Below are 144,179 nucleotides of genomic sequence, written 5' to 3' on the forward strand. Positions count from 1 at the left end.
ACAGGACGGAAACGAATAGAGAGCTAGAATCCATAGGGCAGACATGCTCAGCAGAATGATACTGAAAAAACTCAAGAAGTTAGCAACAATAATTACATGGACAAAGCCACTAAGTATTGTCTTAGATAGTTTACACAAAATTAAGACAAAAAAAAACAGGATCCCAGGATGTCCAACGGAAAGAGTACACAGACAAAGAAAATTTTAAAGAATATAAACACAAATCACAAAATTAGAGGTGCATCTAACAAGGGTAATACAATGATCATGAGGGACTTTAATCTACATTTAGATAGGGAAAATCATTTGGTTTGCTTTATTTCCAATGCGAGGAATGGGGGAATGGAAGCTGAACAAGCTGGGGGTGTCATGTCCATGCTCCCCTTTGACATCTTGTTTACTAAGGCAACTACTAAGGATAATCAAGCAACACACACAAAATGCTGGTGGAACGCAGCAGGGCAGCCAGCATCTATAGGATGAAGGGTCTCAACCTGATATGTCGACTGTATTTTTCCTATAGATGCTGCCTAGCCTGCTGCGTTCCACCAGCATTTTGTGTGTGTTGCTTGAATTTCCAGCATCTGCAGATTTTCTTGTGTTTGCGTAACTAAGGATAATGCTACCATTAATTCTTTATTCTTTCTTGCGGGCGGTCAACACTAATAGACTTAGCTGATGCAACAAGGATCAAATGTCATAAAACAAAATACCAAACTTCGTTCTTGAAAATGTGCATACTTATGAACCATGAGGAAGATTGAGGAAGGCCATTCACATGATTGGCTGAAGGGTAGGGCTTTGACAGAATCAAGACCATCAAGGAGAATCCGAGGGACAATGACAGCAGAGAAGGGACGAGGGAAAGACAGAGTGGGGTCAGGATAAGAATAGCAACAAACTCTGCTAGATAAATTCTTAAGGAAGGAACTACCTGATAGATGAAGGCTCAAGGGCTACCCAACTCAGCCACAAAACAAATAAGGGATGTAAAGAAGGCACAATGCAGACAGTTCCTTTGCTTCTGCAAGGTATGAACTGTTCATTTACTGATGCTCTTGCAGCGTAAACTCACACATATTGGTTTAAGGTAATGCTATGGCGGTGGATCTGAACCAACGCCAGGTATTATTTCCTTCCAAATCACCATACAACGAGAAAAATTAGTCCAGTTATTTTGGTCAATAACACCTTGGCAATGCTCAACAATCTCGATGATTTCCACAGAGACTAGATTCCTGGCACATAACTGCCATTATTTCATCAAGCTGGCTGTACGACCAATCAGATTGACGAGTCCTCATTGGCACTTTATTAGGCAGGGGATCAAGAAGGCGGCTTGCCACCATGAGCTCCTCAAGGGCAATTAGGGCTGAGAAAAGAGTGCTGACCTTGTTAGCAAAGCTGAGATTCTCCAAGATAATAGAGATGAATATTTTCATAAACATTTCGATGCTCTAATTATGAACAGATATGGTAGGCAGAACCAGAAATAACATTTTAAATTATTTTGCAGTTTGTCATACTTTGCAATACTTATGCAATACATTAACGATATTTCCAAGAGAACCACGAGCTTGTCGTTGGGTTTGGAGGCTTGAGTGCCTCAATGACCCGGAGAGCTACAGTATGTTGGCTGGAGTCAAGGGTTTATGTTTTGGCTCTTGTTGGGGTCAACCATGCCAAACAGGTTGAAGGGTAGAGGCCAGGATAAGAGTGGTCCACCAACTCACCAATTTCAGGGGTTCAGCTCTGGGATAACAACCATGACTAGTAAAGCAAAACTGTTACTGAAACAGCAATGAAGAATCCTTTTACATCTGAGTGCGATGGTATTCCTGAGTCTCCACCCATGACTGACAGTAGTGAAAACCAAGTGGAAGCTACTGACATGATGGAGGAAACACTGAATTCCTCTCGAGATAGAGGACTTTCATTGCTGTCCTAAATGCCAGGGGCATAATGGGGAGTAACACATTAACATCTAGTGAATCATACACTTCCTTAAAAATTCCAAATTCTCTCCAGGGTTTGAAAAGATAACATCAGTCCATGCATTAAAACTACAACTCTAGAAGTGGATTGACTGAAGTAGTTGCAGGCCAAGTCAAATGTGTTCATTGTTATAGCGATTCAGAATTTCATGCCCTTGCATAACAGACCTTTCAGGTATCAAGTGTAACACAGACCGATTACATAACACAACATGGAAGTAATAATGTCAGAGCAGATGGCAGGTGCTGTCAGGAAGCTCAGGTTTGGCATCACAGAAGATGATAATGATATTAAATGCCAAAAAGGCAAAATATTGGCAGAGGATTGAGAAAGCATTGCATCAATAATTGCAGATGGTGTTACATAACACATGAAAAATAAATAAGTCTTTAAGTAAAAGAGTTGGAAGCAGTAATAGGAAGCAGACTCATCTGATACTCCAACAGATAATTCATATTTGTTGTTTAATTATCTAATGTTTCCCATTTAGCAACACAATTCTCTCACTCTCTTTCCTTTTGGTTGGTTTCCCTGCAATAAATGGAGATCTAATGTGAAATACTTCAGCCAACTGAGAGATACGAATGTGGGAGCTTTCTGAAGATGGATGGACACTGATCCAGAGTGGGAAATCTCCCTGATCCTAGGATGCTGAGAGTAATTGCCCCAGGTCCAACTAAATCCAGACTAACATCAATCCGGAATGGGTAAAGTCACTCATCTAGTAATGGATCCGTAGCACCTTTTTTTTTTGAACATGTGTAAATATGATTGCAGCCATTTCCAGCTAAAAATCCTACCCGTTGTGAATGTGAATCAGAGAACTCAGGGAGCCATCCTTTTCTAGCGTCACTTGCGCGTGAAATAATGTCGTCAAAGTGTTTGATGTGCACTTCTGTCTTAGTGACAAAAACTGGAGCAATGGCGTGCAAGCCATGAATTTTGTTTAAACGCCACGTAAAATAAAGAGCAAACCCTCGACAAGTTGGCAGGCGATGTGAATTAAGTAGTCCTGCTGGGACATTAATGTCTCTCTGTCTACTTCTGCCAGCCTAAGGTATTAATGCTCTGTATAGTTCACACATTATTTCTGGGACTTACACTACTTGCAGCAGCTGGCACAGCAGAATTCCGTGCCGTAGTCATCAGAATGAATTGCCCGCGGCTCAGGGGCACCCTTGGCGCTGGATTCAATGGGGATTGATGAAGGTTAATATGTGGTGTGGCTGCACAAGCTGGTCACATTTTTGCCCCTCTGCCGTCAGGTTTTGCCTCACATTCAGAGTAGCCTATTATGTTATACTTTGGCTTTCCATACAAAGAGCGCTTTAAAGCTGAAATCTGCTTCCCACAGGCCTCAGCCGCAAAGTTGCAGCTGTTACCATCTCTACAGGCAGCTGCCAAAGAGAACTGTGCAGGTAAGGTTTTAAAACCACATTCTGGTGAAAACCCCCTCGATAATTTTCAGAAGATTTTTTTCCAGTCTTGTGGCTTTTAGGGGGTTATCTGGATTGAGTGATAACACAAAAAGTAACACAGCCTCAGAATAAAAAGACATCCCTTCGGAACAGAGTTGAAGGGAAATTTCTTCAGACAGACAATGTTGAATCTGTAGAATTCATTGCCATAGGTGGCTGCAGAGGCCAACTCAATGAGTATATGTAAAGGGACATTTATAGGTTCTTGATTAGTAAAGGTGCAAAGGTTACAGCAGAAGGTATAAGAATGTGGTTTAGTGGACATTATAAATCAGCCATGATCAGTTGGTGGGCCAGCCGTGACAGACAGACAGACAGACATACTTTATTAATCCCGAGGGAAATTGGGTTTTGTTACAGTTGCACCAACCAAGAATAGAGTAGAAATATAGCAGAATAAAACCAGAAATAATTAAATGATAATAAGTAAATTATGCCAGTGGAAATAAGTCCAGGACCAGCCTATTGGCTCAGAGTGTCTGACACTCCGAGGGAGGAGTTGTAAAGTTTGATGGCCACAGGCAGGAATGACTCAGTGTTACATCTCGGTGGAATGAGTCTCTGGCTGAATGTACTCCTGCGCCTAACCAGTACATTATGGAGTGGATGGGAGACATTGTCCAAGATGGCATGCAACTTGGACAGCATCCTCTTTTCAGACACCACCGTCAGAGAGTCCAGTTCCACCCCCACAACATCACTGGCCTTACAAATGAGTTTGTTGATTCTGTTGGTGTCTGCTACCCCCAGCCTGCTGCCCCAGCACACAACAGCAAACATGATAGCACTGGCCACCACAGCCTCGTAGAACATCCTCAGCATCGTCCGGCAGATGTTAAAGGATCTCAGTCTCCTCAGGAAATAGAGACGGCTCTGACCCTTCTTGTAGACAGCCTCAGTGTACTTTGACCAGCCCAGTTTATTGTCAATTCGTATCCCCATGTATTTGTAATCCTCCACCATGTCCACACTGACCCTTTGGATGGAAACATGGGTCACAGGGGTAACGGGGTGAATGGCCCAATTCTGCTCCTATGTCGTACAGTCTAACACCTGTTTACTGCACCATATACAAGTAAACTTCATTTTCTAGGCTATTGAGCTCTCATGAGAGCTGAAGATGAATGAGCATTCTTCTGGTGATGACTAAAATTTGGAATGACTTTCAAAACTAGTAATGTAGTTTGGACAAGCCTATCCAAAGTAAATTTTCTTTTTACTTTAATCAGCACAGACACCACTAACTATGCTATTCATAAATAAACTCATGGAAAGTGTGAGACCAAGCAAATCAGAATGGACTCCTGCCATTTAATATCTTTAGATAAAAGATTTAAACGTTACTACCAACCAAGGCGAAGAGGGCACGCCGCTCAAACTGATTTATTTGACAGCGTAATAAAGAAATTGCAAATATAAGTACCCTTGTTTATACCAATAAAATAGAACTAAAACTATGCAAATTGAATAAGAGCCCAATTGCTGATGTTTTGGAGTACTGGAGTAAGGAAGCCTTGGTGCAGTTGCACAGAGCTGTGATGAGATCTCACTCAAAGTTAATGTTGAGCTTATTGTCATATGCACAACTACATGTCTGCACAGGTGCAGTGAGAAACCTGCTGCAGCATCACAGGCGCATGGCTTCATATAAGCAACATTCACAAGGAAAGTATAAATTAAACATGAATTCTACACAATTTTTACAAATGCAGACTGCTGGTTTTCATATCCACGGAGAAATTCACTTGCTTGACAGAAGTGCTACAGACGTTCTCTAGATTAATTCCAGGGGAGATCGCTTAAAAAGGCCTGATGCAGAGTTTTGAGCTGAAGTTTCGACAATATCCTTCTCCCCACAGATGTTGCTCAATCCACTGAGTTCAACCAGTGGATTATTTGTTATTCCAGATTCCTGAATCTGTGATCTGTTCTGTCTCATATAAAATGGGCAACTACTCTTTGGGGTTTGGCAGAGTAAGAGGTCATTTCATTTAAGTATTTAAAAATATATATTTTTTTCAAGATGAACAATTTGTGTATAGGGTGTGGATGTCTCTGCTGTCAAAAAGTGTAGAACTTAGAACGGGATTATGGGGAGATGGGGGGAGGTGTCAGGATAAGGCATTAGTCAGTTTCAAAATACATGAGAAATTTGTTCTCTTTGAATTATGAACCGTTGCTATAGCTTAACCCAGATGATTATGAGTGATGAAATGATGATCATATTCGGGACTGAGGATGGTAAATTTACTTACAACAACCAAAGAAAGAGAAATGGGACGATGCGGAAAAGCAGAGATGATAAAATTGAACTGCATATATATTGAACAGGGGACCAGGCACCGAAGAAGACCTGACTGACTCACTCTTCGATTTATAACTTTATGTCTCCTACTCCAAACCAGTTATAGAACAAAAATTAAATCTAAAATATTGTGGCAAAACTCCTGAAGAAGATATTGTTTGGTGAGTCATCTATTTTGCACAGGCTAAGAAATAAGACTCTGATCCCTCCTCCTACTTACCTCTGGACCATGACACCACTGCTGGGAATCTGCAGCATATCTGCCTCATGCCAACTTCATGATTTTCCCCAAAAGAATGACAAACAGCTTTGCTCCAGCAGGTACATGAGTTACATCTGAACTTCAATGCATCTGAGTTCCTCTTCTTTCAACATTCACACACACATATTTGATCTTTTTTTCTCCACTTCAGCTCCATGACTATGACAACACCCTCCCAGCGTTTTTCCAGTTTCCTCGTCCTAACCTCATTTTCATCACATAAATCCAATCTTTCTGCACCTCTGTTTTCTACTGGGAGAGATAGAACAGCTTTGCTTCTTCATTAATGGATTCCATCCAGTACTCTCCTTTATCCTCCTACATTTGGCTGAATTTGAGCTAACACTAAAAATCTTCTCACCTGATCCTCACTCCTGTAAAGGTCATTGCCACAGGAGCCCATATGGCTCCCAGATACATGGAGAAAAGTAAACTGCAGATGTTCGAAATTTCAATCATAAACAATCACCAGGTCATGTGGTGTCAGTGGAGAAGGATAGAGAGTTGGTGTTTTAAAGTGTTATTTCCTTCACAATGTTGGTCTGTACTTGACCATAATATGATAAGTTTTTATCTGCAATTTGAGAAGGATAAGGGCAGCTCAGAGGTGTCAGTGTTGCAGATGAACAGGGGAAACTATGGAGCCATGAGGGAGGAGCTGGCCAAAGTTGACTGGACAGATAGCCTAGCAGAAAAGACAGTGGAACAGCAATGGCAGGTACTCTTGGGAATAATGCACAAGGTGCAAAATCAGTTCATCCCCCTGAGAAGGAAGGATTCAAAGGGGGGAAAGGGGCCACAGTGGTTGACAAAGGAAGTCAGAGATTGCATAGCATTAAAAAAAAGGAAATATGACAGAGCTAAGGTGAGTGGGAGGACAGATGATTGGGAAATTTTTAAGGAACAACAGAACTTAACTAAAAAGGCAATACGGGGAGAAAAAATGAGGTACGAACGCAAGCTAGCCAGGAATATAAAGGAAGATAGCAAAAGCTTTTTTAGGTATGTGAAGAGAAAGAAGATAGTTAAGAACAATGCTGGGCCCTTGAAGAATGAATTGGGTGAAATTGTTATGGGAAACAGAGAAATGGCAGAAGAATTTAATAAGTACTTTAGATCTGTCTTCACTAGGGAAGACACAAGCAATCTCCCAGATGTATGGATGGGCCAAGGACATAGGGTAACAGAGGAAATGAAACGGATTGACATTAGGAAGGAAATGGTGATGAGTAGACTGATGGGACTGAAGGCTGACCAATCCCCAGGTCCAGATGGTCTGCATCCTAGGGTACTAAAGGAGGTGGCCCCGGAAATTGCGAATGCATTCGTAATCATTTTCCAATGTTCCTTAGATTCAGGATCAGTTCCTGAGGATTGGAGAATGGCTAATGTTATCCCACTTTTTAAGAAAAGAGGGAGGGAGAAAACAGAGAACTATTGTCCTGTCAGCCTAACATCAGTAGCGGGGAAGATGCTAGAGTCCATTATTAAAGATGAAATAGTGGCATATCTAGATAGCAGTGATAGGATTGGGCCGAGCCAGCATGGATTTACCAAGGGCAAATCATGCTTGACTAATCTTTTAGAGTTTTTCGAGGATGTAACTAGGAAGTTAGACAAGGGAGATCCAGTGGATGTAGTGTACCTCGATTTTCAGAAGGCATTTGATAAGGTCCCACATAGAAGATTGGTGGGTAAAATCAGAGCTCATGGCATTGGGAGGAAGATATTGACATGGATAGAAAACTGGTTCGCAGATAGAAAGCAAAGGGTAATGATGAATGGGTGTTTCTCGGAATGTCAGGTGGTGACTAGTGGGGTGCCACAGGGCTCGGTATTGGGACCACAGCTGTTTACGATTTACATCAATGATTCAGATGAAGGCATTGAGAATAACATCAGCAAGTTTGCTGATGATACTAAGCTGGGTGGCAGTGTGACATGTGATGAGGATGTTAGGAGAATTCAGGGTGACTTGGATAGGCTGAGTGAGTGGGCAGATACTTGGCAGATGGCGTTTAATGTGAATAAGTGTGAGGTTATCCACTTTGGGAGTAAGAACAGGAAGGCAGATTATTATCTGAACAGTGTAGAGTTAGGTAAGGGAGAAATACAAAGACATCTAGGAGTCATCAGTCATCCTTGTTCATCAGTCACTGAAGGTGAATGAGCAAGTGCAGCAGGCAGTGAAGAGGGCTATTGGAATGTTGGCCTTTATTACAAAGGGAATTGAGTACAAGAGCAAGGAAATCCTTTTGCATTTGTACAGAGCCCTGGTGAGACCACACCTGAAGTATTGTGTACAGTTTTGGTCTCCAGGGTTAAGGAAGGACATCCTGGCTGTAGAGGAAGTGCAGCGTAGATTCACGAGATTAATTCCTGGGATGTCCGAACTGTCTTACGCAGAGAGGTTAGAGAGACTGGGCTTGTACACGCTGGAATTAAGGAGATTGAGAGGGGATCTGATTGCAACATATAAGATTATTAAGGGATTGGACAAAATAGAGGCAGGAAATATGTTCCAGATGCTGGGAGAGTCCAGTACTAGAGGGCATGGTTTGAGAATAAGGGGTAGGTCATTTAGGACAGAGTTAAGGAAAAACTTCTTCTCCCGGAGAGTTGTGGGGGTCTGGAATGCACTGCCTCGGAAGGCAGTGGAGGCCAATTCTCTGGATGCTTTCAAGAAGGAGCTAGATAGGTATCTTATGGATAGGGGAATCAAGGAATATGGAGACAAGGCAGGAACCGGGTATTGATAGTAGATGATCAGCCATGATCTCAGAATGGTGGTGCAGGCTCGAAGGGCCGAATGGTCTACTTCTGCACCTATTGTCTATTGTCTATTGTCTATCACTACTACTCCCTCTGTTATTTCTGTATAACTTAAAACAGGCTTGTTTTTTCATTTCCCAGTTCATTTTGCAGTCATTGTTCTGGATTGTTGACTTTCTTCATTTCTCCATACTTGCTGTCTGATCTGCTGACTGATTTCAGCAGACTTGGTTTTGTTGTTATCACCACTGTGTCCTCTTCATTATGGAATCCGTGGACCATTCTTTATAGCTACACAGATTTATGGTAGATTGATGATGTAGCACTTATTGCTTGACTTTGATCCTGACTTCAGATATTTTCTGAGTCTTTCACAGTCTCCCTGTGACCACATTGCTTTCCCTGAATGATCCAGTTTCTTTCCACATCACAAAATATTGTTGGTAGTGTAGTAACTGGCATAGAATGATAGGGGAGTCTCTGGGTATTTGAAAGAGCATAATTTTCTGGGTGACAGAGAAATAATATGATTGATAGGTTTGTCGATTTGAGGCATGGCATGGGTTAAATGGCCTCTTTCCACTTGGTGATAAGTAACATTTTCACACTCATATTTCTGCAAGACATTAAATGCATGCATTTACAATCTGTAATAATGACTTAGAAAATCGAACCGAATATAACAAACACAAGAGATTCTGCTGATGCTGGAAATCCTGAGCAACACACACAAAGTTCTAGAAAAACTCAGCAAGTCAGGCAGCATCTGTGGAGGGGAGTAAAAGGCCAACATTTTGGGTTGAGACCCTTCACCTGATAAAGGGTCTCGGCCCAAAATGTTAGCTGTTAATTCAACTCCATGGAGGCTGTCTGACTTGCCGAGCTTTTCCAGCATATTGTATGTGTTAGATAGGATATAATGTGCCCAGTTTCACTGACAGTGCGGAGATTTATAAGGAAGTTAGCCTTGAAGAAGAAGCTGCAAAAGTATACCATGTTAGTGAAGATCAAATACCTGCAGATGCCAGAAAACTGCAATAAAGACAGAAAATTCTGTCTACACCCAGCAGGTCAGGCAACTTCCATGGAAAAAAGAAACAAGAGTCAATGATTCAGATCAATGACCCTTCATCAGTCTTCAACCTGAAATGTAAATTGTTGCTCTTTTCACACATGTAGCTTGACCAGTTAAGTGTTTCCAGCTTTCTCTACAGATAGTTAGCAATCAGGTTGTCTACTGCCAGTAATGTACAAAGTGAATAACTTACTTTTTTAGGAAGGATTTGAAAATATGAAAGGCTGCTCAATGTATGGAATTAGAGGGATCTGGATGTCCTTGTACACAAGTCACAGAATGGTCGTGCACATTTCTATGTCTTTTCTACATCCCAAGGAGGTGCAGATTGGTGGGGTAATTAGCCATTATAAATTATCCCTAGTGTGTACATAAGTGGAAGAAACTGAGGGAATGGATGGGGATGTGGGGGAAATGAGATAGAATGAAGTGGGGCAGCTGGATGCCCAGCACTGACAAAGAGTGGAGAGGTCAAGTACAGTACAGCAGCTTGACACTGGAATTTAAATCTGCTGACTGCATTATGACCACCTATCATATACACTGCACCAATTCATTAAACTTCTTCAATCTCATCTCTCCTGAATGGAAATATAAGTGTGCTTATAATAATAAAATAAAATTTGAACTTGAGAAAATAGGTCTTCTACTGTGTTATTTTAGAATGTTTGTTTTAGTGCAATTACATAAGTTCTCTTGGGATTGAATGTCTTCTGGGTTAAAAGCAAGATTCTCTTGAATAAATTCCTGCTTATCTGGGACAGGCAGGTGGAATTTTCTGACAGGTAATCTCTGTCCTCCATTTGGAACAACCAAGAACATTCAACTTGTCAAATCTAACATGTATCAGGAAGATTTTTCTAGATTGATGTAAAAAATAGTCATAAAGTCATTTTAGGTATGCCATTATACTCCTCAGAGGATTTTGCCTATCGATAATGTCCTTTCAAATAAAATTAATGCATCCACTCTGACAGAAGTTCAAGTCATTGCATGTTTGGGTCGAAGTTATAAAATACTTCGCTTGTCCAGGTGGAAGAGATGAACAGATCCAGGTTGGATGTGACATGGTAGTGTAGCTGTTGGTGAAATCTTTTTACAGCGCCAGTAATCACTGATTGGAGTTCAATTCCTACCAATGCCTGTAAGGAGTTTGTACTCCATGCATGCATTTCCCTCAGGTATTCTGTTTCCTCCCACTTTCCAAAGACATACGGTTAGGGTTAGTGAATCATGGGCGTGCTGTGTTGGCGCCAAAAGTGTGGTGACTCTTGAAGGTTGCCCGACTGTGTCGGTTGTTGATGCAAACAATACATTTCACTCTTTGTATTGATGTACTTGCCACAAGTAAAACCCATCTTCTTCTAATCATCTACTGTTAGAGAATCGTGCTATGTAGATTTTTAAGAGGGGATAAGCATTCCCTTGATCATATTCAAGCAATTGAGGATCAACTAATCACATCAGGCACTCTCAGAATTAAGTCATTAAGTTTATTTCCCAGGTCTGTGTAGTCTTTCTGAAAGAAATTCCTTTAACTCCATTAAATAAGTTACCATTCATCCTGAATGATGCAATCCGGTTGGAAACACATATAAATTGTAATGTGCTTGCTTGGTAATGATGCTGTACTTTCGCTTCCTTCAAGTAAACAAAATGAGTTCATTAATCCTCTATGCAGTGTTGTTATGAAAATAGAACAGAATCATGAGAGATTGGGTGAACTATAATTAATACTTTGCAGACTTGAAAGATTCTTTATCATCATATTCAGTTTTTGTCTGTTCATTGATCATCAGGTTTGTACTGAATATTTAACTTCAGAGAATCTGGAGAGTTAAACCAGTTTCATTTTCTTCGGAGAAAATTACTGAAGTTACTGATTAGGAAATTTGCAGCAGCCAGTCAGAAAAATCTCGAGTTCTTGACTGTTTTACCCTCTTTTATATTCCATGTAATGCCTTCATACATCTTAAGTTAAACATAATGCAATATAAAGTTGCTTATTTGTCTGCTTTCAAATTTGTTAAGCATTTAACAGGGCAGTCAGATATCAGCTTGTTTCCAGAACAAAAGGCTGTATCCTCACCAGCATATCATTGAACTACTAGATTAGATTATCTACTAAAATTATAAGATATACAGGGGGTGGGCACGGAAATCAAGTGATTTGATGCAAGTGAGAACTTTACCATCAACCCAGGTTCTGTGTTTACAGTTCCTACCATTTTGACCATGTCATTACATAGAGAAAACACTAGATTTTTTAAAAAGTCATCAAAATAATTCAAGGGCATTGGTACAGTTAAATACATTTTAAACCATTTACATTTTAGCGGCACCCTTCAAGTTAATTTTTTTTACCATCAATACCAGGGCTCGACTTGGTGTTCCTATCAAACACATGGATAGATTTTACCTGTGCATGGGCTCTCTGTTATCCATCCTTATGAAAGCAGCCAGATTACAGAGCATATTTGCCCATATTGTATAGAATATATCCTTTCAATGTATTTGCAACTGACATCCAATCATCACATGAATATTTCAAGAGCACCGTTAATGGTTGGGAGGGTCAATAGTCAAGTCGGCATCAGATCATTTTTTTGCAGCTTAGTGGCCTAAATCTTATTCCTCAGTCCTCCTGCGCTATTGTTGAAGTGCCCATTGCTAGAGTGGACAGTGTTAGAGTGTGGATTTTAAGGGTTTAGCTCTTCGAGCCTTGAGTGAGAGAAGGCAAAAATGCTAACGGTTGATTGTTTTTTCCAGTTTATTTATTGTTTTCCTTCTTTATAGTTGCACAGTTAGAGCCAGGCAGGTTAGCTGATCGCTCCTCTTGTGGGACTTCAGCAGTGAGAAGTGCACTGAGCTGTAGTTGGAGCTGGAACTGGATGAACTCCGGATCATTCAGAAGCTGAGGGGGTGACAGATAGGACATACAGAGAGGTAGTTACACCCAAGGTGCAGGACACAGGAAACTGGGTGACAGTCAGGAAGGGGAAAGGGGTTCAATGCCAAGCACCCCTGAGGCCACTCCCCTCGAGAGCAGGTATACCACTTTGGATACTATCAGGGCAGAAGAAAATCACTGCATTCAGGCCTCTGGCACTGAGTCTGGCTCTGTGACGCAGAAGGAGGGAGGGTCGGTGGAGTGGAGCAGAAGTGTGCCGTTGTGATAGGGGATTTGCTAGTTAGGGGGACAGAAAAGAGGTTCTGCGGATAAGAACAAGATTCCCGGATAGTATGTTGCCTTCCAGATGCTAGGGTATGGGATTCACGGATCAAACCCTCAGCATTCTGGAGCGGGAGGATGAGCAGTTAGGGGTGTGAGGCATGTAGGTACAAATAACGTAAGTAGGAAGAGTGATGAGGTTCTGCAAAATGAGTTCACTAAGGGAATGACCTCCAGGATAGTGATCTCAGGACTGCTGCCCATGCCACGTGCTAGTGAGGCCAGAGATAGGAAGGTCATACACTTTAATATGTGGCTAAGGAGTTGGTGTAGGAGGGAAGGCATCAGACTTTTGGATCACTGGGCTCGAGACAGATTGCACCCGAACTGGAGGGGGACAAATATCTTAGCGGCAAGGTTTACTAGTGTTGCATGGGGGGGTGGGTGGCACGGTGGTTAAACTAGATTTGCAGGGAGATGGGAACCAGAGTCCCAGATCAGATAGTGAAGAGGTTGTGGAGGCAGATGTTGTTACGACCTCATTCAAAGTCAGGATTCAAAATATTGAGCATGGTGCGACCAGTGTCCTGAGCTGCGTATATTTCAATACAGGAAGTTTTCTAGGAAAGGCGGATGAGCTCCGGACTTGGATCAACACCTGGAATTATGATATTTTAGCAATTATTGAGACTTGGTTGCAGGATGGGCAGGACTGGCAGCTCTAGGGTTCCACTGTTTTAGAAATGACAGAGAGAGAGAGGGATGAAAGGAGGGCAGGAGGCATTACTACTCAGGGTAAATATCACGGTAGTCAGGACAGACTGGAGAACTCGTCTACTGTGGTTTTATGGACGGACCTGAGGAATAAGAAAGGTATGGTCATGTTAATGGGGCTAAATTATTGACCACCTAACAGTTTGTAGGATTTAGGGGAACAAATTTGTAGAGAGGTTGCATACTGTTTCAAGAAATATAATTTTGTTTTCGTAAATGATTTTAACTTTCAACATACCGACCGGGATTCCCATACAGTAGAAGAACTAGATGGGATAGAGTTTGTCAACTGTGTTCAGCAAAGTTTCCTTAATCAGTTTGTAGCAGTCCCAAGGAGATAGTGTGCGATACGTGATCTGCTATTAGGGAATGAGACAGAAGTTTGTGTCGGGGCACACTTCGTATCTAGCGATCATAGTGCCATTAGTTTCAAAGTAAGTATGGAAAAAGTTAGGCCTTGTCTGCAGGTTGAAATTATAAATTGCAGAAAGGCCAATCTGAAACTATCTGGCAAGTTTGAATTGGGACAGACTGTTTTCTGGCCAAGATGTACTTAGTGGATGGGAGGACTTCAAAAGTGAAATTTAGAGACGGCAAAGCCTGTATGTGCCTGTCAAAATAAAAGGCAAAGATAACCAATTTAGGGAACCCTGGTTTTCAAGAGGTGTCAAGTCATTGGTTAAGAAAAAAAAAGGAGTTACATGACCATAAGACATAGGAGCAGGATTAGGCCAGTTGGCCTATCAAGTCTGCTCTGCCATTCAATTACGGCAATTTCTTTTTTCCCCGCCTCAGCCCCTCTCCCTGGCTTTCTCCCCGTAAACCTATGATGCCATGTCCAATCAAAAACCTATTAAGCTCTGCCTTAAATACACCCAATCACCTGGGCTCCACAGCTGCCCCTGGTAATAAATACCACCCTTTGGCAAAAGAAATTTCTCTGCATCTGTGTTTTGAATGGACACCCCTCTATCCTGAGGCTGTGCCCTCCTGTCATAGACTCTCCCATCATGGGAAACATCCTACTCTGTCTAGGCCTTTCAATATTCAAAAGGTTTCATTGAGATCCCATCTCATCCTTCTAATTTCCAGTGAGTACAAACCCAGAGCCATCAAACATTCCTCGTATGATAACTCTTTCATTCTTGGAATCACCATTTTGAACCTCCTCTGGACCCTTTCCAATGCCAGTATATATTTTCTTAGATGGGAAACCCAAAATTGTTCATAATACTCAAGGTGAGGCCTCGCCTTATAAAGGCCAGTGCCTTATAAAGCCTCAGCGTCACATCCCAGCTCTTGTATTCTAGGTCTCTTGAAATGAATGCTAGCATTGCATTTGCCTTCCTCACCACCAACTCTACCTGCAAGTTAACCTTTAGGGTGTACTGCACATGGATTCCCAAATCCCTTTGTATTTCAGATTTTTGGATTTTGCACATTTATTTCTACTACCAAAGTGCATGACCATGGATTTTCCAACATTGTATTTCATTTGTCACTCTCTTGCCCTTTCTTCTAATTTGTCTGTCCTGCTGCTGTCTATCTGTTTCCTCAACAATACCTGTCCTTCCACCAATCTTTGTGTCATCTGCAAACTTGGCAACAAAGCCATCTATTCCATCATCTAAATCATTGATATACAGTATAAAAAGAAGTGGTCCCAACACTGACCCCTGCGGAACACCACTCGTTACTGGCAGCCAACTAGAAAAGGGTCCTTTTATTCCCACTTGCTGCCTCCTACCAATCAGCCAATGCTCTACCTATGCCAGTAACTTTCCTGGAATACCATGGGCTCTTAACTTGGTAAGCAGCCTCATGTGTGGCACCTTGTCAAAGGTGTTCTGAAAGTCAAAATAAACAACATCCACCACATCCCCTTTATCTGTCCTACTTGTAATCTCCTCAAAGAATTCCAACCAGTTGATCAGGCAGGACTTTCCCTGAAGGAAACCATGCTGACTTTGTACGATCTTGTTCTGTGTCACCAAGTACTCTATAACCTCATCCTTAACAATTGACTCCAACATCTTGCCAACCACTGAGGTCAGGCTAACTGGTCTATAATTTCCTTTCTGCTGCCTTCCTCCTTTCTTAAAGATTGGAGTGACGATTTTCCAGTCCTCTGCCACCATGCCAGAGTCCAACGATTTTTGTAAGATAATTACTAATGCCTCTACAATCTCTACCACTACCTCATTCGTCACACACTAGTGTGCAGTTTATCTGGTCTGGGTGACTTAAAAGTCTTTCAGCTTCTTGAGCACCTTTTTCCTTGTAATAGCAACTGCACTCACTTCTCTTCCCTCACACCCTTCAACATCTGACACACTGCTAGTGTCTTCCACAGTGAAGACTGATGCAAAATTCTCATTTAATTCATCTACCATCTTCTTGTACCCTGTTATTATTTCTCTGGCCTCATTTTCTACAGTCCTATATCCACTCTTATTTCTCTTTTATTTATTCCATATTTGAAAAAGCTCGTACTATCCACTTTAATATTGTTTGCTAGCTAGCTTTCATATTTAATCTTTTCCCTCCTAATGATTATTTTAGTTGCTCTCTGGGGGATTTTAAAAGCTTCCAATCTTCTGTTTTACCACTAAGTTTTGCTTTGTTTTATGCCCTTTCTTTTGCTTTTACATTAGCTTTGACTTCTCTTGTCAGCTATGTTTGTATTATTTTGCCATTTGAGTATTTCTTCATTTTTGTAATACAACTATCCTGCACCTTCCTCATTTTCCCCAGAAACTCTTGCCACTGCTGCTCTGCTGTTATCCCCATCAGCGTCTCCTTCCAGTTTACTTCGTTCTGCACAGCTTTGTGGGTCGAAGCCTGTATTGTGCTGCAGGTTTTCTATGTTTCTATGTTACTCCTCTCTCATAACACTGTAATTTCCTTTACTCCCCTGAAATACTGCTACATCAGACGTTACTTCCACCCTATCAAATTTTAAGTCGAACTCAATCATATTCCGATCACTGCCTCCTAAGGATTCTTTTACCTTAAGCTCCTTAATCACCTCCATTTCTTTACATAACACCCAGTTCAGTATAGCTGACCCCCAGTAGGCTCAACAACAAACTGCTTTAAAAAGCCATCTCATGGGCATTCAACAAGCTCACTCTCTTGAGATACGTTACCAACCTGATTTTCCCGATTGACCTGTATGTTGGAATCTCCCATGACTATCATAACATTACCCTTTTAACACACCTTTTCTATTTCCTGTTGTAATCTGTGGTTCACATCCCAGCTACTGTTGGGTGGCCTGTACATAACTGACATCAATGTCAGTTTAGCCATGCAGTATCTTAACTCGACTCACAAAGATTCAATATCTTCCGATTCTACGTCACATCTTTCTACTGATTTGATGCCATTCTTTACCAGAAGAGCCACGGAACCCCCTCTGTCTACCTTCCTATCCCTCCAATACAAAGTATAACTTTGGACACTCAGCTCCCAACTACAACCATCCTTCGGCCACAATTCAGTGACGGCCACAACATCATACCTGGCAATCTGTAATCGTGCAACAAGATCATCCACCTTATTTCTTATACTCCTTGCATTGAGATACAGCACCTTGAGTACCGTAATTGTTACCCTTTTTGATTGTGCATCCCTAATGCATTGATTCTCACCCTGCTGGCTGCAATTGTGTCCTATCATCTGCCTGCCCTTCCAAACAGTCTGACTGCATGCTATTTTTGCTTTTTTATCATCCATTTTTCCTGAGTCCCTTCACTCTGGTTCCCACCTCGCTGCCAAATTAGTTTGAATCCTCCTCAACAGCTCTAACCAATCTGCCTGCAAGAATATTGGTCCCCCTTGGGTTCAGGTGCAACCTGTCACTTTTGAACAGGTCATGCTTCCTCCAGAAGAGATCCCAATGATCCACGAAACTGAACCTGCCCCTTGCACCAGCTTCTCAGCCACACAATAACCCAGCTTCTACTCTTACTGGTCCTATCTGCCTGCCTGTACAAGTATAGGTAGGTAGGAACAAATGAGGTACTCGAGGAGTATAAGAAATGCAAGAGAACACTTAGGAAATAAACCAGGAAGACTAAATCAAGGAATGAGGTTGCCCTAGCAAACAAAATGAAGGAGAATCTTAAGGGATTCTTCAGATATATTAAGAGTAAAATGATTGGTCCTCTAGAATATCAAAACTGTGATCTATGCATGAAGCCATAAGAGATGGGGAAGATCTTAAATGGATTTTTTGCATCTGTATTTACTCTGGAGATGGACACCGAGTCTATAGAGTGAGACAAAACAGTAGCAAGGTCATGGACCCTGAACAGAAAAGGAGGTGATTGTTAGTGACATGTGGTGTACGAGAGGATTGGAAGATAGCTAATGTAGTTCCACGGTTTAAGAAAGGCTCTAAAAATAAATCAGGAAATTATAGGCTGGAGAGCCTGACATCAGTAGTGGTAAAATTATTGGAGGGTGTTCTAAGGGACCAGATATATGAGTATTTGGATAGACAGGGATGGATTAAGGACAATCAGCATGGCTTTATGGCTTTCTAGGTGGTAGGTCATGTCTAACCAATCTTATAGAGTGTTTTGAGGAAGTTTCCAGGAAAGTTGATGAAGGCATGGTAGTGGATATTGTCTACACAGGCTTGAGCAAGGTCTTTGACAAGGTCCTGCATGGGAGATTGGTCAAGAAGTTTCAGTCATTTGGCATTCAAGATGAGGTGGTAAATTGGATTAGACGTTGGCTTTATGAGAGAAGCCAGAGAGTGGTAGAAGATGGTTGCCTCTTTGACTGGAGGCCTGTGACTAGTGGAGTGCCGCAGGGATCGGTGCTGGGTCCTTTGTTGTTTGTCATTTGTATCAGTGATTTGGATGATAATGTGGTTAACTGGATCAGCAAATTTGCAGATAACACCAAGACTGTTAGCGTAGTGGACAGCAAGAAAGACCACCAGAGCTTGCAGTGGCGATCTTGCCCAGCTGTTTGAAACGTGGTAGATGGAATTTAATACAGACAAGTGTGAGGTTTTGCACTTTATTTGGACCTAGACAGTGAATGGTAGGGCACTGAGGAGTATGGTAGAACAAAAGGATCTGAGAATACAGATCCATAATCCCTTGAAAGTGGCATTGTAGGTAGACAGGGTCATAAAGAAAGCGTTTGGCATATAGGCCTTCATAAATCAATGTACTAGGCACTGGGGTTGGGATGTTATGTTGAAATTGTATAAGAAGTTGGTGAAGACTAATTTGGATTATTGTATGCAATTTTGGTCACCTGCCTACAGAGGAGATGTAAATAAGATTGAAAGACTGAAGAGAAAATTTACAAGGATGTTGCCAGGACTTGAGGATCTGAGTTGTAGGGAAAGGTTGAAAAGATTAGGACTTTATTCCCTAGATTGTAGAAGATTGAGGGGACATTTGATAGAGGTATACAAAATTATGAGGGGTATAGATAGAGGGAATGCAAGCAAACTTTTTCCACTGAGGTTGGATGGGACTACAACCAAAGGTCGTGGGCTAAGGGTGAAAACTGAGAAGTTTAAGGGGAACATGAAGGGAAATTTCTTCACTCAGAGGGTCATGAAAGTGTGAAATGAGCTGCCAGCACAAATGATGCATGCGAGATTTATTTCAACATTTAAGAGAAGTTTGAATAGGTATGAGGATGATAGGGGTATGGAATGCCAGTGCAGATCGATGGGAGGAGACAGTTTAAATGGTGCAGCTTGTACTAGATGGGCCAAAAGTTCTGTTTCTGTGCTGTACTTTTCTATGACTCTATAATGTGATATGGATACATTGATGGAGGCCAGAGTAGGGAAGCACTTCATTTACCTGTGCAAACCCAGTATGATTAACTGAGGTGCATTGGGTGTTAACACAAACAATGCATTTCACTGTGTGTTTTGACGTACATGTGATAAATAAATCAGAATCAGAATCTGATTTGTACAATGTGAAGTGATTAAGCATAATGAGACCAAAGCTCAGGGAGTTTAGAAAAATGAGAGGTGACCTCATTGGAAAAAACAGAATTCCTAGGGGGTTTGATGGGATAGATGGGAGGTATGTCTAAACACAGGAGTCATAGCATCAAAATAAGGAGTCAACCTTTCATAGCTGCAAAGATATTTCTTCAGCAAGTTGTAGTGAATTTGCAATTCTCTTTCCAAAAGGGTTTGAAATAACAATAAGGGTAATCAATAACAAGATTTAAGATATAGTTGTGATTGGTTTTGGATTTTAAAGATTAATGAGGAAAGTGATGCTGAACTCAAAGATCAGCCATGTTCTTATTGAGAGGTTTTGCAGGTATGAGTGATTAAATGGCTCACTCATGCGTTCTCCTCTAACTTTCATTTTGCTAACTTCGGCATGGCAGCATCTAGTTAACACAATTGCTTTACGGCGCTGGGGTAACCATTCGGGGTTCAGTTCCTGCTGCTTTCTAAAAGGAGTTTATATGTTCACTCCATAAACACATAGGTTCCCTTCATTTGCTCCAGTTTCCTCCCACATCCCAAGAGCATATGGGTTAGGGCTGTCAGTTGTGGGCAAGCTATGTTGACACTGGACGCATGGTGACACCTGCAGGTTGCCCTCAGCATAGTCCTTGGACTGTGTTAGTCATTGGCACGAAATAACTATGTTTCCATGTGCATGCAACAAATAAAGATATTTAACTTTCCTTGACGTCTGACTCTATTGATGACAGGGGCAGCTGCTGCCTCTGACTTCAAGCCCCTTGTGAGTTAAAGAATGGCTGATCGTGAACCCCTTAACGTAGAGCTGAACTTCACCTCGGGCTCCAGGAAAACATCTGGGATTAGAGCAGGAGGAGGTTGCCAATTTAAGTAAAGCCTCTGATGCACTCCCTCAATTGAATTGGGAGACCAACATCAAAAAGACGGTGGACAGCAGGAAGCTGGCTACTTCTGACAAACTCCCGCTACAACAAGCAGCAGAGCTGGGAACTGCAGGAGGGTGCCTAGAACAGGTTCAGATCTGTGGGAGTCCAGAGACTAACCCCTGTGTGTATTCCCTTCTCAAGGATCATCTTGGCATCCTAAGAGTAGCTGAAACCAGAAGGCTTGATCAGCTGATGCCGTCGGCAGGAGTCTGATATGAGGGTGTGCGCCTGCTAGCCCACTTCCTGAAGTATAGTAAACACGTAAAAACTTCCCATTGTCATCCCTCTGGGCAAGTCTCTGCCTTATTCCCAGTTGTTTAACTTCGGAACATAACACCACTGCAAGGAATTTTGAAACCAGCAAACAAATACGAGTATTTGATTACTGAAAAATCTTGATCCTATACTGACTGGCAATCAGAAGCATGCGCTTTCTAGCAAAGTGAACTGCAAAGTGATTAGCGGTGGGGATACTGGGTGTGAGCAGCCCTCCCCCTCCCCCAACCTCGGTCAGGCTCCAGCAGTACAATAGTGCACTACCGGATGCCTTAGGGGCTGGATAGCAACAACATTAATTTCAGGCGAATATCATTGATTTATTTCCTCATGCGAAAATAATTAGAATGCACAATTAAGCAAATGAAATAAGCCTTTAAGCAATCGTGGATTCAAAATATTTTATCAATTCAATTGTGATACTTTCAGCTATACAATCTATGCTTCCCGAGGAAAGGCGGGAATACAGAGAAAATGCAGAATATGGTTGGTAAAATCTCACCGAGCCAATACACAATTTTAGACACAGACTGTGTTGTGTTAATAACGTTAAGCGTCCTTTAAGAAACACTTCGGTCACTGTTGAGATAAAACCGTCCGGCAAATTAAAACCACGCAAAGCCAAACAGAAAGCCCTTCCTCCGGACTCTCGTTAACAGTTGCACGGACCGAGCAAAGCCGAGTGAAGACGACCCGAAGATCCTTTACCGTCCTGGTTTCGAAATCACCTATGTACACAAATCCTCACAGGAAACAGTACTTCGCCGACCGAATAGGGGAACACAGAACCGGCAGATCGAGCACTTATGTAACAGAAATCGACTGTTCCCGGTTTAGTGAACTGCACCAAGACTGTGCCCGTGATATGAATGGTTCTCGTTCGGTGCCGGATGCTCCATTCATTCGGGATCCAGTGTTGTGTGGAAGGCTCTAAAAATAGACACTCGGCGTCCACCCCCATTCAGAATCACACGCTGGGTTCGAGTAGGTCCACAAATTAAAGTGCGCCTATACAGCGTTCCCAACAGTCCTATACTGCTCCCTAATGCACACATGTTTGGAGGGCGATGCGGTGAAAATAAAACTATTACTGCTGAATGTCGAAGCGAGGGCTGGCCTTAAACAAAAAAAAAGCCCTGAGTGATCAATAGTTGGCCGGCTGCTGCGAATTGCTGCAGTGTTCCCAGAGTATTACCCAAAAAGGATTGGTGTGGATTGACATGTAAAAAAGGGGGCTAGCCAGATGTCAGATGAGCCTAACAGAAAGAATCCAGGGCTGGGGGATCTGCGAGAGCTGGAGGAGGATGCTGCGGCAAGTCGTGTACTCAGGGCTGAAGGGATGTTTTTACTGGTTGGGATTATTCGTGAGCAGACATCCCGTCTTTTTCCTGACAGTGCCCTCCATCCTGTCCATTCTGTTCGGGGCGACCTTCCTCAATAAATTTCAGCGTGAAACTGACCTGGAGTTGCTGGTGGCGCCCAAGCACAGCCTGGCCAAGATCGAGAGGACCCTGGTGAACAGCCTTTTCTCCATCAACCAGTCCAAGAACAACCTGTACTCGGCTCTGCATACCCCGGGCAAATACGGAAGGGTGGTCCTCACCTCTCTGCCGGGCGCTGATATCCTGGAGAGAGCAGATCAGATCTTGCAGATGCACAAAGCCGTGCTGGATATGCGAGTGAATGGCTCGGGTTTCAGTTACTCTTTCTCTCATATTTGTATGTTGCGGAACAGAGACAAGAGGTGCGTTCTTGACGATATAATCGAAGTGCTGGAGGACCTAAGTCAAGCCGCGCTGACTAATAATACAGGACCGAGGAAGTCACTGCGCTACCCAAACACTGAATTAAAGGTGAAGCCTATAGTTCATATTACTAGACAGCCATTTATGACATGTTTTGTATATTTGATGTAGAGTTGCGAAACAAGCCCGCACAGCCACGTCCTGCCTGCCTGCCTTTACCGTTCGCTTTATTTGCAGACTCGCTCATGAAAAAAAATAATCCTGGCATCTCTCTCGGCGCTCTTCACAATTGTGTCTTCCGTTAGCAGAGAAAAAAGTAACACTAATCAGTTGCAGAAATGCTAATTATAGGTCTGAAGGAGAAGTTTGACATAGTTTCTGGAGTATAACTGTCAGGCGAACTATTTCGGACATGAGGTAAATGAAGAGTTAGTAGCAGAGATTAGAAGTGTGGAGGAGCCTGTACTCAAGAGGTGCTTCGGAAATCTAAGATTTCCCCTGCCTGTTGTGACACAGAAACACGATGCGCGCTGCCAGAATAAAACAACAGCAAACTGGTATTTAAATGTACTGCACGACGATAGCTATAATTTTTATATTTTCTTTCCAATGTCAATATTCTACTGTCAAAGAGACACTATCTAAGTCTTGAAAAGCAAGTAAACAATCACCTTCGCCGAACTAATATAGCCTGAACTTTGCGTGCGGGACTTAAACATGTCCCTGTTTCGTGAACAAGGAAAAGTCGAGACCTAGTACTTTGAAGGGTTATCCGACTGCTTATCAAGGCGGGTGCAGTTAAAGAGCACGAGGTTTAACCTGAACCGTTTGAGGTGTTGGCGTGTGATGATTATTGATACCTTTTTTCTATGTTAATATTGAAACAGAAAGGTTTGCTTTCCTTGCAGTTCACTGTTCTCAAGGAAGCGACTGATCACAAACTTCCTGTTACACTCAGGCCATAAGACCATAAGTTATAGGAGCCGAATTAGGCCATTCAGCCCATTGAGTCTGCTCCGCCATTCTACCATGGCTGATTTATTATCCCCCCCCCCCCTTAACCCCATTCTCGTGCCTTCTCCCAGAAACCTTTCTGAGCCTTACTAATCAAGAACCTATCAATCTTCGTTTTAAATACTGTATACCCAGTGACCTAGCCTCCACAATAGTCGGTGTCGATGAATTCCACAGTTTCACCCCCCTTTGGTTAAAGAATTCCCTCCTGATTTCTGTCCTTGTATTGTTAGGCTGTGTCCTCTGGTCCCAGACTTCCCCACTGTAGGAAAGGGCTTAGATCACATACAAGATTAGGTTAACTCAGGAGGAGACATCATTCAGAATATTGTCATACGTTTTTCTAAAGTATGAACGAATGAAGACCATGAATATGTGATAACTTAATGATTTGAGAGGACAGTTAATGAAACAGGAACCTTAAACTTGGAGAGTTACACTGGCCTTGACCATGCAGTTAAACTTCAGAGCAAGCGCATTCACACTTGTATTAAGTAATCCTAATTTGAGAATAATACATCGCCTTGTGGGGATAGTTGTGAAGGAGTTCATTGGCAACACACTGATTACTTCATTGCACTGAAAATTATTATTTAAAACTTTTGCTTTTCTGTTTAATTGTATGCTGAATGCAGCATTAGAAAAACTTCATGACAAGCCTAATGTTTGCTGCTGTGCATTCACTTGCTCATAATTCATGTAATGGGTGACATATGTAAGGTTTCTCCACAGACCTAAAGCAAGGATGTAATGCTGAGGCTTTATAAGGCATTGATCAGACTGCACTTGAGAGTATTGTGATGAATTTTGGGCCCTTTATCTAAGAAAGAATGTGCTGGCATTGGAGATGGTGCAGAGAAGGTTCACGAGAATGATTATGGGAATGAAAGAGTTAATGTCTGAGATGCGTTCGATGCCTCTGGGCCTGCACCAACTGGAGTTTAGAAGAATGAGGGGACATCTCATTGAAAGCTATTAAATATTGAAATCCCTAGATCAGGAGTTCCCACCTTTTTTTTATACCATGGATCCTTGCCATTAACCGAGGGATCCGTGGACCCTAGGGTGGGAACCCCTAGCCCAGACAGAGTGGCAGCAACTACAGAGGGACCAGAGGGCACAGCCTCAAAATACAAGTACATTCCTTTAGAACAGAAATGAGGAGGAATTTGTTCGGCCAGAGGATGGTGAATCTGCGGAATTTATTGCCGCAGACGACTGTGGAGACCACATCATTGGGTATATTTAAAGCTGAGTTTGATGGTCTCGTGATTAGTAAGTGTGTCAAAGATTATGGGGAGAAGGCAGAAGAATGGGATAATAAATCAGCTATGATGGAATGGTGGAACAGATTCAATGGGCCGAATGGCCTAATTCTGCTCCAATATTTTGTGGTCTTATGTCTTAACATTAATGCAGTTAGTGTGGTTTTTGCTGGTCAGAGAAAGCAATAGAATTTAAGTAGCGACTGCAATAGTCTAAATAAGCAGAAGCACTTTTGCTGTCAAGATCTAGCACAGTAAAAAGCGTTATGAGTTGATTCAGTTGTGGTGCACGCAGCTATTATGAGAAAAGAATACCCAATTAAGTGAAAGAACTCTTGAGTATCAACTTACAATACTTGAAGGAGCAATCAAGAGTTCTTTTCTGCATGAAATCAGGCTTGTAGTGTTAGTGTGCAAATTTTGTGCCGATGAAGCTACTATTGGGAGCAGTTTCTTGGTACATAAATTACAAGTGGACATTTTTGGATTACATACATATGTGGAGGATTTTTTTTTACAATTTAAGTATGTTGTGTAATCGGTTATAAACGTTATCTTGCTTTAGTGTGAAGGATTTCAATTATTACTGTGTGTGACAGGGTGGAGTAACATTTGACATGGAAGAATTTACTTAACTTTGGAAAGATATGCATGTTTATAAGAAGCATTAATCTTCCTTCAATGTTTAGCAGAAATCAAAGCAGAAAAGCTTCAATTAAATAATGTTTCTGCGGTGGACACTTGAATTGTATCCATTGTGCCTCGTTTCCTCTGAGAGGGTGTATCAGTGAGCATTTACAGCTTGCAGAAGAGTAGAACTGCCCCTCAGCTTTACCTTCAGTCTTACAAGACAATAAGACCAGACGATATAGGAGCAGAATTAGAACATTCGATCCATTGAGCATGCTCCACCATTCCTGAAAGGCTGATTTATTTTCCCTCCCAACCCCATTCTCCCCATAACCTTTCACACCCCTACTAATCCAGAAACTATCAACCTCTGCTTTTAATAAACCCAGTGACTTAACCTTCATAAGCCATCTGTGGCAGTGAATTCCAAAGATTCGCCACCCTTCGGCTGAAGAAATTCTAAAAACAACGCAAGTGACTTGTCTCTCCGGACCTAACTTTGCATCATATATTTTAAGCAGTGAATGGAAAGAGTCAAAAAGAAAACTTAGCTTTGTAGAAGCATAAGTGGCTAATATAATGCTGCATAATTTTAAGGTGTTTGGATGTAAGTATAGGGGGATGTCAAAGCTATGTTCTTTACACAGAGTAAACAACATTAGTTTAGTAAAGAATATCGTGGGTCCATGGAAGGCATGGTAGTAGAGGCAGATACATCAGAGGCATTTAAAGACACTCCTAGACACATGGATGATAGAGCAATGGAGGGCTAGGTGGGATGGCTGGGTAGGCTTGATCTTGGAGAAGGTTAAAAGGCCTGCACAATGTCATTGGCTGCAAGTCTTGTCTGTACATTCTATAATTAACATTGTTTTTTTTTAAATCACAAAAGTGCATTTAAAACATAGCACTGTTGCTGTGGCCTGGATTACAGGCAGCCATGAACTAGAAGGGAGAATTAATGAGCTAAAGTAATTTACCAAGAGAATTTCTATAATGTTACCTTTCGAAATGAAACCCTACAATTATTTTCCTCATAGTGCCTGTACTAATGCCAACTAACTGTCATCTCAAACAAACAGATCAGGAGTAACCTGAATATTAGAAATGAGATTGCTTCATCATTAACTTTTTCCAGCTTTCACAACTGAGACTCTTTCTCTGTTCCCTAGACCAGTAGATTGCCCTCTCTTGGTAGCATTCTCATAAACAACTGCAGGATTTGCTATCAAGCGTATAAGGTCGTAAGTCCATAAGACATAGGAGCAGAATTAGGCCATTTGGCCCATCAAGTCTGCTCTGCCATTTCATCATGGCTGATCCATTTTCCCTCTCAGCCTCAATCTCCTGCCTTCTCCCCATATCCCTTCATGCCCTGACTAATCAAGAATCTATTAACCTCTACCTTAAATATTCCCAATGACTTAGCCTACACAGATGTTGTGTAAAGAATTCCACAGATTCACCACTCTCTGGCTAAAGAAATTCCTCCTCATCTATTCTAAAAGAATGCTCTGCTTTCTAAGGCTGTGTCCTTTGGTCTTAGAGTCCCCCACCAGAGGAAACATTCTCGCCACATCCACTCTATCAAGGCCTTTCAACGTTCGATATGTTTCAATCAGGTCATCCTTCATTCTTCTGATGTCCAGTATTGTGTTATCCCATGTTCTGAGCTCCTTAATCCCATAAGGTTACACTCCTGGCACTGATCTTTCAGTTACTTCTGTAGCTTGTCAAAAATCTCTGTAGATCTGGGAACAATTTTCCAGTATGTGCACATCTTTACGTCTCCAGTATGTCTCTCAATCTCACTGGTTTTCTGCTGTATGTGTGTCTGTTTTTCTCTGCTGCAGTTTCCTTTGGATAAATACTTGGAACTGTCTTTGTTCTATTATTACGCTTTTATGGCTTCCAGTGCCCAGCGGCTTAAAAGGAAGTTCTGAAGCTTTTGACAGATTCAGAGAGCTCAATATTATAGGATGCCCAGGGGGGTAGTAAAGGTGTAGAGTCAGAGTCATAGAGAAGTACAATACAGAAATGTACCCTTCAGCCCATCTAGTCCATACCAAACCATTTAAACTGCCTACTCCCATCAATCTACACCCAGACGATTGCCCTCCATACCCCTGCCATCCATGTACTTATCCAAACTTCTCTTAAATGTTGAACTGGAGTTCACATGAACCACTTTCCCAGCAGCTCACTTCACACTGTCATGACCTTCTGAGTAAAGAAGTTTTCCCTCATGTTCCCTTTAAACTGCTCACCTTTCACCCTTAACCCATGACCTCTAGTTGTAGTCCCACTCAATCTCAATGGGAAAAGCCTGTTTGCATTTATCTTATTCGTACCCCTCATAATTTTACATACCTCTATCAAATCTCTTCTCAATCTTCTACATTCCAAGGAATAAAGTCCTAACCCTTCCAATCTTTCATTATAACTCAGGTTCTCCAGTCCTTTCATGTGCATGATTAAAATTTAAGAGGAAATTAGGAATGCCAAGAGAAAATTGTCTCTTTGGCAGGGAACAAAGAGGAGTGTTCATCAGGATTATGGGTAACAGAGCAGGAGTTATACTGGGATTCCACAGGGTACAAAAATGTTTCTTTTTGCATTCTAAATTTCAATAATCCTTTTCTCCTTGGAGCAACAGAGGATGAGAGGTGACCTGATAGAGGTGTACAAGATGAGACATTGATCGTGTGGATAGTCAGAGGCTTTTTCCCCAGGCTGAAATGGTTGCCATAAAGGACACAGGTTTAAGGTGCAGGGGAGTATGTAGGAGATGTCAGGGGTAAGATTTTTTACTCAGTGGTGAATGCATGGAATGGGCTGCCAGTGCCAGCAACAGTGGTGGCGGTGGATACAATAGGGTATTTTAAGAGACTTTTAGATAAGTACATAGAGCTTAGAAAAATAGAGGGCTATGGGCAAGCCTAGTAATTTCTAAGGTAGGGACATGTTCAGCACAACTTTGTGGGCCAAAGGGCCTGTATTGTGGTGTAGCTTTTCTATGTGTCTAATTTGGATAAATAAGGAGTATTTCCAAAAATATAAAAGAACTAATTGTCATAATGGGGGCATCAGGAATGGACCCAAATGCAAGACACAGACACTGAAGTACTAGGAACAGGACAGAACAAAATTAAAGGACAGGACAGGTCACAGACTAGGCAGGGGAAGCAGGACCAGGACAAGGGACTGTGGACAAGGAAATTGGGCATGGACTCCAAGCCCAAGACTGGACAAGGACCCAGAACCTGGGTCTTGACTCAGGCTCAGACCACAAACCAGGCAAAGACATGACAAGGCCTGGGTTCCTGGGGTCTTGAGGCTTGAGACTTGAATAACTCAGAGGCTGGAGCTTGGAGGCAGACTAGGAACTGTACATCAACATAGAGCCAGGACATATCCATCAACAAGCCAGGACTCATCTTTAACAAGACAGTAACATGAGACTGGACAGTATACAACAAACCAGGACTCAACCAAGGTGGGACAGGTCCATCCATCAGGTAACAGGACAGTCTGACTTACCCCACAGAGGCAAGGACAGGAAGAGACAAGCACCAAAGAACAACAGACAGTTCCATCTCTGCATCAGAGTTGTTACAAGTCACAGTTACAGCCAGCAGCCTTGGCTGGCTACAGAAACAACCAGATCCCTACCTAGCTCAGCGTGGCTGACAGCCACCCAGCTGGCCTGGGAAACAGCCAAATCCATAGCACAATGACAGCTCCAACTACTGACCACAAGGCTCCAAGTAGCAATGGTTTTCCAACACAGCCTAAAGATGGCAAGTGACCACTCTCCTTCCACCAGCCATTTACTCCCAGGGAATCTTGACAAGACAACCACCCCCAACCCCACTGAATCCCAGGGCCACTTATATTCCCAGCCCCAAGATGAGCATCAGGTGCTTATGATTAAGTTCAACCGAAACAAGGGACAGCCAGAGGACCCGGAGTCCGGAGTCCACGGACCGGACTGTGAACTGGAATGCAGACTTTGGACCGAACCATGACACTAACAATGCGGTTGATAAGTGAGGAAGGAAACTGTAGACTGCATGACGTGCCAATGTTGAAGACTTAACTTGGGGAAGTGATCTAATGTTTTTGTAAGAGCAAAGAAGATGGGAGACTTGGCAATAACTAGTGGTACACTGTAAAGAATAGACAGATAGAGGGATCTTCGTTTGTGTGTCTTTAAATCCCTGAAGCTAATAAGGCAGTGGTCAAGAGAGTATTAAAGATTCTTGCTTTTATTGACACGAAATATAAAAGAATGGAGGTTTGCTGTAACTTAATAAAGTAGTACAGGAGGTACTTTAAATGAGTGTGGTGTAGATGAACAAGGATGTAATCAAAGCTGGAGAATGATCATTGCAGGAGAGAGCAACTAGAAATGGGCTGCTTTGTCTGGAAGACCAACGACTGAATGGAGATATAAATGAAACCTATAAAATTATCAAAGACCTTGACAGGGTAGGGCAAAAGCAGCCATTCCCTTCACCAGAGAGGGCAATAGCCAATGGACAGTAATCTAAAGTAGAAGGGTTCCTGGATACATATACAAGAACATATATATGTAAAGTTGCCTGGATTGGAGAATGTGCCTTTGAAAATAGACTGAGGGAACTCGGCCTTTTCTCTTTGGAGCGATGGAGGATGAGAGGTGACCTGATAGAGGTGTATAAGATGATGAGAGTCATTGATCGTGTGGATAGCCAGAGGCTTTTTTCCCAGGGCTGAAATGACTAACATGAGGTGGCACAGTTTTAAGGTGCTTGGAGGTAGGTACAGAGGGGATGTCAGAGGTAAGTTTTTCACACAGAGTGGTGAATGCGTGGAGTGGGCTGCCAGCGACAGTGGTGGAGGCAGATACAACAGGATCTTTTCAGAGACTCTTAGATAGGTACATGGAGCTTAGAAAAATAAATGGCTATGTAGTAGGGAAATTCTAGATAGTTTCTAGAGTAGGTTACATGGTCGGCACAACATTGGCGGTCGAAGGGCCTGTAACGTGCTGTAGATTTCTATGTTCTATGTTCACACAATGCTGAGAATATCATCACATTTAAAAAGGTACCTGGGTAAGCACTTAAAAAATATCGAAGCAATGGACTGAGAGCTGGGAAGTAAGATTATAACAAATAGGCCCCATTTTGACAATATGAATTTAATGGGCCAAATGGCCACCTTTGAATGCCTTAATTTTTCATGATTCTATGTAACATGGTGATGTCCTTTGCTGAAAATAATGTCAATCACCAAGAAATGATCTCTCATTGGCTGAAAAACATACACAAATTTGTTCGGAAATATACCCTGTTGTCAATTTGTTACTACACCACCATATTGTATTTTTCAAAGTTGTGAGAATGAATTTCTACTCTTTTATTTCTAATTCCCCTGATGTGGTGTTATAACTGTGGTGAACTAGATATACCTGTCTGACTGCTCCTGTGGCTCCTCCCACAGACCCTGCTGACTGCTCCTGTGGCTCCTCCCACAGACCCCTGTATAAAGGCGACTGTGGGCTGCTGCTCTCCCTCATTTTCCCCAGGATGTAGTGCTGTTTATTCTTCCAGTCAATAAAAGCCGATATCTCACTTCCTAAGTCTCAGCGTGAGTTATTGATGGTGCATCAATAACATGGTCCAAAATCTTCAGCAATTACACTTCAGCTACTCTTGGACTCGGGTAATGGGTGACTTCATTCTCAAGGTATCACCCACAGATGAGAATTCTTTGCACTAGTGTCCCTTCCCCTGCTCCTGTTTTTTTTTCATGTTCTTATATATGTATTAACATCTGACGCACTCATCCAAACCTGGGTTTCCTCCCACATTTCTAAAGATGTAGGGTTAGGGTTGGTGAGTTGTGAGCTGCCGAGTACAATCCTCACTGATTTGATCTTATTGCAAGTATCGCAGTTCACTATATGTTCCGATGTTTTAATGTACATATGACAAATAGAGCTAATCGTCTAGCTTCTTCTTCTTCTTCTTCTTCTTCTTCAGCAAACTGATTACAATGCCAAAAACTTACATATTCTATCAGAATAATGGATCATGTTGCCAAAAATAGCAGGGATGTAAAATAGTTGCACTCAAATAATTGCAAAATTAAAAATGGTTTAATATTAATAACTGCAAACAAAACAAACTTACCTGATGCACATTCAAAGTACTAATGCTTATTAAAATAAACAAATAAAGTCATTTTCACTTACCTATTCCATGCAGGTTAATGACCTGACTCAAATGAAATCAGGTCATGCATGAGATGTTCATGTAAAGCCAAAGGGCCAGATTCAAATATTTCTAGCTACTTATCTTCATATGATCAAAAGTGCACCTTGACTCATTGGTGAAAGTGGAATGAGCTGTAATGGCACAGATCTTTCATGTGTTCAACAGTGCAATGGCCTGGCTTGTTAGTCCTGCAAGTACTGACACATCGAAAGCACCATAGGCAGTTCTCTTCCAAACTGCTATTAACAGATGAATACATTCCACGGCAAACTATTCTGGGTTGAATCAGAACATATAAAGTGCAGAATATGTTACACTTCTGATGCTTTTTGACTGAGCTGATGTGGTGAAAACCCCATTCAATATTATCACCATACACCACAGCAAAGGCCATAAAAAACCAAATAAATTCAGGTAGATGTTTCAAGCTTCATCATGATTCAATCATTATTTTCACCTTGTAACCAGGGTTTGAGTGCTGTTAGTCTTTTACTTTGAGACAAAAAAAAATCAGGCTAAAATATCTGAAGCACAAAACTGCTGGTATGTAAAGTATCGGTTCTTCGAAATTTATCACTTTTAAGATAAGAAATGGGTTACTTACTTTTTTTAATTATTAGAAGCATGTTATCTTTTCCCTAACCAGAAACAATTATTCTTTGTACTGCATATGAAAATAAAGGTAAAATTTCTTCATAAAGCTGGATGGGCAAGAGTTGTGATTGATACCCTACTAGTCATTCAATCCAATGAGCTATTTCAGTAGCAGTACAAGATATAAATTTCAGCAAGTTTACAAGCATTCCTTCCTCTAACTGAAGGCAATTGGAATTCAGTTCTCTGCACAGATCAGATTTGTGATGGTTGTGTGTTATTTAACATTTTATTTGTGCAAACCAACACCAGATGAGCACCATTATTATTTCAGTGCTAATCAAACCTCAGCTGTACTGTGCGCAGAAAGGCAGAGTCCCTCACGTGCCTCTGCAGTCTTCGTGTTGTTAATCCTCTCCATTGCTTCTGTAATGTACTTGTTTCCTTTCTTTGCTGCTTTAATGCATTCACCTTAAAGCATATTTGCTTCACTTTAGAGTTCATATGACCTGAGTTACCCTTACCTTAAGTTAAGGGAAGTGATGTTTCAAACTTGAGTCAGTTCCACTGAAATAATTGCAGAACAATAATCAGTGATGCTGCACAGTTAGTAAACCATGTTGAATTTGTGACTTTATTTTGCATGTTAAGAACAAACATAAAAACCAGTAACAAACATGAGGAAATCTGCAGATGCTGGAAATTCAAGCAACAACACACACAAAATGCTGGTGGAACACAGCAGGCCAGGCAGCATCTATAGGAGAAGCACTGTCGACATTTTGGGCCGAGACCCTTCGTTAGTCCCGAAACGTCGACAGTGCTTCTCCTATAGATGCTGCCTGGCCTGCTGTGTTCCACCAGCATTTTGTGTATAAAAACCAATAGATGTCATCCATTCCCTTGAGCACACTCTGCCATTCAATATGACTTTAGCCATCCTGTACCTCATCCATTCTGCCTGATTTCCATTACTGTAGTGCCTAAAAATCTATCAGTATATTTAGTGACAAAATATCTATGGCTTTTTATGGTTTATAATCCAGAGATTTAGATCTGTATTACTGTCTGGTTATATTTTTATGTATTGCACTGTATTGTGTCTTGAAGAAGACTCTTGGTTTTCATTTCCATAGATGCTCCCTGACCTGCTGAGCTCCTCCAGCATTTTGTGTGTGTTGCTTTGTACTGGATTTCTAACATCTGCATAATTTATTGTGTTTACTGTATTGTATAACCACATTGGATTTGCTGTCGGCAAAGTTCTAAACCAAAACGAAGACCTTAAGCCGTATTGGACATAAATACCCACAAATACTCTCTGTAAAGGCAGATTATACTGTAATTACCCAATTATCGAATACTAGTTCACTTCTCTGTTTATTCTGCACAGCGAGTTTAGATGCCAATACCTACTAATTGAGCAGTGAGTCTCCTCTCCCTACCAAGGAGAAGATGCTTCCAGCTAACAAAGTAGTTTAAAACATAGAACCATAGAAAACCTACTGCACAATACAGGCCCTTCGCCCACAAAGCTGTGCCAAACACGTCCCTACCTTAGAAATGACCTTGGGTTACCCATAGCCCTCTACTTTTCTAAGCTCCATGTACTTATCCAGGAATCTATTGTTTATCCAAGACCCTATCGTTTCCGCCTCCACCACCATCACCGGCAGCCCGTTCCACACTCTTACCACTCTCTGTGTAAAAAAAACTTATCCATGACATCTCCTCTGTACTTACTTCCAAATACCTTAAAACTGTGCCCTCTCGTGCTAGCCATTTCAGCCCTGGGAAAAAGCCTCTGACTATCCACACGATCAATGCCTCTCATCAACTTGTACACCTCTATCGGGTCATCTCTCATCCTCCATTGTGATGGATATTCATTTGTATTTTCAGTGACACACATTTAAATCTAAACAACATTCTTTAGACACATTTAAAACTCACAGAGGATTTCTATCTTAAACATTCCTGAATTACAAACCATTTCTAAAACACAAAGGATTTCCAAACCACAGGTACAGTAATAATCTAAAAGGCCATGTCAATGATGCAGATGAATGAGTCACCCATCACAAAAATCAAAGGCAGAAAATTGGGCTCTAGTTCACCCCATGTTTCTTTCATGCTTCTTGGTGTTCCTTAACCCATTCCTAAGAAGCCTAATCTGCTCTCTACATTTACAGTTTCTTTTCCACTTTGGTGACGTCACACAAAATTGGTATTTCTACAGATACTCTTTTTCTACAAACAGGCTAAAAGGTGTTTGGAGGTGCATTTCCCAGCTTTCCACCACTAATGCTGTAAATCTAACTTCTAACATAAAACTCCCAACAATAATAGATCAATTATTGATATGCTAAGTGTTTGTTTCCATATGGTAGGCAAGTTTCTTTGAACTAAGCATCTTAGTCGGCTTGGCTGGTTTGAAGCATTCTAAATTAAATAGCCTGTTGTCCTCAACTGCACCTGTTCAGCAGTTAGCCTTTTAGTATGAGCCGGCAAGTCTGAGGCTCTTTACAGAGCTTGTTTGCAAAGCTGCTCGATTGACAGTGCTTTGTTTTAACTTTAAACTGATTACTGCTTTCCATTTACATTTAAGAACTGAAGACTGGCTCCCATTTACTACCAGCAGCTGAACAACTTTAGTTGGAAGTTTTCTTACAACTTTTTGATTTTGACAAGTGGCAGCTCACGTGTGTGTAGAAAGTGAGCTTGATGAAATATGAGACCCCCAGCCTAAGAAATGAATATCCATCACTACTACTGCTGCAAATCAACAAGTTCAAAATATATATTAGTGATAATAAACTCAATTCTGATCCTAATTTTGAAATGTAGCTCAAAGAGCCTCAGGACTGAAAACACAATGTCCCTGATTATGAGGATTACAGATCAGATAGAGAGGGACATAATAAAGGAGAGGTTAGCAATATTGGCTCAATAAATAGTCAGTAGTGGGAAGGGATAACTTGTTAGGATGATAATCAAATGAGGCTATATGGGTTGAATTAAAGAACAGAAAAAAAATCACACTATTGGGACTCACAAAGAAGGGAAAATCTGCAGATGCTGGAAATCCAACCAACACACACAAAGTGCTGAAACAACTCAGCAGGGAAGGCAGCATCTATGGAGAAGAGTATAGTGGATGTTTCAGGTCAAGACTGAAGCTGCCAGGCCCGTTGAGTTCCTCCAGCATTTTGTGTGTGTTATGTTTTTGGGACTGTTACTATTGCCCACCAAACAATCAAAAATAGAAGCGCACATTTACAGGCAAATTTTTGACATGGGTAAAAGTTACTACAGCAGTAATGATAGGAGATTTCAATAACCATAAAATTAACTTGGATACCATCAGTATAATAGTTATAGAAGGTATGACATTTCTATTGCATTCAGGAGAACTTCTTTAAGTAGAATATGGAATGCGATATAGGCAATTCTGGATTTAATTTAAATGAACAAAGCTGAGCAGATTGAAAGAGTATCGGTTAGATCTTGTTCTTGTGCCAGTGATCTTAATGCACAGAAGGACAAGGTTAATCAGGGCAAAGATGAGGCAAGGTAATATTCCTCGTACAAGAGTGACTGGGCAACGTTGAACACGAATCAGCTTTTTGAAGGTGAGTCAGTCTTGGAGCAACGGATGTCTTTAAACTGGAGGTTCAAAGGGTTGAGGGATTTGGCAATCCCATAGAAAATAGGGATGAGACTGGCAAACTGAGAAGCTTCAGGTAACAAGTAACATAGGACATAGGATAGGGCAACAGTAGGAAGCCTATATAGAATGCAACAGCTGCCAAGCTTTCTGCTACATAGAAAATGTAGGAATGAAACTAAAAAAGTAAGGAAACTAAGAAAGGTAATAAAAGTAAAGTCATGAAAAATCCAGAGATGTTTCATAAGAACTTAAAGAGAAAGAGGATAATAAGCTCTACTGGGGACCAATAAGGTAAGTTTTGTGTAGAGTCAGAGGATAGAGGTAAACGTCTCAATGAATATTTTATATTTGCAGAGTGGGGTGATACCAGCATTGTAGTTAATGCAAGTAGATGTGTATTCCTGGTTGGGTCAAACTTTAGACCAAGCAGAGAGAGGCAAATGAGATCCTATATTGGGTCAGCATCAGGTAGCAAAGGGTGGTTGTTGAGGAACATTGCTACTTGACAACTGTCTTGACCGAAGACCACGGAGGCTGACAGCGTCCCATTGGTTATTGCTCTGTCAACTCAAAAATGAGTATTTTTCTGATTGGAAGGCTGCTATCTGTACATTCCAGGAGTTTCGTTAGACGGTCACTTGCTGTTCATAATATACTGTATGTCAGTGATTTCGGTCCAAAGCAAAGAGAGTGAAGAAGTAATTTGCAGATGATCTAGCAAATTGGCAATGTGGTTGTTAGTGAAGAGGGAAAAGGTAGACTTCTGGAAATTATAAATTATCTATTTTCCTATAAACGATCTGATTGAAGGGCAGAAAAATGGCAAACAGAATTTAATAAAGAGAAACATGAGGTAGTATATTTGAGAAAGGACAGCAAAGCAAGGAAATATACAATAAATAACACAATATTCAGTGGCACGGAGGAACGTTGAGCTTAACATCTACTGATCATCAAAGGCAGAAAGACTCACCATTTAGCTGGTTAAAAATTAGTTTACTTATTAATCAAGGCATCAAAAATGAGAGCCGGGAGATTAACCGACAATTGGATACAAAACTAGTTAGGCCGCAGCTTAAGTACTGTGTACAGATCCAGTCATTACCATACAGAGAAGGTGGAATGCACTGGGGAGGATGCAGGGGCGATTCTCAAGGATGTTGCAGGAAAATTGTGGCTAAGGTGACAGATTGTATCCTTGGAAACAGAGGAAGATAAGGAGAGATAGAATTGAGTTCTACAGAATGATGGAAGCCCAAGTGAGTAATAGAAAGGTTCTCCTTCTTTAGCTGGGTGGCAGTGTGGAGATACATCTCTACCAAAGGAGATGTAAGGTGCTCCTTCCCTCTGCTTGCTTGCAGGTCATCCTTGGGCAAGGTGTAGCACCTGCTTAGCCGTCCCTCCCACCATTCATGGTCATGTGAAGCAATGGAAACATGTGTTAGATGGTCATATGACAATATGACAATGGTCAGCTGGTACATATCACAAGTCCTGGTTATGCAACCACTGACAACAGGCAGACAATATCTGAAGAGTATTGATAATGGCTGGGGCCAGTCATCTTGTAAAGACACTGCCCAGAAGAAGACAATGGCAAACCACGTCTGTAGAGAAATGATTATCTATATCTTACAACTCAGCACTTAATGACGAAGATGTTAGAACATAGAACATAGAATAGTACAGCACAGTACAGGCCCTTCGGCCCACAATGTTCTGTCAACCCTTAAACCCTGCCTCCCATATATCCCCCTACCTTAAATCCCTCCATATACCTGTCTAGTAGTCTCTTAAACTTCACTAGTGTATCTGCCTCTACCATTGACTCAGGCACTGCATTCCATGCACCAACCACTCTCTGAGTAAAACACCTTCTTCTAATATCCCCTTTGAACTTCCCACCCCTTACCTTAAAGCCATGTCCTCTTGTACTGAGCAGTGGTGCCCTGGGGAAGAGGCGCTGGCTGTCCACTCTGTCTATTCCTCTTAATATCTTGTACACCTCTATCATGTCTCCTCTCATCCTCCTTCTCCAAAGAGTAAAGCCCTAGCTCCCTTAATCTCTGATCACAATGCATACTCTCTAAACCAGGCAGCATCCTGGTAAATCTCCTCTGTACCCTTTCCAATGCTTCCACATCCTTCCTATAATGGGGCAACCAGAACTGGACACAGTACTCCAAGTGTGGCCTAACCAGAGTTTTATATAGCTGCATCATTACCTCCTGACACTTAAGCTCTATCTCTTGACTTATGAAAGCTAACACACCATAAGTTTTCTTAACTACCCTATCTACCTGTGATGCAACTTTCAGGGATCTGTGGACATGTACCCCCAGATCCCTTTGCTCCTCCACACTACCAAGTATCCTGCCATTTACTTTGTACTCTGCCTTGGAGTTTGTCCTTCCAAAGTGTACCACCTCACACTTCTCCGGGTTGAACTCCATCTGCCACTTCTCAGCCCATTCCTGCATCCTATCAATGTCTCTCTGCAACCTTCGACAATCCTCTACACTATCTACAACACCACCAACCTTTGTGTCGTCTGCAAACTTGCCAACCCACCCTTTTACCATCCAGGTCATTAATACAAATCACGAAAAGCAGGGATCCCAGAACCGATCCTTGTGGGACACCACTAGTCACAACCCTCCAATCCAAATATATTCCCTCCACCACAACCCTCTGCTTTCTGAAGACAAGCCAATTCTGAATCCACCTGGTCAAACTTCCCTGGATCCCATGACTTCTGACTTTCTGAATAAGCCTACCGTGTGGAACCTTATCAAATGCCTTACTAAAATACATGTAGATCACATCCACTGCACTACCCTCATCTATATGCCTGGTCACCTCCTCAGCGAACTCTAACAGGCTTGTTAGACATGATCTGCCCTTCACAAAGCCATGCTGACTGTCCCTGATCAGACCATGATTCTCTAAATGCTCATAGATCCTATCTCTAAGAATCTTTTCCAACAGCTTTCCCACCACAGATGTAAGGCTCTCTAGTCTATAATTACCTGGAGTATCCCTACTACCTTTTTTGAACAAGGGGACAACATTCGCCTCCCTCCAATCCACCAGTACCATTCCTGTGGACAATGAGGACATAAAGATCTTAGCCAGAGGCTCAGCAATCTCTTCCCTCGCCTTGTGGAGCAGCCAGGGGAATATTCTGTCAGGCCCCAGGAACTTATCCGTCCTAATGTATTATAACAACTCCAACATCTCCTCTCCCTTAATATCAACATGCTCCAGAACTTCAACCTCACTCATATTGTCCTCACCGTTATCAAGTTCCCTCTCATTGGTGAATATCAAAGAGAAGTATTCATTGAGAATCTCACGCACTTCCACAGCCTCCAGGCATATCTTCCCACCTTTATCTCTAATCGGTCCTACCTTCACTCCTGTCATCCTTTTGTTCTTCACATAATTGAAGAATGCCTTGGGGTTTTCCTTTACCTTACTTGCCAAGGCCTTCTCATGCCCCCTTCTTGCTCTCTTCAGTCCCTTCTTAAGCTCCTTTCTTGCTACCCTATATTCCTCAATAGCCACATCTGATCCTTGCTTCCTAAACCTCATGTATGCTGCCTTCTCCCACCTGACTAGATTTTCCACCTCACTTGTCACCCATGGTTCCTTCACCCTACCATTCTTTATCTTCCTCACCAGGACAAATTTATCCCTAACATCCTGCAAGAGATCCCTAAACATCAACCACATTTCCATAGTACATTTCCCTGCAAAAACATCATCCCAATTCACATCCGCAAGTTCTAGCCTTATAGCCTCATAATTTGCCCTTCCCCAATTAAAAATTTTCCTGTCCTCTCTGATTCTATCCTTTTCCACAATAATGCTAAAGGCCTGAGAGTAGTGGTCACAGTCCCCCAGATACCCACCCACTGAGAAATCTGTGATCTGACCCAGTTTGTTACCTAATACTAAATATAGTATGGCATTCCCCCTAGTCGGCCTGTCAACATACTGTGACAGGAATCCATCCTGGACACACTTAACAAACTGCCCATCTAAACCATTGGTGTCAATCAATATTAGGGAAGTTAAAGTCACCCATGATAACAACCCTGTTATTTTTGCACCTTTCCAAAATCTGCCTCCCAATCTGCTCCTCGGTATCTCTGCTGCTACCAGGAGGCCTATAGAATACTCCCGATAGAGTAACTGCTCCCCTCCTGTTCCTGACTTCCACCCATACTGACTCAAAAGAGGATCCTGCTACATTACCCACCCTTTCTGTAGCTGTAATAGTATCCCTGACCAGTAATGTCACCTCTCCTCCCCTTTTTCTTTAGCCATTGGGTCAAAACCCATGGGGCCTAGTTTTAAAGTGTTAGTTGAGGGATTAGAGGGGAGATGGTTAAGGGATGCTAGGAGTCTGGAACATAGCCCAAGATAATGTGAAACAAAAACCCTTGTCTCATTTAAACAGTAGTTGGGTGTGAGCATAAAGAATCATGACTTGCAGGGCCATAGAACAAATGAAGAATTGTGACTCACAGGGCCAAGAACAAATGAAGAATTGTGATTCACGGGATCATAGAACAAATGAAGAATTGTGACTTACAGGGCCATAGAACAAATGAAGGATTGTGACTCACAGGGCCAAGAACAAATGAAGAATTGTGATTCATGGGATCATAGAACAAATGAAGAATTGTGATTCACGGGATCATAGAACAAATGAAGAATTGTGACTTACAGGGCCATAGAACAAATGAAGGATTGTGACTTACAGAGCCATGGAACAAATAAAGATTTGTGACTCGAAGGGCCATAGAACAAATGAAAAGTTGTGACTCGCAGGATCATAGAACAAATGAAGAATTGTGACTCGCAGGATCATAGAACAAATGAAGAATTGTGACTTACAAGATCATAGAACAAATGAAGAATTGTGACTCTCAGGGCCAAGAACAAATGAAGAATTGTGACTCTCAGGGCCAAGAACAAAGATTGGAAGGTGAGATTAGATTGGACAGCTCTTTTTTGCTGGTAGAATGGCCTCCAATGTCATAAATTTTAAATAATTTCAATGACTCTGTGATTCTGTTCTAAAGATACTTTATGCTGAGATTATACCTCCCAGTTCGCAAATCTCCAGAGTGGAGAAATAACCTCTCGGAATCTATCTTGACAGTTCCTTTTAGAATCTTGTATGCCTTAACGAAATCACCTACTGTTCTACTGAACTCCAGTAATTACAGGCCAATCTTATCTAGTGGTTTTTCATACAACAATGCTATCATCCAGGAAATCAAATATAGCAAATCTAGTAGAAAGATTTCGCTTATACTATAACCTCCTGCAGTGAAGGCCAACATGCCACTTGCCTTCTGACTTACTTGTAGTAGCTGTACGCTTACTTGCTGTGAATTAGGAATCAGCAAACCATAGTCTCTTCGGATACTCACATTTGCTTCCTTTGTGCTTTGCGGAGCACTTTCATTCACTACTGATCCTGAGCTTTGAGCTGCCTGTCATTTTCATTCCCCATCCCACCTGCTCTCTGACTTAGTATCTTCCTGCACTGGTCTAATGAGACCCAATGTAATGTTGAGGACAGCACCTCCTCTGCATTGGGCTCATGACATCCTTCCAGACTAAATAATACAGCAATTTCAGATAGCTCGCTTCCCCTGTTAGTGTTAGAGCCAGTTATCCATCAGCATTTCATATTCTTTACACCTTTCCAGCCCTGTAGTTTCCTTCATTAACCTTTCAACCAGATAGCTTCTACAGCTTATCAACATGATAGTAGAGTCCTCACCCTATCATAGTTATTCCTTTTGTCCTATTCATCCTTCACCACACCCTTTCCCTTTCCAAGTTCAAAAGAGAAAGTGTATTTCTCATTCTTCATGAATATTCCCTGAGCATGTTTCCATGTTTTGTTTTATTTTTTATTTCAGATTTCCTGAGGTGTTTTTATGTTCATTTACTGATTTCTCTTTACTTATATTCTCTTTATTTACTCTTACTACAAGATGAATAACCCATTGCCTTTCCACATAGTACCCCATCCACACTACTACTTTCTTCCCAATTTACCACACCTACAATGCTTTGCACACCTTTTGAAAATTCTTCTAAGTTTCTACTTCAGCTTTGTATGGTCATTGATGGACATGGAAAATGTGGTTTACTTCCATGAACCAAATTGGAAATACAGGTATATGATTCACAGTAGAAATCACATAAGTAATTTTTCCTCATCTCTGTTCCAAATGGATGTCTTTCAATCCTAAAGCTGTGCCCTCTTATCCTAGACTCCCTTACCATGAGAAATTACTTTGTCATATCTAATCTGTTCAGGCCTTTTAACAACACACACAAAATGCTGGTGGAACACAGCAGGCCAGGCAGCATCTATAGGGAGAAGTTCTGTCGACGTTTCAGGCCAAGACCCTTTGTCAGGACTAACTGAAAGGAAAGATAGTAAGAGATTTGAAAGTAGGAGGGGGAGAGGAAAATGCAAAATGATAGGAGAAGACCGGAGGGGCTGGGTGAAGCTGAGAGCCAGACAGGTGATTGGCAAAAGGGATACAGAGCTGGAGAAGGGAAAAGATCATGGGATTGGAGGCTTAGGGAGAAAGAAAGGGGGAGGGGAACACCAGAGGGAGATGGAGAACAGGTAGAGTGAAGGGCAGAGAGAGAAGAAAAACTAAATATATCAGGGATGGGGTAAGAAGGGGAGGAGGGGCATTAACGAAAGTTAGAGAAGTCAGTGTTCATGCCATCAGATTGGAGGCTACCCAGCCAGTATATAAGGTGTTGTTCCTCCAACCTGAGTGTGGCTTTATCTTGACGGTAGAGGAGGCCATGGATAGACATATCAGAATGGGAATTGGATGTGGAATTAAAATGTGTGGCCACTGGGAGATCCTGCTTTCTCTGGCGAACAGAGCGTAAGTGTTCAGCGAAATGGTCTCCCAGTCTGCGTCGGGTCTCACCAATATATAAAAGGCCACACCGGGAGCACCGGACGCAGTATACCACACCAGCCAACTCACAGGTGAAGTGTCGCCTCACCTGGAAGGACTGTCTGGGGCCCTGAATGGTGGTGAGGGAGGAAGTGTAAGGGCAGGTGTAGAACTTGTTCCGCTTACAAGGATAAGTGCCAGGAGGGAGATCGGTGGGAAGGGATTGGGGGGGGCGGGGAGGGGATGAATGGACAAGGGAGTCGCATAGGGAGCAATCCCTGCGGAAAGCAGAAGGGGGGGGGGGAGGGAAAGATATGCTTGGCAGTGGGATCCCGTTGGAGGTGGCGGAAGTTACGGAGAATAATATATTGGATCTGGAGGCTGGTGGGGTGGTAGGTGAGGAAATCCCAACCTTACTATAAAACCCGATGATAAGGGGGAGCTGTTGTAGTCTGGCGGATTGACCTCTACCTGGCCAAGGCACAGTGAGAACTCTCTGACACCTCCTCTTATTTACCCCTTGATCATGACCCCACTAAGGAGCACCAGGCCACTGTCTCCTATACCATCACCAACCTTATCAGCTCTGGGGATCTCCCATCCACTGCCACCAAACTCATAGCTCCCACACCCGCTCTTCCCATTTCTACCTCCTACCCAAGATCCACAAACCTGCCTGTCCAGGTAGACCCATTGTCTCAGTTTGCTCCTGGCCCACCAAACTCATTTCTGCATACCTTGACATTGTTTTATCCCCCCTTGTTCAACCCCTTCCCACCTATGTTCGTGACACATCTCATGCTTTGAATTTTTTCAATGATTTTAAGTTCCCTGGCCCCCACTGCCTTATTTTCACCATGGACGTCCAGTCCCTATATACCTCCATCCCCCACCCGGATGGTCTCGAAGCTCTTCGCTTCTTTTTGGATTCCAAACCTAACCAATTCCCCTCTACAACCACTCTCCTCCGACTAGCGGGATTAGTTCTTACTCTCAATAATTTCTCCTTTGGCTCCTCCCACTTCCTCCAAACCAAGGGTGTAGCAATGGGCACCTGTATGGGTCCCAGTTATGCCTGCCTTTTTGTTGGCTTTGTGGAACAGTCCATGTTCCAACTCTATACGGGTATCTGTCCCCCTCTTTTCCTTCGCTACATCGACGACTGCATTGGCGCTGCCTCCTGCACGCATGCTGAGCTCGTCGACTTCATTAACTTTGCCTCCAACTTTCACCCTGCCGTCAAATTTACCTGGTCCATTTCCAACACCTCCCTCCCCTTTCTTGATCTTTCTGTCTCCATCTCTGGAGACAACCTATCTACTGTTATCTACTATAAGCCCACTGACTCTCACAGCTACCTGGACTATTCCTCTTCCCACCCTGTCTCTTGCAAAAATGCTATCCCCTTCTCACAATTCCTCCGTCTCCGCCGCATCTGCTCTCAGGATGAGGCTTTTCATTCCAGGACAAAGGAGATGTCTTCCTTTTTTAAACAAAGGGGCTTCCCTTCGTCCACCATCAACTCTGCTCTCAAACGCATCTCTCCCATTTGCCGCACATCTGCCCTCACCCCATCCGCCCACCACCCCACTCGGGATAGGGTCCCCCTTGTCCTCACCTACCACCCCACCAGCCTCCAGATCCAATATATAATTCTCCGTAACTTCCGCCACCTCCAACGGGATCCCACTACCAAGCACATCTTTCCCTCCCCCCCCCTTTCTGCTTTCCGCAGGGATCGCTCCCTACGCAACTCCCTTGTCCATTCATCCCCCTCATCCCTTCCCACTGATCTCCCTCCTGGCACTTATCCTTGCAAGCAGAACATGTGCTACACCTGCCCTTACACTTCCTCCCTCACCACCATTCAGGGCCCCTGACAGTCCTTCCAGGTGAGGCGACACTTCACCTGTGAGTCGGCTGGTGTGGTATACTGCGTCCGGTGCTCCCGGTGTGGCCTTTTATATATTGGTGAGACCTAACGCAGACTGGGAGACCGTTTCACTGAACACCTACGCTCTGTCCGCCAGAGAAAGCAGGATCTCCCAGTGGCCACACATTTTAATTCCATGTCCCATTCCCATTCTGATATGTCTATCCATGGCCTCCTCTACTGTCAAGATGAAGCCACACTCAGGTTGGAGGAACAACACGTTATATACCATATGGGTAACCTCCAACCTGATGGGATGAACATTGACTTCTCTAACTTCCATTAATGCTCCACCTCCCCTTCTTACCCCATCCCTGATATATTTAGCTTTTACCCCCCTTTTGTTTTCTTTCTTTCTGCCCATCACTCTGCCTGTTCTCCATCTCCCTTTGGTGCTCTCCTCCCCCTTTCTTTTCCCCTAGGCCTCCCGTCCCATGATCCTTTCCCTTCTCCAGCTCTGTATCCCTTTTGCCAATCTCCTTTCCAGCTCTCAGCTTTACCCCACCCCCTCCGGTCTTCTCCTATCATTTTGCATTTCCCCCTCCCCCTCCTACTTTCAAATCTCTTACTATCTTTCCTTTCAGTTAGTCCTGACAAAGGGTCTTGGCCAGAAACATCGACAGTACTTCTCCCTATAGATGCTGCCTGGCCTGTTGCGTTCCACCAGCATTTTGTGTGTGATGCTTGAATTTCCAGCATCTGCAGATTTCCTCATGTTTGCCAGGTCTTTTAACATTCAGATTGTGTCTATGAGATCCCCCCTCATTCTCCTGAACTCCAAGGAATACAGTCCAAGAGCTGCCAGACATTCCTCATATGGTAACCCTTTCATTCCTGGAATCCTTCTTGTGAATCTTCACTGAACCCTCTCCAATGTCAGTATATCCTTTCTAAAATAAGGAGCCCAGAACTGCACACAATACTCCAAATATGTTCTCACAAGTGCCTTATAGCGCCTCAACATCACATCCCTGCTCTTATATTCTATACCTCTAGAAATTGCCAACATTGCATTCACGTTCTTCACCACCAACTCAACTTGGAGGTTAACCTATAAGGTATCCTGCACAAGGACTCCCAAATCTTTTTGCATCTCTGCATTTTGAATTCTTTCCCCATCTAAATAATAGTCTGCCCATTTATTTCTCCCACCAAAATGCATGATGCAAAATGCATTTGCCACTTCTTTGTCCATTCCCCTAAACTAACTAAGTCTCTCTGCAGGCTCTCTGTTTCCTCAACACTACCCGCTCCTCCACCTATCTTTGTATCATCGGCAAATTTAGCCACAAATCCATTAATCCCATTGTCCAAATCATTGACATACATCATAAAAAGTAACAGTGCTAACACTGACCCCTGTGGAACTCCACTGGTAAGCTGCAGCCAGCTAGAATAGAATCCCTTTATTCCCACTCTCTGTTTTCTACTGACCAGCCAATGCTCCACCCACGCTAGTAACTTCCCTGTAATTTCATGGTCTCTTAACTTGCTAAGAAGCCTCATGTATGACACCTTGTCAAAGGCCTTCTGAAAATCCAAGTACACCACATCTATTGCATATCCTTTGTCTACCCTGCTTGTAATTTCCTCAAAAAATTGCAGTAGGTTTATCAGGAGGATTTTCCTTTCAGGAAACCATGCTGGCTTTGGCCTATCTTGTCATGTGCCTCCAGGAACTCTGTAATCTCAACCCTAACAATCGATTCCAATAACTTCCCAACCACTGATGTCAGGCTAACAGGCCTATAGTTTCCTTTCTGTTGCCTCCCACTCTTCTTAAATAGCAGAGTAACATTCACAATTTTCCAGGCATCCTGTACAATGCCAGAATCTATCAATTCTTGAAAGATCATTGTTAATGCCTCCACAATCTCTCCAGCTACTTCCTTCAGAACCCAAGGGTGCTTTCCATCAGATCCAGGAGATTTATCCACCCTTAGACCATTAAGCTTTCTGAGCACCTTCTCAGTCGTAATTTTCACTATTCATACTTCACTTCCCTGACACTCTTGAATGTCCAGTATACTGCAGGTGTCTTCCACTGTGAAGAATACCCTTTATAAACTTTAAAAAGCTTTTAATATCTTCTTTGATATTAGTCACCAGCTTCCTTTCGTAATTCATCTTTTCCTTCCTAATGACCTTTTTAGTTTCTTTCTGCAAGTTTTTAAAAGCTTCCCAATCCTTTATCCTCTCACTAGCTCTGGCTTCCTTGTATGCCCTTTCTGTTGCTTTTACTTTGGCTCTGACTTCACTTGTCAGCTATGATAGTGTCCTTCTTCTATTCAAAAATTTCTTCTTATTCGGAATATATCTGTCTTGTACTTCCCTCATTTTTCACAGAAGCCACAGCCACTGCCACTCTGCTGTCCTTCCTGCTAATGTCCCTTTCCAGTCAACGTTGGCCAGTTCCCCTCTCGTGCCATTGTAATTTCCTTTATTCCACTGAAATACCAACACACTGGAATTTAGTTTCTCCTTCTCAAATTTCAATGTGAACTCAATCATTTTATGATCACTGTTCCCTAAGGGTTCCTTAACCTTAAGCTCTCTTATCACCTCTGGATCATTGCACAACGCCCAATCCAGCACAGCCGGTCCCCTGGTGGGCTCAACAACAAGCTGCTCTAAAAAGCCAACCCTTAGACATTCTACAAATTCTCACTCTTGAGGTCCAGTACTGGCCTGGTTTTCCCAATCCACTTTCATGTTAAAATCCCCAACGATTATCATGACATTGCCCTTCTGACACGTCTTTTCTATCTCCTGTTGTAATTTGTAATCCACATCCCGGCTGCTGTCTGGAGGCCTGTATACAACTGCCATTAGGGTCCTTTTACCCTTGCCATTTCTTTAATCAACTCATAGAGATTCTACACTTTCTGATCCTACATCATCCCTTTCTAATGATTTAATATTATTTCTGATACACAGGGCTACACCAATCCCTCTGCTTACTAACCTATCTTTCCAATATACGATATATCCTTGGATGTTCAGCTCCCAATGGCAGCCATCCTTTAACCAAGTTTCAGAGATGGCCACAATGTCATTCTTGCCAATCTGTAGCTGAATTTCAAGATCGTCCATTTTATTCCTTATGCTGCATGCATTCAGATATAACACTTTCAGTCTAGTATTTGTTGCTTTCTGTTTTAACTGCACCACACCTTTATTGCCCTGTAACTCATCCCACTGGCTGTGATTATGCCTCATCTCCTGCCTGTCCTTTCGATAATTTCTGTTGCATGCTATCTTTGATTTATTTCTGTTTTCCCCTCAGCCCTATCATTCCAGTTCCCATCCCTCTGCCAAATTAGTTTAAACCCTCCCTATCAGCTCTATTAAACCTGCCTGCTAGGATATTGGACCCCTTTGGGTTCAGGTGTAATCTGTCCTTTTTGTACAGGTCGTACCTCCTCCAGAAGAGTCCCCAGTGATCCAGGAACCTGAAGCCCTGCCCTCAGTCTTTCAGCCACATGTTAATATGCCTGATCATGCTATTCTTGTGCTTGTTAGCGCATGGCACAGGCAGCAATCCTAAGATTCCTACCCTGGAGGTCCTGCTTTTCAGCTTCCTACCCAACTCTCTGAATTCTCACTTCAGGACCTCCTCCCTTTTTCTACCTATGTCATTGGTACCAACGTGTACCAAGACCTCTGTCTGTTCATCCTCTCCCTTTGGAATACTCTGCACCTATTCCGAAACATCCCATACCCTGGCACCTGAGAGGCAACACACCATGTGGTTATCTCCATCAGACTGACAGAACCTCCTGTCTGTCCCCCTCACTATGGAATCCCCAATGACTACCGCATTCCTCATCTTCTTCTCTCCCTTCTGCACCATGGAACCAAGCTCAGTGCCAGAAACCTGATCGCCGTAGTCATCCTCTGTCAGGTCACCCCCCTCAACAGCATCCAAAACGAGATAACAATTACTGAGGGGGTTGGCCACAGGAGAGTTTTCTACTCTTTGAGCTCTTCCCTTCCCTTCCCTGACAGTCACCCACTTATCTAACTCCTGCAACCTCAGATTGCAATACACATCTTCCTCTTTCAATGACTCAATCAACCTTTAAACCCGTTCACTCAATTGTTTCAGTGCATTCAGTCAATTAGTTTTTACCCACTTCTAGTTGCTTTCCTCAGGAAATCGGGCCTCTCTTCCCTTCAACTGGTTCACCACTCTATTCATAAATATGAAGTGAAACCATATTTCAAGTGATCAATAGTTGTCTGCCAAATCTGAAGTTGGACTTGGAAAATGCTGATTTAGCAACTTTAAATATTAATCAACTTCATTTAGTTTGATTTACATTTCATATTTAATTTTTAAATATAAGGCTAGAAATTGGCCTTATCTTCCATCTGGGTAGCTTCCAACAAATATCGATTTCTCCTTCCAGTAAAAATAAATACCCCCTCCCCTCTTCTATTCCCCACTGTGCCTTTTACCTCTCCTCACCTGCATATCACCTTCCTTGGGTCACTTCTGTTATGGTCCAGCCTCCTCTCCTATCAGATTCCTTCTTCTCCAGACCTTTATCTTTCCAAACCACTTGGATTCACCTTCTAGCTAGCCTCCTTCCCCTCCCTCCACCTTTTTATTCTGGCGTCTTCCCCCTTCTATTTCAGTTCTGAGGAAGAGTCTCGGCTTAAAATGACAAACGGTTTATCCATTTCTACAGTTGCTGTCTGACCTGAGTTCCTTCAGCATTTTGTGTGTGTGTTGCTAGAAATTGCTGTTGTTCAACATAGTTAATATGTTTCTGAACTGTTGCACAATGTCCAGTCACAAAAGAGCATAATCCCACAATGGAAAATTCTTATTGTGTGGCCAGGTATCGCCTTCTTGAGTGTCTTCACACACAGTACAACAAACAGAGAAATAGATGCTTTGAATTTCAACTTGCTTTATAATACTTTACCGTGCAAAAATAAACAACTGTGCCAAACCATGCTTATGAGTGAATTAAAGAAACTCACAGACTGGTGTACTTACTTTACCTATTTAACAGCAGACAAGAATTTTGTTATTCTAAGTGTAACATTGCTATTCTTGCCAACTATATTTGTGAGCAATGGTTCTTTTTCAAAGGTACAGCTTCCCTCCGCTGAATGTATTCAATTAGTCAATGTCTGCTAAATTCATCTCAATGCAACCATACTTGCCAACATCCAAACATGCCATCTGTGAATTTTTACTATACTGAGTGAAAAATGTTAATGACACCCTTGAATCTCAAAGTAATAAAGATAATAAAAGTGAAGGCAAGCTCATTACAATTTGGAAAGTATTATAATAGCCAAACCACTCCTGTTGCGGTAGTTTTAAACTTAAAATAAACTGGAAAAACATGCTATTATGAAAGTTTTTTATTATCTTCAAATGATTTTCCCCGGTGTGTTTTGTTGATGTGTAACCTCAATGGTAATAACACCTTCCATGGGTTTATGATATCCCAAGAAACTTCATAGCTACAGTAATCTTATTGATAATAACACCTTCCATGGGTTTATGATATCCTAAGAAACTTCTTAGCTGTTTTTGAAGTGTAGTGTCACTCTTGTGATGGGGGATGACAACACCCAACTTGCACACAGTGTGGTCTCGTTAACAACACTAGAAGAACTGTGACATAGAGACAATGAATACAGTGTATATTATAAAGTTCTATCAATGTAAAACTGGTCCCAAAAGAACCAATGTTAGAATTGTGCCCAAGGATATGTAAAACGATAGACCAGGGACTGGATTGGATAATCTTCGGGCCTACTGAGATATGCATCCCCTTCCGTCACTAAAAAGTTCATCTATACAGCGGCTGCCATCAAAAACGAGTTTTATTTTTAACTTGCAGCACTCCCTTTACAAACAAGAATCCTCCCAGCCTCACTGTATTTATAATAGCCACAATCAAATCCCATTCCATTGATCTTTATCATTGTGTCCTGTAATGCCTCTGACCGAGATGTACTCAAAGCCCGCTGATGATTATCCGACTGTACATCTCAGTTAGGTGAACTGCCTGAAGTGAAGCAACATGCAGCAGATGGTTGTCTGGATAATTTTGTAAAGGTTCAAACATCAATTTCATTTAACTTAACTCCTTTCGCTAATTACCACTTCTGGCTTTAGAAATGTTGGTAAGGTAGCGTAACGGTTTGTGTAGCCAGTGACCCGGGTTCAATTGCTGTCACCATTATAAGGAGTTCGTACGTTCTCTTCTGTGACCATGCGGGTTTCCTGCGGGTTCTCTAGTGTCCTCCTACACTCTGAAGATGTATGCGTTAGTAGGGTAGTTGGATACATGGCCCATTGGGCTGGAAGGGCCTGTTACCGTGCTGTATCACTAAATAAATAATATGGAGGGCTACTGAGGCTAGTGCAGCTAGTATCACTTTTATTGGCTTTCATTAAAACTACCATTAAAATTTATTGGCAAGATTAGAGGTCATGGGATCACTTGGATTCCGGCGTTATTGATGTAATATTTGCTAAGAGAGAGAGGGAGGGGAGAGAGGTTTACACTCTGGGAGGTAGGAGGTGAATTTCCTCCATCTACACGCCAATTCAGACAATGACTGGTAAAGGCCCTCTGCACGAACAATTTCAAGGTTTGCTGATGGCAGGAAAAATTTTTAAATGTACAAAATAATGATGAAGTCCTGATGAAGGGTCTCAGTCTGAAATATCGACTGTTTACTCTTTTCCATTGATGGTGCCTGGCCTGCTGAGTTCCTCCAGCATTTTGTATGTGTTGCTACAAAACATTGATGTGTGCAGAATAATTTTGAGGTGAACATGGGCCAAAGTAGACTGACACATAGCAAAATTATCTTACTGCAAGATGATACTCTTTGAAAGGAAGAATGACGAGATGCCGAATGGCCTGAGTAGCCCAATGAAACGAGAGACCCAACAGACTATACATAACTTTTTGAAGTCTGGTTAAAAAAACTCATGAAATATAAATAAAGAACCTCGGAATAATTTGTCTGGCTAGGCTGCATCTGTGGCAAGGGAAAGTGAGTTAGCATTTTTATCAGATTGGGAATAGAGGGAAGGAACAATGAACAATATGCTGGAGGAGCTCAGCAGGTTGAGGAGCAGCCGTGGGAGGAAAGGAATTGCAAGCATTTCAGGTTGAAACCCTGCATCAGAACTGAGAGTGATTGATACAAGGAAGACAAGGTGAGTGGTGAGAAAGGCTTCTGAGGTGACTGGTGGACTAAGGAGGTGCGTGAGATGACGGGAAGGTAGCACAAGGTAGGGAAGGTGAGCAGCGTTGAAATTGGGAGATGGTGGAAGGTGAATGATGATTGGAGGCAGAATAAAGAGGGAAGAAAATGAGTGAGGGTAAAAAACAGATGGAGCAAGATGGGTGGAGGGGAGTGTGGAGATAGCAGGCAGCAAGCAGGAACACAATGGACTACCAGAGCTGGATTCAGAAGTAAAGACATTAGGAATGAGACCCTTTAGGGGTGAGGTGAACAACAGTTGGGACCAGAAGGAGGGTGGGGTGGTGGACACCTGTGTGTAAAGTTGGTTGATGGAGCCTGGAGGGTGAAGGAAGGTTCAGGCCGAGATGGGAAAGGGGACAAAACTGGAGGACTTGAGGACGTGGTGGGGGTAAGGTGAGAAGAGGGGAAGAAAAGGAAAAAGGAAGGCATAACTAAAATTGGAAGACTCAATATTCATGCCATTGAGTTGTGGACTACACAAGAGGAATATAAAATGTTGCCTTACCAGTTTTCATTGGGCTTCATCCTGGCAGTATAGCATGCAAAGGACAGACAGGTCAGTGTGGGAATGGGAAGGGGAGTTGAAATGGTCTGCAAATACAGCTCAGAATGCCCATTGTAGACTAAATGTAGGTGCTCTGCAAAATGGTCATCAAGTCTGCACTTAGCGTCCCCAATGTATTGGAGGCCATATTAGGAGCTCCAAATGCTGTAGACAGGTTGGAGGAGATGCATGTCAACCCTTGCCTCACCAGGAAGGACTGCTTAGGTCTTTGGATGGCAATGAGTAGGACGATGTGTTACTTCTACTGCTAGGGTGGGTGGGGAAAGTGCTGGGGGTAAGGAAGGATTGAGGGTAGAGTGGTGGAATCTGGAGCAACAAACAACTTGCTGAAGGGACTCAGCAAGTCAAGCAACATCTGTGGGGGAAAATCTCAAAGAAGGGAGATGGCTAGTATAAAAAGGAGAAAGGGAGTGATGAGATAGGAGACCGAGGTGATAGGTTGATATTGTCCCATATCATATTAACCTTTAACTCTACAGAATTGGAATTTGAATTGGTTTATTATTGTCACATGTACAGAGAAACAGTGAAAATTTTGCTTTGAATATTGTTCATGCAGATTAGATGATCTTACAGTGCATTTAAGTGGAACAAAGTAAAACAATAACAATGCAATAAAAAGTATAACAACTACACAGAAAATGCAGTGTAGATAAGCAGTAAGGTGCAAGGTCCTAACCAGGTAGATTGTGAGATCAAGAGTCTAACTTGAGAACTTCTAACTTTATACTAGGAAACTATTTAGTAATCTCATAACTGTAGGGTAGAAACTGTCCTTGAGAGAATACCCCCCAGATGTGCAGTGCTAGCCGAAGTGCGTCCGGCACCTTTTAAAGAAAAAAGCCGAACTAAACAAGCTAATTAATTAGGTGCCGCCCAGGGTGATTTGAGTATCTCAGAAACTGCTGATCTCCTGGGATTTTACGCACAACAGACTCTGGAGTTTACAAAGAATGGTGCCAAAAACAAAAAACATCCAGCGAGTGGCTGTTCTGTGAGCGAAAACATCTTGTAAAATCTACCCCTGATACCCACAGTGGTTGGGTTTTTGATTATGCTGGCTGCTTTACTGAGGCAGTGAGAAGTACAGACATCAAAAGCATATGGTACAAAATCAACAAAATTATGCTGAACCTTTTTAGAGGATAGTTAGGTCCCTGCTGGAATGCTGTGTTTATTTCCAGCCCTCACACTCTCAGGGAGACTACAAGGCCATAACAAAACAGTCTACGGATGTTTACAGGATGAATTTCACAAGTAATCCACTTCTTCCACATTGGGAGAATGGAGAAACTGGGTTGTTCTTCTTAAAATAGCACAGGTTAGGGGGTTGAATAAGATTGCATATAATAATGAAACAGTTTGAGATGAGTAAATAAAAAAGGAACATTAATAGTGGAAAGGGATATCAGAAAATAGAAAGAAAACATGCATTTAAGATAATAGATCAAAGCGCACAATTTATAGAAGAAAAGAATTTTGTACAAAGCATTTTGTGATCTAGAATGCATTGCCTGAAAGTGTATTGGAAGTAGATTCAATAATTACATTCAAAGGTAAATTACATAAAGTGCTGGAAGCAAAAAATAAATAAAATACAGGGCCTTAGAGAAAGACTAAATAGTGACTTTAGCTGGTTAGCTCGACCAATGACCTATAACAGTACTAAGGGATAAATGGCCTTCTTCTGTGCTATGTCATTCTGTGAATCAGTGATTCTTGAGGTTAATGTTGTCTAGGATGTCAGGACAATTCTGTCAATCTCCTTCAGATATTGTCATGAGACCTTTCATTTTGAAGTGGAGGTCAGACAGGCCCTGGATTAGCATCTTATCTGTTCGGTGCTGCATCACAGTGTTCGCCAATATTATGCAATGAAATTACCGGGGTAACATTTAAACCTTTGGAGTGCTACTCTAACCAATGGCCAATAAAGGACTATAAGACCATAAAACATAGAAGTAGAATTATGCCATTCGGCCCATCGAGTCTGCTCTGCTACTTTATCATCTCTTCTCATTCTTCTAAAGCGCAGCAAATACAGGCCCAGAGCCATCAAACGCCCTTCATATGTTAAACCTTTCATTCCTGGGATAATTCTTGAGAACTTCCTCTGGACCCTCCCCAATCCCAGTACATCCTTTCTTAGATAAGGGGCCCAAAACTACTCACCATATTCTAAGCGCCGTCTAACCAATGCCTTAAGAAGCATTATATCCCTGTTTTTGTATTCCTGCTATCTTTAAATGAATGTTAACATTGCATTTCCCTTCACTGCCACTGACTCAACCTGTGAGTTAACCTTTAGAGAATCCTGCATGAGCACTCCTAGGTCCCTCTGAACTAATTTTAGAATTTTCTCCCCATTTAGAAAATAGTCGACACTTTTATTACAAACACCAGAAAGTCTGCAAGTGCTGGAAATCCAAAGCAACACACACAAAATGCTGGAGGAACTCAGCAGGCCAGGCAGCATCTATGGAAAAGAGTAAACAGTCAACATTTCAGGCCGAAACTCTTCTTCAGGACTGATCTCACAACCTTGCTGCTATTTGGAGGCCTGTATATAATTGCCATCAGGGTCTTTTTGCCCTTGCAGTCTCTTAACTCTACATGCAAGGATGCTACATCTTCCAATCCTACATCACCTCTTTTTACGGATTTGATTACAGTTTTTTTCCAATTGAGCCATCCCACCCTCTCTGTTACCTTTAATGTAACATCAAAACCAAATTGTCAGTTACAGCAAAAATTATGTCTGGCCAAATCAAAATGCTGAATACACTGGTCCTTTTTTAAAAGTAGTAGAGGAATGTCAAAAAATGTGCTGAATTCCTTTGCTACAGTGACGGGGCAGTGGTTAGTGCTGCTGCTTCATTGAATTCTGACCTTGGCTGCTGTCAGTGAGGAGAATGCATGTGATCGGGAAGCTGTCTCTTGGTGCTCCCGTTTCCTTCCACATCCCAGAAACGTGTTGATAAGTTAATTAACAGCTATAAATCACATCTAGTGTGGCTTAATGCCAAAATAAAAAGAAAAGGCATTTGATTAGCATGTGGGAGAGAGAATGAATTGTGGATTTAATAAAGGAAATAAAAAGAAGAGGAATGGTATTCAGGGGATTGTTCCTTGGAAGCTGTCATGGACCCAGTGGGCTAAATGTGTTATAACACTTTTATAATTCTGGCTGGAAAAAAATAGCTTTTTCTCAAGAAATAAACTTAAAATAGTTATTTAAAAACAACTTATTTTCATATGATCATTTCACATTTTCTTGTGAATTAGACCATTCAGCCCATTGAATTTATACTAACTCGCAGAGCAATCCCGTCAATCCCTTTCCTACTTATTTCTCCATAACGTACTTACTCATACTCGCCCATTAACAATCCAGGGTTCTCCCACTGCCCTCCAACACCTGGGGTATTTTGGAGAAGTCAATTAGCATGTCTTTGACTGAGGGACACCCATCCTGCCACAGGGAGAACATGCAGATGAACAGCAGCGCAGGTCGGAAGCAGAACTGGATTGCCGAAGCTGCAATGCGGCACCACAGTGTCATCCAAAGTTAGAGAATGCACGCAGCAGGTGGAAGGAGTTCATTTTATTTTGTTTGAATGCATTTGTCTGACAGCCTCCAATGTGAAGGTTGCCTCTGTTATCACAAATTATTGTCTTTCCTTACGGATGTTGACTACTACAATGGAATTTCTACAAAATGACACTATAACAAAGGAAATCTTTCCCATTAGCACATACTTAAAGTGAGAACTACTCAGAGATTTGAACCGTCTCAGAATCGGAATCTGAATCAGGTTTATTATCACTGACGTATGTCGCGAAATTTGTTGTTTTACAGCGGCAGAATAGTGCAATACATTAAGCAGTAATATAAATTACAATAAGAAATATGAAAATTAAAGAAGTAATGTAAGAAGAGGGCAAAAGGTACAGTAGTGTTGGTGAGTCCATTCAGAAATCTGATGGCAAAGGGGAAGAAGCTGATGGAGTTGGGAGCACCTGTCCATTCACCTCTTCCCTCACCTCCATTCAGGTCTCAAACTGACCTTCCAGGTGAGGCAACACTTCACCTGCAAATCTTTTGGGGTTGTCTTTTGGATCTGGTGCTCCCGATGTAACATCCTCTACATTGTGGAGACCTGACGTAAAATGGGGAACCACTTTGTCAAGCCCCTCCGCTCCATCCGCCAAAGGTGGAATTTTCCGGTGGCCAGACATTTTATTTCCTATCCCATTCCGACACGTCAGTCCGAGGCCTCCTCTTTGGCCAATCTGAGGCTACCCACAGAGTCGAAGAAAAACACCTCATATTCCGTCTAGGTAACCTACAACCTGATGGCATGAACATCAATTTCTCCTTCCGGTAATTTTTTATTTTCCCTCGCCCTCCCCTCTTTTTCTATTCCCCACCCTGACCTCTTACCTTTTCTCCTCACCTGCCTATCACCTCCCCCTGGTGCACCTCCTTTTTCCCTTTCTCCCACAGTCCATTCTCCACTCCTTTCAGATCCCTTCTTCTCCAACCCTTTACTTTTCCCACCTACCCGGCTTCACCTATCACCTTCCAACTTGTCTTCCTTCCCGTCCCCCGCCTTTTTATTCTGACGGCTTCCCCTTTCATTTTTAGTCCCAAAGAAGGGTGTTATTCCAAAACATCAGCAGTTTATTCACTTCTAATAGACGTTGCGTGACCTGCTGAATTCCTCAAGCATTGTGTGTGTGTTGCTCTGGATTGCCAGCATCTGCAGAATCTATAGTGTTTATAATGGGAGTTTTATACATTGAATTATACCATTTCCAGTAGAAGTGGTAGAGGCAGGTTCGATATCGTCATTTAAAAAAAAAATTGGGATAGGTATATGGACAGGAAAGGAATGGAGGGTTATGGGCTGAGTGCAGATCGGTGGGACTAGGTGAGAGTAAGCGTTCGGCACAGACTAGAAGGGCCAAGATGGCCTGTTTCCGTGCTGTAATTGTTATATGGTTATATGAATTAATTCCAAACCTGGATTGCAGTGTTATGAGTTCTCAAATCAATCCAGTTAGTGCTTTCACACTGAGAAAACCCATTTTGTTTCAAAATTAATCAGAACTCCACAGTGAACAAATAAACCAGTTTATTTGCTGTATATAATTTGCAGAATTTTAATCTGAAGTTTGTATACAGCTATCTATGGGAGAAAATAGCAGTTACCTTCCAATACAGAAACATAAGAGATACTGCAGATGCTGGAAGTCCAGAGCAAACTCGTAGAAAATGCTGAAGGAACTCAGCAGGTCAGACAACATCTATGGAAATGAATCCATAGATTGGTAATCCTGATGAAGGGTCTCGGCCCAAAACGTCGACTGTTTATTCATTTCCATAGATGCTGGCCTGCACTTCTCTGCTTCATTGACTGCCTCAAATCTTTCAAATTATACTGTTTCAGGAAGATCAGAGGTCAAGAGGATAATCTATGAGGCATGGTTTTGTCATGTGACTTTGATTGACTAAGGAATGATGCAGAAATAACATTACAAGACTCTTTTCCTTTGATGGTAACTTCCAGAAATCAAATAAAATGATTAATGTAAAAGTGATTAATAGTATTTCTGATATAATTGATTTTTTTGAGAAGAGAACGCTTTTATAGTGGCCACTTTATTAAGTACACCTGTACACTTGCTTGTTAATGCAAATATTGAATCAGCCAATCTTGTGGCAGTAACCCACTGCATTAAATCACATAGACGTGGTTAAGAGGTTCCGCTGTTGTTCAGACCAAACATCAGAATGGGGAACAAATGTGATTTAAGTAACTTTGACCATAGAATGATTGTTGGTGCCAGACGGGGTGATTTGAGAATCACAGAAATTCATGACCTTTTGGGTTTTTCACACTCAATAGTTTCTAGAGTTTACAGAGAATGGTGTGGATAAGGAAAAACATCCAGTGGGCAATAGTTCTGTGGGTGAAAACGCCTTGTTGATGAGAGAGCGTAGGTTTTGGTGAATAAAATGGCGTGAGGCATTTTATGTTTAAGAGAAACCATAACAACTCATTTATTGCAATCGAAATACTGAACACAGAGCACGGTAACAGTACCTTACATAATTACGTTATTACGTCAGACCAGCCTGTTAAACTGAATCCCAACTCAATGTCAGTGGTTGTGAATCATGTACATTTCCACCAATTACATTACCCTGGAAGAGGTCGGAGGAGAATGGCCAAACTGGTTCAATCTGAGAGGAAGGTGACAGAAACTCAAATAACTGCATGTTACAACACTGATGTACAAAAGAGCTTCTCTGAATGAAGTAGGTGGGCTACAGCAACAGAAATCCATGAATATAGACTCAGTGGCCACTTTATTAAGTACAGGAGGTGCTTACTATAGTGGCCACTGAGTGCAGTAAGGTTTTCAACACTTCAAGAGCAAAATATCCGCAGTGACTGATGTCGTGTATTTAATATTTCAGTAATACTTGAGTGGTATTGTAAATATACTTCATTACAGGTTATATGTAAAAAGACATGAACAACATGCATCATCACGTCACCACATCATACGTCCACACCTCACTTAAAATAAAAATGAACACACACAAGTTATCTCCTGGCTCCCTTGTTTTCCTTTCAATTAATTTTTATTTTATGGAGTAACAAAACAAAATAGCTGTAAGCTAGAAGTGCTGGAAATACTCTGTTGGCTCTGCCCAGCCTATCGAGTAGTTACAGCATTCCAGCTTTTATTTTAGTCTTTCAGAGCTGCTGTAACAAATGATACTATATAATTCTTCTTTTTTTTTCTTTTTCACTATCTGCTTTACCTAACTTTGGACATCTTTGCAAATCTCTGTATTTTATGTTTACAGCCCATCAAATACCTAACACACAAATGCTTAAACATTTTACTAAAGATCTGCATTTAAAGTGAACAGCTTGAATCTCAGACATTAAAGACAAATATATTGATAAAAATTTTGACAGCTGTATCAATTTAAATTCAGATGTTATTTCTGTGCACAAAAATTATCTTTAATCTCCTTTGTAACATGAAAAAAAATTGCTAACCTACACCCTGGAGAAAAATATTTTGTCTCTGCAACATCTGTTTGATTGAGTTCAAATAATTTCTCTCGTGTCTTCTTTTTCCAATTAAAATTCTTCTGTTTTATTGGCTATAAAAACATCTAATATTGGTAAGAAAGCTAAGTATTCTTCTAAAACATGAGCAAAATACCATAATGAGTCAAACATCGATGATCATAATGCTAGTAGTTGACATTTATAATTGTGCTTCAGTACTATTCTTTGAGAAGCACTCTGGTATGTTATTTTTTTGACTATTGTTAATGTAAAGCCTTTCTGATCGCTACATCAGAATGACAATTTGGGACCATACCTCAACATACAGAGGAACATTTAAGTTTTTCAATTCTCATATATATCTGATAATTTTAAGTTTCATCAAAATAGTTTGAAATTAGGCCAGGAAAAGGTTTCATTGAAAATGTCACATGTCTTTTTAAATTTAATGTTGCACTTGTGTGTGCAAGGTACATTAACCCAATTATATATTGCATAAAGTATATATATTGTCATGACAATATTTCCTTCGATGTCAGCAAAACAAAAGAGCTGGTCATTGACTTCAGCAAGGGAATGGTGCACCTGCTCCTGCTTACATCAGCAGTGCTGAGGTCAAAGTTCTGAGGCGTGAACCTCAGAGTAGTTTGTCCAATGCCTCTACTTCTTCAGGTGATGAAGGAAATTTGGCATGTGCCCTTTGACCAGTGCCAATTTTTATCAATGGACTATAGAAGCCATCTTATCCAGTGCATTGTGGCTTGGAATGGAAGTTGCTCTGCCCAAGACCACAAGAAATTGCAGGGGGCTCAGCACATCACGGAAACCAGTCCCCCCTCCATGGACTCTACACTTCCTGCAGCCTCAGCAAAGCAGCAAGATCCCACCCTCCCAGATATTCTTCTCCTCCCTCCTATCAGGCAGAAGATACAAAAGCCTAAAAGCATATAGAAACATAGAAAACCTACAGTGCAACACAGGTCCTTCGGCCCACAAGGCTGTGCTGAACATGTACATGAGGGTTACCCATAGCCCTCTATTTTTCTAAGCTCCATGTACTATCAGGCTCAAGTATAGCTTTCTACACTGCTTATTGAGATGTTCCATAGCACGATGATATGAACCTAAGACTTCACAATTTACGTTAATGTGAACTTGCACCTTACTGTCTACCTGAATTTCACATTCTCTGCACTGTAACACTCTGTTGTTGTTTTACCTCAGTGAACCACGGTAATGATTTCATCTGTACGAATGGTGTGCAAGGCTTGCTTTTCACTGAATCTCAGTAAGTGTAGCAATAATAAAACAATTTACCAGTTTATTATCTGCCAATCTGTACGTTATTGCTACTCCCCAAACATCTACAATTTTATTTGTAATACTTGTCATACAAGTGGTTCGAAGTTATATGAAAATAATTTTGCATATTTCCACCATTACCAGCATTTTTCTATCATAATGAGCATATTGGTTTCTGTAAAAGGTACTTCACATAGACAGTGAAATATTTGTAGCAAGTGACTGAGTTGAATGAATGATATTTATGTACCTCTTTTTTATTTTAATAACATTATTACAACAGTTAAAATAAATTGGTTTTTATTCACATGCAGTATCATGAAATAGTGAAAAGAAAAATGTACGCTAGAAATGTTTTGATTGCAGGAACAAACTAATGGAAGTATTTTTATAAGAAAACTAAGATTTAAGAGATCCATGATTTAATGTTCTGCGATTGAAAATGTGCTTGGGGCAGCAATAACGTTTCCCAATCTGCTCCCAACATTTTTTCAGAAAAACCTATAGTGGAAGTGGTTGCTTGCGAGTTCAGCCCACAATGTTGTGCTAACCCTCAAACCCTGCCTCCCATATAACCCCCCACCTCAAATTCCTCCATATACCTGTCTAGTAGTCTCTTGAACTTCACTAGTGTATCTGCCTCCACCACTGACTCAGTCAGTGCATTCCACGCACCAACCACTCTCTGACTGAAAAACCTTCCTCTAATATCCCCCTTGAACTTCCCTCCCCTTACCTTAAAGCCATGTCCTCTTGTACTGAGCAGTGGTGCCCTGGGGAAGAGGCGCTGGCTGTCCTCTCTGTCTATTCCACTTAATATCTTGTACACCTCTATCATGTCTCCTCTCATCCTCCTTCTCTCCAGAGAGTAAAGCCCTAGCTCCCTTAATCTCTGATCATAATCCATACTCTCTAAACCAGGCAGCATCCTGGTAAATCTCCTCTGTACCCTTTCCAATGCTTCCACACCCTTCCTATACTGAGGTGACCAGAACTGGACACAGTACTGCAAGTGTGGCCTAACTAGAGTTTTATACAGCTGCATCATTACATCACGTCTCTTAAACTCTATCCCTCGACTTATGAAAGCTAACACCCCATAAGCTTTCTTAACCACCCTATCTACCTGTGAGGCAACTTTCAGGGATCTGTGGACATATACCCCCAGATCCCTCTGCTCCTCCACACTACCAAGTATCCTGCCATTTACTTTGTACTCTGCCTTGGAGTTTGTCCTTCCGAAGTGTACCACCTCACACTTCTCCGGGTTGAACTCCATCTGCCACTTCTCAGCCCACTAGCACCAGCAGACAACCTATCCAATAGGTTCAGAGGAAATGCCAATAATGCATATTGTCGTTCTTCGGGGAGAGCAGCTTGAGTTTGATAGTCTGTATTACTTTGTTTGGTATTCTCTTTTAATGGCAGTTGGGATATGATCTCAGTAATAATGCTAGTATGCTTATTTTATGTTGGAATATTTTGTATTGAGCATACATTTGGACACGGCAGTGTGGCACGCTATTACAGTGCCAGCAGTGGTGTTCAGTTTCCACTGATGACTAGGGGGAGTTTGTGTGTTCTCCCCGTAACTGCATGGGCTCCCTCTGGGTAATCTGGTTTCCTCCTGCATTCCGAAGGCATGAAGTTTAGGAGATTAATTGATCACATGGGTGTAGCTGGGCAGCACAGACTTGTTAGACCAGAAGGGTCTGTTACCATACTGAATGTCTAAATAAAATTAAAAATAAATATTAGACAGAACTGGTGAGATTTCAGGGATAGCTTGGCATCCAATCAGTGGCATTATGATAGTAGTTCAGGAAGAAATGACTTCTCGCTTCCTCTCATTACAGTTTATCGATGAAGTCAGAAAGAATGTCTAAGGAAGTTGATTATTCCCTAAAATCCTCTCTAGCCCAGAATATGCTGAATTTATTATAAAACTACTGCATAGTTTCTAGATTCACTCTTACACAACTGCAGCATATAACCAGAATTAATTATTCTTTCAAGACTCTGTATTTCTTGAATTACTTATTTTATTTTCAACTTGATAACTGTAAATTCCCAGTGTTTAAGTAATAGTGTATACTGTTAATAATTTAGCTGAAATATAGCTGATGAAAATTTGTACAGATTTCATGAACTGAGAGTTAACATTAATTTAATCCTTTTATCATTAAAGGACGGCAGGGTGACGTTTATTGGGCATCAGCTTGGAGGTGTGATCTTCATCCCTAACAGCAGAGAACACCAGGTCAAGTCAGCCAGTGCGGTACAGATTACCTACTACCTGCAAAGCTATGGTTCTGCTTTACAAGACATCGCAGAGAAATGGGAAACTGAATTCTGTCAGCTCGTGCTAAAATTTCAACAGGAGCACAATGATCTGAAGCTGTATCCTCTGACATCTTCCGGTCTGTGGAAGGATTTCTATAAGACCAATGCTGTGGCCAGAACGGAGGTGGTGGTGAGCCTGGTGCTGGTTCTAATTGCAGCCACTCTCACCAGCTCAATGAAGGACTGCCTTCGCAGCAAACCTTTCCTAGGACTACTAGGAATGATCACAATCTGCCTTTCCACTGTGACTGCAGCAGGGATATTCATCAGCACAGATGGCAAATACAACTCCACTCTGCTGGGAATCCCTTTCTTTGCCATGGGTAATTATCAATACAATTGCTCCTCCACTAATGATAAGAAGTAAACTTTATGACTCGTATTAAATATACTCTGATGCTTAAAACGTTGGCCAACTCTTTGGATATTTGAACATATGCATTGACTGAAAATTTTAATTGCTCAGTTATTTGGCCAACATTAGATAAATAGTTCACAGGAAAGAAAATCCACTAGGCACCACAGACAAAATGCTGGATGAACTCACTAGGTCAGCCAGCATCTACAGAAAAGGAAAAAAGAGTTGACTTTTCAGGCCAATACTTTTTTTCAGGACTCTTGAAGGGTCTTGGCCCAAAACATCAACTCCTTGTTGCTTTCTATAGCTGCTACCTGACCTGCTGAGTTCCTCCTGAATTTTGTGTGTATTACTCTGGATTTCCAGCATCTGCAGAATCTCTTGTGATTATGATCTACTAGGGTTTAACTTTAGGTCTTTATGTACCATGACTGCATACTTACCCTATTTTTTTCATTCAGTCCAAAGTGGATGTAAATTTAAAATATTTATCTTACAGAATTCAAAGAAGATTTAAAATACCAGTTAAAGCACAACGGCTAAATGTCTCGTTGCTTTGATTTGGAATTTTTCTTCTTCCTGTGAATATAAAGGATAGTCTTTGATAGAGGAGCAAGGCTATACTATATAAAACTCACAAGTGTTTTTTTTTTTACAATTTGCATCAGAAGAGCGAGATTTAGTAGACGGTAGAGAATATGATGGAGCAATGGACTCAAAATGCTGGAGGAACTCAACAGTCAGGCAGCATCTATGAACAGAAGCGAACTGTCAATGTCTCAGGCTGAGACCCTTCATCAGGGTCCAAAACATCGATTGTTCATTTCCCTTCATAGATGCTGCCTGGCCTGTTGAGTCCCTGCAGTGTTTTGCGTTTGTTGCTCCAGATTTCCAGCACCTGCAGAATCTCTTGTGTCGGAGAATACGTAGGGATAGAAATTAATAGAAAGTTCATTTGAAGGGTTACAGCTTACAGGTTACTTAGGGTTAGTGGGTGATCGTGAATTAGCAACCTCTGCATCAATTTTGTTCCTGTGGATTGCTGGCATATTATCGCTGCCTGTTTTGTGATCCTTCCGAAGATGACTTTCATCCCTTCTGCCTGTAGGAAAGGCACAGAAAGATGAAGTTTCCACTTCTATAGTAATTGCTTTACTGGAGATCTACTGCTGGTTTCACTGAGAATATGGAGAATATGTTATTTCCTTTAGGGTAAACAGGCATACAGTTTCCCAAGCGTTAGAACAAGTATTCAGCATGTTTTCTTTTGATTTGATTTTCCAGCCAGAATCCGAATTAGGATCAGGTGTAATATCACCAGCATGTATTGCGGAATTAGCTTTTTTTTACTGCAAGGGTACAGTGCATTTAAAGAAAAACTATAAATTACAATAAGATATATATATAGTGAGTGTGTGTGTGTGTGTGTGTGTGTGTGTGTGTGTGTGTGTGTGTGTGTGTGTGTGTGTGTGTGTCTGTGTGTGTGTGAGTGTGTGTGTGTGTAGGAAGAAGCTGTTCCTAAAGCATTGAGTGCCTGTCTTCAGATCTCTATATCTTCCCCTTGATGGTAGCAATGAGAAGAAGGTATGTCCTGAGTGATGGGGTCCTTAATGATGGATGCCACCTTTTGGGGCATCACCCTTTGAAGATGTCCTCAGTGCTGGGGAGGCTAGTGCCCATGATGAAGCCATTAACTTAAATAGGAGGGTTGTTAAATTCAGCATCACTTACTAACTATACTTATGTAATTAAAAATCAGACAAACCTTATTTTTATTTATCAGAACTCAGGATTATAACTGTGTACACTGTACTCTTTTCTGTTTAGAATATTCATTAAATTTAACTTGTGGCAGAGTATTTTGTACACTTAAATGATAATGCTCCCTGTAAGCAATATTGTCGTTTGACGTTTCACCAATTTGCATAGCTGGCAAATCCTCCCAGTACAACAAGGTTCATTATAAATAAAATTATTCTTCAACTATCTATTCAAGACCAGCAGAAAATATTGAAAGTGTTTCAATCCAGTATGTTCACATGTTTGGCCAAGCTACATTCAAAGACTCCAAACTCAACTTTAGATAGTCTAATCCCTTACCTACTATTGCAATTCCTATTCTTTCTACAATAAATATGTACCAGAAGAGCAAAATTTCCTCTTTTGCTAAAATTATATTTATTTGTTAGCCCTCCCCAGTTAAATTTCCCTGTTGTGCACTGCATTTCACATTTCACAGAACGATACAAAGAAAGCTACAACACACCCACATAGATTTTTGCATCATTGATGTGTTTGTCCAGTCAAATTATGTCAAACACATTTTGTCCTTGCCTTAAAGAATTACAGATTCCCTATGGACATCCATAAAGCCTCACATACTGAAATTGGCTGTGCATGCTACACTGAGAAAATGTAATTTGATGGTGATCATTCTGACTTAACTCAGCAAAGGAATTTAGTTTAAGAAAGTATAGAAGCTATTACTAGTAACCTATGAATAGTTGATGAGTCACTTTGCACCCCAAGCAACCACTTTCACTGCGAATACATTTAAATAAGGATATTGCACTGAGTTCCTTGTCTCAGTAAATTTTGGCCAAGAGTTCTACTGAATGTGCTCAGACCACAAGGTTTGGAGGCTGTGTATCAGGAACCTGAAGGCATAGGTGCAAGGTGAAAGGATGGAGTTTTAAAGGAGATTTCAGGGGAACTTCTTCATATCTGAACCTTGCTGCCAGAGAACGTAGTGGAGTCAGATACAATACTATGTTTAAGAGCCATTAGAACAGGTACTTAAATAGGCAATGCATCGAAGGATTTAGACGTAATATGGAAAGTGGGACTAGTGTCGATGGGGCATAAAGATCAGCATAAGTGTGATGGGCTGAATGGTCCATTTCTGTGCTGTTCAACATTATGCTATTCACCATTTCTTCAACATTGACAGCTTCCTTAAATCAATTACATGGAACTACAAGTGTGCTTATTTCTTTAACAGAGTCAGAATCAGGTTAATATCACAGGCCTATGTCATGAAATTTGTTGTTTTGTGGCAGCACTACATTGCAATACATAATATTTTTAAAACTATAAGAAATATTTATTAAAAACAAATTAAGTAGTGCACAAAGAGCAAAAAAATATTAGTGAGGTAGTATTCATAGGTTCACTGTCCATTCAGAAATCTGATGGTGGAGGGAAGAAGCTGTTCCTGAAGGGTTGAGTGTGCGTCTTCAGGCTCTTGTACCTCCTTCTTGATGGTAGCAATGATGAGAGCAATGTCTTGTCTGATGGGGGTCTTTAATGATGGATGCTGTCTTCTTGAGGCATCACCTTTTAAAGGGGTCCTGGATCCTGGGGAGGGCTAGTGCCCATGATGGAGCTGGCTGAGTTTACAACTTACTGCAGATTTTTTTCCCATCTTTTCCATACCAGATGGTGATGCAATCAGCTAGAACACTCTCAATGGTCCATCTGTAGAGATATGCGAGAGTCCTTGGTGACATTGCAAGTTCCTCAAACTCCTAATGAAGTATAGCCTCTGTGGGTCTCCTCTGCTATTGAATCAGTATGTTGGATGCAGGATAGATCTTCAGAGATGTTGACACCCGGGAACTTGAAACTGTCCACCCTCTCTACCTCTTTGATGAGGACGGGTATGGGTTCCCTCATCTTCCCCTTCCTGAAGTACCTAATCAATCCCGTGGTCTCACTGATGTTGAGTGCAATGTGGTTGTTGTGACACCACTCATTCAGCTGGTCTGCCTTGGTCCTGTATGTCTTCTCGTCACCATTATTCATTTCTCCTATTGACAAAGAAAACCTCGGTCATCATTCTGCGAAGTGTCCTTATTGTCGACCCTGAATCATCCCAAAACTCCAAGGAATGGCCTTCTCCTGCAACCCAGAAACCACTCATGATCAAGTATCATAAATTATTTATTTTGTGGCTTCTGAGCACAGTTTTCCAAGTTCAAAGTAAATTTATTATCAAAATATGTATGTGTCATCATATGCTATCCTGAGATACATTTTCTTGCAAGCATTCCCAGTAGAACAAAGAAATACAATAGAATCAATGAAAAACTACACACAAAGATGAATAAACAACCAATGTGCAAATACAGAAATAATTATCAAGCTTAATAATTATTCTCTTACAATGAATGGAATTATTATTAATATTGCATGAGGTGTGAAGCTACCCTGTCATTTTCATGCAAAAAATCTAAAGATTTCCTAATATAATTTCAGTAAATAAAATAAAAGTACCTGACAAGTCTTGGAAAATTATAATTGAGTGGCTGTTAGATTATATCCAACCTGTGAAGAAAGAAAGAAATAGAATGTGTTTTATGGTCCTTTCAAGATGTCCCAAAGCACTTAACTAAAACACTTTAAAGAGCAGTCACGTCAGTAATGTCATAAATTTTGCAGCAAATTTTATGTGATATATTTATGTGATGATAACGAGAGTGAGTGATAAGAATTCATCAGGACATCAGAGAACAATGCTGAATATATTCATATCCTCAGCTTTTTGGCTGCACAGTAAAGATTCCTTGTCCAATTGGGATCAGAAATCAAGCATTATTTAATATTTTCCAATCACTTTGCACCAGTCAATAATTAGTACTTTTCTTAAAGTGAGTAAGTGTTTATTTTATGCTCTTGCTTTATTTCATTTTAACAATTTTGTACAGATATTTTAGGAATTAAAACACATAATGGATTCTCGCACACTAACAAGTCATAATAATCCTCTAACCATTATTAAGTCAATGTATGTATATTTACATTTCTGCAACAAAATTTCACTGTTTGGAAGCATATTTGAAGAATTCAATAATTCTTAACAATTGTGTTAGATTTCATGTAATTTTGTAGACAACATCTTGCCACGGAAATATTTTTAGACAGTCCCGCAAAATTGATGATGAACTTTTTCCACAGCGGTTTTGCGGAATTGTGGAATTTGTTACCACAGACAGCTGTGGAGGCCAGGTCGTTGGGTGTATTTAAGGCAGAGATTGATAGGTTCTTGATTGGACACGGCACCAGTGTTTACGGGGAGAAGGCCAAGAAGTCGGGCTGGGGAGGGGAGAAAGAATCAGCCATGGTTGAATGGCAGAAAAGACTCAATGAGCCAAATGGCCTAACTCTGCTCCAATGTCTTACGATCTTCTGGTTTAATGGGTACTGACATGGCTTTTGAGGCCAATGTGAAAATCCATACATGTCCACAGTGGGCGGGGATGTGTTGGTTGGTAGCTTTTGACCTTAATTTGCAGTTAATAAGAGTACTGCAGACTGTTGCTTTTCCATCAATCAACATGTTCATAATTCCCTTGCCTGCACATTGCAGTGGAGAAGAACTGGGTGTGTTGGAGGTTACACGTTGGTACATCCAGCCTTTCATTTTAGGAGCAATTCTGGATCATCCTGAGCGTTGACCACTCAGCTTTAATGTCTGGAGTATATTCTGTTGACTCATCAATTTAAAAAGTCAAGTCTAGGTGTTTCTTTTTAATTTGGCATTATACCTTCAATGAATTTACTGTTGTTCAAACAATTTGTTTATTTTCATTTAACTGTGGAATATTGATTTTTTTATTAAGTGGATTTCAGCCATTACAATATCTCTGACTATCAACGACAATTTAAAACAGAGATGTTCAACTTTAGTATTGCTATCAATTTCACAAAAATCAATAGTTTTACCAATATTAAAGTTGCTTAAATGTTTCAGGATTGTACTGTTTAAAGTATCAGCTGCAATTGAATTTGTTTGTTACAAGTTAAGAGCAATTGCCAGTTAGAAATCAGCTCGAAATAACAGGGCAAACATTCAAGGCTTGGTTCTGCTCACGGAAATACTTGCATTATCTTCCCATCGTTACTTCTGCTCTTCAATGACTCTGCTTTACAGATATCAAAGCTGCATATAGTGTATGTCAAAGCAGTGGCATGAGCTTCCATTTTGGTTTCAGGCATCTAGTCTAGTAAGTAAACATGCTTGGATATTGGCCAACCATCCGAATTTGTGCAGCAACTTTGGTAGCTGGAATTTTATATAGTCATGAAATTGGTTTTGTCAGTCATAAATTTCCTTTCTGAAAATTATTAACCATCTACTATTGAGATAATCATTGACCATACATCTACTAACATTTATTTAAGTGTTCACACTGAAAGATTAACCTACATTGTTATATCTGATGAGTCCTGATGAAGGGTCTTGACCCAAAACGTCGACTGTTTACCCATTTTCACAGATGCTGCCTGGCCTGCTGAGTTCCTCCAGTATTTTGTCTGCCTCTGTTTTGGATTTCCAGCATCTGCAGAATTTCGCTTGTTTGTGCTACATTATTACATCTCCCTTGTATTAACATTTTCACAGTTCTTCAAGTCAACAGTCCAAACATTTTCAGACAGGATTTTCAGAAGGACAAATAATTTTGTTGAGATACTGTACATTATCAAAAAGCATCAAGCACAGTTAAAATGTTATGATGGTTACAAAATATAAAAATTAAACCCTCCGGCATTTTAATTAACTACTGGTCATAAATTTCAGCAGTGCCAGTTTTTGACATGACATTGAAATTCATAACAGACTGAAACAAACCATTTAAGTTAGGTGACACAGAATGGAGCAAAGGTAATTACATTCAATGGGTCTAAAATAAGGGTCACACTTCCCAGCTGTAAATTATTCATTAAAGTTACACATCTTATTTTGGGTGTTGTGTGACTGACTAACACTGAGCCACACAAGCTGTAACTGGGAAATATAAAAATCTTATTTCACGCAGCAAACCTCCGAGAGAGAGAGAGTGAGTCCTGGAGAATCTAAAAGAATGTTACTCTTCTGACATGTTTTATACTTCTTCAACATAAAGCAACAGTAAATGATTAACTATTGTTTCAATTGCTATAATCACCTACATCACTTTAACATTTGGAATTTACAGAATTGCATATTTGTAATGGCAGTACATCCCAACCCCTTTGAATATTCCATGTTGGTGTCAGTTTCAAAAACCTATGTGTACAAACTGCAGACACTCAAGATGTACCTCTTTTGTTACAGTGTTGAGGGATATACACTTGTAGATCAATATACAATTAACCAGAAGGTTAAGTTCAAAACATATCTGTCCTGAACTGTGCCTTAAGTGCCAGAGGTATGTATGTATTTAACAATGTGATAATAGCTGAAAAATTCATCTATTCTCTTTCCCTATTTACTTTCAATGGATGTCCCACACACAGTGACTAGCCGCAAAATAGGTACTGATTCAGATTCATTTATCATGTACACATTGAAATATACAGAAAAATGCGACATTTGCATTAACGACAGGAGCAGTCCACAAATGTTGGCATATATTACAGCACCATTGTAGCATTTCCACAATTGATCAATTGGAATTTAAGTTGTGTATGACATCCGTTAGTCTCGCGAGACCATGGATCTACGCCTGGAAAGTCTTCTCCAGGGCGCAGGCCTGGGAAAGGTTGTATGGGAGACCGGCAGTTGCCCAAGCAGCAAGTCTCCCCTCTCCACGCCACCGATGTTGTCCAAGGGAAGGGCAAGGGCCGATACAGCTTGGCACCTGTGTCGTCGCAGGAGTTGCCAGAGCGAGGTTGAAGGCAACGTCGGACTGCCTTAGGGACTCCAGCTCCAGATTTGGCTGAGGGTTTACTCCCGAAGCCTTTCCCATGAGTGGGTACGGCCGCAAGTCAGCGGAGGTTTGAAACCAGAGTTTTCCCTCTCTTAGATGGACTGCCTTCCCAGGCTGACGAGCTCCACCTACCCAAACAGGTTTCATTTCCTGAAGACTTCTCATTTCATTTAATCCATACTTTCATAGCTCCAGCATCCCTAACAGGCATCAAGGTATTATTTGATTTTGGAATTTACAATTTCACCTGAACTTTAAGATAAATATTTCATTAACACAGGAGGTTCTGCAGATGCTGGAAATCCAGAACAACACACACAAAATGCTGGAGAGGCTCAGCAGATCAGGCAGCATCTATGCAAATAAATAAACAGTTGACGCTTCCAGCCGAGACCCTTCTTCAGGACTGTAAAGGAAGGAGGAAGACACCAGGAAGAGAACAAGCGAGAAGGTGATACGTGAAGCCAGGTGGATGGGAGAGGGGTGATGAAGTAAGAAACTGGGAGGTGATAGGTGGAAAAGGGAAGGGGCTGGAGATGAAGGACTCTGATAGAAAAGTAGAGTGGACCATGGGAGAAAGGGAAAAGGAGGCACACCAGAGGGAGGTGATTGGCAGGTAAGAGGCCAGAGTGTGGAATAAAAGAAGAGGAAAATGGGAGGGAACAAAATTACTGGAAGGAGAAATCAATGTTTACGCCAGTGATGTCAAACTCAAGGCCCACGGGCCATATCCGGCCCGGCGTACAATTATATCCGGCCCGCGAGATCATTTTAGATAGATCTATTATTTTAATTATTAATGGCCCGGCGATGTGAAGCCTATGATTGTAAGTTAATACCAATCATAAAGATAATGCTTGCTCAGCAGTCTTCTTCATAAGAAACGGAATTTGTGAAGTGAAACACTTTGTAGTTATAGCAGAGACTGAGACACATGAGAACAGGCTGAAAAAACGGAGGCAATGAAAGCTGCGTTCGCACGCGCCCGACTGATCCGGCCCGCATGAAGCTGCATTTTGCCCAATCCGGCCCGTGACCTAAAATGAGTTTGACACCCCTGGTTTACGCCATCAGGTTGGAGACTGCCCAAATGGAATATGAGCTGCTCTTCTTCCACGCTGAGAGTGGCCTCATCATGGCAGAAGAGGAGGCCATCGGCTAATGTTTTGGAATGGGAATGGGGATAGGAGTTAAAATGGTTGGCTGCCGGGAAAACCACTTTTTTACAGATGGAGCTGAAGTGCTCGACAAAGCAGTCCCCCAGTTCACACCAGGTCAAATAATTTGTAATCTTAGCAGTCCAAAATCATACTTAACTTTGTAACTCACTTAATGTAAGTTTGAGGCCAAGACACTCAAGGAATTGATGCATGTTAAAGCATAATGAATGATGAATCAGGTGAATATTGTATCTGCTCTTGGCAAAGGCCAGTGTAATAATAAGGTCAAGGAGAACCAGGGTTTGCATTCGTCAAAAATGCCTTGATTGTCTCCCAGTGCCAAATTTAACTGTGGACCTTTGTATAACCAAAATTAGCTTGGCATTGATTAATGGGCAGCATCAATGTACATGACGAGTTGCTGGATTTTTCCTAATGAAGCCCAGTGTTCAATTCCTAAACATGAAAATTTCTAAATTCGACTGCTCCATTTTCCTTTCCATATCAGTGTGTGGAATTTCACACTTTTGGAGGAGCAGTTGAGTTCCTGTCCATCTGTGCGTCAAACACTGACACATACCTGAACAGTCTTCCCCTCAAACCCACCTCTGCCATACTAATGCCACCTTTATTGAACAGCACTTGTTAGTCATTACCCAAATGTTCAACCTAACTTAATTGCTTTGAGTACCCAATCAAAAATCACAGACCTATTCCCTAAAACTTGTAAAAACTGGATTGAAATGAAAGTGGACTTAGAGGAATGAAGTTCAAATACACACCTCATGCTTTCAAGAGGACCTTGTTGTAGGGTTTAGAGGCTTGTGTGCCTCAATGACTCAGACAGCTATGTTGGCTGGAGTCGGGGTTTATGTTTTGGCTCTTAGTAATGCCAAAGAGTGGAGGACAGACTAAGGGTGGTCCACCAGTCCTCCAGGTTTGGGGGTTCAGGGCTGACAACCCTGACTGGCAAAACAAAATTGTTACTGAAACAGCAATGAAAAATCCATCTACATTTGAGTGTGATGGAATTCCTGAGTCTCCACCTGGGACTTGCATGACTGACAGTAGTGAAAACTGAGAGGAAGCTACTGATACGATGAAAGAAGCCCTGAACTCCGCTGGGGATGGAGGATCTTCATTGCTGCCTTAAACTTCAGCAGCATAACAGGCCGTAAGCAAGTATACACCCCATATAAGACGCAAATAGTTTGAATTCAGATCAAATGTATAGTCAAACATCCTAATCGTGAAAAAAAATTTACATTTAATCAGGCATATTATAGACCACTTCACAAGTGTCACCAATACTACTTTTTCTCCAGATTGCTTCTTGCTGACAATTCTGCTCAATGCTGACTAATGGCACCTTTTCAGTAACTATTCTTGGGGGGGGGGGGCGCGGTGGACAAAAATAGATGCTTTGAGGCTTCCACAGAAAGCAAAATATCTATTCCATAAGGTTTCTAATACTATGGTGACACAGTTTGTACAAGTGCTGCCTCTCAACTCCATTTGATTCCAGGTTCCTTTCAGATCTCTGGATTGTCTGTGTGGAATTTACACAATCTCTTTGAGTGACTGTCTTTCTCTGGGTTCTCTGCTTTCCTCCCACATCCCAAAGGCAAGTAGGTTGGAATGTCAGTTGTCTATGTATTAAATTACTCCAGTATGTAGGTGATTGATAGGATCTGGGGAGTGCTGATGAGAATGCGGGAATGTGAAGATTAGCATAGGATTAGCTAAATGGGTGCCTGATGCCTGGCGCAGCCTTGGACAGAAACAAGGCTGGCTTCCGTAATTTAGGACTCTCAGAAATCTGGAGTTCAGATGATAGATGTTTTACAGTGTCGTCTCCAGGACTCGTTAGGATCATCCATTGTTTCTGTTTGTCTCATGGCTTTTCTATGCAGAGTTTTGATCACAGGAAGGAAGGAAAGGCACTGAAACTTCCATGCAGTCAAGCAGACTGATTCATAAATCACTCTGCAAAAAAAAAAGGTCTCCTTAGCATATTTTTTAAACCAGCATGCCTCCTCACTGCATTTTTAAAGAATAATTTCTGTGCAGGTGAAGTGAAAGCACCTACTGCCACAGCACTTTCTACACTCCTAATCCAATTGCAGGTGATGAATTGAGACAAAACTCAAACAGATTTCAGTTCAAGCATTACATTATATCTTTGGTACATGAATTCAGCTCCTTTTCACCATGTGGTTTATTTTGGTAATACAGTCTTTCACTCCCTGTCTGACCCCAAAGCATTGCTTTCTGATTATCATCTCTCTCAAATTTTCATTGTGGCCCTTCATAATGTCTACTAATTCATAAATAACATACATGATGTTGTATCGAGAATGAAGGAAACATCATCCAAGGATGGCAACGTACAGAAGAGCCCCACCTGGTTATAATTTCTTACAGCCAGCCACATCAGAACACAAAGATGGTAATGTGCCTCTTACAGCTAAATGATAACTTGGCTCTCATCTCTACTCTCCATTGTCTTCTCCTCATGACTCAGTCACTCCGTTTAATTCTTCACACATTTAACTCAAACGCTCTTCTGTTATTGCACTGTCAAAATTGAAATCCAATTATTTTATTGAATTTATCATTGAGGAAATATCTGCTTTGCTAGATGCCAAAGTTCATCTGTCCTCACTGCCTTAACTTGCACTTACTGATATTTTAAGTACTGGAAATCCCAAGGCAGGAACATAAATTGAGAAGCTGAAGGAAATTACACAGCAAGAAAAATCAGTCTTTTAGAAAGACAAACTTTTATTGCTCATTAACATTCCGCAAGGAGCACTCAAACCATTATGGAAGTCAATTTTAAATATCTAGGCAGCAGTACAGACTTTGAAAGATGCTCCTTTGTTTCAAAAGTGCAAGTTCAATACACATCAATAAGGAAAGGACCAGTAAAAATGTGTACTTATACTTTGATGTTGCTTAAATAATTGCAGCTCAATATTATGATAAAGTGATAATTATCTGGAAAGCTAGACTAAGGGCACTAACTGGATAAACGACATGTCACTTGAGATCAGAAGGTAAATCTCATCTCTAAGTAATCCAATTACTATTGCACTGATTGCCTAGAATCACCTTAAAGGACCCTTAGAATGATGTTCAGTCACTTTCAAGTCAAGTCAAGTTAATTGTTGTCTAACTATATATATATATACATGCATACTGTCACACGAGACAATGTTTCTATGAACCACGGTGTACACATTACCAGAAGGCCATAAGACATAGGAGCAGAATTAGGCCATTTGGCCCGTCGAGTCTGCTCTGCCATTCAACTATGGCTGATCTATGTTTCCCCTCCTCAGCCCCACTTCCTGGCCTTTTATCCATAACCTTCTAACCTTATTAGGGAGACGGTGGCGTGGAGAGGGGAGACTTGCAGCATGGGCAACTGCCGGTCTTCCATATAAACCTTGCCCAGGCCTTCCGCCCTGGAAACTTTCCAAGGCACAAATCCATGGTCTCACGAGACTAATGGAGGCCTACATATTAGGGAGAGAGAGAACCTGTGTTTTGTCGCATGCTGGATGAAATGCGATAGTCTTTGGGGTAACTGTAAAGTCTGTGTCTTTGCTATCGCCGAGCTCATGCTTGTGCTCTGTAGCCGGTGCACTTTTTCTGCTGGGGGGAGGGGGTATTGTTGTCTTGCTGCCACTTGGGCACGGGAGAGGGGAGCTGGGGGGACTTTGGGGTTCTCACATTTAACTGTCGTTCATTCTTTGGGTCACTTCTCTGTTTTCATGGATGTTTTGCAAAGAAAAAGCATTTCAGGATGTATATTGTATATGCTTCTCTGACATTAAAATGGACCTTTGAACGTTTGAACCTTTGAGAATCAATGAATGCATCCAATAGGGCAGACAAACTGTGCAAATACAAACCAAATATAATTGTAATAATAATAATAAATAAGCAATAAATATTGAGAATATAAGATGAAGAGTCCTTGAAAGTGAGTCCATAGATTGTTTTAAATATATTTCCACTGAAATAGCCTAAGAACAGGAGGGAAATGTAACACTTTTGAGAGAATATAGTCAGAATTTCTAGGCTACTAGGCTGCAACTCTCTCAGTGTGGTTCCCATATACAATTGCCATCATCATTACTACCACCAGTATAAGTACCATTACCTTTACTCACTTGTAACACCATACTGTTCAAATATTCTGTAACCAACCTTCTTATAACTGCGCTGAAAATTTATGCACTACTTCATTTGAAGCTGCTATTGATAAATTTGCTGCATTAGCCAGCTTATAGTACTCATGCATCAAATAGATCACCACAGCTCAATTTGCCAGGTAGAAACGCATTTGTCATTTTCCCACCGGTAAATAGTAAACAACCAAAGATAGTTTGTAATAAAAACTCAAAATGGTGGAAATACACGGTGAGTCAGAGAGCATCACTGGGAAGTGACAATTATTTAACATTCATGTCGATAATCTAACAATTCACCCTGAAAACTTATTGACCTGAAACATCACTCACTGGAAGTATAACCAGCCCAGCTGAATATTTGTAGTATTTCTGTTTTTACGTCAAATTTACAACATCTTTAGCATCTTTATTTTAAAGAATGCTGGCATTTCTACCAAAGGGATCAGTTCTCTAAAATGCTATTGAAGGAATTTGTATTGATAGCAACTCATTGAAGACAATCCTTGGCTTGCCTAAATAAAAACTGCACACGCTGATAACTATGTAAATGAACTTGAATTAATTCAAATATATAACTCTTGAAATGGTAAGAATCTGCAGAAGCCTTAATGCTTCCAAGTATTTTATATAGTTCCAATGATATACTCCCAGTGATCTTGTCTCCACAACCCACGGAATAGACAATTCCACAGATTTGCCACCGCAAGAAGACATTCCTATGCACCTCAGTTTTAAGTGACCACGTCCTAATCTTGTAACTACTTGTAAGTACTTGGACTTACCTAATTAAAGTATCAAACTCTTTTTCCTTCTTTCCACCAGTCATCTGGTCTTTGAATCCTTCCTCCATGGACGAGCATTTGGCAACCCTTCTAATTTCTCCTGTGTAAAATTCATTAGATAATCATATTTGATGTTATACAATTATGAGCTGCTATGTTGCTTATACTTCAAAATTATGTTGCCTGCGCACTACTTTTGATTATGTCTCAAGGTACTGATGAAGTTAGAAATGCCAGCATTTATTACCCATCCATAAATAAGTTCTTATTCAATGATTATGATCCTTCTGATATAGGCACTCCCTGTGTGTTAGGGTCGCCAGGTCCAGGATTTAGACTCAGTTATCATGAGCCACAGAGTCGTACAGCATGGAAGCAGGCCCAGCAGCCCAAGTCATCCATGTTACAAAGTCAATTATATTCCAAGTCACATTTGTAAATAACTCAGAGGTGAATCTGTAGGTCATGATGTCTTCAAGAGTCCTTCTTGGTGATAGATGTGATGAGTTTGAAAGATGCTGTCATCATAGCCAGGGTAAATATATTATTTTGAGAGCACACATTCCAGCAATGGTGGTGAGGGAGTGCTCGTGGAGATGAATGGGTTTCAGTTAAGTGGGCTGCTTTGTTACTGGTGGAGTTGCACCAATCCAGGGAAGATTTAGCCCTTGATTAATTACCTCAACTTTAATCAGTGGTCAGGCACAGGGAGGCATGAATGCAAACATGGCAAGTAGAAGGATCTAGAGAGTATTTTATTTTATACTTTACTTATTTAGAGATACAGTACGGAATATACCCTTCCAACCCTTCGAGTTGCACCACCCAGAAACCTCCAACTTAACCCTAGCCTCGTCATGGGACAATTTACAAAGGTCAATTAACCTACTAACCGATATGTCTTTGGACTGTGGGAGGAAACCAGAAGACCTGGAGGAAACCCACACATTCCAAGTGGAGAACATACAAGCTCCTTACGGATGCTGTTGGAATTGAACTCCAAACTCTGACCCCTGACCTCTATTAGTGTCACAGTAACCTCTGTGCTATTGTCTTGGGGAGACTTCAACTTTATTGTTGTCCAGGAAGTATGAAGTGCTTGTTCCCTGTTTTGGCAAGAGTGAGGACTTCATTAAGGGTGTGCAGTTGTCAATAACACCAGATCCAATTTGCAGACATTTAGCCCATATTCCTCAAACCCTTTTCTATCCATTTACCTGTCCAATTGTTTTTTAAATGTTGTAATTGTACCTGCAATCCACTTCCTCTGGCAGCTCGTTCCAAATATACACCATCCCCTACATGAAGAAGTTGCCCCTCAGGTCCCTTCTCACTTTAAACCTATGCCATTTAGTTTTTGATTATCTTTCCTTGGGAAAACTACTGCATGCATTCACCCTATCTACTCCACTCATGATTTTATATATTTGCATAAGGTCTCCCATCCATCTCCCATACTCCAAGAACTAAAGTTCCAGCCTACTCAAGATCTCCCTATCACTTAAGCCCTTAACATTCTTATAAATCTTCTTCAACTTTAAGTTCAAATTTAATGTCATTCAACCATACACATGCATTCCGTCAAATGAGACAATGTTCCTCCTGACCAAGATACACAACGCAGTATATATAACTCACGGACATAACCCATAAAGTATTACCACAAATAAATTAACAAATAACCAGGTGCATATATGATACAAGTTAAAAAGTACACAGTACACTACTGGCACTTCATACACGATGAGAGCTGGGTGGTGGCAATGAGTTCAGTAGCCTTACAGCCTGGGGGAAGAAGCCATTTCCCAACTTAACAATTTGTGTTCTCCTGCCTCTCCTGCCTGATGGTGGTGAAGGAGGGGGCAAATCAAAGGGATTGTTGGACAGGTGGGGCCAGCTAATCCTCTTCTATCTTAATGATGTCTTTCCAATAACAGAGTAACTAAATCTGGATAAGATACTCCAGATGTGACCTCGCCACTGTAATTTACAACTGAAACATAACGTCCCAACTCCTATACTTAATGCCCCAACTGAAGGTCAGACACCTTCTTCACCGCCTGTGAAACAGGATGGTCTAAAACTGCTCATGCATGACCTAGAAATCCGACTTCTGACTTTTCACTGCTGTGAGATTTCTTTGCCCACCATCAACTTTAATCAAAATACAACCAATTCAAAAATGATTTTTGATATTTATAATGCCTTTTGTAGTCAATTAGGCTCCTTGAAGTTGAGTTGTAACCAGGCAGGGAGCAGTCAAACTGTGTGCAGCGAGGTGCCCCAAACAGAAATCTGATCATCAGCAGATTATCTGCTTCAGGTATTAGTTGAGGAATAATTATTAGTCAGGACCCCAAGGAAGATTCCCTTGAAGAGCACTGAAAACAATTTTGTGACAATTTAAATTGCACAAAGCCAGCGTGCAAACTTTAGGCATTATCTAACAGTTCCTGAAGTTAACTACCAGCTCCTCACATCATCAATTGGTCCTCTATCTGTTGTGTTATGGATAATGCTTTGAGAATTGTGGACTCTATAGCGCCCAAACATGAACTGCCTCAAAACATACCATTTCAAAAAGTATGCTTGGACATTGAAGAGCAGAAACTACTGTATATTGCCTTATTTTAAATAAATAAGGAATATACAGTATATATATATATATATATATATATATATATGTTTTTACCTACTGCATCTCAGCAAAGAAATCATACCCAGGGTCAAGCAGGAAGGGTTCATTTCCTTACTGTAAGAATGGCTTACTGTCAATCTTTAGGTTTTTGTGGCCAGGAATATTCATGAATTTTGATGTTGATATTTATCAGTTATTTGACTCTCAATTTGATTAGGTGTACCTTTAGTTTAAGAGGCTAGAATCTAATCTTCAACGTCATGTTAGTGGTGCAGATGATGTGTGACAATTTAGCAACTGGCTTTGTGGATCCATGGGACATATGAAGTTGAAACATTTTGTTAGCAAGAAGTAATTCCATGCCTGTTAGGTAAGAGTCATGTCTGGGAGGAATAGAAAGGCACTGGCTTGTTGGATAATAATCTTCTAAAAGGGTAAAATACAGTTGGAGGACTGAAGTGAATTTCTTTCTGTGAGTATATTACATGAATAATATCTTCATTTATCATCTTATACTATACCTGAGGAATCCAGCACTGTGGCTGTTAAGAAGTATTTCCTTCTGACAGGTTGTTCCTCATAAACTAAGGCTTTCAGAAAAGATACATGAGTTAAATGGCTGTTTCTTTAGTTTTCAGTTTTAAACAGTAGAAATGAAATATTAACTCATTTCTACTGTTAAAGGTAAAATTGTTCAGTGATTGTTCTCCATATGATTGATTTCATTACAATGTTTTCCATAACAAATTTTAAATCATTGTGCAATGGAAGTAAGCCCTCTAATAGATTTTTATTTGGCCCTTTAACAGATCTTCAGACTAGCATCCCTCCACACTAACACCCACCCTACCAAGCTCCGGTCCAATTCTGTTCCCAGCACTACTCCAACAACCAAACTTTTCTTGTCCAAAGCAATGAATTTTTCACCATGCCTCAACATTGAAATAAAAGGCCCACTGGTTCAAAATTCAAAGTAAATTTATTATCACAGTATGTATACCATATACAATTTCGAGATACATTTTTCCATAGGCACCCATAAAACAAAGAAGTACAACAGAATCCACAAGGATCAACAAAGATCCAATGTGCAAAAGGGGACATATTGTGCAAGTAATAAAAAAGAGTAAACAAATAAGACATAGAAGAAGAGCTGGAAAAATTCCACAGGCTGCGGAGTCAGATCAGTGAAATCTGTCCAGGAGCTCGATAGCTGCAGGTCAACGACGGCACCCAAAACTGGCAGCGTAAGATTCCTGCACATCAGAATAGCTCAAGGCAACTCATCTAATGACAAATAGAGAGAAATTTTTATAAAAAATAGGTTATTCTCTTCTAATTGAGAAGTATGGAACTCTTACTGCAGAGGTGGAGGCCACTTGTCTTTAAGGTGCACGTTAGCTCCCTTGGGAACAATTCATACAATCCAAATCCCTTGCTGTTTTCCCCACAGTCTTGCAATTTACTCTCTCCTGCCTGCCCAATACCTTTTGAAAGTTCTCAGTGATGCACATATTCAGTGAATTCCAGATTGTCGCCACTCTCTGGGCGAAATGCTTCTTCTTGTATTCCCCTTTGAGTTCATGCCCGCAATATAACTGGGGCACTGAGTCATGCTAAAACAGCGGAGTGATAGCCCAGAATGGAGAGAGAGGAGCAAAATTAGGGAGGCTTTGTGTCAAACTTATCGATAGCCATAGTAATCTAGTCACAACCAGATAATCCACCCTTAACCAAACCATCACACTCAGTGCACACAAAATGCTGGAGGAACTCAGCAGGTCAGGCAGCATCTTTGGAAATGAATAAACGGTCAATGTTTCAGGCCAAGACCCTTCTTCAGGACTGAAGTAGAAGAGGGAAGGTGCCAGAATAAAAACCTTTACTTTTCCAGCACTTTTTTGTGGATTGTTCTGGATTTCCAGCATCTGCAGAAACTTGTGCTTACGATTTGCATCACACTCAATGTTACAAATCAAATGTTACAATATTAAATGCATTAACTATGTCCCAGGGTGGAGTTGAACTAAAGCATTATTTCCAAATTGAGCCATTAGCCCCAGACTGACCCCTGATCTACCAACTAACCCCTTACCCTACACTAACCTCTCGACTGCAGACCGACCGTCAACTCCAGAGTGACCCGTCACCTGAGGAACGAGACTACAATTCCAACTAACCCTCACCCACCACCACTGTGGGATTAAACCCTTGCTCCAGGAGGCCCTCTCACCTGTGGACAGAATAGACTGTGAAGGGACTGTCCCTCCCTACCCCAAGCTCTGTCCTCATCCTATCCTGCACTTGCAGTACCAGGTCAAATCTAAACCCCTTCTCACAGACTGAGCCCTAACCCCCAGGCAGAGTCCGCACCTCAGACTAAGGACTCTCCCTAGAGTGTGTCCTCATCCCCACTTTGAGTGCTGCCTTCCAAAGTTGCACCCCTACCACAGCCAACAGAGCAACAGCAGCAGAAACTGATGTTTGCCCAATGTCGCGATCAGGAAATGGTGCATGATAAAGCAAAACATAAGGTGGAGCAAACCTTCTAGAAATTAACTTGATAATAGATTCCCCATGATGAGCCAGATATTGCTAGGTATTTTGCAAAGAGTTGTTTGATATGCAAAGAGGGAGACTATAGATCCACCGAGAAAACAAATAATTCAAGGATGTATGAGGCTATGCAGGCGCTTATGTGTATAATTTACTTTGATTGACTTCTGGGAAAAAATGAACAGTATTTTCCATAGGATAACTCAGTGCCGTAATTTGTAAATAGCCCCGGCTGCACTATGGAAAAGCAACATCCTACTTTACATCCACAGGAAAAGGTAATAAATTATATTCTGGCTACTTTACTAAGAACATCTGTACAATTGCTAGTTTATGCAAATATCTAATCAGACAATCATGTGGCAGCAACTCCATGCATTAAAGCATGCAGACCTGGTCAAGAAATTCATTTGTTGTTCAGACCAAATATCAGTACAGGGAAGATATGTGATCTAAATGACTTTGACTATGGAATGATTCTTGGTGTCAGATGGGGTGGTTTGAGTATTTCAGAAATTGATGAACTCCTGGGATTGTCACTCACAACAGTCTCTAGAGTTTACAGAGAATGGTGTGAAAAACAGAAAAAAAATCCAGTGAGCATCTGCTCTGTGGGCAAAATTGCCTTGTTAGTGAGAGAAGTCAGAGGAGAATGGCCAAATTTCTTCTGTGGAAACACAAAGTGCACTGCAGATGCTGTGGTCAAATCAAGACGTACAAAAACACTGGATGAACTCAGCAGGTCGGGCAGCATCCTTTGAAAGAAGCAGTCAACGTTTCAGGTCGAGACCCTTGATCAGGGTGCTGACGAAGGGTCTTGACCTGAAACGTTGACTGCTTCTTTCAACAGATGCTGCCCGACCTGCTGAGTTTCTCCTGTGGAACTTGGTATTGATTACTTTAGCAAACATAAGATTCAAAGTCAAGAGTCAAGATTCAAGTTTGTTTATTGTCATTTAATTTTGTTTCTTGTTTATTGTCAGTACACAAGTGTGAAAGAGAATGAAAAGACTGTTACTCTGGATCCAGTTCAGCAAACAAAAATCACAATAAGCATAAAAAAAAGAATAAAATCACAATATGTACAAACGTGTACAAATACTTAAGATTACTTGTATATAGATATAGATGCTTGGCACAGGTGACTCTGAAATGAAATGATAAATTGGTGGCGGGGGGTGGGTTCTGGTGGCGTGGGACAATGGGTGTTGATCAGCCTGATGGATTGGGGGAAGTAACTGTTTTTTGAGTCTGATGGTCCTGGTGTGAATGCTGTAAAGCCTCTTCCCTGATAGAAGCAGGGCAAACTCTCCATGAACAGGGTGGGTGGGATCCTTCCTGATATTGCTCAGGTTTTTCCAGCACCTTTCTGTATATATCTATGATGGTGGGAAGACCGGTGCTGGTGCTCACTACCCGTTATAGAGCCTTCTTGTCTGTTGCAGTGTAGTTTCCATACAATGCAGTGACGCGGCATGCTCTCAGCTGAGCATTAGTGGAAGATTGCGAGTACTGATGGGGATAATCCAGCTCTCTTCAGCCTCCTCAGAATGTAGAGGGATTGGTGTGATTTCTTGATGTGTTCTGGGACGATGAGAGGTTGAGCGAGATGTGCGCTCCCTGGAGTTTGAAACTGCTCACAGTTCTCAACGCTGTACCATCGATGTATAGAGGGACGTGAGTGGTATGAGTTTTCCTGAAGTCCGTAACAATCTCCTTTGTCTTATTGGCATTGAGGAATAGGCTGTTTGCCTAGCACCAGGCCTCGTGCTCTTACACCTCCTCTCTGTAGGCCGTCTCATCATTGTTGATGATGAGCCCCGCCTCTGTGGTGCCATCAGCGAACTTATCAATGTGATTGCTAATTGTACAATTGTGTTTGAGCACAGGGTATAGCAGTGGGCTAAGCACACAGTCCTGAGGATGATGAGGAGGGAGGAGCTGTTGTACTTCCTGATTATCTGAGGACTGTTGGTTAGGAAGTCCAACTCCCAGTTGCATAGAGGTGTATTTAGACCAAGGAGTAAGAGTTTGTTCACCAAGATCTGTGGGACAGTAGTGTAGAATGCCAAGCTGAAATCCAGAAACAGTATTCTGACAAAAGTGTCCTTGTTTTCACAGTGTGCATGACAGACACTATGGCATCTGTTGTAGAGCAGTTCTGTTGGTAAACATATTGGTGAGTGTCCGGTGTGGCAAGATGGAGGTTTTGATGTGTGCCATTACTAGCTGTTCAAAGCACTTCATGGTAATTGGTGTCTGTGCTACCAGGTAGTTCTGAAGCTAGAGAATTTTTTGGTACAAAGATGAGGATGACTGATTTGAAGCATCTGGGACAGCAGCCTGGATAAGTGATGTGTTGAAGATGTCCTTGAAGACATCAGTGAGCAGGTGTGCACACTCCCTGAGTACACGGCTGGGATGTTGTCTGGTCTTTTGGAGCCTTTTGGAGGTTGACTCTCTGCAGAACCCTTCTCACATCTGCTGTGGTTACAGACAGTGGCTGTTCACCTGGAAGAGGTGAGGAGAAGTGTAGCTCTTACAGTTGTTGGTGTTGTGTTGCATGCCTCAAAGAGTACATAAAAGTTGTTTAGAGCATCATGGTGGGAAGCATCTCTGGTAGAGTTGACAGGTAGAGTTAAGAAGATCTTTTCTTCAATATTTTCAAGCAAAGTGGGACTGGACTTGTTATGATTCCCTATCTGTATAATTGTCTGAATAACCTGTATAATCATACAGAAACCCATGACACATGGGATCCATGGAAACTTGGCAGAGGGGATTCAGAATTGGCTAGCCCACAGAAGGTAGAGAATGGTAGTAGATGGAGTGTATTCTGCCTGGACTTAGCTGACTAGTGTTGTTCCACAAGAATTTATTCTGGGACCAAGTGGTCTAGAAGTGCTAGACCACTTCTAGCAGTGGTTGTTAGAAGGTATAGAAGGTTGTTGTAGGTTAAAACAGGACATAGACAGGATGGGTTTGTAATGGTATTGGGTTTTCTGACCACAAAGTTCTAAATGCAAACAAAGATCTTATGCCAATGTAGATAGCTATGCATAGCCTCGGGAAAGGGAGGTTATACAGTAGCCACCTTCTCTTCAATGGCTAGATCTCTTCCCTGTTTATGCTCCATGGCAAGTTTAGCTGCCAATAACCTTTATTTGAGTGGTGTATCCCCCATTGCTACCAAGGAGGAGATGCTTCCAGCTGACAAAGTAGTTTAAACACAATTCATTTATTTTTAAGTAATACATGTTTAATATCCAGACAAAATTCTTAAAACACATTTAATGCTCTCAAATATTTTCTATCTTAAAAAATTTCCAAATTCCAAACAATTTCTAAAACACAAAGGATTTCCAAAATACAGGTACAATAAGCTTAAAAGACCTTCCAACAAGTTGCAGATAAACAAGTTGTTCATCACAGAAATCGAAGACAGAGGACTGTATTATAATTCACCCTATCATTCTGTCATTCTTCTTGATGTTTCTTGACCATTCCTAACAAGCTTTACTGCTCTCTTAAATTTATACTGCTTTTTCCACTTGGGTTACTCAACACACATATGATATTTCTTCAGATATCTTTTCATAGAGATGGACTAAAATCTTCTGGCGACAGAGTTTCAAAACACAAATATTAATGTTGTGAATGTTTACTCTCTTAGTACACAAATCTTGCAACTATTAATAGAATGATGTGCTTAGTGATGGTGTCAATCTGGTCTACACGCTTCCTTGGAATAAATAATTTAGCCAGTGTTGTCTGGTTTGATGCAGGCCAATAACATATCCCCATTGTCTTACACTACATCTCTTGAGCAGTCCCCTCCCCCCACTCCCGGTGCAGTGGGCCAGCAGTTTGTGTTCTATAAATGGTGCTGTCTGTGTACAATAATGTCCATTTAGTTTCAGACCGGTTACTAAAGACTGGCTCCCATTTACAAGAAGCTAAACAAAGAATATTGATTGGAAGCTTAGCTTACTTAAAAACAACTGTTTGATCTATAGAATTATCAGCCGCTATGTTAGAAAGCCGAGCTTGGCACAATGCTCATGTGACAAACTCAATCATCAAATTTGCAGACGACACAACCGTAATTGCCCTAATCACAAACAACAATGAATCTGCATATAGAGAGGAAGTGCTGAAACTGTCCAATTGGTGCAGGAACCACAACCTATCACTCAACATCAAGAAGACAAGAGAAATGATAATTGACTTCATAAAGGTAAGAGGTCCTGAACAAGTCCAGCTATTCACAAATGGTGCGGTAGTAGAAAAGAACTCCAATTTCAAGTTTTTGGGGATGAACAAAACAAAGGAGCTCTCTTGATCCATCAACACAATCTTGATAGTGGGAAAGGCACAACATCAACTATACTCCCTGGGGTTCTTAAGGAGAGCTAATCTAGCCCAAAACTTGCTGGCCAACTTTTGACAATGTGTGAAAGAGAGCATACTGACATATGGAATGGCAGTGTGGTGTCTAGCTGCAGCAAGACAGATCACAAAGCACTCCAACGGGTGATTAGGACAGCTCAGCACATCATTTGGACTTAACTACCGAACCTGGAGACAATTTTCAACTCTTGATGCCTATGGCGTGCTCATAACATCATTAAAGACCCATCCCACTGTCTGTTCAATCTCCTGCCATCTGGGAGGAGATACAGAAACATCTTACCCAAGACAGTAAGAATAAAGAATAACTTCTTCCCGAGAGCTGTTGTGCAGCTGAATAATGCTACTCTCCGGCTTGCCAATGTCCTTTGAGTGTTATGGACTATCGAAGTCATTTGTTGCATGTAAATACATGATTTTTTTTAATTAAGCCATACTGCAATGCATTGTAATTGTAATCCTCTTTTACATGGACTGGAGTAGTACCGCAATCGCATTGTCTTGAGCAATGACGATAAAGTTCTATTCTATTCTATTCTATTCTAGAGGTGTATAAGAGGTATAGATAGAGTGGATGGCCAGTGTTTATTAACTAGGGCAAAAATGACTGATAGCAGAGGACTAACAGCTCAGTGTAGAAAGGTTTAGGGGAAATGTCAGAAGTGATTCTTTACACAGAGAGTGGTATCTGGAATGCACTGACATGTATGGTGGGAGAGACAGAGACAGAGACTCAAAGAAAGGCACATGGATGAAAAAGAAATGGTGAGTTTTGGGTATGTAGAAGGCGAGAATTAGATTGATTGTGGATTAGGTTAAAAGGTTGGAACAACACCATGGGCCAAAGGGCTCTTAGTGTAATATAATGTCCACTCACAATTTTCTGAGCTTTTGATCATCTACAAACTTAATCTCTTCTCTATTAGCTACCAAGGGCTTAATTGTAGAATTCCCTCATTAAACCTCTGCCCCTTTCTACCTCTCCTTTGTTAAAACAATTATTAAATCCCACTTCTCTGACCAAACAACACACACAAAATGCTGGTGGAACGCAGCAGGCCAGGCAGCATCTATACGCATCTATACGCTGTTGACGTTTCGGGTCGAGACCCTTCGTCAGGACTAACTGAAAAGAAAGATAGTAAGAGATTTGAAAGTAGGAGGGGGAGGGGAAAATGCGAAATGATAGGAGAAGACCGGAGGGGGTGAGGTGAAGCTGAGAGCCAGAAAGGTGATTGGCAAAAGGGATACAGAGCTAGAGAAGGGAAAGGATCATGGGACAGGAGGCCTACGGAGAAAGAAAGGGGGAGGGGAACACCAGAGGGAGATGGAGAGCAGGCAGAGTGATGGGCAGAGAGAGAAAAAGAACTAAATATATCAGGGATGGGGTAAGAAGGGGAGGGGCATTAACGGAAGTTAGAGAAGTCAATGTTCATGCCAGCAGGGTGGAGGCTACCCAGCAGTGAGTGTGGCTTCATCTTGACAGTAGAGGAGGCCATGGGTAGACATATCAGAATGGGAATGGGACGTGGAATTAAAATGTGTGGCCACTGGGAGATCCTGCTTTCTCTGGCGGACAGAGTATAGGTGACCAAACATTTGGTCATCTACCCTAATATTTATGGACTCACTTTCATGAACTTCACCTCTAAGTGATATTTGCTTATTGTTACTGTTTGCACAATTTGTTTTTCTTTTCTGAACGCTGGGAGTTTGATGATCTTTTTTTAATGGTTTCTATTGCGGTTGTTTCATGGCTGCCCGTAAGGAGACAAACCTCAAGATTGTAGTAGTATACATACTTCGATAATAAATGTACTTTGAACTTTGAACTTTAATGTCACCCTTTTTTTCATTTGGTAGTAGATCCTTGTAACGCATTAGGGTAAAAATGCTGCATTTTAGTGGAAATTAACATAATATTTATTATTGCTGCATGCAAAGTATTAAATATACCCATTATACCAGTGTTTCAAAAGTTTAAGAAAACTGCTAAAGAGCTCTAGATGCCATTTTGCGTATATAATATTGGTTTCAGGACAGTAGCTGTTCCTTTAATGTTATGAATCCTACCAGCATTGCTCAAAGAGAAACTTTGATTTCAAAGCTGGTAAGATTGATGGTATTAAGCCATAATATTTCATGTATGAACCGCTTCATAACTGCTAAACAATTCCAGCATTTGCCAGTTTTATTTCAATTTTTTTTGTTTCAACATTGTATCATGTGATTAGCTACAGGTGAGTGCCACAACAGTTTTAAGGAAACCAGTCAGTTCTGTAATCTCTTCCAGAAATCATGTGCCTTTGTTGATAGAATAGTTTACATTGCCAATTATTTCTATTTTCTCAAGAGAGTGAAGAAAGAAGCTACCAAAATACTGTCCATGGTAATTTCAAATTCAGAGCTGAGGGATCCAGACCCATTTTTTAAAAAAGGAAGATGTATTTCAATAATAAAAGAACATTCAACCTCTGTAGTCCATTTCACCATTGAATTGGATCAATAGTGATTTATATTTTAAATCCATTTATCCACATATCCACATTAACCCTTAGTTCTCATGCATAGCAAAAAATCTTGATATGAGCATCTTTCCTGAATTTATGGTTTCCTGGAAATGAGAATTCTTGTTTTCCATTATTCTTTTATAAAAAGTGCTTTTACTATTGCCATGGTATGGTTCTAATTATAAAGAAATGAGTTCCTCTTGTGGATTATCCCTCCAGAAAAAAAAATTCTTTCTACAATAGCTAGTCTTCGCAGTCACCTAAACACCTCATTTAGAAAACCCTTTAATCTTCTATATTCATATTAGGTTCTTTGAGCATCCTGTCTTTGAGTCTTACAGGAGGGGGTCTTCACTTCCCTGACTGTAGGTTGACTCATTTTAGAGCCTAATAGCCAAGGGTAAGAATGACCTCATGTAACGGCCCTTGGAGCAGCACAGAGCCTTAGTCTACTATTAAAAGTGCTCCTCTGTTCAGCCAAGGTGGCACGCAGAGGGTGAGAGATATTGTCCAGAATTGCCAGGATTTTCTGTAGGGGCCTTTGTTCTATCACAGCCTCCAGCATGACCAATTGACTCCTATAACAGAGCCAGACTTTCTAATCAGTTTATTTAGCCTGTTGGCATCAGAATTTCATGCAGTGTGTGGTGAAAATCGGTCAGCAGACAAGGAAGCAACTACTGAGTTTGTTAATGAGTTCACTAAGAGTATGTATGAAAATTTAAGTCCCGAACGGGCCTACAACGCAGACAAACGGACAAAAGGCCTCAAGCAATACAGCTTTATTACTGAATAAGAAATAAAGAGTGTGTAAGCGTTGCAAGAGAAACTAACGAAAGAAAGACCAAAATACAGGAGGCAGGTTAGCTTGCAGGATATGTGCACAAAAATAGCTGAGAGAAGTGCAAGGCAAGAGCCAACACTTGAAAATTCGGTGCCACCAACTTCTGCCCACCCAGATTGCTGCCACCCCCATTACCAGTTCTTGAAGATGTTGTGCCAACTTCATCACCACCATCAGGTCTTGAAGATTCAATCGTCTTTCAAGATGAAACACAAGACTATCCTGATGACTCCCCACTTTCAGACATGTAACTCTGCTCAGTTGTACAATCCTGCTCTTCACTTTGGAAGTGGCAATACACAAGCTTCTGATGTAAGTAAATACAAATAACTTGTAAGACATTTTGCCTGCACTGCACTTCAAAAAATTTCACTTGCTTTTCATCTGTCATTTCTTTTTTCTTTATTATCAAAGGGTGAGCTGATCATTCAGTGGTCAGAGGTGCTTATTTATTTAATCCTGATCTAACCCCTTGTGATTCGGCAAAATCACTAATCGAGCACTGCACATGTCCCAATCGTTCTGGATTTGTGGTGTTTAATGTGCCTGAAAGTGTTCAGGCTGGGGATGATAAAAATGTCCTTGTATTTTTCAATTGAAGTGGGAAATGGAAGCATTAGATTTGGTTTGTTATAACGCATAGAACTTGTTTACCAATCTGGGGTAGGGCTGAGCTGAAAGTTTTCCTTAGTTTAATATTTATAGTGAAACTTCACTCAAGATGGGAAATACTCGGTAGCACTAGGATTTTTAAATTGTAGGCAGCTTCAGCCTTCAAAGTACTATGTCTATTGTTTAATTGGTTACGTTTATTTGCATGCAATGAGGAAATAGTGTCTAGGCCATGTTGTTGAAGAGTAGAAATATCTGGAAGACATTGAAGAAGACCTACACTTTCATTCCCTGCATTAGGTATTTTCTTTGGTACCATACTGTTACACGATACAGTAAGCATCTTACTTTGTGAATTTGCCTGCACTAACAGATTGCTTAATCAGGCTCTCTGTCCATAGCTTGCAGGGAAGAAGTAGCAGTGTGTAACTTAGAATGAGGTCAACAAATCTAAATGAAATGGGTCTAACAAGTCTACTGCATAGAATGCACAGAAAATGCTGGAGGAACTCAGCAGGTCAGGCAGCACCTATGGAGGGGAATAAACAGTCAGGATTTCCAGCAAATGCAGAACCTCTTGTGTTTATGATTTAATGCATAGCATACGATTATACGCCCATAAGACCATAAGATATAGGAGCAGCATTAGGCCATTTGGCCCATCTAGTGTGCTCTGCCATTTCATCATGTCTGATCCATTTTTCCTCAGCCCCAATCTCCTGCCTTTCCTCCATAACCATTCATGCTGTGACCAATCAAGAATCTATCAATCTCTGTGTTAAATATACATAAAGACTTGGCCTCTACAGCTGCCAGTGACAACAAATTCCACAGATTCACTACTCCTTGGCTAAAGAAATTCCTCCTCATCTCCGTTCTTAAAGGAGGCCTCTCTATTCTGAGGCTGTGACCTCTGGCCTTAGACTCTCCCACTATAGGAAACATCCTCTCCACATCCACTCTATCAAGGCCTTTTACCATTTGCTAGGTTTCAATGAGGTCACCCCTCATTCTTCTGAATTCCAGTGAATACAGGGCCAAAGCCATCAAACGCTCTTCATGTGACAAGCCGTTTAATCCTGGAATCATTTTCATGAACCTCCTTTGAACCCTCTCCAGTTTCAGCACATCCTTTCTAAGATAAGGGGCCCAAAACTACACACAATACTCCAAATGAGGCCTCACCAGTGCTTTATAAAGTCTCAACATTACATCCTTGCTCTTATATTCTAGTCCTCTTGAAATGAATGCTAACATCGCATTTGCCTTCCTCACCATAGATTCAACCTGTAAATTAACCTTTAGGCAATCCTGCACAAGGACTCCCAAATCACTTTGCGCCTCAGATTTTTATATTTTCTCTCCATTTAGAAAAGAGTCAACCCTTTCATTTCTTTCTACTAAAGTGCATGACTATATACTGCCCGGCGCTGTATTCCATCTGCAATTATGATTGTAGGTTACAGATTGGAATGTCGATCGTTATCACGGTTTGGACCTTTGTGCATTGGTAGAGCATTTGAGGAAGGTCACTTGACATGCTTAACAACTTTGGGTGAGAATTAGTGCAAGCATGTAGCCTACATATGAAGCATGCACACAGTGCAAGCCTTCCCTCTGAAGCAGAGCAAATACTAAGGGATGAGGATTATTCCAGTGTTATACAAGTGCCCATCCATACCTAGCCCACATTATGACGCTTCTCTATTTGCTTCTCTAGATGTTAGTATTCATAATCATTCCCAACACTCTTCACTGCTGAGTTAGTCAGAATCTCTCCATCCTGAATGGTTCCCTGATCAAATCCACACACTACCGTAGATTCCGGACTACAGAGCGCACCTGATTAAAAGCCGCTGGCTCTAATTTTAGAAATAAAATCAATTTTTTAATTGTAAAGGCCGCACCGGATTTTAGGCCGCACCGCTACTTTTAAATATACATACGTATCGGTAACACAAATTACGTTGCATATACTTTTTTACTGAACAGCACGAACAACATTCCAATATCTCCTAGCGACTGGTAAAAATATATATACCCTTCAACTTAAAAGCAGCGTTTTCACTCGGGTCTGACGCGCTTGCGTAACGCGATCGGGTCTAATCGGGTCTGACGCGCTTGCGTAACGCGATCGGGTCTAATCGGGTCTGATGCGCTCGGGTCTGACGCGCTTGCGTAACGCGATCGGGTCTAATCGGGTCTGACGCGCTTGCGTAACGCGATCGGGTCTAATCGGGTCTGATGCGCTCGGGTCTGACGCGCTCGGGTCTTGCTTTTCTTCGAGTATTTTCCATGTTGATGAGGGTGAGTACAAATGACTGATTTACAATAATTTAATTGTGAAAGTGCGCTTGATTTATCGTACAATTTCATTGGACCTCTGTGAACTACTCATCAATTTTATTGGTCTACTGTTACGAGGCAAAATGTTTACGAGGCGGCATGAAAAAAAACCATGTATTAGCCGCTCTGGATTAAAGGCCGCAGAGTTCAAAGCTGTTCAAAATGTGGGAAAAAAGTAGCGGCTTATAATCCGGAATCTACGGTACTTAGTGCAATCAGACCCTGAGCTCCTCGGTAATCATCACCTTGACTGAACCAACCACTCCTCAGAATCGCTTCCTCCTCTCAGGTATCATCCTTTACCTCATTTCTCTTCCCCAGTTTCTAATGATCACTTCTGCCCCTGCTCAGATCTTCTCGCCATCCCCACAAATCTGATACTCAAAAGGTTTTTCACACACTCTTCATTCTGGAAAGTTACAGGCAAGAGGCTGTCTTGTCTGTTTTTTAAGGCTACAGCTCAGAGTCTAATGATTAGCCTGTAAAACATATGAATTCCTCAAACCATTGCATAAAATCCCCATCACTCTTCACACCCTCATTTTGAAAATTATTAATTTTTAAATTTTTAAAAAATTTTGTTACGTTATTCCACGCTATGTCTATCTTCTCATTGGTTTTAATAAATTTAAACCACTTGGTGAAATTCCGTTCTAACAATAAGAAAAATACAAATTTAGAAACCAATATTAAAAATATTCAAACCGAACACTGAATGGAAAACAATTAATTGAATGATAACGAAAATAATTGCTGATCATTACTTCTCTAAAATTACATTTGTTTGACATGAATACAAGTTCCAAAACTTTGATAAGGTTCTCACAATGGTTTTGAGTGAATTCATAGAAGACTGTTGAAGTGCTGATCACTAGGTATGTCGTTGAGCTTGACACTGGGAAGTCCCTGTAGCAGACTGGTTGGACAGGGTGGCCGAGCTGACTTGGTACAACCATGTACATATTGTAACAACAAGAACCAGTCAGATTCAGACTACTCCAAAACAACAGATCCAGCACCAAGCTTTCTCATTACCTACATGTCGATACACTTTGTGGCCAGGACTCCGCCGGCTTGATTCAGATTGTACACGATCTTTCCAATTTGGCCTGGCACTTAAACCATCGTCCAATCATTGTGTTCATCCAGTTAAAGGGCTGGTGTAACTTATCTCTTGGGATTAATGGACATGTGAGGAGATTAAGTTGCAAGGGTACAATGAAGGTCAAGATGGCACCTGTGTGCAATGCTCCTTCGGTCGACATCTTCTGGATAGATCATGAAAGCATCTTTTTCACTTCGTTCATGTCTTTTATGTGTGTGTTTTTGTCTTGAATGTGAGCCTGGAACTGTTGGAGCCAGTGTTTTGTTTTGGAGATCGTTTGGGTGCATCGGCGCTCGGCAGTCTCCGATAGGATTCCGGGAGGCAGAGGCAGCGTGAGTGAACCACGTGGTGAGAAGACCGCAGGATGCCGCTCGGGCCGATCTTTGACCCCACTTAGCTGGTTATAGCTTCCATTATTAAAGCGATGAGGGAGATTGAAGCATCGAAGCGAGAGCAGAGGGGGGACGCTGGCTGTTTGCCTTTTTATAGGTTGCTCTGTACCAGAGAGGAGAGAACCTACCTCTGCACCCGGAGAGTGTTGCCCAGGTTTCTTTCTGTGTTTTGCATGTGGACTTGGACTATAGACTCTATTTTTCAATCTTTTCATTTTTATATTCCATGTTTTTTTGCCTAATCTTGTTTATATTTTATGCTGGGAAGGGATTTGGGAGTCGATGTGCTTGGTCTATTTTGTTTGGTTGTTCTGAAGGAGGAGGGGTTTTGAGCGTTGATCCCCCTGATCCATTTTTTTCTATTTTTTTGCGGGGAGATGGGATTTGGTGTTTGATGATTGTTTTTTCTTGGTTTCTTGGCTACGCGGAGAACTGAAGAATTTCAGAGTGTGTACTTTGATAATAACTGAACCTTTGAGAGAGAATGGAACTGATGAGATCACATAGTGTGAGCCAGAATGGACCTGTTGGGCCAAATGGACTACTGTGTTGTCAAAAACAGCAGGTGCATGGTGACTCTGCCACCCCTAAGTTCCTCTCAATTTATGGCAGTGTCCTGAATTGGAGATACATTAGCATCTTTAATTTACATTGGATTGAATTCTTGGAACAGCTTAACAAGCAGCACCAAGACATAACTTCACTAAATAAACCACTGTAGTTTAGGTGGTAGCCCACTACCATCTTCTGAAAGGCAATTAAGGATGTCAATAATAATTGGCCTCATTATCCCTGTTACAAAGATGCTTTAAAAAGGTTACTGACTTGAAGCATTGTATTCATATTTGACAGTGAAATTGTTGATATTATGGAAGAAGCCTCTGCATCATGAAAAAGTGAAGATGCAGTAAAATTTGATGGTGTGTACCATAACGCCTCAGTCATAGATAGAGCAATTACTTGGGGCTATCAAAACCATGATTGTTGCAGGAGAGAATACGGGCCCCACTGTCATCTCTGTCATCCCTTCTTGAATTGTGATGAAATTAAATTAAATGGCAGCTGTTAGCAATAACACACTCTGCGATAGTCCTCAAAGTAGTATTTCAAAATATCCATGATCATTTTCATTGATTCTCATTTGCTGATCAGTATCTTTGAAGGGATCTTGGCAGGAAATGAGTGCTGGTATGCTCTCCTGTGTGGCACACTTCTTTGGGAATGTGCTGATTTCCTCCTGCACTGCAGTACTTGAATTGCTGCCAGAAAGGAGCATGACTAAAATGCTGATAGAATTCGCATTTTTCAGTGGCTTCAATAAAAGGCTGCTACAGGGTGTCTTTTTACCCAAAGACCTTCAGATTAGAAGACATTAGTGTAAAGTATCAAAAATATATATCCATTTATTAAATTTGCTTAAAAAGTGATATATCTGCTTAATTGCTTTGTCACAAATTTTGTATAGCCACTAGAGTAAACTTGGTGTTTACTCATCGCTCAAGTCTTGTAATTGATGAGGTGCAGTCAGCACAGCAACAGTTTATTGGTAATACAGCAAAGAAACATGACACTCGTGCAGAATTAGTTCAAAGTTATTTCCATCATTTTCTTTTGCAAGACAAACATGAGCTACGTTCATGAGGTGATCATTCTGTTTAAGGAAAAAGTACACTGGGAAAGCTACAGCACATTGTCTCAGCTAATGCCTATTTAGGTTATTTACCACAACACCAAGTAGAAACTGCAGGACTGCAAGACTGGGATGACATGGTAGTGCAGTGGTTAGCACAGGCAGTCTGGGTTCAGTTCCCCCTGCTGCCTGTAAGGAGTTTGTATGTTCTCCCCGTGACTGCGTGGGTTTCCTCCGGGTGCTCCAGTTTCCTCCCACAGTCCAAAGACGTACCGGTTAGTAGGATTGGTCATTGCAAATTGCCCTGTGATTAGGCTAGGATTCGTATTCAGCCACATTCCAGTATACAAATAAATCAAATACAGTAATCTTCAGAGTAATACAGAGCTTTAGTGTAACGATGTAACAATGTAACAAGTCATATTCATTCCAAGGGATGAGAAGTGCCTCTTTTACATCAATGAAATGATTTACACCCACTGGCTAGGTTGAAATATAAAATGCTTAATTCATTCATTTGCAAATTCACTAGAACAGCAATTGGCATAAAAATCATGGATGAATGATGTGCACCAAGTCTTGGTCCCTTCCATGCAGTCGTTAATTTTGGCAGTAAAATGCAGCAGCGGGCTGAGGCAGGAGCAGATGCCGATGAAATGCCTCTCAGCTAGTTTGATTGAATGCCTCATCACTGTCTTTGTGCTGCCTTACAAGAATGCCTAACACAGGCTAACATAACGGAGGCAACTAAACAAGGGACAGGAGCATGACAAGAATTAGAGAACATAATCAATTTCATGTAGTTTGACTTACTAATCTAGCTTGATAGAAAAGGAGCAGAGGAGGCTGCTGACTACAAATTAGGTTCAGCAGCCCTGATTCCCAGGGCACTAGTAGCATACTGAGATCCTCAGCACAGACTTTGGTCTTGTTAGTGCTATCAAACTAAACCTATTTGTCATCCATTTTTATGGAAAGAAGCTGAGACTCAATGAATATTTGGAGATCTGAATATTTCTCATTCTCCCTTGTTAGAGGTAGCTGACAGATGGAATGCTTGGACATTAGGATGTTATACAGACAGACAGACAGACATACTTTATTGATCCTGAGGGAAATTGGGTTTCGTTACAGCCGCACCAACCAAGAATAGTGAAGAAATATAGTAATATAAAACCATAAATAATTAAATAATAATAAGTTAATCATGCCAAGTGGTTAATTATACCAGGAGAGCGGGGCAATACAGTAGCATTGTGGATAGCACAACTCTTTACAGTGGTCAGGGGTTCGTAGGGAGTTTGTCGGTTCTCCTTGTGATTGTGTGGATTTCATCTGGGTGTTCCAGTTTCCGCCCACTTTCCACAGATGTTCAGCTTAGGTTTAGGATAAGGAAGTTGTACGCTTGCTCATGTTGACACCCGACACTTGTGGACTAGCACCAGCACCTCCTCAGACTGTTTGCTTGTTGACACAAACAACGCATTTCACTGTATGTTTCGATGTTTCGATGTACATGTGACAAAGCAACACAGCCCTATACCAGGACCTCCACTAGAACTTCCACCAGCCCTATAGCAGAAACTCCACTAGAACTTCCACCAGCCCTATAGCAGAAACTCCACTAGAACTTCCACCAGCCCTGTAGCAGAAACTCCACTAGAACTTCCACCAGCCCTATAGCAGAACCTCCACTAGAACTTCCACCAGCTCTAGAGCAGAAACTCTACTAGAACTTCCACCAGCCCTATAGCAGAAACTCCACTAGAACTTCCACCAGCCCTATAGCAGAAACTCCACTAGAACTTCCACCAGCCCTATAGCAGAAACTCCACTAGAACTTCCACCAGCTCTAGAGCAGAAACTCCGCTAGAATTTCCACCAGCTCTAGAGCAGAAACTCCACTAGAACTTCCACCAGCTCTATAGCAGAAACTCCACTAGAACTTCCACCAGCCCTATAGCAGAAACTCCACTAGAACTTCCACCAGCTCTAGAGCAGAAACTCCACTAGAACTTCCACCAGCCCTATAGCAGAACCTCCACTAGAACTTCCACCAGCCCTATAGCAGAAACTCCACTAGAACTTCCACCAGCCCTATAGCAGAAACTCCACTAGAACTTCCACCAGCCCTATACCAGAAACTCCACTAGAACTTCCACCAGCCCTATAGCAGAACCTCCACTAGAACTTCCACCAGCCCTGTAGCAGAAACTCCACTAGAACTTCCACCAGCCCTATACCAGAAACTCCACTAGAACTTCCACCAGCCCTATAGCAGAACCTCCACTAGAACTTCCACCAGCCCTGTAGCAGAAACTCCACTAGAACTTCCACCAGCCCTATACCAGAAACTCCACTAGAACTTCCACCAGCCCTATAGCAGAAACTCCACTAGAACTTCCACCAGCCCTATACCAGAAACTCCACTAGAACTTCCACCAGCCCTATAGCAGAACCTCCACTAGAACTTCCACCAGCCCTGTAGCAGAAACTCCACTAGAACTTCCACCAGCCCTATAGCAGAACCTCCACTAGAACTTCCACCAGCCCTGTAGCAGAAACTCCACTAGAACTTCCACCAGCCCTATAGCAGAAACTCCACTAGAACTTCCACCAGCCCTGTAGCAGAAACTCCACTAGAACTTCCACCAGCTCTAGAGCAGAAACTCCACTAGAACTTCCACCAGCCCTGTACCAGAAACTCCACTAGAACTTCCACCAGCCCTGTAGCAGAAACTCCACTAAAACTTCCACCAGCCCTATAGCAGAAACTCCGCTAGAACTTCCACCAGCTCTAGAGCAGAAACTCCACTAGAACTTCCACCAGCCCTATAGCAGAAACTCCACTAGAACTTCCACCAGCCATATACCAGAACCTCCACTAGAACTTCCACCAGCTCTAGAGCAGAAACTCCACTAGAACTTCCACCAGCCCTATAGCAGAAACTCCACTAGAACTTCCACCAGCCCTATAGAAGAAACTCCACTAGAACTTCCACCAGCTCTAGAGCAGAAACTCCACTAAAACTTCCACCAGCTCTAGAGCAGAAACTCTACTAGAACTTCCACCAGCCCTATAGCAGAAACTCCACTAGAACTTCTACCAGCCCTATAGCAGAATCTCCACTAGAACTTCCACCAGCTCTAGAGCAGAAACTCCACTAAAACTTCCACCAGCTCTAGAGCAGAAACTCCACTAAAACTTCCACCAGCTCTAGAGCAGAAACTCTACTAGAACTTCCACCAGCCCTATAGCAGAACTTCTCTTCGTCATTGGCCAGCTGGGGTGTCATCAGAGGGAGTATATCATACCAGACAATATCTAGTGGCAGTCCACTGTGGCAGCTCCATTGTGATTCTGTGACTAGCCAAAGAGTGGCTACTGCCCTACGAACTCTAATAGAGCTGATCAGTAACATTCTGAAGCAATACTTTGGCTGCCTGGACGATTCTGGAGATGTGCTGGCATACCCAGCTGAATGAGCCCAAACTGCCCCAAATAACCTATATATCTTCGAATTGTGGGAAGAAATTGAACCAGCAGGATGAAATCCATGTGGCCAGGGGTAGAACGTGCAATCTCCTTACAGGGAGTGGCGGGAATTGAACCCGTGTCACTGTTGCTGTAAAGTGTTATGCTGATCGTTACGCTGCTGTGTCACCCCTTGCATCTTACCCAGTGTTGTCCTCTGAGTTATCTGTCATGTCAATGCCCATGCTTTGGGTGAAGAATATGAAACCACATGACAATGTGACTTAGTCACCACTAGCTCCTCTCCATTCCCTACCAGGTTTCCGAGAGGTGAAAGGCGCAAGGGTACAAGTGCGGTACGAGTCGGAGTGGGAGTGTGGGGAGAGCATTTGGATATTGGAAATGAACAAAACACATTTCCTCCATCTGTGTTTTGTAAGATCAGGGTTAAGGGGGAAGTGGAATGTAATAAAAAGGATTAGTTCGAGAACCCATTCGGAGTGGCCAACCAGTGCTGGCCTTGGCGGTGATGTCTGCACCTGTGAGTGAATACATATAAGTGTTCTGTTTAGAGGCACCTGGCTGACTGTGATGCTGCTCCGTGATTCTCAGGGTCATTCTAGGTCAGTCCGTAATTTATGGACCGCAGGGAACAGGCTGTATCATCCACCAGCCATCAATCAACATAATATCACTCCTGAATATAATATGTGCAGCTGAATTCTGAATTTCAAATGATGAATACTTGCAGCAGATTTTTCCCTGACCTGGGGCTTTCTATATTTGATAATCTGCACGCGCACAGTCCGATTGAAATGATCTCCTGGCAATGCGGACACAACGCATTGACCTGGGTCCTGGTAATACCAGTGACCCTATGGATCTAAAATTAAAACAGGGCAATGCTGGTCAGATGGCATCTGTAGAGAGAGGGACAGAAAGAAAGTTGATGTTCAAATCAATGATCTTTCAACAGCACACATCCTATTAATATTTATTGCTTTTTCTTTCCTTGATGGCAATAGTGATGAATATCTCAATTTTCAACTTCATAAAGCATATTAGTGTCTAGACCAAAACACATCTGTCCTATTGTTATTTTCAAACCCATCTAGACTGGTAATGATAATAATTATGGTTGCAGGTCCTTGTACAGTAGGTGGAAGTTGGGACCTGTTTTCTATCCCATAGGCTCAAGGTTTCAAGGTACATTTAATATCAGAGTATGTATACAGCATACAATGTGAAATTCATCATCATCCCAGAAGTCCACTAAACATAGCAATCCTATAGAATGATAGAAACATCGAAGTCCCCTTCCCCTCCCTTTGCACAAGTAGCAGCAATAGAATCGATCGCTCTCCATTCCCATCCACGCCAGCAGAGGCAACGATCACCTCTCCCACCATGCGAGCAGCAGCAGAAGTACCAAAGAGTCTATTGATCCAGAGTCCATTGAACTACCATTCCCAAACCAGCATTTCGTTATCTCAGGCAGGCCCTCTCTCTCTCTCTCTCTCTCTCTCTCTTTCTCTCCAGCGAGGGAGAGGGAGGTCGTTCCTGCAACAACGAGAGTGAAGATCAGCAACTCACTGTTCCGATGTTACAGTCTTCCTAGTCACTTTTCCAAGCCCCACAACTCAAGGTCCAACAGGCTCCTTCGACAAATCTGTCCTGGGAAATGTCACGCCTTAGATCTCAGTTATTTAGTAATTCAGAATGCTGCGGAGAGCAAGTCATTGTGTACGTTTAAAGTGGTGGTTGATAGGTTCTTTATTAGTAAGGGTGCCAAAGGTTCTGGGGGGAAGGCAGGAGAATGGGGTTGAGAATGATAAAGTCCATCATGGATAAAGGCCTCCCCATCATCAAGCACATCTATATAAAAACAGCGTCCATCATCAGGGAACCCCACCACAAAAGACATGCTCTCTTCTCACTGCTGACATCAACAAGAAGATAAAGGAGCCTCAGAACTCACACCACCATGTTCAGGAACAGTTAGCCCCCTCTATCACCAGGCTCTCAAATCAAAGAGGATAATTTCACTCTGCTTCACTTGCCTCATCATTGAAATGTTCCCACAAACAATGGACTCGTACTCAAAGTTTTGAAAGGTTTCAAAGGTATGTTTAATGTCAGAGAAATGTATACAATATACATCCTGAAATGCTTTATCTTAGCAAGCATCCACGAAAACAGAGGAGTGCCCCAAAGAATGAATGACAGTTAAATGTTACAACCCCTAAGTCCTCCCCAACTTCCCTCCCTCCCACATGTAAGGGCAGCAAGCAACATTCCCCCTCCCCCCCACCGGTTAAAAAAAGCATTGGCACCTGCCACCAAGCAAAAGCAACAGCAATGACACAGACTTGCCACAGGTTCTCTCTCTCCCTAAAAAGGGAGAAAGAGATGTCTCCGTTTCACAAGAACTCTTCCTCTCATGTTCTCAATATTTATTGCTGATTTATTTATTGTAATTATTTTTCTTTTTGTATTTGCAGTTTGTTGTCCTTTGCAAACCGGTTGAAAACCAAGCTGGTGCAGTCTTTCATTGATTGTGTTATGGCTATTACGTTATAGATTTATTGAGTATGTCCATAAGAAAATGTTATTTACACTTGTATATGGTGACATATATGTACTTTGATAATACATTTACCTTGAACTTTGAAATCAGCTACATTCAAATTGTGGAGCAGTCTCAATGGGCCAAATAGCGTAATTCTGTTCCTCTATCTTATGGTCTTATGGTATATTTTGTAAGTTAACCATTAATGGACATAGAGCTAAGCCAAAGTAGTATTGTTGTAAAGGTCATGTGTCTGACCTTTAACACCTTGTTATTGGCTCTGCTCCAAATCAGCATCCATTTATTCACCTGCGAGTCAACTGGGGTGATATACTGTATCTGGTACTCCTGATGTGGCCATTTATACAATGGGGAGACCCGCCGCAGACTGGGAGAACATTTCACTGAACACTGGCACTCAGTCCTCCAGCAGTGGCGGGATCTCCCTGTAGCCACACACTTCAATTCCACAGACCACTCCCACTCCGACATGTCTGTCCATGGCCTCCTCTACTGTCAAGATGAGGCCACACACAGGTTGATGGAGCAATACCTTATCTCCCGCCTAGGTAGCCTCCTACCTGCCGGCATGAACATTCAACTCACAGACCTCCATTGATACCCCTGCCTCCCCATTACCCCATCCCTATCTGTAATTTTAGTCTGGTTCTCTTTCTCTCTCTTTTTCCCCCCTCACTATAATCTCCCCCCAGCCCTACCTTTCTTTCTCTTTTATTTCCCATAATTCTCCACCTTCCCCCTAGCCCATTTCCCTTCAGCCTATCACTTCCCAGCTCTCTACTTCATCCCTCCTCCCTCTTCTTATCCCCCCTCGACCATCCCAGGTTACTTCACTCCTGATGAAGGGTTTCGGCCCGAAACGTCGTCACTACCTCCCCCCATAGATGCTGTCTGGCCTGCTGAGTTCTGCCAGCATTTTGTGTTTTTATTTATTTGCAGCATCTGCAGATTCACTCGTGGATCCATTTATTGCCCTCTTCCCATCAAGTGACAGTTGATAATTTATGGCTGTTTGTTCTCAATCAGCAATGAGCTAGAATCACTCCAGGCAGGCACCAACTCCAACATTCACAAACCTATATTCAACCAAAGAACATCTCACAAATAACTTCTTATTTGGAAATGATCTCCAGTCTAGCAGATTACCTGACATATCATTGTGTCTTCTTTAAAACATCGATCAAGCCCAGCATGTCAAGCTCACAAAATGCAGAATAGAACTTCTTCAGAAAATGGCAGCCTCCATCCCCAAGCACGCGGCAAGAACAAAGACAGTTAGTCTGTCTGCTTCCACTGCCCTTGATTCATTTGAATTCACTGATTTGTAGACTGTCGTTCTTTCTGGCCAACGGTATATTTAAGTAAGCTCACATAGAACTTGGTAATTACGTTATTAGAACTGTCCTCAATTAAATTACAATGAATAGACTTCAGAAGATAAACTGCAATAAACTTCTTCTGAGGTAACTGTTGACAAAAAGTTGAAGTAAAATAGAATATTGGACAGAAAATTGGACAGATAGTTCTTAGGATTTCACTTGTAAAGTAAGTTTGCTCAATTAGTTCTTACCCTTCAACAATGAATCCACAGACACAAGAGACACCAGCAGTTCAAACTCCATTGTTTAATAAAATGTCTTCACAGACTGCATCTGGAACTTCCAACAAAATTCTGTTACAACCCAAAAACTGGCTTGTCACAGGATAAATTAAATTGGAGGATTGGTAAATTTGATTCTTATTGCCTCGTATACTGAGGTACAGTGAAAATATTTGTTTGCTTGCTATCCGTACAGATCATTTCATGACATCAGTACATTGAGCTAGTGCAAAGGGAAATCAATATCAGAGTGCAGATTAGAGCATTAAAATGACAGAGAAAGTGTAGTGCAGGTAGATAATGTGGTTCAAGGCATAATGAGGTAGATTGTGAGGTTGAGCGTCCATCTTATCATACTGGATGACTATAGTCTTATACAGCAGAATAGAAGCTATCCTTGCCACTGGTGGTACATGCTTTTGTACCCTCTGCCCAAGGGGGAGGGGGGTGAAGAACTGATTCTATGATCTACAGACTCACTTTCAAGAAGTCTTTACAACTTATGTTTTCAGTATTATTAGAAACATAGAGTAGAAAGCCTACAGCACAATACAGGCCCTTCTGTCCACAAAGCTGTGCAGAACATGTTCTTTCCTGAGAAATTACCTAGGTTTGCCCATAGCCCTCTACTTTACTAAGTTCCATGTACCTATCCAGGAGTCTCTTAAAAGACCCTATCTTATCTGCCTCCACCACTGTCGCCAGCAGCCCATTCCACGCACTCACCACTCTCTGCTTGAAACACTTACCTAACTTAAAACGATTGCTCTCTCATGCTAGCCATTTCAGCCCTGGGAAAAAAGCCTCTGAATATCCACATTATCAATGCCTCTCATCATTTTATACACCTCTATCAGGTCACTTCTCGTCCTCTATCGCTCAAAGGAAAAAAGGCCGAGTTCACTCAACCTATTCTCATAAGGCATGCTCCCCAATCCAGGCAACATCCTTGTAAATCTCCTCTGCACCCTTTCTATGGCTTCCACATCCTCCCTATAGTGAGGTGACCAGAACTGAGCACAGTACTCCAAGAGGGGTCTGACCAGTGTCCTATATAGCTGTAACATTACCTCTCAGCTTCTAAACTCAATCACACAATTGATGAAGGCGAATGCACCGTATGCTTTCTTAACCACAGAGTCAACCTGTGCAACAGCCTTGAGTGTCCTATGGACTCGGACCCCAATTTCCCTCTGATCCTCCGCACTGCCAAGAGTCTTACCATTAATAATATATTCTGCCATCATAGTTGACCTACCAAAATGAACCACTTCACACTTAGATAAGTTGCACTCCAACTGCCACTTCTCAGCTCATTTTTGCATCCTATCAATGTCCCGCTGTAACTTCTGAAAGCCCTCCACACTATCCACAACACCCCCAACAACAAACTTAATAACCCATTCCTCCACTTCCTCATCCAGGTCATTTATAAAAATCACAAAGAGCAGGGGTCACAGAACAGATCCCTGAGGCACACCACTGGTGACCGACCTCCATGCAGAATATGACCCATCTACAGCCACACTTTGCCTTCTGTGGGCAAGCCAGTTCTGGATCCACAAAGCAATGTCCCCTTGGATCCCATGTCTCCTTACTTTCCCAATAAGCCTTGCATGGACTCAGCAAGGACTCAGCCCAGCTCCTTCTTGGAAGATAGTCTGGAAGTCTAGAACACATGGACCTTGGCAAATAGCCAATTGGATAAAAAATTGGCTTGGTGGTAGGAGTCACAGGGTCATATTGAAAGAGTGTAATTCAGGCTGGATAGGCTGGAATATTTTCTATGGAAAATGGGGTATCTTGTCAAATGCCTTGCTGAAATCCATATACACTACTTCTACTGTTCTTCCTTCATCGATCTGTTTAGTCACATCCTCAAAAAATTCAATCAGGCTCGTAAGACATGACCAGTCCTTAACAAAGCCATGCTGACTACTCCTAATTATATTATGCCTCTGCCCATCAGAATCTTCTCCATCAACTTACCAACCACTGAAATAAGACTCACTAGCATATAATTTCCTGGTCTATCTTTACTCCCTTTCTTGAACAATGAAAGAACATCCGCAACCCTCTTATCCTCTGGAACCTCTCCCATCCCCAGTGATGATGCAAAGATCATTGCCAGAGGCTCAGCAATCTCCTCCCTCACCTCCCACAGTAGCCTGTGTTACATCTCATCCGGTCCCTGTGACTTATCCAACTTGATATTTTCCAAAAGCTCCTGCACATCCTCTTTCTTAATATCTACATACTCAAGCTTTTCAGTCCACTGTAAGTCATCCCTACAACCGCTAAGATCCTTTTTCGTAGTGAATACTGAAGCAAAGTATTCACTAAGTACCTCTGCTATCTCCTTTGGTTCCATATACACTTTTCCACTGTCACACTTAATTGGTCCTATTCTCCCACATCTTATCCTCTTGCTCTTCACATACTTGTAGAATGCCTTGGGGTTTTCCTTAATCCTGTCCGCCAAGGCCTTCTCATGGCCCCTTCTGGCTCTCCCACTTTCTTCCTTTGCACCTTCCTGCTAACGTTATAATCTTCTAGCTCTCTATAATTACCTAGCTTTTTGACTAGATTTACAACAGCCTTTGTACACCACAGTTCCTGTACCCTACCATCCTTTCCCTGTCTCATTGGAACGACCCTATGTAGAACTCCACTCAAATATCCCCTGAACATTTGCCACATTTCTTCTGTACATTTCCCTGAGAACATCTGTTTCCAATTTGTGCTTCCAGGTTCCTGCCTAATAGCCTCATATTTCCCCTTACTCCAATTAAATGCTTTCCTAACTTGTCTGTTCCTATCCCTCTTCAATGCTATGGTAAAGGAGATAGAATTGTGATCACTATCTCCAAAATGCTCTCCCACTGAGAGATCTGACACCTGACCAGGTTCATTTGCCAATACCAGATCAAGTACAGCCTCTCCTCTTGTAGGCTTATCTACATATTGTATTAAGAAACCTTATCACCAGTGCCTCAGGGTGCTGTGTCTGAAGCCTAGCAACAGCGGAGCTGATGACGCCGACGCAATGGTAGCGTGTGACATCATCAGCTCCGCTGTTGCTAGGCTTCAGACACAGCACCCTGAGGCACTGGTGATAATTACAGGGGACTTCAACCATGTGACTTTGGACAAGACACTACCTGCTTTCTCCCAGTACGTGGATTGCTACACCAGGGGTAATAGGACTATTGACCTACTGTATGCAAACGTAGAGGAGGCATATAGTGCATCCCCACTGCCTTCATTGGGGAAAGCTGATCACAACCTGGTTTTGTTACAGCCCAGATATAAATCAATTGTGATGAGGCATCCCACTACCACACGCTCTTTTAGGAAGTGGACTCCTGAAGCTGAACAGGCCCTGAGAGACTGCTTCGGTACTACTAACTGGGATGTACTGCAAGGGGGGCACTGTGGGGGCGTTGAGGAGGTCACTGAATGCACAACGGACTATATTAACTTTTGTGTGGATGCAGTTGTCCCTGTTAGAACTGTTCGCTGCTATCCCAATAATAAGCCCTGGATCACTAGTCACATCAAAGGCCTCCTAAACCAGAAGAAGAGGGCCTTTAAAGATGGTGATCGGTTGGAGCTTAAAAGAGTTCAGAAGGAACTCAGAGTACAGATAAGGGGGGCAAAGGAGCAGTATAGGAGGAAGCTAGAACAAAAGCTGCAGAAAAAAAGCATGAAGGAGGTGTGGGATGGGATGAAGATCATCACCGGATGCGGTGCAAAGCGGGGGGCGAACATAAGTGGAGATGTGGAGAAAGCGAACCAGCTGAACAACTTCTTCAACAGGTTCGACAGCTCAATCTCATCCTCACCGCAGAAATCCACACCAGGCTTACTTCCCTCACAGGAAAATAGCCACTCACAGGAGACCTTGCCCACGCCCAGGATTACGGCTGCACAGGTGGAAGGTCAACTGAGGAAGATCTGTACCAGCAAGGCGGCTGGACCGGATGGAGTTTCCCCACGATTACTGAGGGCCTGTGCGACTGAGCTGGGAGAACCACTGCAGCGCATCTTCAACATGAGCCTGGAGCAGAGAAGAGTACCCAGACAGTGGAAAACATCCTGTATTGTCTCGGTACCGAAGAAACCACAACCCAAGGAGTTGAATGACTTCAGACCTGTTGCTTTGACGTCGCACGTGATGAAGACCATGGAGCGGCTGATAATACAGAATCTGAGGCCACAAACCAGGCACGCCCAGGATCCTCTTCAGTTTGCGTATAAGGAGAAGGTGGGAGTGGAGGATGCTATCACGTATTTGCTGCACAAATCACTCTCTCACCTAGATGGGGTCAATTGTGCTGTGAGGATTACATTCCTTGACTTCTCTAGTGCCTCTAACACCATCCAGCCCAAGATCTTAAGGCACAAACTAACGGAGATGGGAGTAGACTCTCACATGGTGGATTGGATAGTGGACTACTTGACAGATAGACCTCAGTATGTGCGGTTGGGAGACTGTAGGTCTGACACGGTGGTCAGCAGCACAGGAGCGCCGCAGGGAACCGTACTCTCTCCGGTCCTGTTCACCCTGTACACATCAGACTTCCAATATAACTCGGAGTCCTGCCATGTGCAGAAGTTCGCTGATGACACGGCCATAGTGGGGTGTGGCAGGAATGGACAGGAGGAGGAGTATAGGAAACTGATACAGGACTTTGTGATATGGTGCAACTCAAACTACCTGCGTCTCAATATCACCAAGACCAAGGAGATGGTGGTGGACTTTAGGAGATCTAGGCCTCATATGGAGCCAGTGATCATTAATGGAGAATGTGTGGAGCAGGTTAAGACCTACGAGTATCTGGGAGTACAGTTAGACGAGAAGCTAGACTGGACTGCCAACACAGATGCCTTGTGCAGGAAGGCACAGAGTCGACTGTACTTCCTTAGAAGGTTGGCGTCATTCAATGTCTGTAGTGAGATGCTGAAGATGTTCTATAGGTCAGTTGTGGAGAGCGCCCTCTTCTTTGTGGTGGCGTGTTGGGGAGGAAGCATTAAGAAGAGGGACGCCTCACGTCTTAATAAGCTGGTAAGGAAGGCGGGCTCTGTCGTGGGCAAAGTACTGGAGAGTTTAACAGGCGCTGAGTAGGCTACGGTCAATTATGGATAACTCTGAACATCCTCTACATAGCACCATCCAGAGACAGAGAAGCAGTTTCAGCGACAGGTTACTATCGATGCAATGCTCCTCAGACAGGATGAAGAGGTCAATACTCCCCAATGCCATTAGGCTTTACAATTCTACCGCCAGGACTTAAGAACTTTTTAAAAGCTATTATTAATGCTTTTTGAGATAGTGATTTAGATGTATATCATATTTTTTACTGAGTTAAGTATTGTATGTAATTAGTTTTGCTACAACAAGTGTATGGGACATTGGAAAAAAAGTTGAATTTCCCCATGGGGATGAATAAAGTATCTATCTATCTATCTATCTATCTTGAACACACCTAACAAACTCCACCCCATCTAAACCCCTTGCTCTAGGGACATGCCAATCGATATCTGGAAAATTAAAATCTCCCACCACGACAACCTTGTTATTATTACACGTTTCCAGAATCTGTCTTCCTATCTGCTCCTCGATTTCCCTGTACTATTGGGTGGTCTATGAAAAACACCCAGTAGAGTTATTGACCCTTTCCTGTTCCTAACTTCCACCCACAGAGACTCCGTAGACAATCCCTCCATATCTTCCACCTTTTCTATAGCTGTGACACTATCTCTGATCAACAGTGCCATGCCTCCCATCTCTTTTGCCTCCCTCCCTATCCTTTCTGAAACATCTAAAGCCCGGCACTCGAAGTAACCATTCTTGCCCCTGAGCCATCCAAGTCTCTCTATGGCCACAACATCATATCTCCAAGTACTGATCCACACTCTAAGCTCATCCGCTTTGTTCATAGTACTCTTTGTATTAAAATAGACACATCTCAAACCATCAGTCTGAACGCGTCCCTTCTCTATCACCTGCCTATCCTCCCTCTTGCACTGTCTCCAAGTTTTCTCTATTTGTGAGCCAACCGCCTCTTCCCCAGTCTCTTCAGTTTGGTTCCCACCCCCCCCCCCCCCACCCAGCAATTCTAGTTTAAACTCTCCTCAATAGCCTTAGCAAACCTCCCCGCCAGGATATTGGTCCCCCGGGATGCAAGTGCAACCCGTCCTTTTTGTACAGGTCACGCCTGACCCAGGAGAGGTCCCAATGATCCAGAAATCTGAATCCCTGCGCCCTGCCCCAATCCCTCAGCCACGCATTTATCCTCCACCTCACTGTCCTATACTTACTGTCCTGTGGCATAGGAAGTAATCCCAAGATGACTACCTTTGTGGTCCTGCTTCTCAATTTCCTTCCTAACTCCCTGTAGTCTGTTTTCAGGACCTCCTCCCTTTTCCTACTTATGTCATTGGTACCAATATGTGCCACGACCTCTGGCTGTTCTCACTTCAGGATATCATGGACATCTGACACCGAGCACAGAAAACCAGCCTCACACTCATACTTCCTGTCTGTATGCTACTCAGGCAACCTACCTCGCTTCGACCTGTTAATGCCGTCGCTTCATTGAGCTAAAGCCTTCCCACTCTGTCTCCCTCTACTCTCTCACCCGCTCTATAAGAATGTCTCCTTTTAAACTCTTCTCGCTCTCTCACCAGCTGGCATCCACGCACTTGCGCAGTCGTGCCCTGCTCAAACCGCTGAGGAAACCCAAATAATTCTTATTTACATAGTTTGTCTTCTTTTTCATATCAGTGTTTGTCAGTCCTTGTCTGTTTTTCATAAAATTCTGGTATATTTGTCCTGTAAATATTTGAAAAAAGATTGAATCTCAGGGTAGTATACGGTATATATATGTAACCCTCAGGCTCACCCAGCTCGTGTTCATCAAGGGGAAACAGCCTTCAGCCCCACAAAACTGGGTAATCATGCTTGTGTGGATGCTGTGTAACCCCCAGTTACAAACCCACAATGCCAAATATCAGACAGTACACTATAAGCAATTAAATGATAGACTTTATGAATCTTAACTTGAATATAGGGTTACTAATGAAAATAAACAAAACAAAAAAAGGGCCCAAAGTCAAAGTCCCCGTTGGAGCTCATTCAGTAGTCATGCTTTCACCATCGATCTCCTCTGAATGTCCCAGTCCACTCCGTCCGGTGGTCTACCAGCTCCCTCCACATGCATCCTCCCTCTTCATCTCTCCTTGACAAAAGACCGCAAAAAACCCGGCTCCCAGACACACAAGAAAGAACAACATTTTTCCCATTGGCTAGCCACTGAATTTGAAATTCCCGTTATCTCTAGTCATAACCCAAACGTTGCTGCTACAGAGAAACCATTACCTTAACAGTGGAACATTACATAGAAGCCGTTACATTACCCTTAGCAGTGAAACTTTACAGCATGTTACATATACAAACTTTGATAATAGGTTTACTTTGAACTTTGAGAAGAAGAATGTTCCGGGTTGATGGGGTCTTTGATTCCATTGGCTGCTTTACTGAGGCAGTGAGAAGTGTAAACAGACTCTATGGAGCTTGGCTGCGTCCACAACTCTCAGTGGGTTTTTGCAGTCACAGGCAGAGCAATTGCCCCACCAGTGCAGCTGGATAGGGTGCATTCTATACAGTCATACCTGATACATTTCTATACATGATATAATCCTCACGGTAGTGATGGCCTTAAAGAGACAATTATTGTTTACAACTAATGCTGCATACACTGTATATCACTTTTGTCATTCTAGAAAAGGTTCCACTAGAGAAGTGATTTATTATGTAATACAATTCTTATCCATTAATACTGTTGTAAAGCCAATTTATCGCATGCTTGATTAACTGCATATTACAATTGTAATGGCATATGACAATATTTGAAGTTGCCATTAAGGAAAGATAGATGAACAATATCACCCATAGTATATTAATTAGATCCTTATATAGCTAAACCAGATTGGAATCCTGAGTAATATCAGGAATAATTACAGGACTTCCCTTTGAGTCATATTGGGCTCTAAGTGAAGACAATCCAAGTTAGTCTCTGTTCCCATTTCTTTCCTCCTACCCTGTGTCTGCCCTGATATCAAAGCAGACATGGTAAGCTGGATCATACTCAAGTCAGCCTTTGTGCTCCGTGTAAGATGCTGGCAGTTGCACTTATCTTTTGCTGCCTTCATCACCTTGTTGCCGTGTCTGTTCCACCAGAAAACGCAGGCTGCAGGCAGATAGAACAAACTCCAGGCCCCACACATCCTAACTATGGCCTTGCACCAGCTTGTGCCTCCTCCCCCATTCCTAACCATCTCCGATGCTGTGTGACAACTATTAGCAGATAAAATACATTGATATATTTTTTTACACTTTTGCAATGAAAGATACTTTAACCTAATTAATGCTTTGAATAAACCTAGATATTAATTGAACTGTCAAAAATTAAACGACTGCTTCACTTAACTTTTCCGTGAAGATCTACAAACTTAGATACGTACAATGCAACAGCTAAGTGACCTGACTGACTGCATATCTGCCCCAACACCTTACACTGAGCCTGTAGCTTACGAGGCAGACATGGAATTAAAGAACTGCTGATGCTGCTGCATCTGTACGGAACCGCCCATAGATCTCTAGCGAGGTTTAATCCAGCATTTCAGCAGGGGCCAAAACATTTCAAAGTGGATCAAGACAACATTTGGTTCCTTCTGTACATCTAATTGCAAATCTAAGAAAGTACATAAGCCTTTTTAATTCCCTATTTAATCTGCCAGCCACCTTCAGCCATTCACGCACACAAGTACTCCCAGGTCTCTCAGTTCTTTAGAATTGAAATCTTTTCTGTTTAATTGTCAATCATCTTCCTACTAAAATATATTACTTCATATTTTATCAAGCATATGTTTGCCCATTCCACCTGTCTATTTATATCCTTTTGAAGTGTATCACAAGCTTCCTTTTCTTACCAGTCTTCAAAGTTTTGTGCCATCTGCAAATTTTGAAACGGTCTTTGCACTGAAGATCAAGCCATTAATATAGATCAAGGCAGCAGCCTCCTCCAGAGAATGGCTCTGCAAGCCTTATTGAAGCAGAGAAATTATTCCCATGCAAACTTCCCTGAAATTGTCCACATTTAGCTCTTTAATTTCCTTGGTCACACCAGTAAGTGATAAATAAAAAGAGCAGAACTATTCAGCTTATTTTTAGGATTTATCTGTCATGTTCCACTATAATGTCAGAATAGAATCTGCTAAAGGCAAAGCTTCATACTTAAAACTACATTTGCTGCTGTAGAATTGCACTCAGTGGCGACTTTATGATGTACCTCCAGTACCTAACAAAATGGCCGCTGAGTGTATGTTCATGATTTTCTGCTGCTGTTGTGCATTCAGAGATGCTCTTCTGCACACCGCTGTTGTAATGCATGGCTCTTTGATTTACTGTTGCCTCCTGACAGCTCGGATCACTTCTCCCTTCATTAGCCGTGCATTCTTGCCCACATGACTGCAGTTCACTACATGCTTTCTGTTCTTTTTTCACACCATTCTCTGTAAACTAGAGATTGCTGTGCATGAAAATCCCAGATCAGCATTTTCTGAAATACTCAAACCAACCTGTCTAGTACCAATCATTTAACCGTCAGAGTCACTTAGATCAAATTTCTTCCCCATACTGATGTTTGATGTGAACAACTGAACCTCTTAACCATGTCTGTCTACCTTTCTCAATCAGCTGCTGTCATATTATTGCATTCCCAAGCAGGTGTACCTAATAAAGTGGCCACTGAAGTGACCAAAGATATTAATTCCAACTCCCATTCCCATTCCGACGTGTCAATCCATGGCTTCCTCTTGTGTCCGGGTGGAGGAACAACACATTATATTCTGTCTGAGTACACTCCATCTTGATGGTATGAATATCAATTTCTCCTTCCGGTGAACGAATTCCCCCCCTTCCATTGTTCTTCTCTCCTGCCTATTACTTCCCCCTGTGTTCCCTCCTCCTTCCCATTATCCTATTGTCTACACCTGTTAGATCTTTTCTTCTCCAGCCCTTGACCTTTCCCACCCACCTGGCTTCGCCTATCACCTTCCAGCTAGCCTCATTCCCCTCCCCCAACCTCTTTATTCTATCATCTTTCTGCTTCCTTCACTGTCCCAAAGAAATGGGGGTGGGGGGAGGCTTCAACGCTCAATGGAATAGCTTGGCACAGAAAGAAAACTTATTTGGATTTGGATGGGTTGTGGGGCAAGTTGAGAGGTAACGGGTGGGATGTAGGCATCAAATGGATCAGTGAAGTGGAGTCAAACTTTTGCTCTGCATCTGTACATCAAAATCTGCAATTATTTCCAATAAAATCCATTTCCTGATGATATCTTTTGATCTTACTTTAAAGCCTGAAAATTCACATAATGTACTATTTGCAGTTTTCAACTAAAAGTTCCAACATGTTTCTATATCCTTGCAATATCTGCAGTAACTACAGATGTGGATTTAAACACTCACCATCCTTAAGTTAGAGATGCTGGGGAGGATTTAAACTAATTTGGCAGAGGGAAGCAAACCAGAGTGATAGGGTTGAGGATGGGGTAGTTGGTATACAACTGGGTGCTGTGTATAATGAGACTGTCAGGAATAACAGGCAGATGATAAGGCAAAATTGTGGTCAGTGGGATGAGTTACAGTGTATCACAAGGACAAAATCGAAAAGGGTGATGGATACTGGGCTGAACGTGTTATAATTGTATATTGAATTATATTATAGCATATTGAATAAGGTATATGATTTGGTAGCACAGTTAGAGATTTGTAGGTATGGCATTGTGGACATCACTAAGTAATGATTGAGATTAGGGAGCTTAAGGTAAAGGAAGCCTTAGGAGACAGTAATCATAATATGATCGACTTTACCCTGCAATTTGAGAGGGAGAAGCTAAAGTCAGAGGTATCAGTGTTACAGTGGAGTAAAGGTAATTATAGAGGCATGAGAAAGGAGCTGGCTAGGGTTGATTGGAAGCACACACCAGCAGGGGTGAAGGCAGAACAGCAATGGCTGGAGTTTCTGGGAGAAATTCATAAGGCATAGGGTAGATACATCCCCAAGAAGAAGTATCCTAAAGGAAGAATGATGTAAGTGTGACTGACAAGGGAAGTCAAAGCCAACGTAAAAGCAAAAGTGAGGGTGTATAAGAGCAAAATTAGTGGTGAGTTAGAGAACTGAAAAGCTTTTAAAAACTAACAGCAGGCAACTGAAAGGCCATAAGGAGGGAAAGGATGAAATATGAAGGTAAGAATAAAAAAGAAGTGAGCATAGATATCGGAAAATGATGCTGGAGAGATAGTAATGGGGGACAAGGGAATGGCAGATGAACTAAATAAGAATTTTGTATCCATCTTGACGATGGAATACATTAGAAGTATGCTGGTTGTTTGAGAGTGTCAGGGGGCAGAAATGAGTTCAATTGTTATCACTAAGGAGAAGGTGCTTGGGAAGCTGAAAAGCTTAAAGGTAGATAAGTCTCTAGGGCCAGGTGGACTACACCCAAGAATTCTGAAAGTGGTAGCTGAAGAGATTGTGGAGGCATTAGTAATGACGTTTCAAAAATCTATAGATTCTGGCATGGTTCTGGACGACTGGAAATTTGCAAATGTCATTTCAAGAAGAGAAAGGGGCAGAAGAAAGGAAATTATGGGCCAGTTAGCCTAACCTAAGTGGTTGGGAAGATGTTGGAGTCGATTATTATGGATGAGATCTCAGCGTACTGGAGGCAGATGATGAAATAGGCCAAGGTCAGCAAGGTTTCCTTAAGGGAAAACCTTGTCTGAGAAATCTTTTGGAATTATTTGAGGAAATAACAAGCAGGTTAGACAAAGAAGAATCTTTGTCATCCACAACATCTCGTGGATGTTGTGTACTTGGATTTTCAGAAGGCTTTTGACAAGTTGCTGCACATGAGGCTGCTTAACAAGGTAAGATCCTGCGGTGTTACAGGAAAGAAACTAAAATGGATAAGGGATTGGCTGATTGACAGGAGACGAAGAGTGGGTATGAAAGGAATCTCTTCTGGTTGGCTGCCTGTGACTAGCCGAAGGTCTCGACCGGAAACGTCGACTATACCTTTTCTCCGTAAATGCTGCCTGACCTGCTGAGTTCCTCCAGCATTTTGTGTGTGTTGCTTGGATTTCCAGCATAGTGGTATTCCACAGGGATCAACATTGGGACCACTTTTTTTATGTTATATGTCAATGATTTGGAAGATTGAGTAGATGGCTTTGTGGCCAACTTTGCAGCTGATACAAAGGTAGGGGCAGATAGCGTTGAGAAAGCAGGGAAGCTGCAGAAGGACGAGACAGATTAGAATAATGGGCAAAGAAGTGACAGATGGAAGAATGTTGGGAAGTATATGGGCATGCACTTTGGTAGATGAAAGAAAAGCATAGACTATTTTATAAATATGCAGAAAATTCAAAAATATGAGGTGCAAAAAGCCTTGGGAATCCTCATGCAGGGTTCCCTAAAGGCTAACTTGCAGGTTGAATTGGTGTTGAAGAAGACAAATGCAATGTTAGCATTTGTTTCGAGAGGACTAGAATATAAAAGCAAGGATGTAATGCTGAGGTACTGGTGATGCCACACTTGGAACATTGTGAGTAGTTTAGGCCTTTTATCTAAGAAAGGATGTGCTGACCTTGGAGAGAGTTCAGAGGAGGTTCATGAGAATGATTCCAGGAATGAAAGGGTTAATGTATGAGGATCATTTGATGGCTCTGTGCCTGTACTCACTGGAATTTAGAAGAATGGGGAGATTCACTGAAACCTATCAAATGATGAAAGACCATGATAGAGTGCATATGAAGAGGAGAGGATGAATCCTATAATGGGGGAATCTCGGACGGAAGGTCACAGACTTGGATCAGAGATGAGGAGGGTGGTGAATCTGTGGAATTCACTGCCATAGGCACTGGGTACATTTAAGGTGGAGGTTGATAGGTGCTTGATTAGTCAGAGCATGAAAGCTGAAAGGAGAAGACAGGAGGTTGGGGTTGAAAGGGAAATGGATCAGTCATGATGAAATGGCAAAGCAGCCTTGTTAGGTTGAATAGTCTAATTCTGCTGAATTAGAGTCTCAGCCTGAAATTTCAACTGTTTATTCATTTTCATAGATGCTGCCTGACCTACTGAGTTCCTCCAGCAAAAACAAGAGAGAATCTGCAGAAGCTGGAAATCCGAGCAACGCACACAAAATGTGGAGAAACTCAGAGAGGTCAGGAAGCATCTACGGAAAAGAGAATGGTCAACATTTCGGGCTGAAACCCTTTGGCAAGACTGGAGAAAAAAGCTGAGGAGTAGATTTAAAAGGTGGGGGGAGGGGAAAGAGAACACGAGCTGATAGGTGAAACGAGAAGGGGCTGTGTTGAAGTAAATAGCTGGGACGTTGATTGTTGAAAGGGGTAGAAGAGTATGAAAGAAAGAAAAGGGGGAAGGAGCACTGGAGAGAGGCGATACGTTCCTCCAGCATTTTGTGGGTGTTACTTTTGATTTCCAGCATCTACAGAATTTCTCATTTTTATAATTCTGCTTTTATGGCCTTAATAGAATATAGACGGAGTGAGTAGGTAAAGGAAGCATACACATTGCGAATATGTATGCCTTGATAGTGACTGGTGATCTTGTTGTGGTCCACAGATGAGCTTGGCAGGACCTGAACAGGTTAAAAGTACCAGCAATAACTACTGCTGATTACAAGAAGCACAACTTCATTAACTGCCCCTGATTACACTGATGAGATAAAGATTGCATGCAGTCTTGTGACTGAGCAATTTTCCTTCAGAGAAGTTTAAGGTCAATATTATTTAAGTGTGTTTCCTTCCCCCCAGTCCCAAGGAAGAATCTGTGCATACCGTTGTGTCATGCACAAAACGCCGGAGGAATTCAGCAGGTCAGGCAGCATATCATTTGTTGTACTGCAGGAATACAAATTTAATGTCACATTGTCATTTCAGCTTCCTTCCTCATTTTCTAGTATGATATTAAAAACTAAGCAATTCACATTTTTGCAGATAAATTAAAAGCAATGAAGATATTAGTCAATTTTTTACGGTACCATTACTAATGGTTGAGAGTTACGTATCTGGATAGGGCATAAAACTGTAATTAATTTTTTTCACCCTAAACAAGCAGGATTAATATCTATGAAATCACCTTAAGTACTTGTTCACATTACGTTCTCATATGCTAACAATTCTACTTTTCTACTTTCTAAAAGGCCACGGAACTAAAGGAGTATTCGAGCTTCTCGCTGGATGGCGGAGAACAAAAGAGGATTTGCCATTCAAGGAAAGAATAGCTGCTGCCTATTCAGATGTGATGGTGTCCTACACAATGACAAGCTCGCTCTACATCATCACGTTTGGGATGGGTGCAAGCCCGTTCACAAACGTTGAATCTGTTAAAATCTTCTGTCAGAACATGTGCGTCACTGTTCTCGTGAACTATTTCTATGTCTTCTCCTTTTATGGCTCGTGCTTGGTATTTGCTGGACAACTGGAACAGAATCGCTACCACAGTATATTTTGCTGCCGAATTCCTTCACCAGAGTACCTGGCCTCCAGGCCTGTCTGGTTTAAAACGATGATGAATGATGGATTTCAGCAGCCCAGCTCTCATGAATGTGATCCGTACCAGAAACATTTCATTCAGCGTTTTTTGAGGGAGCATTATACTGAATGGATCATTAATACCTATGTCAAGCCTTTTGTTGTGTTATTGTACCTGATTTATGTGTCGTTTTCCTTTATGGGATGTTTACAAATCAGTAATGGATCAAATCTTCTTAATGTGCTTGCAAGTGACTCACAAAGTGTTTCTTTTACAATAACCCAGCAAAAATACTTCAGCAACTACAGTCCAGTCATAGGATTTTATATCTATGAGCCAATAGAGTACTGGAACATAACAATACAGGAGGATCTGCGTGTGATCAGCGGGGGGTTCATCAGAATTTCGTGGATTGAACACTACTTACAATACTTAAAAAAACTCAACGTCACAGTACTAACCAAAAGCGATTTCATCAATATTCTGGCCAATTCATTTCTGAAGCAACCAGAATTTCAAAACTATATGGATGACATAATTTTCTCAAAGACATCAGAGGAAGTAGATATTATTGCTTCCCGGATGTACATGGTGGCTAGGACGGCAGAGAATATTCACGATGAAATGATTGATTTGCTGGAAACATTGAGGAAACACTCCCTCATTTCTCGAATAAAATACATAGTGTTCAACCCGACATTTGTTTTCATGGATCGATATAGTTCTTCAATCACTTCGCCAGTCCTGAACTCCAGTGTTAGTGTCCTGGTCATCCTGCTGCTAACTATTTTCCTGGTTATCAATGCACTGGGTAACGTTTGGGTGATACTTAGTGTGACCTCAATGGAATTTGGTGTGGTTGGACTGATGACACTATGGAAGGTAGATATGGACAGCGTATCAATCTTGTGCCTTATCTACTCTTTGAACTATGCTATAGATCACTGTGCACCTCTGCTCTTTACATTTGTATTAGAAAAAGAACGCACCAGGACTGAATGTATCAAAAACTCTTTGGAATGGAATGGAGCAGCCATCTTGCAGAGTAATATTTGTTTTCTTTTAGGGTTATTGCCCCTGTTTTTTGTGCCTTCAAATTTGACCTTCACACTGTTCAAATGCTTACTCCTCACAGTCACCTGCACACTGCTACATTGCTTTGTAATATTACCTGTTTTTTTAACATTTTTTCCTCCATCTAAGAAAAGACACAAGAAAAGGAAGCGTGCAGAAAGGAAAGAGGAGATCGAATCTGTGGAGGTACGAGATAACTCAGGAATGGTTGATCATGTCACCACAGTCTGAGCACCTGAACAAAATATCACTGGAAAAAATATGTATCAGACAGAGCCACACAGCAGGTGATTTGACTCCCTGCTAAGGCCTGAGCTTACTTCAATCCCAAGAGCTTGTGCTGGCCAATAGGTCAGAACAAAGGAAGCATGGGAAATCTGCAAAGTTTTATCATTAAACAGACAATCAGGAAAAGATTTCAAAAGAACAGATCTCTTCCACCTAACACTAAAGGTGCATTAAAAGTGAAATACAAATAATTGGTAAATTATCAATTATAATTTGAAGGTTTAAGTACAAACAGCCACGTGCTATATCTTTTCACCTTCAGTATTTGATGCTTTGAACTGGAATGGAAAAACATTGGACAGATTGAGAAGTGTTGCACAGGAAAGATACTCTCTTTGCATGAATGTCACACAAAAGGACTATCAATGAAGAATTTCATTAATGGGGAAAAAGCTAGTTATAAGAGAACATTCACAATGCAAAGCCTTATGCACTAATGTTTTCCATGAAGGTGTCAGGAAGACTAGCTTTGTCTTCCACAGCATTAAAATTTAATGTGAATTTTGGATAATTACTGCTGATTACAGTAGACAACACATCTCACTTTCTTCCCTCTTGTAGCTAAGGCAAATGGCAGTGAAGATTGTGAGTCTACTTGATAAACATGAGGTCTGTGTGAGAGGAAATTAGCCATTATTTTACTACAGATTTTTAAAAACTACACACCATATATTTTTGATCATGCATTCATTATCTTTCAGCAAAGGTACTATTAGTCTCATTAAGTTCACACACCTTGTTGCAAAAATAACGTCCACTAACTAATTTTCAAAATGGTTAGCTTATTATTTAATGAACCTTGCAAAATATGATGCACTCGAATGGAAAATAATTACCTTAACAGTCATTAATGTACATGCCATTTATTAAAAAGATCTAAAATAAATAGTTAAGAATTGCTAAGAAAGGTGGTAGAACTCTGAAATTAAATCCAAAACTGTTGTCAACACTCAACAACCAGCAGATCAAATAAAGCATGTGTAAAACACAGATAAATTAATATTTCAGATACAGAAGCTTCATCAACTTCATTGTTAACTTATTCTGTCTCCATTGACAAATGTTCTACGCCAGAAATTTTAACAGGGGAATTTTCTGGTTTTGGGACAGAATCAATAGTTCTGTTGTTAAGGTATATTCTCTCTCCTGCTGTTTTTTCCTGCCTTTCATCACAATAGTTGCAATAGGAAATGCAAGTATGATGACAGCATTATCTCGCAATAGATTTTATTATTTCAACAGCAAAAGAATTGAAAATTATGTTATTCAGGACACTTAAGTAATGAGAATTGTCTTAGTTTCACAAACTATTTACAATACCATTTATTTAAAAACATTTAAATTATTATTCATATGATATGAATAGTAGACCTTTGTTTTTTTTTTCATTACTTGGCTCATGTGAAGCCGACTTATATCCTTCATGGAAATTCAATGCCTCTGGTCACAATTTGAATAACTGCTCTCTGTTCCCTAGTTGCATTTGCCAGGCGTTTCTTTCCCTATTCCACTGTGTGAAATTATTTCAGTAAAGGTTTTTCTCAAAAGGAGAGTAAGTAATTTCAAACTCATTACTCTGTTCTTTATTTTATCACAAATTAGGCAGTTGTTCTGCTAAATTATTCAGTATGTTCCGATTGCTGAAAGTTACTCTTCAAAAATCGAATAGATTGTTTCTTCCCGAGATCATCTAAAATCTCTTGAAACTTTTTACTTTGAAACTCTGCTGTCTGAAGTCATAGTGCAGAAATTCTTCTGACCAGTCACAAATAACATTTTCCCATGATCTCTCCCTTTTATCTCCTTCTTGACTTTGATACAGTTCACCATACCATTCTCCTCCATTGCTTCTCAATAGTCTGCCCGCCATCCATGACTAACCAGACAGCAAAAGCAAAGCCTGCATCATTACAATGCAAGATGTATAAATAATCCTTATTCTACACAAGCTCACCATTGCATTCCCATATCCAAATGTGGAATCAGTTTCCACGTGTTAACAAGTCATCTTTCCCAACACATCCACTGTCTCTATGATGTTGGCTAACAATAGTATGGAATAAGAGGCAGTTTCCTGCTATTAAATGCCAACTTTGTCACAAATTCCACAGTCCTGCAGACAGAGATTATTTTTCATCTTATCCTGTGGAGGTAAGGGGAATCTGTCAGTGAGTGTTGTGTAGTCTGTTTCGGTAATGTGCGAAAGCTGCATGTGGTAGTTGTGGGGCTTGCAGAGCTCGAAGTGTGCCAGACTGTTAAAGATATTTTTCTTAAAAGGTTTTTTTTCCTCTTTAAAAGAGGTGGAGGTATTGAGCAGTGTTAAAGGCCTGTAGAGCAGATTAATCTCTAGCTTGTAGATACGACATTTGTAGATGCATTAACTGACCTTGAGGCTATGAATGAGATCACTGATTATCTTGAAGAGTTCGGACTTGACCTTCACAGCAAGCTGCTCACACTACTGTTTCGCTATGTATCGACAGGCTTCCCAGTTGCATATTCTCTGCCAGGACCACAATGTAACAAGAAAAATTCCTGATTCTCGAGTTAGAGCTCAGAAAATTGCAAAGGGTGCTAGGAAGGAGCTCAAGAATGAAATTAGGAGAGCTAGAAGGGGCCATGAGAAGCCCTTGGTGAGCAGGATTAAGGAAAACCCCAAGGCAATCTACAAGCACGTGTGGAGCAAGAGGATGAACCGTATGAGAATAGGACCAATCAGGAGCAATAGTTGAAACATGTGCATGGAGCCGGAGCAGGTAGTGGAAGAACTTAATGGATACTTCGCTTCAGTACTCACCAGTGAAAAGGACCTTGGCAACAGTGGGGATGACTTTCAGTGGACTGAAACACTTGAGTGTATAGACATTAAGAAAAAAGATGAGCTGGAGCTTTTGAAAGGTAATAAGTTAGTTAAGTTGCCAGGACCGTACAAGATATACCCCAGACTATTGTGGAAATTGAGGGAGGAGATTGCTGAGCCTCTGGCGATGATCTTTGCATCATCAATAGGGACGCGAGAAGGACTAGAGGACTAGAAAGTTGCAAACATTGTTCCCTTGCTCAAGAAAGAGAGTAGAGACAACCCAGGAAATTATAGACTAAAGAATCTTACTTCAGTGGTGGACAAGTTGTTGGAGAAGATCCTGAGAGGCAGGATTTATGAGCATTTGGAGAAACATAACCTGTTTAGGGATAGTCAGCATGGCTTCGTCAAGGGCAGGTCATGCCTTATTAACCTGATTGAATTCTTTGAGGATGTAACAAAGGTAGAGCAGTGGAGGTAGTGTATATGGATTTCAGTAAGGCATTTTATTCAGAAAGTAATGAGGCATGGGATCCAAGGAGACCTTGCATTGTGGAACCAGAATTGGCTTGCCCACAGAAAGCATGGAGGTCGGTGACCAGTGGTGTGCCACAGGGATCTGTTCTGGGACCCCTCCTCTTTGTGATTTTTATAAATGACCTGGATGAAGAAGTAGAAGGGTGGGTTAGTAAGTTTGCTGATGACCCAAAGGTTGGGAGTGTTGTGGATAGTCTGGAGGTTTGTCAGAGGTTACAGTGGGATATCGATAGGATGCAGAACTGGGCTGAGAAGTGGCAGATGGTGTTCAACCCAAATAAGTGTGAAGTTGTTCATTTTGGTAGGTCAAATTTGAAGACAGCATATAATATTAATGGTGAGACTCTTGGCAGTGTGGAGGATCAGCGAGATCTTGGGGTCCATGTCCATAGGACACTGAAAACTGCTGTGCAGGTTGACCCTGTTGTTAAGAAGATATATGGTGTGTTAGCCTTCATCAACCATGGGATTGAGTTCAAGAGTCGTGGGACAATGTTACAGCTGTATAAGACCTTAGTTAGACCCCACTTGGAGTACTCTGATCAGTTCTGTTCAACTCACTACAGGAAGGATGAGGATACTATAGAGAGAGTGCAGAGGAGACTTACAAGGATGTTGCCTGGATTGGAGAGCGTGCCTTATGAGAAGAGGTTGAGTGAACTCAGCCTTTTCTCCTTGGAGCGACGGAGGATGAGAGGTGACCTGATAGAGGTGTATAAGAAGATGAGAGGCACCAATCGTGTGAATAACCAGAGGCTTTTCCCCAAGGCTGAAATAGCTAACACAAGAGGGCATAGTTTTAGGGTGCTTGGACGTAGGGACAAGGGGGATGTTGGAGGTAAATTTTTCACACAGAGAGTAGGTGGGTGCATGGAATGCACTGCCAGCAACAGTGGTAGAGGCAGATACATGGAGCTTCGAAAAATAGAGGGCTATGCGGTAAGGAAATTCTAGGCAGTTTCTAGAGTAGGTTACATGGCCAGTACAACATTGTGGGCCAAAGGGCTTGTAATGTGCTTTAGATTTCTATGTTTCTACATAAGTTACAGGAGCAGACTGCTCTCTCCTATATTATGCTGTTTTTCAACGTTTTCCAGATTACACTTGTTTCCTGCATGATTACTAGCACCTGACTAAGCCATGATCTTTTTACTTTCAAGAAATGCCATCTAACCTTATGTTAATGCAGGCTAATTGTAACTGTTAGTTTATTGGGATTTGTTTATAACTGTCACACATACCAATATACAGTGAAAAGCTTGACTTGCATACAGTTAACCAGACTGTTCTCCTCAATTGCTTCTCAATAGCCCTGCCTTCCATTCTTGACTAACCAGGTGGCAAAGGCAACTCCTCAATACCTGCATTATTGCTTTGGGAGCTTCCTAAGAATGTATGGATCAAACCTTTGCACAGTGCATTGAGGTAGAGCAAGGTAACAATTAAAATGTAGAACAAAGTGTAACAGTTATAGAGATCGTGCAGTGCAGGTAAGCAATCAAATGCAAGATTCTAATTAAACAATTCTCACCCCCTGTCGAATTTTTTCATCAACAAACAATACGGTTAGCATTGGCTGGGTCCTCTAATGACAAATGCATCGGCATCACAAAGTTAGGAAACTGTTCACAAATTAAGCAGTGGTTTAGTTGTGGATTGGATCCCTATTGTGGAATTCTGGAGCTTTTAAATCCAGCTGCTCTCATTTTGTCATCTCCACTTCCAGTTTTCTGTTTACACTGCAGTCGCACCATGATATCCCTCTTTATTCTTTAACTGCATTGAAGCATCTAAACAGTTAATTCCATTGAATAACAGAGGATTTTTGCTTGTTTCTTTGATTCAGTCCAGAGGAGATATCTGCTAATTGCTTGGATCTGTTCCTTTCTGGCTGCAGTTAGATAAGTTCTTAACTTCCCTTCTACAGACAGGCAGTATAGTTACAAACACTGATAGAATTGTTGACAGCTGTATCTATCATCCCTCTTGATGGTGAGAGACACTAATTGGAAAAACTAAATTGACACTGTGCTCTGTACCATTCTGTGAGTACTATTCCTTCCAGGAAATTAACAATGGTGTAAGTAGCATTTTGCAGAATACTTTGCAGAAACTTATATAATGGATGGAGAAAGGCCAATAGTAAGGACAAATTTTGATAAACCTCACTGTATACCATGATAATCCATTTAAAAATGATGTGTTATGAGTAGTTCTAGACTATGCAGCATATTAAATGAAAGCTATTCTAAAAATAATGTTAACTATTTTATGGATTAACTGAAAACTAATGAACACTGCAATCATCGTTAACCTAGTTAGATATTTAAATATATACTGAATAACTGGATCCATTACCAGTTCACTCCTACAAATGTAATAGACCTAACTAACTTTAGGAAATCTTAAATATGCATCATATATTAAATCACCACATGACTAATAATGAATGTTTATACTGCATGCACCTTATGCTCTGTAGCCATGTCCCTTTATATGTTGTACACAGTTTTAGTGTTGATATCAGCAGCATTGCTATAATTAGTGATACGTACAATTCCTCACCAGAGGTTCTGACATTCTGCAGCATTACAACTAAACACCAAAAATCCATTATACATTAAGAAAGAATCTAATACTACAATACAATAAGCAGCTATAAAATGATTTGGGGATAACTGTTAATTCCATTCATGGAATCTAGCAGACAGAATGTTCATTTGAGAAGCCAGGACTATCAGAAGTGGCACAGTGGTACAGCAACTAGCACTGCGGTCTCACTGGGATCTGGGTTTGAACCTGTCCTCGGATACTGTCTCCGGATACAGACTTTGTGAATTCACTCTGTGACAATGTCAGATTTCTCTGCATGCTTTTGTTTCCTCCTAAATCCCAAAGATGTGTCAGAAAATGAGTCGGCTTTGTAAGTTAGGATATAGTGTCAGTAAATGGCAAAAAAAAAATCGAAGGAGAGATCATGGGCATGTGTGACGGAGAATAAGTTGCAGGGATAATGAGAGAGGCTGGGAATAATGGAGCTGACATAAACCTGATGGGTTAAGTGACACTGACTGTATATGCCACAAAGGGATCCAAATGAAATTCACCAGAACTGGGAAGACTGAAATCTGGAAAGCAGACAGGTAGGGTGCGTGAACAGCACTGGGAGAGCGGGCATGAATGGAGGGGGAAGTTGTTGTGAATAGGTGAACAGTAATGGCAGCCCACGTTATTCGGGAGCAAAGTCCTTCGCCAGGCTCTGAGTAGGAAAATACTATAAAACTTGTAAGGGATCACTTATCTTTGTGAGGATTCAAGGTCTCTTATAGCAGTTTGTGACCTTTGCCTTTCCATAGTCAGAGATAATTGGCCAAGCAGTGTTTCCTCATTTGCATGTTAGAGGATCTGATTGTATACAGCAATGTAATTCACCCTTGTATCATGGCCCATAAATACACGAATGGAGCTGTAATTTCAACTTCATCTATACATCACTCTAATATTGCTCGGTTAGCCAAGTTAAAATCTGTACTTTAAATTGTTCCTAATTTGCAAGTTTTTTAAAAGGAATAACTGTTTTTCACTGCAACTAGATAAAACAGTATCAATGTTGTTGCCATTAGCACCTCAAAGTTTTTTTACTATAAATAACTGAGAAACGAGCTTCTGCAAAAGACAAGAATAACTTCATAAATTGTGTATGTCGATAACAACAGCAGCCGCCTGAATCTGTGTGATCTCTTCCACACCGAAAAACATAATCAAATCACTTCACAAGAATGCGATGAAACACAATTTGACTCTGAGCCAGAGAAAAAGATATCAGGGCAATTGTCCAAAACCTTGAACGAAGGAAAAAAAATAGAAGTATTTTGAAGGAGGGAAGAGGAAGGAGCCTTGGCAGCTGAAAGGACTGCCGCCAGCAAGTTAAGAAAAGCTAAAAGCCCATATCATCAGTGAAATTGCAATATGTTACATTACTGGTACCAACTTTTGAGCAATATTGCAAAGATAGATTGTTGGAAGTAAACTGTGAATACTACATTATAAAATCCACCATGCTTCTTATTGCAAAATATTTCTATTTCAGAAATAGTGTATCAGTTTAACCAAAACAAAATCCTCCCTTCAGACAAGTAAGTATCCTCGTGTAGGATACATATCAGGAAATATTCACTTACTTCCATGAGCTACAGTTCTTTCTCGAATTACACACTCTCTGAATCTCAGTATTGTTCCCTATAAGACTGACAACAGTGTGATCTTTCACATATGCATGTTAATATATTTGTAATGTTCTGTTGGTCCACTTAATAGTACTTTTCTAAACTTTTATGAAATTCTATATCTTTTCTTAAGTAAAGGAGTGTTCAGTCAATGTAAGTGTTATTACATAGCAATACCAATGTGCAATATAAATATTATTGAAACTTTAGCATGACAGGAAGATATTTATCAAAAGAAAATCTATTATTCTTAATAATCTGAATACTAACACCAGCACTGTAATTATTTAGTGATTTGATGATACTGGATGCACATTAAGCTCTGCCATGTTAGCTACTTAAAGTGATTGCAATCAATGACACTGTAGTAATAACCCATTTTCAGTGAACACTTTCTAAACATAAAACAATGAATATTCCATAGCCATATCGATGTGACGGACGGTTTGAAAGTGCAAACTGGCCCATCTGTTCCTCTGGGTATAAAGGTTGAAAGAAAACTTTGAATGCAAGTATGGCATTCCATCCTGAATTGTAAACAGAGCTCAAATTTCAACATTAATGCTATCGATGAGCAATTTTGAGGAATACTGTATTTAATTCCTTAACTCCTTATAATATTCTATAACTTCCTGGTGAGTAATCAGACATTGTATTAAAATATTTAGTGACTGAATTGATCCACCAATATTCTGCCAAAGATCATAATTGGTTTATTATAAGTCATGAGCAATGATGTCATAAGGAATGATGCAATCCATCCCCATTTCCAGAGCAGACCTAACCAGCCCGTGAAGCCCATTCATCCACCTAATGGCTCCTGAAGTAAATGATGGAATTGTCACACTGGTCTCAGTGTCCACCTCAGCAGTAGAAGGGTTACTATTTTCAAAGGTCAAGAGCTCGCAGTGAAAGGGGAGCATTTCTAGTTGAACAACAATGTTTAAACATGGACAGTCTGGCAGGGGAGTTCCATGATGGTCATTGTGGTGAACTACATATACCTGTCTGGACACGCCCCTCTGCTGACTGCTCCTGTGGCTCCTCCCACAGACCCCTGTATAAAGGCGATTGGAGGCACTGCTCCTCCCTCAGTCTCCAGGATGTTGTGTGATGGTCTCTTGCTGCTAATCGTGGTCGTTCGCCTCCCATCTCTGAGAGTTATTGATGGTGCATCAATTTTATTAGCTGCAAGAGACCACGATTAGCAGCAAGAAACCACCACAGTCATGTGATGGATCCCATTCAATCTCATATCGGCCCAAACAATTTATTAAAATCTGTGCTTAATAGATGAACATCTACATACATAAAGTGTTTATATTGTAATATTATTCATTGCAGAATGATTTTCTCAATGCATAAGTGGCAGTAGCTACAGTTCATTAATTCACTTTGCTCTGCATTCATAACTTGAAAACGTTGACTTTTGGGTCTGCTTAGTCAACTTATATTTGACAGAGATAACTTTTGAAATAATGCATTTAATAAAATGGTTCTGACACTGAATGAATAGCAAAGTTACTGTTCAGGCAGATATCACAGTTTCATGACTAATCCACACACTATGGTATTTTACTTCTTTGCTTTTATCATTGAGGCCTGTAATTACTATTTTCATGAGAGTAATTTTATTTACACCCTCTGTGGTTTTTCCAAAATGATGGACTTTCCAGTGCTGCATCTGTACAGCTGAACTTCCCTGACTAAAACTTGCGCAATTTGGAAGAAAGAAAAATAAAGCGATAATGCTTGTAAGTGGGTTGTCTTTCAAGCTAAGCACCTGCGTCTGACGCTCTCCATTAGAGAGGTAGGTGGAGGTACCGATCATGTAACGGTGGGCTGTTCATTTCAGGGAGCACGAACACATCATGTCCAACGTGCCACAATATCTAGTGGGCCTGGCAGTAAGGTTCACATTCACAAATACTTTTTTTTCCCAAAATGTTTAAAAGATTACAGGCTATGAATTTTCAAATGACAGCTTGGTTTGCATTAAGCCATTGTAATGAATGCTGCTACTACACAGCACAAAAACCCAGAGTGAGGAAAGCTACTGTACACATACAAAGTACTGAAGTAATGGCTACATCAATGTAATCAGATGCTTTTGTTACCAAACAGTTCAGAATGAAAGTACTGGTTTTAATAAACTGAATTTAAGTTCATACAGGATAATAACATTTGATATTTCTCTATTGTTTGCACCACTCTGCGGTTCAGCTTACTCTCTGTGCTTATTCCTCCCTTCTTGTGCTTCCAGCCAATAAAATTAAGTATCAATCAACCACTCTCTGTTATCTGGAGTCCTTTTGTTCTTCTACCCTGCAAAATATTTTAATGGTGGACTCCCAGAAATGAAGGTCAAGAATCCGCAGTATAAGTGAACTTGAGTTTGAGGGGACAAATACCAAAACGTTAACATTTAGCAGGAAGCAGATCAGGCAGTTAGCCTGAAGCTTAGAGCAGGAAATCTGATGTTAAAATTTTATCAGCTTTTGAAAAGGTACATTAAATAACTATATGGTGGTGGACCCTTGCGACTAGGAACCTCAGCAGCATAGAGCATACAATGATAATCACGCAAAGTTAGGGGGAGAGCTAGGACTGGAGACAGTGGAATGTCGGGATCTGTGGGCCAGAGTGGTGACAGGGCCAGGTATCAGAAGGGGTTTCAAGACAATGAATGGCTGTTGGGGCTTAGCGATGGGATGCAATCAAATGCTTTGGGGGTGGGAACTGGTGAGGTTAAGTTAACAATTATTTCTTGGTCATCAAAGGGATCAATGATGGAAAAGTTAGGAGGAGGATTTTGGGGAATGTCAGATTAGGCAGATAGTGTGAGCAAATTGCTGGGTAAGAGGAATTCAGTGGGTAGCAAAGAGGCAGTGTGGAAAGCTTGAGGGTGTCTGAAGGCTCATAATTATAGAGGAATAAGATTTATGGGCCCAATGGAAGAGTTAGCTAGAGTTCTATTGACACTGCCGAGGACAAGATTACTCCATTCAGCGCAAAATAGCATATCGGCAATTCAATTCCTAAAAACATAATGACTCAATTTAAAATAACATTTGAGTCACTTAGAGTGACATCTAGTTACAACGGAATTAAAAACAAACAACTCTAAAATAAGAAGGAACAGTGGGTGCCTCATTCAAGCGGTCCACATGCTCATGCAACGATGAATATAAAATAGCATCAAGAATTATGCCCGTGTATTGAGCTTAGAGATTGCCCATAATGCCTGTGGACGAAGAGTGTGGGTGGGTGGGGGAGGCCATTGTTCAGTTGCAGGACAGCCCTGGGGAAAAGCAGCTTTTCATTCTGAATGTTAGTGCAAAGATGTTTCTGGATCTCCTGCCCAATGGTAGGAAGCTGAACAGATCATTACCAGGTGAAATGAGTCCATCACGATTTTGCAAGCCCGCCGTAGATATTGTGAGTTTGTAGATAGTTTCCATATCTGGTAGTTATGTCCCAATGATGTTCTGTGCAGTCCTAATCACTCATTGAAGAGCTTTACGGTTGATCTTGTTGCAGCTGGTGTACCATGCAGTAGGTCAGTATGCTCTCAATTGCACATGAGTAAAGGTTTCCCAGCAACATTTAGGTGGATTTGCTCTCTATGAACTTCAAAGATACAACAGACACTGCTGTGCCTTCTCTACTGTCACGGAGGTGTTGGTGACAGGCAGAGAAGCAAATTAATTGTGGGGATCAGCCTTAATCAGGTTCCAATGCTTGCTTGGAAACCCTCCTTATGATGAGCTGAAGTAGGCTTCTCAGCCACATTGGAAGCCACCAATGCACCCAGTGTGTGGGCAGGGCTGATGTTTCTTATACATCTTGCCCAGTGGAAAGAAACTGAAATAGAAATCTAACCAGTCTCATTCTGTTGAGTTCATTAGTTGGAATTCTAAAACTGAAGGACAGAAAAAAAAGGAAAAAAGTCACATAGGAAAGATGTTAATAAAGATCCACCAGGAATTCCTTCAAGTTATCAGTCACCCTGCAGGCATGGCTTTGGCTGAAGCATATTGTAAATCCCATCTATCCACACAGCTGGGATCTGTTAAGAGGAACTGCAAGGAAACTCTTCATTAATTTTATTATTAAATGACTAATTAAAAGCTATCTTTATTAAGGGCCAGTTCTGCAGATGAAGCAGGCTAGTGGATGAATTTATCACAGCACCTGTACACTGATATGTCCAGGATGGCAGACAGAGATGGTTATATCACCAATGTTGTGCAATCTGAAAAGTAATTTAAAATATTTGTATTGATCTGAAATGACTGACACACCAACCCCAGTTTTTTTTTCACAATGAGGATGATGGCCAAGGTACCAAACTATGGTCAGTATATTTGAACACTAAAATGACTTCATAAATTACAAAATGAAAACTATTAATTCCTGTTTTTTGAAGCACACCTCATTAGAATGCTACTTTTGTTCAGGACACAATGGAAAATTAGAGCACTGGTTCTTTATATGTATAAACTATATTTTATAAATAAAATATAAATCTACAATGTCAGAAGATCTATTTCTATATTTATAGTACATTTGGAATTAGAGTGCAGAAGTTTGGGATGATCAGTATGTAACAAATAAAATTTTATTAAAAAAAAGGAGTACTTTTTTTTCCTTTCTGCTTAGGTTGAACACCAAATCCAAGATGGACTCTTGACCTCACAATCTACCACCTTATTATCTACCTGTACTGCACTTTTGCTGTGGCTAATACATTTTATTCTGCATTTTCTTTTGTCTTACCTTGTTCCTCTTCAGTGTATTGTGTAATGAATTGATCTGCATGAACATTATGCAACTCAAGCTTTTCATTATGACATAAGACAATAATAACCCAATTCCCATTCCAGAGGACAACCATCAATATGTGGTGTCAAATTAATAATAATGATCTTAAGGCAAAAAAGGAGATAGGTCCTCATTGTGTGACTGTTAAATGTTGTCAGCTGCTTAGGCTTCCTCTTGTATGTTCCATGCCTATATTTGGCATTGCAAGTTGGGAGAGTGAAAAGGAAACAACAGCGCCCTCTACAGGTTATCCAACAGAACAGGAGAAGTAACTGTAACTTCATTTACTTAGTTAAAGGATTCCAAAAGTAAGACCATAAGACGTAGGAGCAGGATTTGGCCATTCAGCCCATTGAGTGTGTTCCACCATTCCATCATGGCTGATATATTATCCATCCATCTGAACCCATTCTCCTGCCTTCTCCTTGTAAACTTTGACACCATCACTAATCAAGAACCTATTAGTCTCCGCAATAAATATACCTAATGACTTGGCCTCCACAGTCATCCAGTAACATCACAAAGACTGAAAAGCAACAATAATCAACAACAAGCAGGTGAATTCTGATGTCCAATCAGGGACAGAAAGTAGTGAAAGTTTAGAATATATAAACCCACACATATAAACCAGCTCCCTAAAACTTGCTCCATCAGTGAATAAAATCATAGTTAATCTAATACTAACTTCATCTCCACATTCTGGCTAACATGAAAGGGCACAGTTTTAAGGTTGCATGGAAGTAGGCACAGAGGAGATGTCAGGGGTAAGTTTTTTACAAAGCAAGTGGTGAGTGCGTGGAATTGTCTGCCGGCTATGGTGGTGGAGGCAGATACAATAGGGTCTTTTAAGAGACTCCTGGATAGGTACATGGGGCTTAGAAAAGTAGAGAGCTATGGGTAACCCTAGGTAATTTCTAAAGTAAGTACATGTTCGGCACAGCATTGTGGGCCAAAGAGCCTGTATTGTGCTGTAGGTTTTCTATGTTCTGTGATCTATTCCACCGAACCTAGTAATCTTTCATTGCTTAACTTGGCATGAATCAATTCTCACAGAGTAGCCACATTATTAGGTACCTTCTCTACCTAATAAAGTGGCAACTGAGTGTATGTTTGTGGTCTTCTGCTGCTGAACTCCATCCACTTCGAGCTTCCAAGTGTTGTGAATTCAGAGGTGCTCTTCCACACACCGCTATTGTAATGTATGGTTATGTGAGTTACTGTAGTTCTCCTGTTACCTTGAACCAATCTCGCCATTCTTCTCTGACCTCTCTCATTAGAACTGAATTGCCACTCACTGGATTTTTTTTTTGATTTTTGCATCATTCTCTGTAAACTGCGCAGACGTTGTGCATGAAAATCAGAATCTGATGATCTCCTGGGATACTCAAACCACCCCACCTGGCACTATTAATCATTCCACAGTCAAAGTCACTGAGAGTCACATTTCTTCCCCATTCTGATTTTTGGTCTGAATGACAGCTGAACCTTTTGACCATGTCTGCACGCTTTCATGCAATGAGATGCTGCCACATGATTGGTTGATTAGATATTTGCATTAATGAGCAGGTGCACTACATAAAATTACCACTGCGTGTATCCCTAACTTAAAAAAAATCCAGACTCTGCTTCCAGTGCCACTTGAACATGAACTCCAAAGACTCACAGTTCTGAAAGAAAAATATAGTTCATCTCAACTGTTGTAAATGCGTAACTCTTTCATTTTGACTTCACACTGGTTACACTGTTTTTCAGTGTCAGATGTTCACTGGCTTTATTAACTCGTCTAATAAATGCAGTGATTTAATCTGGGAGTTTAGTTCATAACAGCCCTGCGAGTTCTGCAACATAACGCTGCTTATTGCATTTGAATTGGAATCCATAACGCAAGAAACCATTTTCATGCAACATATATCAAAGGGGCGCACACCAGATTTCAACATTTTGGCTTCCATATATAATCACTTATCTGTCATAATCTGCACTTACGGCACCTTTATGTCATCGTTTCATTGTTAACTTGAGAGCAAATTGTAAGTTATTAATAGTATAGCAGCATTTTATGACTGTGTGTGTATACATATATATATATTCACACACACCTTGCAAATTTTTATGTTTTATTGTCTTACAACATTGAATCACAGTGGATTTATTTTGGCTTTTTTAACACTGATCAACAGAAAAAGACTCTTTCATGTCAAAGTGAAAACAGTTCTCTACAAAGGGATCTAAATTAATTACAAATATAAAACACAAAATCATTGATTGTGTAAGTATTCACCCCCTTTAACACGACACACCAAATCATCACCGGTGCAGCCAACTGGGTCTTGAAGTCACATAATTAGTTAAAGTGTCCTAGCTATATATAAACCTGTATGCAGTTAAGGTGTCTTAACTGATTGTTGTAAAAATACACCTGTATCTGGAAGGTCCAACTGCTGGGTGAGTCAGTATCCTGGCAAAAACTACACCATGAAGACAAAAGAACACTCCAAGCCACTCTATGAAAAGGTTATTGAAAAACACAAGTCAGCAGATGGATACAAGAACATTTCTAAGTCACTGAATATCCCTTGGAGTACAGTTAAGTCAATCATCGATAAATGGGGAAAAAATATGGCACAGCTGTAAATCTGCCCAGAGCAGACAGTCCTCAAAAACTGAGTGACCATGAAAAAAAAAGGACTAGTGAGGGAGGCCACCAAGAGACAATTCCGGAGGAGTTACAAGCTTCAGTGGCTGAGATGGGAGAGACTGTGCATACAACAACTGTTGCCCGGGTGCTTCACCAGTCACGGCTTTATGGGAGAGTGGCAAAGAGAAAGCCACTATTGAAAATAACTCATGAAATCTCAGCTAGAGTTTGCCAGAAGGCATGTGGAAGACTTTGAAGTCAGCTGGAAGAAGGATCTATGATCTGATGAAAACAAAGTTTTTGGCCATTGGACTAAGTGTTATTTGGCATAAACCAAACCTCACACATCATCACTACCGTGAAACATGCTTCACTGCAGCAGGCCCTGGAAGGCTTGTGAATGTAGAGGGTAAAATAAATGCAGCAAAATGCAGGGAAATCCTGGAGGAAAACCTTATACATTCTGCAAGAGATCTGCGACTCGGGAGAACATTTGTTTTCAAGCAAGACAATCACCCCAGACAAAGCTACACAGGAATGATTTAAAAACAACAAAGTTAATGTCCTGATGTGGCCAAGTCAGAGTCCAAATATCCTCACCAGAGGAAACATCCTCTCCATATCCACCCTATCTAGTCCTTTCAACATTTGATAGGTTTCAATGAGATCGCCCCACATTCTTCTAAATTCCAGTGAGAACAGGCGCAAAGCTAAAAAACACTCCTCATATGTTAACCCCTTCATTCCTGGAATCATCCTTGTGAACCTCCTCTGGACTCTCTCCAATGACAACACATCCTTTCTGAGATATGGGGCCCAAAACTGTTGACAATACTCTAAGTGCAGCCTGACTAATGTCTTATAAAAGCTCAGCATTATCTCTTTGCTTTTATATTCTATACCTTTGAAATAAATGCCAACATTGCATTTGCCTTCTTTACCACAGACTCAACCTGTAAACTAAACTTCTGGGAGTCTTGCACGAGGATTCCTAAGTCCCTCTGCACTTCTGATGCTTGAAGCTTCTCCCAATAGACAATAGACAATAGGTGCAGAAGTAGACCATTCGGCCCTTCGAGCCTGCACCACCATTCTGAGATCATGGCTGATCATCTACTATCAATACCCGGTTCCTGCCTTGTCCCCATATCCCTTGATTCCCCTATCCATAAGATACCTATCTAGCTCCTTCTTGAAAGCATCCAGAGAATTGGCCTCCACTGCCTTCCAAGGCAGTGCATTCCAGACCCCCACAACTCTCTGGGAGAAGAAGTTTTTCCTTAACTCTGTCCTAAATGACCTACCCCTTATTCTCAAACCATGCCCTCTGGTACTGGACTCTCCCAGCATCTGGAACATATTTCCTGCCTCTATCTTGTCCAATCCCTTAATAATCTTATATGTTGCAATCAAATCCCCTCTCAATCTCCTTATTTTCAGCGTGTACAAGCCCAGTCTCTCTAACCTCTCTGCGTAAGACAGTCCTGACATCCCAGGAATTATCTCCCCATTAAGATAATAGTCTGCACTATTGATCCTTTTACCAAATGCATTTTCATGCATTTCACAATACTGTATTCCATCTGCCACTTTTTTGCCCATTCTTCCAATTTGTCTGAGTCCTGCTGCAATCACATTGCTTCCTCAGCACTACCTACCCCTCCACCTATCTTTGTATCCTCCACAAGCTTTGTCACAAAGCCATCAAAATCACTGATAAACAATGTTAAAAGTAGCAGTCCCAATACTGACCCCTGAGGAACACCACTAGTCACTGGCAGCCAACCAGAAAAGGCCCCTTTTATTCCCACTTGCTGTGTCCTGCCTGTCAGCCATTCCACTATCCATGCCAGTATACTTCCTATAACATCATAAGATTTTATCTTGTTGAGCAGGCTCATGTGTGGCATCTTATCAAACGCCTTCAGAAAATCGAAGTAAATGACATCCTCTACCTCTCTTTTGTCCACACTGCTTTTTACTTTCTTGAAGAACTTGAACAGATTTGTCAAGCAAGATTTCTATTTTACAGAAACTATGCTGACATTGACTTATTTTATCATTACTCTTGAAGTATCTCAAAACCTCATCCTTAATAATAGACTTCAACACTTTCCCAACCAGAGATTAAGCTAACTGACTTATAATTTCTTTACACACTTTATATAACTGAAAAAACTTTTGATATCCTGCTTTATATTATTAGCTAGTCTGCCCTCATATTTCATCTTTTCCCTTCTTATAGCTTTTTAGTTGGCTTTTGTTGAATTTTAAAAGCTTCCCAATCATCCAACTTCCCACTCTCTTTTGCTACCTTATACGCCCTTTCCTTGGCTTTTATGCAGTCCTCAACTTCCTTTCAACACACACAAAGTGCTGGTGGAACGCAGCAGGCCAGGCAGCATCTATAGGAAGAAGCACTGTCGACGTATCGGGCCGAGACCCTTCATCAGGACTAACTGAAAGAAAAGATAGTAGGAGGGGGAGGGGGAAATCCGAAATCCGAAAAGACAGGAGGGGGTGGGGTGAAGCTAAGAGCTGGAAAGGTGATTGGCAAAAGGGATACAGAGCTGGAGAAGGGAAAGGATCATGGGATGGGAGGCCTAGGGAGAAAGAAAGGGGGAGGGGAACACCAGAGGGAGATGGAGAACAGGCAGAGCGAGGAGCAGAGAGAGAGAGAGTAAAAAGGAGGGGAGGGAATAAATAAATCAGGGATGGGGCAAGAAGGGGAGGAGGGGCATTAACGGAAGTTAGAGAAATCAATGTTCATGCCATCAGGTTGGAGGCTACCCAGCCGGTATATAAGGTGTTGTTCCTCCAACCTGAGTGTGACTTCATCTTGACAGTAGAGGAGGCCATGGATAGACATATCAGAATGGGAATGGGACGTGGAATTAAAATGTGTGGCCACTGGGAGACCCTGCTTTCTCTGGTGGACAGAGCATAGGTGTTCAGCAAAACAGTCTCCCAGTCTGCGTCTGCTTCCTTTGTCAGCCACGATTGCCTTCCCCTGCTATTTGAGAACTTCTTCCTCTGTGGAACACACTTATCCTGCCCGTTGTGAACTATTCCCCGAAACTTCAACCATCTCTGCTCTGCCGTCATCCCCACCAGTATCCTCCTCCAAACCACCTGGGAAATCTCCTCTCTCATGCCTCTCTAATTCCCTTTATTCCATTGTGATACTGATATATGGAGTTATGCTTCTCCCTCTCAAAATGCAGTATGAATTCAATCAAATTATGATCATAGTCTCCTAAGGGTTCCTTCACATTAAGCTCCCTAATAAGATCTGGGTTATTACACAACACCCAATCTAAGATAGCCTTTCCTCGAGTAGGCTCAAGCGCAAACTGCTCTGAAAAGCCATCTCACAGGCATTCAATAAATTCCCTCTCTTGTGATCCGACACCAACCTGATTTTCCCAATGCCCTTGCTTATTGAAGTCCCCCATTACGGTTGTGTCATTACTATCATAACATGCCTTTGCCAGCTCCCTCTGCAATCTCAACCCCACATCTTGGCTACTATTTGAAAGCCTATATATGATACCATTCCAATTTCTTAATTCCACCCACAATGTTTTGACATCCTCTGACCCATGTCACCTCTTTCTGAAGATGTAATTCCATCTCTTGCCAACAGAGCCACACCACCGCCTATGCCTTCCTGCCTGGCCTTTTGATACAAAGTATGTCCTTTGATGTTAAGCTCCCAACTATGGCTTTCTTTCAGCCACAACTCAGTCATACCCACAACATCAAACCAACGAATCTCTAATTGCGCAATGAGTTAATCCTCCTTATTCTGAATGCATTCTTCACCCTTTTGAAGTTTGCCTCTGTGAAATAATTTAAATACTTGCTCTATCTGTATTTGTACCCATTCTTTGGCTTGTCCTTCCTTACGTCATGTTACAGTCATCATCTACTTGTAAACCTGCTGGCTCATCCTGAGCTCTATCATCCTGGCTTCCATTTCCCTGCCATTTTAGTTTAAAACACTCCCAACAGCTCTAGTAAATCTGCACAGAATATTGGTCCCCCTCAGATTCAAGTGCATCCCATCCCTTTTGTCCAGGTCCCAGCTGCCCCAGAAGAGGTCCCAATTTTCCAGAAATTTGAATCCCTGCCCCCTGCTCCAATTCTTCAGCCATGCATTTAAGTGATTGGAAAGGAACACTGACAGTGTTGATGGTAGAACAGCAATGGCTGAAATTTCTGGAAGCAATTCAGAAGCACTGGATATATACATCACAAAGGGGAAGAAGTCTTCTGAAGGAAGAATGGCACAACCATGGCTAACAAGAGAAGTCAACACCAACATTAAAGCCAAAGAGAGGGCATATATTAGAGCAAAAATTTGTTGGTATTTTGAGGATTGGGAAGCTTTTAAAAACCAACAGAAAGCAACTAATGAAGGTCATTAAGAAAGTAAAGATGAAATACAAAAGTAAGCTAGCCAATAATATTAAAGAGGATACCAAAAATTTCTTCAGAAACATGATGTATAAAAGAGAGGCAAGAGTCAATTTTGGCTGCTGGAAAATGACGCTGGAGAGGTAGTAATGGGAGACAATGAATTGCAGATGAACTGAATAAGTATTTTGTGTGAGTCTTCACTGTGGAAGATATTAACAGTAATAGCCGAAATTCCAGGTGTCAGAGGTCATGAAGTGTATGAAGTTACCATAACTAGAGAGAAGGTGCTTTGGAAACTGAATGGTCTGAATGTAGATAATTCATCTGGACCAGATGGTGTACACCCCAGTTTCCGAAAGAGGTAGCTGAATAGATTCTAAAGGCATTTGTAATGATCTCTCAAGAATCAATAGATTCTGGAATGGTTTCAGAAGATGGGAAAATGCGAAGGTCACTCCACTCTTCAAGGAGGGAAAGAACCAAAGGAAAGGAAACTATAGGCCAGTTAGTCTGACCTCAGTGGTTGGAAAGATGTTGAAGTCAATTATTAAGGACTCAGGGTACTTGGAGGCACAAGATAAAACAGGCCGTAGTCAGCGTGCTTTCCTCTCGAGGAAATCTGGCCTGACAAATCTGCTGGAATGCTTTGAAAAAATAGTAAGCAGGATAGTCAAAGGAGAATAGGTTGGTGTTGTGTACTTAGATTTTCAGAAGACTTTTGACAAGGTGCCACACATGAGGCTGCTTAACAAGTTATAACCCCTTGGTTTTACAAGGAAGATTCTAGCATGGATAAAGCAGTGGCTGCCTGGCAGAAGGCAAAGATTGGGAATAAAGGGAGTCTTTTCTGACTGGTTGCTGGTGACTAGCGGTATTCCATGGGGGTCTGTGGTGGGACCAATTCTTTTTATGTTATACGTCAATGATGATGGAATTGATGGCTTTGTTGCAAAGTTGGCAGATGGTATGAAGATAGGTGGAGAGGTTGGTTGTTGAGGAAGAAGAGAGGCTGCAGAAGGGCTTAGACAGATTAGGAGAATGAGCAAAGAAATGGCAGCTGAAATGGTGTCGGGAAGTGCATGGTCATGCACTTCGGTGGAAGAAATTGGAGCATTGTCTATTTTCTAAATGAAGTGAAAATACAAAACACTGGGACAGAAAAGGATTTGGGAGTTCTTGTGTAGGATTTCCTAAAGGTTAATTTGCAGGTAGAGTCTGTGATGAAGAAGGCAAATGCAATGTTAGCATTCCTTTCAAGAGCAGTAGAATACAAAAGCAAGGATGTAATGTTGAGACTTTATAAAGCAGTGGTAAGACCTGACTTGGAGTATTGTGAGCAGTTTTGGAGCCCTTATTTAAGAAAGGATGTGCTGAAATTGGAGAGGGTTCAAAGGAGGTTCAAGAAAATAATTCCAAAATTAAATGGTTTGTCATATGAAGAGCATTTGATGGCTCTGGGCTTGTATTTACTAGAATTCAGAAGAATGAGGTCATTGACCTCATTGAAACCTATCAAATGGTGAAAGGTCATGATAGAGTGAATTTGGAAACAATGTTTCTTATGGTGAGAGAGTCTAAGACCAGAGGACACAGCCTCAAAATAGAGGGGCAATCCTTTAGAATGAAGATGAGGAGGAATTTCTTTAGCCAAAGACTGGTGAATCTGTGGAATTCTTTTGCCACAGGCAGCTGTGGATGGAGGCCAAGTCTTTATGTATATTTAAGGCAGAGGTTGACAGTTTCTTGATTGGTCAGGCATGAAGGGATGGTAAGAGACTGGGGCTGAGAGGAAAATTGGATCAGCCATGATGAAATGACGGGGCAGACTTGATGGGCCAGGTGGCCTAATTCTGCTCCCATATCTTATGGTGCATACGGAAAATGAAGCTGAAACTGAGTCTGGAAATGATGAAAAGGGCAGATTCGAAACAAGCTATGAATGAAGCAAACACAGCAGCAAATACTGTTTTGGTGTCTAATGGCTTTTACAGGGGCTGGTATCATAATTGTAAACTTTCCATAATTCCAGTTCAGGCGAAGTCTAAGAAGAGTAGCAAGACAGTGGTTACTTATGCTTTCCTAGATCAAGGAAATACTGCAGTGTTCTGTACAGATAACCTCATGAACAAGCTCAACCTGACAGGAAAAAGAACACGTATTCTCTGATATATGATAGGTCAAGAGAAGGTCATGAGTAGTTACGGTATGTTGTTTCAGGACTGGAAGTGGTTGTCTTGGATAGTGAAAACTATTCTGAACTGGCTAACATCTATATACAGGAATGTATGCCCATTCTCAAAGGGAACATTCCCCATCAGAGAGATCTTCTGGAATGGTCTCACCTGAAGCGTATTTACTTGCCGGAAATAGAGTCAGAAATTGAACTGTTGATAGGCATAAATGTGCCTAAGGCACTGGAGCCTTTGCAAGTGAGTCGCAGTGTTAATGACGGACCCTACACAATCAGAATGATGCTGAGATGGGCTGTTAATAGAGCATTGAAAGGAGCATAATGGTGGAAGAGACCACGCTCAGCCAGAGCTGACAGCTAATGAGACTTCAGTTTTGCACTTGGGTGGGCATTCAAGACAAATGTTTCAAGACAGATTTTTCTGAATACAGTCAAGAGGGACAATTTGGATCACAATCCAGGATAGACTGCTTACCAAAATGGTATACAATATTTGTGTAAGCATTGAGATTTCATCTCTCCTGTGTCTTCATAGCATGTCATTATTATTATTATTATAGCATATTAGTAAGGTATAATATTGTAGTATTTTAATTAGGGGGCTGGAATGCAGGAGCTGTGTACTCTGTATTGCGTGTTATTATGGTAACTAGTCACATTAGTGGGGATGTTGGCAAAGCGAAGGAAATACTCTACATATTCATACTTATTTCATGGCAGTTTGCAGCTTGGGACTGGCAGAGATCATATCTTTGCTAACCACTTGATATCACTGAATAATACTTCGCTTACATTTGGGTATGCTTTGGTTCTTCACTTCAAAATTGTCATAGAGCACAGAAACAGGCCCTTTGACCCACCTTGTCCATGCTGAAAGCTGCCTGTGCTTATTGACCTGCACCAGGACCCTACCCCTACAATCTATGTGCCTATTCAAGCTACTCTGAAATGAAAGGATCAAATAAAGAATTTCACTCTGAACAATCACTTCATTGGAGCTGAGGGTGTGTCATGCAAGTATAAGAACCCCTGGCCAACGGCAATTGTTTCATTTTTATTTTCGATCAGATTTGCCACTGCATATAGCGTATACTCCAATTTATTCAGAACACGTTTTCCTTGTAATACGACATATAGAGGTACAACAAAACTCCTAACTACTGTACAATGTTAGCCTATCTCTTTAAAAACAGAAAGCAGAAACCTTGCTTGTAATTACATTGTCACTGCCATGTTGAAAACTGCAAGTGGTCAAAGTGCCACACCTGCCATTGATCTCCTCCCTCACCTCTATTCAGGGCCCAAGTGCTCCTTCGAGCTGAGGCAGCACTTCACCTGTGGATCTGCTGGGATTGTTTATTGTGGCCAGCGCTCCCAATGCGGCCTCTTCTGCATTTGTGAGACTTGTTAGAAATTGGGGAACCGCTTTGTTGAGCACCACTGCTTCTTCCGCCAAAAGCAGAACTTCCCAATGGCCAAACATTTTAATTCCAAATCCCAATCCTGTTCCAACATGCCAATCCATGGCCTCCCCTTGTGTCATGATGAGGCACCATCAGGGTGGAGGGGAAACATCTTATACTCTGTTTAGATAACCTCCAACCTGATGGCATGAATACCAATTTCTCCCTCTTTCTCCCCTCTTCTTCCATTCCTCACTCTGGCTTCTCACCTCTTCTCACCTGCCTGTCACCTCCCCTCCTTCTTCCCTTTCTCCTATGGTCCACCTCTCCTACAAGATTCCTTCCTCTCCAGCCCTTTACCTTTCCTACTGACCTGGCTTCACTATCACCTTCTACCTATCCTCTTTCTCCTCCTCACCTTTCATTCTGGCAGTTTCCCCTTTCCTCTCCATCCATTTCCATAGATGCTGCCTGACCTGCTGCGTTCCTCCAGTATTTTGTGTGTGTTGCTTTGGATTTCCAGCATCTGCTCAATTTCTCATGTGTAGGTTGAAAATATTATTTGTACATTGGTAGTGTTAAATGGGGTT

At 41.5% G+C, this 144,179-nt stretch overlaps 1 protein-coding gene across 1 annotated transcript; it reads left to right on the forward strand.

Annotated features, from left to right (window-relative positions):
• Positions 1–22,258: 22,258 nt before the first annotated feature.
• Positions 22,259–120,553, forward strand: ptchd4 (patched domain containing 4). The gene is made up of 3 exons (XM_073055460.1): positions 22,259–22,877; positions 63,498–63,975; positions 118,852–120,553. The coding sequence occupies exons 1-3, from the start codon at positions 22,275–22,277 to the stop codon at positions 120,486–120,488; spliced, it is 2,718 nt and encodes a 905-aa protein (XP_072911561.1). The 5' UTR covers positions 22,259–22,274; the 3' UTR covers positions 120,489–120,553.
• Positions 120,554–144,179: the final 23,626 nt, after the last annotated feature.

Source organism: Hemitrygon akajei, chromosome 9 (assembly GCF_048418815.1).
Source record: "Hemitrygon akajei chromosome 9, sHemAka1.3, whole genome shotgun sequence".
NCBI classification, from domain to species: Eukaryota; Metazoa; Chordata; class Chondrichthyes; order Myliobatiformes; family Dasyatidae; genus Hemitrygon; species Hemitrygon akajei.

Bases quoted from the DNA above. Each gene is read 5' to 3' on its own strand.
- ptchd4 (XM_073055460.1), top strand. From the start codon at position 22,275: ATGAGCCTAACAGAAAGAATCCAGGGCTGGGGGATCTGCGAGAGCTGG. The intron at 22,878-63,497 runs GTGAAGCCTATA...TTATCATTAAAG, and splicing joins ACCCAAACACTGAATTAAAG to GACGGCAGGGTGACGTTTAT. The intron at 63,976-118,851 runs GTAATTATCAAT...ACTTTCTAAAAG, and splicing joins AATCCCTTTCTTTGCCATGG to GCCACGGAACTAAAGGAGTA.